The sequence below is a fragment of the Zosterops lateralis genome, assembly GCF_965231275.1.
Source record: "Zosterops lateralis genome assembly, chromosome: 11".
NCBI classification, from domain to species: Eukaryota; Metazoa; Chordata; class Aves; order Passeriformes; family Zosteropidae; genus Zosterops; species Zosterops lateralis.
The window spans coordinates 12,634,033-12,747,487 of NC_139771.1; the positions used below are offsets into that span (position 1 = coordinate 12,634,033).

Consider the following 113,455-nt stretch of genomic DNA (forward strand, 5'->3'; position numbering starts at 1 on the left):
CAGTGCTCCCCTCTGTCCTGGTCCATGTTTTTCCCTGCCTGCTGATGCTACATGAGAGAGAACATGAGCTGAAGGTTATCTCATCACACATGACTGATTCATTCCCACTCCGGGCACGCCCAGCCAGACCTCTGCTACCCACAGAACAATCCACTGCCTCTTGCAAGAACACAGGTGCCAGCTCTGCAATCCCTGCAGCAGCACGAGCCAGCTTGGAATTTCTAGGATTAATTCCTTTTTCCACATCCTGTCGTGTAACTCTGTTGCACAGATTTTCCTTACAAACTTGGTGATGAATCTCACCCTCAACCAGAAAGGATCATTTTAAGAACCATCACTGGCCTGGGTTTGGGCTGGTTTTCCTTCTCAGTGTTGTTGCCAGGTGAGGTTTGAACAGGCAGCAATAAATGATTTGTTGAAATGTGATTTAATTAGAACAGCACAGATGTTTTCATTAATTTGTCCTATTTTTCAGTAATGCACACTTCTCTTCTTCCATTGCAGATTAAAATACTTTATGGCTCTAATCTGACCTGCACTTCTCTGTATCTGATGTCTCTCATCAATTCCCCTTTTAAACAGCCAAAAACAAGACAGCTTCACTAGGGCCAGAAATTTCTTTCTCAATTGCACACTTCACACTCCCTGGAATGCAGGTTCAGCTTTCTTAGCAACTGACTATCTCTGTCAGCTTTGCAATTCTGTGTCCGTAAACTACTAAACACGGGCCTGACCCAGCTTGCCAAACACAAAAAGCAATACATTTCAAAATTCAGAACTGTATCTGGTGCTTCTATCAGCTGTCACACTGCCAAGCAACAACATCACAGCACCTTATACTTTTCCCACTTTATTAAAGACAAGTGAAAGGCAGCTTCTTCTTGCAACCACAGATAACTATGATCTTCAGTATTTCAATTAAAACCTATCAGATAGTCATTTTTCTTCATGGGGATAAAAAATGATATAAAGTCAGTTAAAAAATAAAAATAAAAAAGTAGTAAAAAGTTTCTACCCAGTAAAACTAAAACTGTGAATCTCACTCCCCAAGAGCACCTGTGCTCCTCTCTGAGGTCACAAAGCTGGATCCATCACATGTAGGTGGGTTTGTACTTGGCTGTTATGTTCAGGTCTCATCTCTGTAGCACTCACTTATCAACTCAGGCAGGAAAGAGAGTTTTAGTTTGGGTTGGTTGGTTTGGGCTTGTTTTTTTTCTTGGTTGTGTTTGGGGTTTTTTTGTTTTTTTTTTTTTTTTGGTGTGGTTTGGTTTTTGGGGCTTTTTTCTCTTGATGATACCAAACCGCTCAAATTTTGAGGCTCTCAAGATTTTAAGAGGGGGTTGAGCCAACTTTGCTTTTTTTTAAGGTGTTAATCAGTAGCTATACCTGGATGGTTATGATTAAACAATGGCATTGTGAGCACCATGTGTTTGGCTTATCTGCTGTTTTAAGAAAAAGTGAAGACAATGAATGGGCTGTCTGGGTGAAAGGCAGCAGAAGTGAAGTCAGAACTGAGCAGTATCTGGGAAAGGTGATTCTGGCAGTAGAAGATCATGACGACTCATTGAACGCCGACTCAAAATGGGCCCTATACTCCAATGGAAGGAAGAATTGCACCTGCAGAACTAATTAGCAGGAGAAGCAAGAGACAGAACCAGCAAACAGGGGAGATGAGTAATCTGTAACCAACAAATATAGATGCCTTTGTTTATTAAGTAGTATAAATAGTGTGAAGTTTGGATGATGGGTGAATTAACCTTCTATGAATTAACCTACCACCCATCTCCCCACTTTGCACAAACGAGAATAAAAAACAGGAATACGTGGCCTCAGCATGTCACGCAGCACTGGCACCAGATAACGAGCCCACATTGGGGTCAACACCGATACCAAGTTTAAACCATGTACCTCTCCAGCTATCCCCAGCCCAGCCAAGCCCTGGGCCAGCCCGCACTCCTGCCCATTCCTGTCCACAGCGGCTCCCCCGACCGGGGCAGCCCCGGCCCTGTCACAGCACCAGCTCCGGCCCGCGGCTGCACCAGGACATTTACAGTGGGACGCCTGAAGGATTTGTCCCGCACCTGCCACAAACACTCCCTTTCACACTGTGCTGCTCGAGCACAGAGATGACCCAAAGGCAGGGAAGCCCCGGCCGGGAGCGCTCCCCCCGCCCCAAACCACCCCGGGCCGAGCGCCATGACCTCCCCTGACCTCCCCAACATGGCGGCAGCGCCCGCCTGCCCGCCCTGGCAGCGCTGTCGCGATAGCGCCGCGCTTCCGCCGCGCTTTACGGCAAGGCCGCCCGGCGGGGACGGAGGCGGCGGCGGAGCCGGTCCCGCCATGGACCGCAGGAAGAAGCCGCTGGACGTGGCCGCGTCCTCGGTGAGTGGCTGAGCGGGGAGAGACAAAATGAACCCCTCCGCCTGCCCAGGAGGCTTGTAGGGCTGTGAGGTGTGCTCGGCCGCGGGGCTCCCGCCGGCGGGGCGGAGTGGGCCTGTCCGGTGCAGGCCGTGAGGCTCGACCCGGGGATGCGCCGGTGCCGCTTCCAGGGAAAGGAGCGCACCCGGGAAGTGCCGGTGTTTGCCTCCTCGCCGGTGCTGCTTTCAGAGAAAGAGCACACCCGGGAAGTGCCGGTGTTTGTCTCCTCGCCTTAACCCCGCTGCGATGTGCAGGCATTGCGGTAAATGCTGGATTAAAGGGCTTTGGAAACGCCTGTGTCGCACGTTGGGTCTGTGACAGTGTCCGGGCTGGGATTTTGTCCCCTCACCTTCCTGACCAGGCACGGGCCCTGCGCTGCAAAGCCGAGTCTGCCAGGCCTGAGTTTGCTCGCATTCCTGATGTAAGGATAAAATTAGGCCTTAACAGGGAAAGGAGTTTTTCCTGAGGAGCAGGACGTCTGTGCTGTGGCAGATTAACGTCCCACCCTTAGGGATGGTGAGGTGCTGCCCCTCGCTGCTCCCCAGGACGATCTCACGAGAGATGCTGCCAAACACTTCAGACGAAGAGTTACCTAAATAGTTAATGTATGTTAATAGTCAACTGTGAAGTATTTTACACTGAATTTTTGGATGATCACCTCTAAGCAGAAGGGAGAATGGGTGATTTTTACGACACTGCACTTCATTGTCCCAGGGACTTGAAAAGCAAATGCTTTAGTACATAGGACAGAGATTAATACCAAAGTCTTCCACTTTCCTGGTTTAATGTAAATCTCTAAATTTTGTCGTCTGTAGGACTTACAGGAAAAGTAGCACAATATCCTCTTCCAGACTAGTTTGGTAATTCCAAGATAAAACACCTCTGCCCATGATGTTTCTTAATTAAAGCTGAGATGGACCTTGGTCACAGGTGGCAATGCTACTCATGTATTTGTTTTAAAAGAAGAAGAAAGAAATTCTAAAATTGTTAAACAGTATATAAACAGTGGGGAAAAATATTTTATTATATACTTTTATGAATTCTTTTCTGAGTCAGGATTTCATTAATTATTGCATGTTTAAAAGTTCCCTTTTCGTGTTTAGTAGTGTTTTACATTACTCTTTCTCTATTTGTTTGCCATTAGGAGGCTGGTAAAATCTAGACAGCTATGCCTCTCTTATCCTCATTATGTAGCAAAGGGTCAAGGATATCTTTGGGGATTGTTTTAATCCCTAATCATAATTTGCATTCTGTGGTTTTTTTGTTTGCTGTAAAAGGAGATCTTGGTGATCAAATCAGTGCTTCAAAGTTCCACCTAGAAATGCAATCAAATTCTCCTATAACTGTAAATAACAGATTGTTTTCCTAGAGATACAGTTATTTATTGCAGGAGGTGATGTCTCTATGTGATCTGTTATTTATGTGTTGTTTTGCTGGTAGCTGGTAGATCTCAAAGCTGAACTCTTCCGAAAGCAAGAGGAATTCAAGAAAGAAAAGCTACTGAAAGATGCTGGTGTCTTTGCAAAGCCCAGAACCTCTAATAAGGTAAAAATGATCTTCCATTGTTGTTTTTGTTATTCTTTCTCCTGAAAATAAGGAAGTTAATATTCAAATCTAAATAATAGTAAATACTCAGAGCTGTAGTCAAATATAAAATGTACATGATGAGAACGTTCTTTAAAGTTCATTTCTAGATGAGATTCCTGTGCACAGCAGAAAGCTTAGTCTTGTGCTTATGCCCATCTAAACCCCCACTTGATCTTCATTTCCCAAGGATCCACACCCTTTAATTATAAGAAAAGATGTTTCTTTTTTTATTAGAGGATTTTCTGTGATGCTGCAGGATGGAGGATGAGAGATTCTTCCAGAGTCACTGAACTTTGATAAATGCTCTGCTATCTTTTTTGTGGTGTACAATAATGAATACATGATTATCTCTCTTGTTTTGCTCTATACTGCACTTTGGGTTTTGTTCATTCTGTAGCTTTCTAGAAGCAGAATGTGCTGTTCCTGCCATATTTGAAGCACATGCAGCATTTACAGTGTTACACTGCAAACAGGCAAACTGATTGTAATTTTTATCTAAAATGGGGCAGTAGAGAACAGAAACAATTTTTAGCTTTGTAAGTACATATTTAATTAGCAACATTGCATGATTGTGTTCTTTTAACCCTAACATCTTTGCCAGAATAGATTTTATCTGATTTCTGAGCGCCTTTGGGTTTTTTAGCTTCTCAGCCTGCCCTTAACTATGATACCATCCTGCAGCCTGTGTTAATTCAGGACATACCTGCTGTATCCTACAGCACAGTAACGTCTAAGATATTATTTACAAAGTCTTCCATGATTGATGTGCGTCGTCTAGATGTGCATTGTAGAGTGGAAATATTTTTTTAAATTGTTACCATTTCAATATTTTCATCTATTTGTTTATTGTTACAAAATTGTCTTTTTTAGAAACCAAGTATCTGGACCAAACAGAACACAGGAGTTGTAAATCGAGCTGCAAAAGATGTTGAGCAGAAGGCAGAAGAGCAGGATATATTGGATAAATCAAGGTAGCTCTGTAAGACAGGAATGCTTTGCAGAATTTGTTTTTTTGGTATTTATAAAAGCACAGAAAGACGTTTTTTGGACTAGCAGTTCTCATTAGACCAGCCAGTAATTCCAGCATCATCCATACTTTTTACCAGTGGTAAGAAGTACAAACTGCATCCCAGCAGTGTTATGCCCTCATGCCCTTAGATTATCACAGCTGTCTAAATGTGTCAGGTTACTGATTTTTTTTCTAAAAGTCATCTTTACAATTACCAGCCAGTGCAGCAACATGTTAGAATTCTATAGCAAAGTGTTTCTTGGGCTTGACAGAAAATGGCTCACTTTTTTCAATAATTACCTCATTTTCTAAATGGGTTGGTTGTACAAAAATATGTATGTTGAAAATGCTGTTTATAAACTTTTTGCTCTGCTTCTGTAAGCAGTTCCTTGCTCTTAGAAATTCCAGAAATTAGCTAAGGTTTTCTCTTCAGTTTCTAAGATTAAGTATAACTTTGTGTTATCTCTTTTTTTTTTTCTTGTAAAACTGTCTTTCAATATCTGCAAATAACGGCTTAGCTTTCAGTATTTATCTGAAAGACCACAGTACTTAGATAAAGATGAAATTCTTATAACATCATGTTTCTGCCTACTTGATGAATTGCATTTAAGATTAAATTTGTAACTTCACTAAAATTATTGTCAGTATAAATTCTGGAACTGGAAAAAAATCGTATCTGCAGAAATGCTAGTAAAGGTTCAAAACAGAAGCCATGCCTAAGTCATCTTTTAATAAACACTTCAAGCACTCCCAGGATTTTCCTGTTCCATTTATCTAAGGCTACATAGATCACTTTAAACTGTGCTTAGAATTGGCAGGATTGCAAGGTTAATTTTTTTTTCTTTTTCAGGAAGAAGCTTGAAGAGAAAGCAAAGCTGTATGAGAAAATGACAAAAGGAGACTTCCCAGGTGAACAATACTATTTCAAAATTACTATTTATATATGTACAAATTCTTTAAAATTATTGTTATACAAAGTGATTGACATGGTTTATTCCACTTTGAAAAGGAGAAAAAATACATTTACTGGAGAAGGTAAAATTATTTTTGAAGGACAGCCAGACCAAGTAAAGCTCTAGGGGCTTGTTTCACTCATTCATTAAGTGGGTGGACTATATTCTGTTTTTTCAATACAGTATCTTGGGAAAACAAACAAACAAAATGTTCTCCGTTGTTGGGTCTTTGGATTGCATTGCTGATGCTCTGTCCTGCATTCTAATTGTTGGGCCTTTATGAGGAGAAGAGTATCAGGAGAGGAGTGTGGCTGGTCCATATGTGGATGCCAGTCATGCATCTGATTGGGTTAGAGAATGCTAATCTCTTTCTTCTCTCACACATTCAGTCCCTCTCAAAAAGTGATTAGTAAAACAGAATACAAATTTCCTTGCATTTAATCTGTTTTCTTTATCAGGATCCATCTTCATCCACATGACCCCACCACTTTCCTCTACTTTTCTAAAAAGTACCCTCATGAATGCTTGGCTCCTGCCAACCTACCAAATGTTAAGTATCAAAACAGTATTTGAGCTGTTACATGAGAAATCCTTTGCTTATGAAATAGTTAACAAGAAGAGAATGTTTTGCTGCAAAGAATGCAGCCTTTTCTGTACTGCACACAATGCCCTGAAACTTCGATTCAGAAATAGAAGTTATCACTGTGGAGCCAGTTGATAGCTCAGGGCTTTGTTTGGCACTGAATGAGGTTTAAGTACTCCCCAATAGTGTGGTCAAGGGCATCGCTGGCAGCTGAGAAGCTGATTGTAGCTATTTGGTATTGATTTTGTGCTCAGTTCTACTCTTTTCAGGGCTGTTCTCTAAGAATCGATTTTCTGCCTTAGATGAAGAAACTGAGGATTTGTACCTGGTGGATTTCACTCAGAAGATCATAGACAAACAGCACGAAGTACAGGAGCTGCATCAGAGCGAAGCTGCCGGGAAGACTTCAGAGAGAGACACAGATGAGGAGGAAACTCAGCCTGAAGCAGACATTCCACCACCAGAGGACCCGGATGAGGAATGGTTGGTGCTACTGATTGGGCTCATATGTCCTGGCCATTCTTATTCTTGAGAATTGCACTAGAAAATACTTCTCTTTTCCAAAATGTGTGAAGAGGCACCTTTGGTTTTTTTGTTTAATACTACACATTGACAAAGAGGTGTTAACAGTCGTTAATTTCTCCTATAAAGACAGTCCTCCATGTCACTTTCATTTCCACTAGGTAACACTGCAATAATGTCTTCATCCCGGATCTTGAGAAATTGCAATGAGGGCAATGTACTATAGGGGAGACAATATAATCTCCTCCCTTATATTCTTGCATAGTTTATGTGAGTACTTATCACAGTATTGGTACCATTTCAAGCTTTGATGTGCTGAATTGGAATGTATTTTAGCAAAACTTGAAGATTTTATGGTATTCATCTTCCTTTCTTTAATTGTGAGTGACTTAAAAACGAGCAGTCATTTCACTATACAGCCTTCTCTTAAAGGAGCGAAAGTCTGGTTGGAATAAGAAAATTATTTTCAGCATTTCTTCCACTTTGCTGCAGCACAGCAAATAGTCTCTTGACAGTTTTTTGTGTCATTCCAAGTAACCACTCATTTTTCATCTGAGACATTAGGAATAGTTATGAAACCAGTCTTGACTAAACATTTTCCTTGCCTATTTGTTTAAAATGCTTGTGGAGCAAGAGATTTTACTTCTGGTGATTAGTTTAAACCAGCAGTAACCAATACAAAACAGCACCCCCATTCTTCAAATACTAAACTGTAGTTATCCTTAGAAACTATGTAAAAGACTTACTAAAAGCACAGATCTTTAAAAGTTTGAGCGTTGGGAGCTAGATTGCCAGTCATACTTTTTCAGATGTAATATTCTTCAGAATGGGATAATTGAGGCAGCTTGATGCTAAATAACTTTCTACATTACAGGACAATAAGTGTAGCTCTTAACAGCTTTTTCAACAGCTGTAAATCAGGTGCTCAGTACTATAAAGAGTTGAATAAGAAGCACAATAGCTTCAGAGGAACATTTTGCTTGTGTTTTAGTGAGCCTTTGTTATGCCAGTTGAATGCACACTATCAGTCTGTTCTGAATGGCCTTTAGACCGATAATTGAAATGTATTGTAGCGATTTCATATCCAAAAGAAGTCAATGCTGCATCATTATCCTCACCACGGGAAGCAAGCAGCAGGCTGAGTTCTATTTTGTTGTGAAAACTACGTGACATTGTTACTTTTGAACATTTTTTACACCATTTTATTGCCCAGGCAAACAGGGGTCTCAAAGGGAGATTGAATAAATGTCTGGTAGAACCGTCATATGCCCATTTAGAACTGTCCTCTTAAACTGGGAGTGTGTTAAGTGAAAAGCAGGAGCAACTGTCAAACACAGACTGAGAAGTGACAAACACTCTCTGGAAAGGGTCACTACTTCTGTCTTCTGGGTAAGACTTCTGTGAACCTGCAAATAGAAGTTTTGCATCACGTTTCTTTCTCCTCCATTACAGGGTTGATTATGTTGATTTCTTGGGCCGATCTAGACGCTGTATGAAGAAGGATTTAGCAAGTCTACTTAAAATGGATCAGGAACTTCAAGGGAAAAGGTGTGATTTCTCTAAGGAGCTGCATGTTCCTCTCAGTATTTTTTTTTTTTTTTAATGAGAAGTAAGGGAGGCTGTGCTTCATCACCCCATTCTTAATCCAGAGTTGATGTTACTGCTTTCTCTAGATTTACATAATTTGCAGAGAAAGTTTTTAATAAATTGATGTAGCAATCTCAGATATTTGTTGCATCTTTAAAAACTGGGGTCCTTGTATTTTCATTATACCTTCCATGAAATGCCAGGCAAGTGATTCCTGGTTCTGTTTAACATGGAAACTGATGATAGTCTTTTAGCAATTCAAAATTCTTCATGGCATTCAAAATGAATTTGTTAGACCTCCATTTGTTTGGTTTTGTTCTTCTGTTAAGCAGCAGTTTAACGGCTCTTCTATTTAATATTTGGGTATTAATATTTGAATATTAATATTTTGTGTGGATCTCTTGGGTAAATTGCTTAGCTTTTTGTCATTTCCAATACCTTTCATTTTCTTACATTAAATCTTAGATGTTCCTATATGTGATAACTAGAATCCCCACAGATGCCAATAACTGATTATTTCATCTCCCATTCTGTGATTTGATAATTATTTCATAAAGCTTCTGAGAAAGGATATGATTTTGTCATTTAATAAGATATTCTACCAGTACCTTGTTTTAGAGGCAGCTTTGTATTTCTATCTTGATCATGTTCCATAGTCATCAACATTGTATCACTAAGTCATGTCTACAAGAATCTGTGTTTTGTGGAAACTGCAATAGTGGATTAGACCAAATCATACTTGCACTGTTTGGTACTGACAAACTGGTGAATTCTGCTCTGTAATCCTTTTTTTTTTTTTTTTTTTTTTTTTTTTTTTTCTAATTAGAGAAGAACTTGATGGGAATACTCTGTTATCTGAAGACATGAGAAGAGAACTTCAGAGGCAGCAGTGGGAAAAGGAAGAAGAAGAAGCCCTCAGAAAACCCATGGGGCCCATACATTATGAGGACATTCGAGAAAATGGTACACTGCCATATTTTGCATCATTTACCTTTGTATCACCAAAGAGATCACTTGTAGAGGGAGCAAGGGAAAGTTACTTCCTGTGCTTGTATGGCAAAGTGTAGGTGTGTAATAACTGTTGAAAGTTACCAGTTCATAAGTCTAGATTTATTTTTTCTTCAAATTGTATTTTTCTCAAATGTTTCTCTACCTCCTCCTGTGCTCTCCTTCAGGAAGCTTCACTTTATGTACCATCTAAAGCAAGCCTTTTTTAGCCATCTAAAACTAATGCAGCGTTGGGAATAATTCCATGCCTGAAAGCAGGGTGCCTGGAGGCTGTAGTTATTGTTAATTATAAACTCAATCTAGCTTAAACCTATTGTTTTTCTCCTTTTCAGAGGCCAGGCAGCTCGGTGTTGGTTACTTTGCCTTTTCTCGGGACCAAGAGCTCAGGCACAAACAACGGGCAACCCTGGACATGCTGAGGGAGCAGGTATGAGAGTGAAGAGCAGACTGGGCTGCCAGGGCAGACTGGTTTCAGTGGTTACTGTCTTTGATTTGTTGTATGACTGCTATATTAGGTGATGCCTGCAACTGACTCCAAAGAAATTTGGCATCTTTTTTCCTGTTGAGACCTGGTACTTGATTAGGATTTCTTTTAGTTGTTTTGTGAATTAAGAGATGTACTTGTTTATGATAACAAAGGAAGATTAATTCATGGTTTTCTTTGTTGTTAAGACACTTGATCAGAGAAATAAACGTGAACAGCTGAAGGAGAAGAGGAAGGCAGCTCTAGATGCAAGGCTGTCCAAACTTCGAGCAAGGAAGATTAAAAAGTTAAGGGAAGCTGGATTAGAGGAAGAGGCAGAAAAACTGGAGAATGGAGGTATGATCAATTGCCTTTTTAAGTTAAATACTTGTTATTTCACCTTGTTCTTGATCTATGGACAGACAGATTCTAATTTATGTTTGTTTAGACATCCAATATATTGTATGGTGTGTTCTATATATACAATTAACATAACTGTTAGGATAATGAGAGTTGACGTAATTGTGTGTAGATATAAATCATGCCAGGAATAGCTTAATAATACAGGTAGAAATATGGTATGTAGATTGTAGCCTTTTTTTGATTCACACCTGACAGCAGGAATTACATGGGTTAATTATGCAGTTTGAGAGATGCTGACATTGTACTGGCTTTTTCTTCTATGAAAATGAGGTAGAATAAGTAGTAACAAGTCAATTTTGATATCATACAATATACACTGTGACAGTTTCAGTGCAGTGTGTGAATTGGAGATACAGCTGACTCTAGGATTTAGGATAATGAATTTGAATTCTAATCCTGTCTCTGCTGTCTCCCTTAGAACACTGATAGTCAACTTGTTCTGTCTGTCTCCCACTGGAAAATGTAGCTAATATTTCACTGTGTCAGAATTGCATGCAAGTGATTAACTGTGAAGTGTTCTGAAAATGAAGAACAGCATCGTGCCACTGCTTGCTGTTATGGTTGTTCAGAAAAATAAGAATGCAAATTGTTTTCTCCAGTAGATGAAATCGAGATACTGTTATTATTGGAGATATATGGAAATAAATGTTATTATTTTTACCTGTGAGGGTCATACCGATTTTATGCTGTAACTGACAATCTCTGCTATCTCTTCCTGTAACACAGAGGTGAAAGGTGCTGCTGAGGAACCAGAACCTCCAAAGGTTACTGCAGCAAGTAGGAAGGTAGAGGTTATTATCCAGGAAAGAAGAGATACAAAGCCTGGAGTGCCTTATGTCCGAGAGTGGGATAAAGGCAAAGGTAAGGAAATGTAGATTCAGGAACATTGTTGGGAAAAAGCATGTATGCTGCCACTTTCATTTCTGTTTTGTGACCAAAGTATGGTAAGACTGAGAAGTACTGAAATCCTTTCTGCCTTAGTGCTGATGACTCTCCAGTGTCCAGGGCAGTGACTAACAAGGATGCCTTAGTATCAGTAACTATAATGCTTTAGTATCAGTAACTGCTATAATGTCCCCAAATTTTTTCTTCTATGTGAATTACTGCATTTCTGGATGATGTTGACAGAATGACAAATTCTGTAGTTCATAAGATGTACAGTGTGATCATTTCTTGATATATTCCTGTGGTTTGTGTTACCTGATAGCAGGATGTATCACACACACAGGTACAGTACAATACTAAAACATGATGCAAGCAGAGACCACTTCAGTGCCTCTGTCCCATTTTGAAGCATCTTCCTTGTCACAAAGTGATGGCTGTCTTGTAGATCCTTCCCATGCCTATTAACTCATTTTGCACTATTAATCTTAAGTTCATGCACAGTCTTGTAATCTGGTGCCTGACTGCTCAGTAAAAGCAAACAAGGAATAGGCAAAGCACATTAATGCTCACCTTGTTTAGTACTATAATAGCACTATTCCTCTTCTATGCAATACTGGTATTCCAGATTCTTCTAATTTTCAATCTTTATGTTCCATTAATGAACACATCACTGTTAGGGGAAACTTCATGGTTCCATTAAAACCCCAGACTTTCAGATCCTATCTCATAAATCTTTATCATGTCTGACACAATTATTTTCCTTCCTCCGAGGAAGCCTGGTATCTCACTAACACCCAGGCAGCACTACAGTAAATACTACACTCAGAAAGCAGAGGACAGCTTACTCTAAAATGCAAACTGAACTAACTGTGGTTCACCAGAGGAATCTGCACTCGATTACTGTATTTCCATGTAGTATGAGGTGGAAAAGAAACTTCAGGTGGCTTTATACAGTTGCATCTTCTTTTTTTGCCAGTTTGTTTTCCCTCCTGTCTGACTGACCTTCAGACCTTGAAATCTATGCTAAATCTACCATTTTCCTGTTTCTAACAGAACTGATGTTTGGACAATGGGAAAAGAAACAGGAAGAACTTAGAGATGAGCGAGACCCAGAATTTGCACCACCTTCTGATTACTTTTTGGGACAAAAGAAAGATGATTATTACCGAAGTCGGAATTTGAACAGTTCTGAAACCTCCTCTGAAAAACTGGAAACGGAGAGAGCACAAAACCAGCAGAGGCCATGGGTGCAGGGCAGCGACAGCAGCACCGGAGATGTGCCACCATCAGCACAGGCTTACAACAGCAATTTTCCAGATAAGGCAGGGTCAGCAGAGCCCACTCGGGGCGCGTCATCAGCAGAGGAGGACAGCAGCGAGGACGAGGACACGCTGCCACCAGCACAGGCTTATGGCTACGGTGGCCGAGCTGTGCCACCACCACCACTGCGGGGTTACGGCTACGGCGCCCGGGGCGTGCCCCCACCCATGCCAGCCTATGGCTACGGCACTGCCCAGGTGCCCTTCCCAGGGCAGGCCTATGGCTACGGAGCACCAGGAATGGTGCCACCAATGCACGGGTACGGCTACGGCGCTCCCGAGGTGCCATTTGCAATGCAGGCTTATGGCTATGGCGCCCAGGATGTGCCACCGGGAATGCAGACCTGTGGATGCAGCTCCCAGGAAATGCCACCAGGAATGCAGGCCTGTGGCTGCAGTGCCCAGGAAGTGCCACCAGGAATGCAGGCCTGTGGCTGCAGTGCCCAGGAAGTGCCACCAGGAACACAGGTCTGTGACCTCAGCAGCCAAGATTTGCCACCAGGAATACACACTTGTGGATGCAGCAGCCAAGATGTTCCACCAGGAACACACACCTGTGGATGCAGCACCCAAGAGATGCCACCAGGAACAGAGACCTGTGGCAGCAGCACCCAAGAGATGCCACCAGGAACAGAGACCTGTGGCAGCAGCACCCAGGATGTGCCCCCAGGAACGCAGGGCAGTGGCTGCAGCACTCAGGATATGGCACCTCCAGTGCAGACCGACAGCAGTGAGACTCCAAATAAGGAACCACTTTATCAAAGTTTAGATGATATGCTCTCTTATTATAGACAAGTGACTTGAGCTGAGCAAAAAGATAAGCAAGAACCATGATCTAAAGAACTGAAATATAATTAATTATGTGCTTGGCAGAATATTATTTTCCCACATATGGGAAAAATAAGTTTCTGTAAGTACATCAGAATAAATCTGAACACCTAAGATGTTTTACATCACAGCTATATTTTGCCCAGTTGTTTTTTTTTTAATTCTTATCTCTTTACTAAAATTTAACTCTTTGACATTTACACCTGAAATTAAGGGTATATTAATTACTTGCTTTGAAGATATAAACCCCTTTAGTTGGTTGCTCCCATCTGGCTTCTGGTTTGGAGGTACTACAACTTCAGTGACATCAATAGAAACAGTATGGAAATGGTAGGTCCTCTGCTGCCAAATACAGAATGATTTTGTTCCTTACCTAATCTCCTGTCTTTGGGAATCACCAATTATTATGTAGTGAACAGTGGTGGTTCTCATGGCCTCTGCATTCCTGAGGTCCATATATAGCTCATAATTCTGTGCAGCATTTTAGAGTGGAGACATTGCAGAAATTGATAAATAATGATGGGTAGGCTAAAAATAAACACATCATTGAAGGAGAGGCCTTGACACCTGAAATTACTGTCTTGCTGGTTTAGAAAATACTCTCATAATTCTCCAACTGAGTTTTTCTTGCATAAGGAGTTATAGATATGGCTTTTTTTAATACTTTTTTTTTTCCCAAAACTGTGATACTGGAGTCATTAAATATAAAAGCAGACCAATTTCTACCAAACTTTTATTTCAGACTCTTAGTAAATGAGAATACTTACTTGCCATGTAAAAGACTTATTTCTCAAGGTAATTTAGATCACTCCACTTGTATTTTAAAAGCCTCATACAAGGGTAAGACCTAGAAAAGCAGGTTAGAATGGGCAATTGCATATATTGTTAAATGGCAGAGATGAGTCAAAATAGCGAACATTTAAATGCAACAGTGAACTGGCCAAAGAGACAAAGCTGATGTGCTCCTCTTATGTGCTTCAGTCAGATCTCAGGCTGCTCTGCAGACCTGGTGAACATCAAGATGTTCAGTGTGACTGAAGGACGGGCAGAAGAACATATTCTGTCCTCAAATTCTAATTTAGCCTCAGCTCCTACATCACTGGCTTTTGCACTGGAATTTGCAGAGCAAGGCCAGTACATTACAATTATATGTTAATTTAATGTCAGAGTACTATTCTGAAGTAAGATAATACCACTATCCCAATTTTGAAGAAAACGAGACTGGAAAGTGTCTGAGAGGTCACACCCAGTTTTCCAGGCTGGCTGATTTACACTAGAGAAGTTTCCTAAGACCTCACAGAATCAGTATCTGGAAGCCATTCAGAGCAGGGTATAATCTCCTTGGAGCTGGCCTGTAAAGAGTGGGCAAGATCTTTTCAAACAGTAGACCTTGACTTGAATTGATTGGCAATCATATTCTTCAATGGATTTCCCTACAAAGAATATTTGTTGTCTATTTTGCTGCTATTTTAATTGATACCCATTTCCAACTGCCTTTTGGACTTTTTTTTCTGTGACCTTCAGACTGATAATTTTATGTATAACCATGATTAAGGAGTTATATTGTCTTTGCATTAGTTTAACATTGAGCTGAAGCTCTGCAGTAAGGCAGGAAATGCCATTTATTACATAGTGTTATGTAAAAAGATACAACCAAAGTGTTCCTTTGTTTAGCTTCATTTCCACAGCCTAATATTAAACAGGACTCTTGGCCAGGAGGGCGCTTCAGTGCCTACATTGAAATTGAGCCTGTTGAGAACAGCTCTCCCACTGCAGTCATCTGTCACTTTGCCATTTGGTCTCCTTCCCTCTTGTCTTGCTTTTTTTGCTGAAATGCTTTTTGCATATTGTCTCATGCTGTGGAACACACATCTCTGTTCTCTGTCCTCCTCTCAGACCACCTCAAGTTAGCTTGGCTGGGATCAGCAACTTCATTCATTTCATTCAGTAATTCCTGCAGCAGACAATTCCTTATTGATACACTGCCAAGGTTTTATTTCTCTCATATTTTGGAGCGTTTTGTGTTCCTGTCCCTCTTCCTCATTTAAACCGCCCCCCAGGTTGCCTACTTTGACACCCTTGGAAAGGGGGGTGCAGGGGGGCAGTGTGGGTAGGGATCTGCCACCATCAGTGTGTGACTGATCAAAGAGAAGTAAAGCCAGCTTGTGCCCTCACTGAACAGGCAGAACTGTAAGCACCCTCTCTCTGTGTTACATGGGTTGGAGCTCTGCCCCAAGAGGTACCAGTGGTGGCTTGGGTTGCTTTCAGTGTTCTGCACAGATGCAGGGGCAGTCCCTGCTCTATGTCTAGAGTAGCGTTGTCCTACATTCTCGTGTGAATAGTTTTCTGTTACCAAAGGTACCTTTATGCAAAATGCAAGAATGATGCAATCCTGAACTTCAGCCTTCACACGCTCTATCTGGCTGGCAGGACTCAATCTGATGTCCAGAAAAGTACTTTCAGAGAGGACAATTTTCTCAGTATCGCCAAGGGCTGATTTATCCCCTTTTGGAGGGCAGCAGGGATCTGATCTTCCTATGAACCATTAGCACGTGAGATGAGGCCGATACACGAGTAAAATCTACGCGGCTGTAGCTGTGTCAGCTCAGGGGCGGACGGCGCATCGCTCTGTGGCTCCTCAGGGCTCGGGCACACCCCGGGAACAGGGGCCGGGGCGCTCCGGGCACAAACCGCCCGTGCGGTGCCGGAGCGCGGCGGGGCTGCCGGAGAAAAGCGCTGCGCATGCGCACAGCGGCCGGCACGGCCCCGCGATTCCCGCGGCCGCCGCGCGGGGGCGGCAGAGCCCGGGGAAGGGCGGGACCCCGCCCGGTCCCGACCCGGACCCCAACCCCGGTCCCGGTCCCGGCCCGTGTCAGGGGCGCTGCCGGCGGCCCTCGGCCCGGGCTGATGGCAGGGTAAGGCCTGCGCCTCCCGCTCCCAGGCCCTACCCGCCCTGCTGAAACGGAGCCCCGCATTTCAGAGGGAAGGAGGTAACGCCCCTCGCCCTCTAAAAATGTTTCTTTTTAACAAGGAAACCCTCGCAGTAGCACGCTGTGCACTGAACAGCCAACACCTGCAGTCTCTTCCTTAGGAGCCCAGACTGTACGAGCCCATATTTCCCATGTAACTCCCCCCCACCGCTGCAGCCCGACAGTCTCGGTGTTCTCAGAAACCATCCCCTCCCTGCAGCCATCACCTGCCTTGCCTGACAGCAGGAACAGTGTCTGTATCACCATCTCCCTTCAGTAACAAGGCCTTTGAACTGATTCTTTCCCCTGTAACTCCCACCTTGGGAACAGCATCTTCCTTCCTTCAAGCCTCCATAACCAATCACTGTTATGTGATTGTATAGTATTCAATCACTGCCATTCATTTCAAGAATTAAGCCAGTCTCAAAAGCACTGCTCCCCTCCCCTCTCCACTCCAAAGGCACTCCATGAGTGTAAAGGAGCTGTGATGTCAGTATGTAGCTCAGGAAAACAGTATAGTGACAATCTGTAGGACACAGGCAAGTGTATGTTCAGCAGGCAGTGGGACTACAGGGCACAGCAGTGTTCTTAAGCAGGAACACAGAAACGAGTGTTGTTTTGGAGTGGCTGACCTCAAGGTGCTGGTGATGGAAGCATAATCCAACTTTTGTTTAAAGAAAACTGAGAGCTCTTAGGAGAGCATACACTGCTATAGCCACATCTCAGACAACTGCAGCTGAACTTAAGCCTCCAGATTAAAATTCTACAGATTTGAACACTCAGGCCCTGGCTCCACTTTCAAAAGAGAGGAGAAGTTGAAATTTATTCTCACAAATGACTACCAAACCACCAGATGCACTCAGGCTGGAAGGGCACATATGGTCTCCAGTAAAAGTTTCATTTCCGGTACAAAACAGTAAAGCCACTTTTAAACAAAACCTACAGGTAAAGAGAAAGTATCACATCTTAACAAAAAGGATTTATTCAGACTAAACAAAATGTACAATGTTTCCCAAATGACAGAATGTTTTCAAGACTCTCGGAAGTCTGCAGGTCCATTGAGTAACTTGATCACTTCTTACCCTGCAGTTTGATCAAGCTATTTTTTGCCAGACTTCTTTATTCCACCACTGGCTGCCAAAAGAAACAACACAGCTGGTTAGGTGACAGAGCTTAGCTACAAATGCAGTTCCTCATAAAGCTGAATCCCCCCATTAGACAGCCTGCACAGCCCAGGTCCCCACTGCTGAATTGTTTCTGCATGTGTGACTGCTCCTGTGTGGTTTTGATCTCACACACCTTACAGTGTGAACAGTGATTTATTTAACATTAGAAATTAAGCTTCTCCTGGAACCAAAATGCCCCATGATTCTACAGTGGAACTAAATATTCCAACAGTTACTTTGTTTCTCCATTGATTATTTCTTATACAGCAGGAGCACAGTCCGGTCAAATCAAAATCAAGGCTAAGGGAATAAAAGCATTGGTATCCCTACACCAAAACCCCCAGCTGGGATCAAAGCTCTACAGAAGCAGGAACTGGAATTCCTGCAGATTACTGAAGACACTAAAGTGAAAGAACACCAGGTATGGACACAGCAACAAGCGTGGCATTTGTTGTAAATGCTCTTTTTCTCCAGTTGTGTCAGGTTTGACCAGTGGGAAGGAAAGAACAGCAAGGCTGCACCCAGACAGACTGAGAGGGCCGAGGGTCAGCAACAGACTCCACACTGCAACTTGATTCCAACAGCATCACCCTGCTAAGGCTCTTGGAAATAGGCTGACCCTGCCACAGCAACACAACAATCATTACCTACTTTGGTAAGCATCAGACAAGAGCCAGATGACAGACACAGAGTCTAGAAAAGGACAGAGAAAGAACTCTGAAGAGATCTGTGAGCTGAAGCACCCTCCACAGAATGAGTTTAGGATGGTAAGGACAGAAGAGAGGTTCAATGAATTCTTTCGCATCTGTCTGAAACACCGAAGACATTCCAAGTCCCACACCCAGCAGACTTTTTGTACGTGAATAAAACAGAGGAGTTAGATCAGTCTGAGATAAATAAACAATATTCCCAGTCAGTGGGACTGGATGGCACTTCCTTCAAGAGCACCCAACAAGCTGTAATGCAGATCTGCTGGCTAAGATTTAAAACACCAATATAGACACTATGTCAGACTGCCAGCAAAGCTCCCAGACATGGAATGGGTTCTGTGAAGAACTGGGCAGCTACAGAGCAGCAAGTCTGAGCTCAATCTCTGAGAAGATAACAGAGTCTGGAACAAAGCAAATGAATGAACAGTCTTGTGAAAGTTAAGAGGATTGCCATAAAGAGTAAATCCTTCCTCAGTGACCTGCTGGGACCCTGAGGTTATCAGTAAGTGTCTAAAGTGAACCCAGGGGACTTCATATTTTCACACAGTACCTGACAAGATTCCATAGCAAAGGTTGTTAGTGAAACTATTTTTGCTGTGGGATTGTTGGAAAGGTCTTTCAAGATTGAAAGTTTGCTGAAAAAACAGGAAGTCAAGTGTGAAGTTAATGATCTCAGAACGGAAAAGTGGTTAGTAACACTAATGAGCCACAGGTCAGGAAGAGGCAGGGCACACCCTTGAACATCTCTGATGGGACCATGGCAAATGCTGGAGGAGCAGAAGGCGAGTGCAGACCCAGGTGAACACTCTCCCACTGTCACTGAGACACCGACCAAGGCACATCCTGTGAACTCACTTCATGTCTCACATATTTTACAGTCACTCAGGCACAGCAATTGAAGCCACACTGGTTTCCAGTCACTTTTTCTTCCCTGCCAAGAATCTCCTGCTCTTGAAGAAATTCATCCTCTCAGAGGACAAGCACTAGATTTGTTAAACTTGAAGGACTGTGGCAAAGCCTACATGTAATACCTCTGAAAAGAAAAGACTGGTGTGCTAAAAGAGTAGAAATGTCCCTGCACATACCAGTGGAATAGGTCAACCTGGCAGACAGAGTGTTTTGCCTGCTGAACCAGAAGCTGCATCATTTGGGGATGAAAATGCATAGGAAAAAAAAAAAAAAAAGGAAACAAAAATACCCTCTATTTGTTCCATATCATCTGTACCTGCCGCCAACTTACTTATGTATGTCAAATAACCCAGAGGCACCTGCCTTTTTATGTTTGTCAAGCAAAAATATTAAATTTTTGAAGCCAGCAAGACCCCTATTTCTCCTGCCAGGACAGCACCTCACTTACCCAGGGGCCCTTTTCCAGCAGCTTTTGCTTTCATCTCCTCAAGTTTCTTTTGCTCCTCCTTCTGTTTTTGTTTGAATGCCAGATCCGTCTAAAGGAAAGAACAGCAGCATTTTTTAACATCTCTCCCACAGAAAAATTCAAAAACAACTGAGAAGCAATGAAAAACAAATGTAATATTCCAGCAGCAACAAACACCTGACTGGACCAAGGCAGGATGGCTGAATAATGCTAAATATGCAGAACTATCACCAAGGTTTTTGCTGTAACACAAACTAAACTTTAACTCTGTATGTTTGGTCTTTCTGGAATTATTTCCCATGGCATAATCTCATTCTGAGATTATGATTCCTCTGACTGATGGATGTTTGCACTGACATCATTCATTAACATTCCCTCAGTGACACATGGAGCCCAGCAAACAGGCACTAACAAAAACATTTAGACTATAAAGAATGCAAATAAAGTAAGGCTGCTTTCACCTGTAAAAAATTTTTTTCAAAAAATTCCTCCCACACATATGTCATTTTTGCTGGGTTTAATAAATTTATATTAATTCCAAGAAATCTACTGAGACTACTGGCAAATTGTACAGGCAATGCAGCTATTGAGCCTCCTTGCTGGATGAGCCTCCCAATCCAGGAGAAGTCAGACACACTCTGTCCCTTAGATACACATTCTTCACAGATGCCAAGGCTGAAAAGGACTCAGATTTTTAACTCAGCACTCAGGACTTTGGCGTAACTGAACTGAGGACCTTGACAAGATTGGCTGACATTCCGCAGATTCTTCACCAATCCAGTCTATGGCTCATCTTTACAACTGCAAAGCTTTCCTCTTCTTTCAGTTAAAGCTTCCCTTGCTGCAACATAACCACGTTACTTCCCCTACCTACCCCTCACAGAACAGAATATTCTGTTTCTCCCTCCAGATTTTCCTGTCTCCTGTAGGCTACTGTATCTTTCCTAGTAAATCAATCCCTCATATTTATCCACTTCTGTGGGTTTTTTTCTTGCAGTGTGCTCCTCCCAAGTGCTCACAGTATTGCAGGGCTGAGACAAAAAGAAATGTTACATCATTTGACAAACAAATGTTTATAGTTTGGATCCTTGTAAACACTTTATTAGTTCTACCATTTCTTTAATGAATACTAAGCTTTAATAAAGCTTATTAAGAAAGCCATGATTTTTTTTTCCTTTTTCAAAGAGATATTGTATTTGCCTTTTTACAAACAGTGGCACCTCATCCATGATGCTCTATTCTCAGAAACAGCAGCTCACATCTATACTTAAACATAAGGATTCACAGTATCTCTAACATGCAATTAACTAGTACTTAATTTATCCCAGCTACACAATAATCCCGACTCCTGGGACCGCAGTAATTGATCGACTTCAGATGGAAGTCTGATGCTTTGTCAAGGGCATTCCGAGCTGCTCCAGCACTGCTGCATCCACCAGGATGGTGAAACACAGGCAGGATGTCGCCATGGAATCAGAGAAACACAGAATGAATTGGGTTGGAAGGGACCTTAAACATCACCTTGTCCCAAAATCCTGCCATAAGCAGAGACACCTTCCACAAGCCCAGGTTACTCCAAATTTCGCCAACCCAGCCTTGAACACGTCCAGAGATGGGGCAGCCCCAGCCCGTCTGGGCAGCCTGTGCCGGGGACTCACCGCCTTCACATGCAACAATATCTTCCTAATCTCTAATCCAGACCGCCTCTCCTTCGCTTTGAGCCCATTCGCCCACGCCCTGTCACCACCTGCTCCTGTAAATGCCAGGAGGACCCCCCGGGCCAGCCAGGCCCTCCCGGCTGAGCCCCCGCCGCTGCCGGGGCTCTCCCGCCGCCCTACCTCATCCAGGTCCTTCGTCTGCTTCTTCGGCTGCTTCAGCGGCTTCTTCTTGCCGCCTGCAAAGACAGAGGAGACAGTGAGGGCCGTGCGGGGCCGGACGGGCGGCACCGGTGGCCCCGGGCCCGGCCTTACCCTCCCGGCCCGACATGGCTCCGCTGGCTCCGCCCGCTCCCGCCGCTTCCGCCGCCGCCGCTTCCGCTTCCGCCGCCGGGCCGGGGCAGGTACGGGGGGCGGCGGCTGGGCCGGGTCGGTGGAAGGGCCCCCCGGGCAGGGCAGGGGTCGGCGGCGCGGAAGAAGCCGGCGGCGGGATGTGGGGGAGAGTGCCGGGCGCGTTCGGCCGCGCTGCGGGAGGCGGGAGCCGTGTGGGACCGAGCCCCGCCGGCTCCGTGTGCGCGGCGGCCTGTGGCAGTGTGTTTGTCGGTGGCTGCAGGCAGAGGAGGTGCTTCTGGCAGGGGGAGCAAGGCACGTCATCTCAGATTAAGCTTTCACAACTTTTTTGTGTCCTCTGAGCTCAGGCTGGGAGCGCGTTCATCACAGTCTGTGACTGTCTGCATGAAAATTCTTCAAATCTCAACTTTCTCTCTTTTCTTTCTCTATAGTCCAGTAGGCTGAGTATTGGTTAAACTCTTCACGTAGTAATGCGATTAGGAGAGGGGGATTTTGCAGTCTGGAACAGACAAAACTGGGCTGGTGTTTACTGTGGCCTGCAATGTAGAGTAGGTGTTCAGCACTGCTGTTAATGGTATATTTGTGAGTGGGGCTGGCAGGAGAGAGAACTTCCTTCATTTCCGTGTTCTCGTGGATTTGATCTTCCGTGTTGTTGTGCTTGTAAAACAACTGATAAGGTTTTTATAATGCCACTCGGTGTTATTATTGTTTGTTAGAACTAGTCAGCAGGGAATGAACCTGTGGTGGTCAGAATTTTTCCAGCAGGTACCTGGCATATAATACAGGCATCTCGTTTTTGTGGAGATGCCTGTATTAACCACCTAAGATTAACACGGAAAGCTGTTTTAAAATAATTAAAAATACTGTGCAGCACTTATCAACTGTTCTCAGTAATTCATGTTTTCATATTATATTAGTCAAAACCTAATGTAGTCATACTCAAATTTCATATAAAACCTGACTGAAAAGTTTTCCCTTTTCCAGTTTTTAGAGGAATGGGCCTCAGTAGAACTCTTAAGATCATATTTAAAATCAGTAGACAATAAACCATAACTAGCAGCCTGCTTTTGCAGGGTAAGCAAGAATTTTAAGCTCATTTTAAAATGCATCTCTGTGTTAGAATGCTGTGCATTCACTGCCTGAGATTCTATTCTTGTGGCTCGTCCTCGTTTATTATTTTGTAGGGAGTCTCATGGGAATACTTGTGTTTGGTTCAGGACTTCTGTCCTTTGTGGTTTTGTCTTTGCATCCTTCAACACTTCCTGTATCTGTGCAATGTAAGATAAAGAGAATGATCGAGCCACAATTCGTTTTTTATCAAGATTTTTTCCCCTCTCTGCCTTTTTTCCTTTTCTGTTCTTTTGCAGAACTGTGAGTACCTGAGGTACAAACCCCATTGTGCAATCACTGCCCTGCTGAAGCACTAAATTTCTCTGGTTACTCCTGCTGTTATTGGATCTGCACATGATCGCTCTTCACGCTGTGGGTGAATTAGTAATCAAGAAGCATGAAGCATGGTGGGAGTACTTCCTAACAGAAAATAGGAATCTGTGGCACAATTGCACTTTGTTGAAAATTGTGGAAAATTCTCTAGGTGAGCAGTGGTGTAAAAGTAGCAATGGTTTAGCCATTCTTGAATTGATTTGTTTTGGTACACACGTTGAAGAGCTATGAATAAGCCATGCTTCAATAACTTCTCTTCTTCCTTGTAACACCTTTATTTAGTGATTAAATTCAAGACATGGGGCCTATGAAATACACATCAAGTGTGTCCTCAGTGTCCTGTGGTCTGCAGTATCACCATTCATTGATGAAGTGGAATCCAAAAGTGAATTTACACGTGGTGAGGACTTACTGCCCATCAGCACCCAAGAGGCCCGAAGCCAAGTCTGCTGTGGAAATGGCCATGGGTCTCCTTCATCGGATCACAGAATCGGGGACTGTTATGGGGAAAAATTCCCTCCAAAAAGTGTCTGCAGCATGCAGGAATTGGTGGGACAGATATGAAGAATTTGTTGGAATCAATGAAGTTCGAGAGGCTCAGGGAAAAGTGACAGAGGTAAACATGGAGATAATGTAGAATTTTTAAAATGATGGGTTGAGCTATATGAAGCATAAACGCTGTCTCTGAGGCAGAAAAGGCTACCCAAGGAGAATTATGTCTTTTTCTGCTTTGGCTGTCTGTGCAGGTACTGTGAATGTGTATGCATGTAGTAAATAGAGCTTATCCCCTGAACTGGTGTGTGGTTTATTTTGTGCTTGGATTTTTCCTCCCTCCTCCCCACAAAAGAAATTGTATAATTCAGCAATTTAGGTCTGTATGGCAATATGTCTCTAAAATAAATGCTGCTTCTTCTCAGGCAGAAAATGTCTTCATGATAGCTCGAGGGATAGTACGAGAAGCTCGTGAAAATGTCGAAGCCCAGCAGATTAAACTGAAGGAGATTCGGGATCGCTTGGACAGGGTCTCTCGGGATGACTCCCAGTATTTAGAACTGGCAACTCTGGAACACAGGTTGCTGCAGGTAATTTATTGGTACTTAAGCGTTGGTGAATATGTTGAAAAATTGTGTGCTTTGTTTCCTTCACTAGTGATTGATTGTCTTTGTAGATGCAGTTCAGTTCTGAAATAAGTGATAGGAGTTAGTTTCTTAGGGTACTTGTTTGAATTAGTTATTATCAATGGTTTAATCCTCTGTGCAAATTTTATATATTAATGCTAAAGTAGAGTAGTAAATTTGGAGAATCAAACTGAAGATAATGAGCCTAGAAAATTAATTGTTGTAGTGGTGACCTGTACATGAGTAGTTAAGAAAAAGCTGCCAATCAGTGAATTAACTCTCTGTGGGATGATCCATGATTCCAGTTAATCCGTGGAAAGAGCAGCTCTCTTCTGCTGGTGTCTGGAGAAGTCAGCAGGGCTGAAACAGTGAACATTATGGAGAGTGAAAGACCTTGCTCACTCATACCCATTTTCTATCATCACGTGGCAGATTCTTATGTACAGGATCTTCAGCTCTGATTCCTGATAAAACCTTTTCCATTTCTCAGACTTAAAATTGTCTCATTGACTTAAGTAGGATTAATAAAGAAAATCCCACATTCAAGGGAAAACTTCTGAAACTACTAATAGTTGTTCTCAATTTCCATTCCTTCACCTGCACTGGGGTTTGGGTTTTTTTCCTTTAGTATAGACTTTATAGCTTCATAGTATACCTTCTGTTTTCATCACTGTATTTCTTGCAGGAAGAGAAGAGGTACCGAGCTGCATATTTAAATGCCGAAGAATCTGAGAGAGAAAAATTCTCTCTGTTCTCTGCAGCTGTCAGGGAAAGCCATGAGAAAGAGCGCACTAGAGCTGAAAAAACGAAGAACTGGTCTATTATTGGCTCTGTACTGGGAGCCATTATAGGTGTCCTTGGTTCCACCTATGTCAACCGAGTAAGGCTGCAAGAATTGAAAGTCTTGGTGCTCGAAGCACAGAAGGGCCCAGTAAATTTACAAGAAGCCATCAAAGAACAGGCCTCCAGCCATTACTTGCAGCAGAAAGATCTCAGTGATGTCATAGAAGACCTAAAAAATGTGCTGCAAACAACAGCATCACGGGGAGTGAAAGAAGGGGCTTTGTTAACTAGAGAAACCAGGAATGACTCCATAAAAATAGATTCCCTTTTAATGCCTTTAAATGAACAGCTAAACTACATTAAACAAGTCAGTTCATGTCTAGGGAGTTTACAGCAGCAGTTTAACAGTCTGCAGGAAAGTATCACACAGGTGCTGTCTGAGCTGCAGAGTGTCAAACTCGCCATCCAGTCCCGACCCACAGAAAGAGTGATGCCAAGGCCCTCAGGGGAAGGCAAGGGCCAGGCTGCTGCTGTGAGAGATGTGATTTTGGAATTGTGTGATACTGAGCGGAGACTGGAAACGCAAATCAAGAGAAGTTCTATTTACAGCACTGCACTGACGTGTGCTATGTTTGCCATTACTCTGCCTGTACTCTATATCATACTAAAAGGGAACTGATCCCTGATTAATTGCCACAACTTATTAGATTAATAAATAAAGGTAAACTTGCACTCTAAGGACCTGGAGTACAAGTCCAAATAAACCTGCTGTAGTGTTTCTCACTATGCCTTCTCCTGTATATTTGAAAAACTTTAAAAGCCTCAGTCCTTACTGCTGCGGGATCCATGCCGAGTCTCTGTCACATTGTGCATTTCAAGAAGCAAAGGAAGTGCCACAATTTGGTCTGTTCATTTAATTCACTGTTTCACTCTTACTGTCTAGTCTTGTGTATTAAGACAAAATGCACTGTGAGGCTCCAAATTGCATCTGTGAGGCCCAAAATGGCCCCCTTCAGACCCCGAGTTGTACCTCAGGTTGGTCACAATGCCCCACATCACCCCAGAGTGGTCCCAGTTGTTCCCATCACCCCAGTGGCCCCAGTAGCCCAGGACATGCCCTGTAGTGTAATCAGGCACATATCCTGGGTACCCTGACCCACAGATCCCTGTACCCAGCCCTGAGCCACTCCCTGCGGCCCCCAGCCACCTCCCAGGCCCCTTGAAATTCTGGGGTTCAGACACATTTATTGCTGGGACAGAGAGCTTTTGGGGTCTGAGCCATGATCTGATATCCCTCCATCTCCACTGTTCCCCTCTCCCCCAGGTGTGGGCACAAGGAGGAGTCTTCTTCCAGTTGCACAGTGCCAGAACTGAGCTGAGGTGATCCCCCCAAATCCTGCCTCCCCTCAGAGCCCTGTCACCTCCTTCTCCCCCAGGACATCATGAAGTTCTATTACATCTTCACCACCCCACACCACGGCCACTCCTGGACCAAGTGACAGAACCTGGAGATAGACATGATATAACTGATAAAATGAACAATGATTTTCACTCTTGAGCTGGATTTGTGATTTCCTGTTCCAATTATTCTTGTGCTTTCTCAGTCATTGATCTAAATGCGTCATGTATAATTCTCTGTATTTTGCTCTTAATTTCTTCATAGTTTGGCTGTTTGTTCATTCACAAATCATTAGGAATTATCTTAACAAACAGCCGGATGATGAATTTAAAATACATTGAAGACACACATGGTAACCTTTTCCTAGGATGGTTTGTCATTAAGTATCCAAAACATTTCTGAAGCTTCAGCTTTTTGTTATTGATATCTGCATGTCCTTGAAGGCTTGCAGGCAGGGAAAGAGGCAAAGGGTTCAGATACAAAGCTGTATTAAGTATGATGGTGTTTATTCTGACAATATAAGCCAATTATGATTTCTCTACAGATTGCTTAACCTGTCATTCCTAAGGTATTTTGTGGTTTTAGTAATCATCTGTGGAGCAATCACTTTCTTATCCTTGCTAGTATCTCATTGGAACTTTCCCCAGGTTTGTTGTATTGGTGTTTTTTTCTAATTTTGTCCTGCCTGGAAATTGAAATGCTACTCTACAGCAGGTGCTTTTAAGCAGTACATCAGCATTAATAGACACAAACTACTCCAAAATAATGTTTGGAAAGAAGTGAAAGGCCCATCTGCCTGTTTTCCCTGGAAGGATGAAAATTTGCTGATTGAGGCAAAACACTTGACTGGACAGCTAAACATCAGTATCTGTGTGTGGCCTCACACAAGGTTTCTGCTATGGCTCAGGTAAGGAATAGTTTTCTCCCTGTGATGGCAGCAGATAGGCAAATCCAGTGAGGAGCTCCTGCTTCACAAACACTTCTGTGGGACCTTTGCAGACAAAGGAGAGGTGTGTTCACTTCATGTTATAATGATTTTGTGTAAGCAATTCACCTGTGTGGTACACACTGCTGTGGTGGGACTTCCTCCTGTTTTAAGAGAGTTTGAGTTTTTGATTTTAAACTCGTCAAACTGCAAGATCCTTGGGACAGGGATGTGTCTGGCACCAACTTCATTTGGTATCACTGGGTGCTAAGGACAATAGTGTCATTATTGTGACACTTAAGTGTCAACATTAAGCGACAACAGTGTTAGGAATGATCTTTGATGATTCACTACCTGCAAGAGAGATGAAAATGCAAAAGGTGGTTTTGGGAAGTGCCACTGCTGATTTATACATTGATTATTTGGAGTGTGAAGTGAGTAACAAACATTTATCAGGGAAGCAGTTTGATCTGCTGGCTTCAGAACTGGGATAAAAATTCCCATACACTTAGCTGTATCAAGAAGCTGTATCATACAGATCAATAGAATTTTTCAAATCTATAATATTTCATTTTATGATTTCACAAATATTTTTACAGGTTATATTTCTTGCAGGAGTTTGATGAAAATCAGACAAATGCGTAGTTAAAGGGGAAGGAATAGTACAATGGTTCTATTTGTAATTTGCCACACCAGTCACTGAGAATTTTGTTCTGGTTTGGGGTTTTTTTCAGTTTAACTACATAAAGTTCCGTGCCCCCCCCCCCCCGCCCTTACTATAACTGGCTGAATTTGTTATTTGACATCACTGAACATTGGATTATATCTATCAGCATGGGTTTTAAATGCTGAAGGTTAGGCAGCTAAACTTGAAAGTCAGGGCAGCACTCACTGAATTGTACTCAGTGGCATCAAAAACAAGCAGAGGTCTGAGGCTAAGCTTGTATAAAATAAATGAGAAAAAAAAAAGCTGTTTATTTGTCTAAAGAGATATGATTTTTATCCATTTAAAGAGAGTTTCATGATAGTCTGTAGCTTTAACTCTATGTAGGGTTACAGGGAGTCAGTCAAGGACTGCATGAACAGTCAATGAACAGTAGCAAACAAATATGTGATCAATGATTGAAATAACACCTGAAATTTGAGAATAGCTGGAAGGTGTATGTACCAAGATGAAAATAACTGGATCTTGTCCTTTGTAGGGAGTTTTGAAGACTCAGGAACAGATCCAGTGTGCAGCTGGCAGAGCTCTGTGCTACAAGTAATTACCGTGGATCACTTAGTTCTGCTCTTCCTCGCTAAATCCTCCTATGTGAAGTGACAGCAGAATAATTTCAATTAGGAAAAAACCCTTGTAATTAACTGTGACTATATAATAATTAGGAGAGAAGATTTGTGTATTCCCTCAATCCTGGATTAATCATCACTCCATTGTGGCAATGATCTAAATGTGTTGCTTGGCACTGCACTGTATGTGCACCCCAAAGCCAGAAGGTGTGGCTGCAGCAGTGGCAGCTGTACTGAGCTGGCTGAAGGCAATATCCAGGAAGATGCTACAACATGGACTATATGTATAATCTGTTTAGTACTTTGTGCTAAACCTTTGTCATGGTAACACAGGCAGCAAATACATGAGTTTGAACAAAACCAGCACACCCCTACAGGGCGTGTTTAGCTGGGCACTCACCTCAGTTCAGGTACATTTGCAGCAGTGATTTACACAAGCACATGACATCTCAGTGCATGTTTCCTGATGATTCAGCCAGGACTAAGTGAATATTTTGTTGCCTGTGCTCTTCAGGTCTAATCTAGTAAAAAAAAAAAAAAAAAAAAAAAAATCCAAACCTGCATTCTGTTGTTCTGTTGCATACCTTTGGGTTATTAAAAAGGTTTATAATAGATAGTTGAGCTTCACTTTAGGAATGAGGTCTCTCAGCAGATCCTTTCTTCAACAATTTCTGCTTGCTAAGGCCTTTTGAGACTTGAATTCTTACTCTGTGAGCAAAGATCTCTCTAGACAGGATGGCTCAGCCAGCCCTGTGCCACAAATACTCATTTGAGGGGGATGGTGGTTGCAAAATCATGTACAGGACTGGTGAGGCAAGGGACTGACCTGGGTACTGTGTATAGGTCAGAGGAAGGCAGTGCTCATTCAGATTAGTTCCTCTGTCTGGCAAGACACAGAAGCTGAGCTAGAGAGAACCTGGTAAGAGCAACAGGAAGCCCTTTGATAGATGTTAACTATAGAAAAATGGGTGGCATGGCCTGAGCTTGGCCCATGCAAAGCTATTTTGAGTTCTTACTGCTCCTTGAGAAACCACCAGTAACTCAAAAGCAAACAGCTTGTGGCTATGGAAATAACTTTGAATGAGGTCACTGCAGACTTCTAACAGTAAGTGCATTCTGAAGAGAAAAGTTGCCCTTCCTTCCACTCATGAAAGAACTAGAAAATATTGCTTAAGAAGACAGGACAAAAGCAGTTAGATGTAGTGTTACAGTCAGGATATATATATATTTATTTATTAATACTTGGGTTTTGAATGTTCCACCATTCTAGGATCCTGGTTGGAAGTTGCAGGTGCTGCTGTTGATTTCTTTGTATGTTTGTTTGGAAAAGACAGTTCCTTTCAACAACATACCTTCTAAAAACAAATACTTCCCTCTTTGTGGAGCAAAGGAGTAGCAGAGATCTCCTGTTTACCTCAGAAACAGGTTTGAGATTTGCTGTAGGAATGAGGTTCGTGAGCTAGGAAGAGGCAGACAATGCTGGATTTGTCCATAATATATTTAGAACTGTATGTTATTGCCAGATTTTTGCTAGCAAGTTACATTCATGACCTCACTCATAAAGCACAGAGAAGTGAGACTTCTGGTGTTTGGCATTTGGATAATCTGAGAAAGTCTGTGTTTAAACACAGCAGCAGAGCTCCAAGACAAAGGGATTGCCACGAGCATCCCAAGCTTGTTTTGCTGTGTTCTGCAGGGAGAAAAGCAAACCTATGCAAATAGGTGTGTGCTCAGAGTCTCTTACTCTACCCCTGCAGGTTATGGGGTGTTGGCTATTTTTTGGACTCAAAATCAGATCCTGAAACATCAACAGACTGCTGCCAGCAGATTTGTAGGTGCCCAAACAGCCAGAACAAAGACCTTAATGCTGTTTCTAAATGTTCTGGCAACTGAAGGCTTGACAGGAATGGAGTCAGATATGAAATAGGGTAGATGTAGTTAACCTTCTGTTGGTCCCTGAATTACTGCTCTAAATACACTTTATTCCCAGAAGCTATAGACAGTATTCACATATCCCTTGTGACTTTCTTAAACCGTCTCATCCCCTGCTTGAAGGGGAGGAAGAGTAAGAAGGAAAGGAAATCAAAAGGAGCATAAGCAGTTGCTAGCCTTGTGATTATCATAATAGTTATGTAAGAAACTTAGCTAACTTGCTTAGAACCAGACATTAACAAGGTTTTTACAGAAAAGGATCCTTTAGGGATTTAAATATACTAAAAACAACACAACAAAACAAACCTTCTGAACAAATGGAAATCAAAAATTGTTTTCATTTGTTCCTCAAGATGTTTGTTCTTTGTGTGACACCATTTTCAGCTGTATAATGTTTGAGAATTAGCCTTTTCTTCAGGGTTTGATTGGTTTGTTTGGGTTTTTTTAAGAACTGCAAAATTTTTGTGCAGACTGATAAAAACTCTTCCCAGAAGGGGGAATGGTTAATCCTACAGTGGTTTATAATATCTGTGTCACTCAGAAGGGCTGTAAGAGGGGTGGGAGGGGTGCACTGCAGCATCCCTAAAGAGCACAGAAGCTCTTCTTGCCTTCTCCCCAAGGCAAGCCCTCTATGCAGTTCCCTGCACCAACCCTGCCATGGGACAAAAGGAAAAGCTTTTCAAAATTTTTTTCAAATGTGCTCTCATCGAGTTTTTTGCTGCTCTTTAAGTGAAGTTTGCAGATGTTTTTTACCAGACAGAAGGGGCTGCAGGTTGGGACTGGCTCTGGAGGAAAGGCACAAAGGGGATTAGTGTCTTGAGTCAGGAATGGGTTGGAGCAAAGAAAACTTAGAATTATTTTTTTTTTAATGCTCTTAGTCACCAAAACTGGATTTTGGCGGATGCAATTTGAGTGTAGTTAAAATGTCTCTGATTAGTGAGATGATAATTCAGTGAGCTCTAAGCTAAAGAGCGATTCACTGGGTGGGGTGTGGTAATAGGATGGCTTTTTCTGTGTTGGGAGAAGAGCAAGTAAGGGATCATCTTCTCATGGGAGTCTTCATGGGCTCTGCACACTTCAGCATAATGAAGGGCCAAGGAGCAAAGGTCCAGAGAGGCAGCCAGTAGTTGCCCCTGAAATAATCCTTCCTTTGGGAGACCACAGTCATGCTGCCAGATCCTGGGGACTGTTCAGCCTCTCTAAACTTTCAGACATATTTTTTCCTTCATAAAATTTGGGGGCTGGGCGTATGAGAGACTGATGTATTGTAACAAAGACAGTAGATGTTTAATGACACTTCTGGACATGGGATTTGTACCAACTATGTCCCTCTGAAATGTCAGAAATGCACGTGGGAGGAAAGCCCAATTCAGACTTTCAGAGCAGCATTATGTCTTCAATGGAGATCTGCAGCTTCATCTGTAGCCAAAAAGGCACCCCAGCATAAGGCAAATTCTGTACTTTGCACAACCCAGGCCAGTGGACTCTTCCTCAGTTTGCTTTTACCTACAGCTCCTGAATCACCTTTTCACATCCTCAGATGTTTTCTTTCCTCCACACAGAATTTGTGGCTGGGTGCTTAAGGCATAACTCTATCTTTTGTCTGGGATTGCCAAACATCTGCAGTCAGCTCAGCAGGCGAATGACCAGTCCTTACAGTCAGTCACTGCATGTATAGCCAGTCAGTTGTTAGACTAACTGTATATTCGCTGATCAACAACACAGCAGAGCACAGCACATCTGGGAAACACAGAAGTTGCAGTGTGAGTGAGAAAAATGGGAGCATTAATTCTGTCCCTCTGCAGAGCTATTGCTGACAGAACTTACCCCTAATTCAGAGAGAGGATTTTATGCAGTCAGTTCTCAGTGGCAAGAAATGCCTTTGTCTCTGACACAGAACACCAGCCTCTGGTCTGCCCATAACTGGAGCTTCCAGCTTCACAGGAATAAAAATTTCAGTTTATATTACACATATCACTCCAGGCACTTCTGCTTTACGATGCTTTTGTCTCCACCGACTTTTCAGCTAGAATGGTATGTCCTTCGCTGTTTTGCAACTAGAGATAACTATGCCACTGTCACATTCTTCAATCTCGCTGATGTGCTGGTTCCCACATAGGCTGCAAATTGGAGCTGGGCTGTGCCTGAGCCTCCTGGTGCTGTGTGTGTGCAGGGGACAAACCTTCCTATTCTCTGTGTGTGTGTACAGGGGACAAACCTTCCTATTCTCTGTGTGTGTGTACAGGGGACAAACCTCCCGGTGCTGGGTGTGTGTGTGCAGGGGACAAACCTCCTGATGTGCGTACAGGGGACAAACCTCCCGGTGCTGTGTGTGTGTACAGGGGACAAACCTCCCTATGCTGTCTGTGTGTGTGTACAGGGGGACAAGCCGGGTTTGCTGTCATGTTTTGCTCCCTGTGCCCCCCGCCCTCTGCATCTTCCCACTCACTCGCACCTCTCGGCTGAGAAGAGCCGAGCACAAAGGCTTGTCGAGCCTGACTGCAAAGTTACATTGCTACAAACGCAGAGACAAGAGAAACGCTGCGATTTCTTCCAAAACACACAGCTTTAAGCCCAGCTCTCATCACCGGCGCCGCGGACCCCTCCGGCGCAGCGCTGTGCACTCGGACCGGCCGGCAGCCGCCGCTCGTTTTGGCGGCAACGTCCAGAACACTCGCCTTGCCCGGGCTCGCTCGGTAAAGGCAGCGGCTGGCGGTGCCGAGCCCCGGGAGCCCCTCGGCCGCCGCCGCTCGGGATGGGGGTCCCGGCACGGCCCGGGGCGCGGAGAGGCCGCCGGCCACGCCCCCCTCCCGCGCCAGCCAATGGGGTCTCACCGCCGGCCGCGTGCCGAGGGGGGTAGCCGGATCCCGCGGGGCGGGGCCGCTCCGGGGGCGGGGTCTCGGGGCAGCGGACGGCCGCTATTGGAGGAGCGCGGGCGGGGGCGGGGCGGCCGGCGGGCAGGGGGCGGGGCGGGCGCTCCGCGGCTCGGTGCGGGCAGCGCTCGGCGGCGGCGGCGGGAGCGCGGCGGGGCGGCCGCCGGGGCAGGTGAGGGGCGGCGGGCACCGGGGCCGCGCGGAGGGGGATGCGGGCCGCCGCCCGCCGCGCCCGGCCCGGGGGCGAGGAGGCGCTGCCGGGGGTCAGCGGCCGGCGGCAGGTGCCGCCCGGGGGCCGCGCTTTGTCTCCGCGTGGGGGGATGGGCGCGGCCCCTCCGCACGGCGGCGCCTCCCGGGCGGGGCTCGGGGGCTCCGGTGGGCCGGGAAAGCCCCGCTCCGAGCCGCCCCCGCGGCCGGCGCTAGGGGAGGAGGACGGGGGAGCAGCAGGAGCGGGCGGGGGCCGGCCAGCCCCTCCACCGGCTGTGGCGGTGCGGGGATGGGGAGTGGGAGCGACCGGCCGGGCCCCCCCAGCGGGCAGGGCTCGGAGCAGGCGGCACCGGGCTGAGGGTCGGGCGGCCCGGCTGGAAGAGCCGCCCGGCCCCGGCCCCGCTGCTCGCAGCGCCCTGCCCGGGTCACCCCCTCCCGCTGCTCTGCAGAGCTCCTTGCCCACCCTGAGCGCCTTCCTTTGGAAAGAGTTTGCAGCAAGTGTTCGGGCCCCTCCGAGCAGGTGTGTTTTGTGTTCCAGGAGTCGCAATTTGAGATCTTTCTTTCCCTAAATCTAAACTTTGCGTGGCTGGTGCTTTATCTGAGGGCAGCAGCCTGGAGCAGGAGCAGTCCTGGAGAATATCCGTGCAGGGCTGCTGTAGTTACAGAGAGGAAGGGGCTGCAACCCTGAGTGTTGTAAAACAGTGGGGTCTGTATTTTACTTAAACAAGTGCTCTATTCTGTGTGAGGCTGAATGTGATCGGCTCATTTGTGACCTCACTGTTTGAACAGGGATCACAGAAGTGTTCTGCCTTGTGTGTGAAATGCAGAAATCGATGACTTTTATTAACGATGTGTCTGTGTGACGTCAGGGGGCTAAGGCAGTGATGGAAATGTTCACCCGGATTCAGGGGGAAACTGATGCACTGAGCTGTTTTGCTACGTGGTTTTGCATTGTAATGGAGAAATTGGTGCTTCCCCGTGCTGCAAATGGGGCATGGAATTTCACAGGTTTTAACAGGGTCACTTTGAGAAGCCAGCGACCCCTCGCAGAATCACGGGAGAAGAAAGCAAACAAGTTATGGATGGAGAAGAATCCGGCAGGGGAGGTGACTCGTAGGCAGTTTGGTGCTGAGTGGACTATTTCTATGCACATCCACACCTGTGTGCAGCTGGACTGGAATCTGTAAGCCAGGGACTTGCCCTGGACTGAGATTTGGCCAGAAAGCATTTACTCTAGCATGGTCATATATGGAATTTTCTCTTTAAATTTCTTCCACCATGTGAAAAGAGTTAAGTTAGTAATACGATTAACAATATTTAATACGATTAAAATCACCAGCATAACTCTCAAGCAAGGTGGGTGCAGACTGTCAGCAGTTGACACTTTTAATCTCTACTTTCTCCCATGTGAGTGCTTGTAAAGAGTTCAGGCTCCAAAACTCTGCTCGCTTTTCAGAACAAAAAAAATTCTGCCCTCCCTGCTGACAGCTCAGGTATTGCCTTACCTTTCATGTCCACCAACAGCATCATATTCCCAGCGGGGCCACGGGATGTTCCCATATAAGGGCAGAGGGAATAGCTGACAGAGGGCTGTAATGAGTGTGCAGAGCTGTTCCCTTCAGTGCCAGTCTTTGTGTGAAGCAGGGTTGTTGCTGGAGTGTTGCTGCTGCTGGCACGCTCGGGCTCTCCTGGCACTGCCTGCAGAGCCTGCAAGGACTAAACCAGTCTGAAAAGTATCTGCTGCTGCCCAAGGTGGCCCCGTTAGGCTGGAGAGAGGCTGCCTGCCAAATTAAGCAGTGCCAGCTGTATGTTGGGTGTGCTCTGAAGGAAAAAGCACCCACCCAGGTTGCCTGTGTGGGGTGTGTGCTATCCAGCACTGTCCAACAGAAGGCAAAAGTAATTGCACTTTCTGTCTTCCACTGTTGCTGTTTGCTTCCCGGAGTGTTCCTTTAGCCGGCAGTGATGGGTGCAGGGACACAAGGTATCTCTTTCAGTGTAAGTTTCAGTGTCAGCTGCAGAGGGAGAACAACAGATGAGGAGGACAAGTTCAGAAGAAGATGAAGCAGCCACTCCACAGAAATGCTTGAGATTTTTTTTTTTTTTTCTGGTAAAAGCTTTACTGCTGAATTGGGTAGATTGACATTATTTCTCTTCTGTCATCATCTTCTCTGTCTCAGTCCTTCCTGCTGCCTGTCAAAGCAAACTCAAAAGGACTTCAATTTCTTCTCCTCACTGACAGCATCTCCATCTGTTCTGGTTTTGTTTGTAGCTGTTGTTGGTTGTTTTTTTTTCTCCTGAAATTTCAAATTGTTTGTTGTATCCAAGTTCTGAGCTGAACCCTCCCAATCTTGCATAAGGGCATCTTGGAGGAAGATGATAGGACTTTGATTCATCCCAGCTTGCAGGCTGTGCAGGGTGGTAGCAGTCAGAGGAGGCATGAGCCTGCCTGCTTCCTTGTAAGAATTAGCCCTCTAGATACAAGCTAGTTTCAGGAAGCAGGGGTTGGACTGATGCCCTTTTTGCTCACCTGGATCTTCAGTGAAATGTCTTTGTGCTCTGTGTGCTGGGATCTGGTACTGACTCTCCTTTGCATTCCCTATAATCTGTTTAAGCCCTGGATTTGATTTGCATTTATTTGTGGTTCTTGTGAGTATCTGATTGCAGGATTACTTTATCTGAAAGGATTCATCTTCTGCTGTTCATGAAAACCACAGGAGGGCTGCTTTTGCCTTTATGGGAATGTGCCAGCTGGTCTTTCATTGTGTTGGTATCATTTTCCCTGTCCTATTATTGGAGGCGTCTTGGTTGTGGTGATGGCTGTGATGATGTCTTTAGAGAAGACTCATATTGATCATTATTTGAGCTTTGTCTGGTTTCGTCTCAGTGCCAGAAGACAATTCCTATAAATCCTTGCATGTGTTTTTCAGCAACAAGCGACTGAGGCAGTAGGAGCATGTGCACAGTCTTGTGACGTGGTACTGCTGCTCCGGAAGGCAGAGTAGATACTTAATTTAATTGGGAAACAGTAAACTCATGTGTTGCACAGTCTTTACTCCAGCACAGTGGTGAAAGCTAAAGTACCTTTCCCAGTGGCACGCTGAGTCTAGGAGGCTCCCTAAAAACAGCATGGAGGGGGTTTTGCTACCTGCATATTTCTCTGGAACCATGAAGAATCAGCCTGCGTGCTGTGGTTTGCCACAGTGATAACTGAGATGCTCCCCTGCTTAATAAACTGGCTGGGGTTGTACTTGCTGGAGCTCAGACTTGCTAAGCTGCAAAGGTGCCAAAACATGAAGGAGGATGTTCCAACCTGTACCAACACGCAGCCCTGACTAATGGGAGAACCACAGTGCTTTGGTGTGAGCTCTTTAAGGCTCTGCCTCTTCTCCCCAACTGCTTAAGTAATAAATGCGGAGGACTTGTTTTCACTGCTAATAATTTTTTTTCAGCCAAGTAGTAACTAAGACATCTGAGCTATTCTGAGGTTCCAGGAAACAATTTAGGTCTTTTCGTTAACTAGAAGTAAGTGCTGCCTCCCAATGCTCATGAGGGAAAGAAAAAAGAAGAAACAAATGGTTTCAGTTTAGGTCAGGTTTTTTTGTTGTTGTTGGTTTGTTTTGTTTTGGATATTTTGCTTTGGTTTTTTGAGTTTTTTGGTTTGTTGGGTTTTTTTTGTTTGTTTGTTTAGCTTTGTTATTGAATCAATTTTTAAATAGTTTCTAGTATCCTGAATTTAATTTTAGACCTTCACTTTTAAGTCCTCCCTGCCAATCTCAAGAAAGAAAAAGAGGGGAAAAGGAAGTAGAAAAGAATTTTGTGGTAGCAGGATCTGATTTTAGATGTTGATTAAAATGTGAAATGAATCTTCAAATGAAACAGATCCTAAGGAAGTTTCCAGATGCCAGGCTTTAACTGAATGTGAACTTTAGTGATTTGCTTGCGGTATAAAAACTGGAAGTACTGTTAGGATCACTTCTTCTGTGCCTGGTACACATGTCAGATTTTGCTTTGCTTTTGGCTCTGAAGTTTAACTGTGGAACAGCCTGGAACTGTTGAGTTTCCCCAGCCTCTGCTCTGCAAAAATCTCACATTTTTTGCAACTTCATAGCTACTCCCTTTTAGAAAATGCCAATTCATTTCCCTTCTTGAAGTATCTGAACGCTGTAATTTTATATTGCTACTTGTATCTATTCCTGGTCTATCTCATGTGGGAAGTCTCTTGTCCCTGTGTCACAGGCTGTAAGGGGATTGATCTTTGCTTCTGGTGGCGATTTAGCTAGGCTGGTTCTGTACTGGGGACTAGAGTTTAGGAATTGTGTCACCACCACTTGCTCCAGATACCCACACACAGAATCTGTGGTGAGCCACTGGCATACACAGCTGTAAGGTATTGACTAAATGGTTTGCTGTTGCTTTGTATCTGCAGGTGCAGACAATTTCAAGTCATCACCATTCTCCTTCTCTTTGCACTTTTCCTTAATTCTGAAATTAAAGGCAGTGCTTCTGGGTTACAGTGAAAAAAAACCATGTGTGTCAGCTTATCTTGGCATAATGTGGCATTGAGTTGCAATGATGATGTTCATCCTGCTGCTGAAGTTATTCCAAGGAGAATGCAGTCCTTGTGTCCTACCCTTCCCTGCAGCTCTGCCATGGCAGGAGGGTAGTTGTGCCTGGAACTGTGCAGGTGGAGGAAGCTGATTGTGTTCAAGCGTTTATGCTGATGAAACTTGTTTTCTGACTAAATTGCATGTCATTCTATAAATAGAATGGGTATGTTTGACATCTTACCCTGTTATAATAATTCTCAAAATTACTACATAGAAGTAGTGTTTTCAGCTGAGGGTTTCTGCCCATGTATGTAATTTCAAAATGATTTTTGTTTCAATCTCTGCTCTTTTAGCTTTCCTTTACTGCACCATTTCACAGTTTGGTTAAGTGGCTTCCCTGCTCTTTGTGTGGAGTTACATTAAGAACTGGAGTGCCATCTGTCTCCCCTCTCTGATCCTGACTCCTGAAGATTGTGGGCTCTTGAAATCTCTGTGCCTACAAGTGCCCATGCCCTCATCCTCCTGTGTGAGACACTGAAGGATTTTTGGGTTCTCTAGTTTCCATAAAGAAATGCCAACCTCTGTGAACAGCTGGCCGAGCAAATGCTTGAGAAAATGCCCCTGGTATTGCCTGCTAAGTGTTCTGCTCAGCTGGAAGTCCTTCAGACAACAAAAATTTAAAGCAGAGGAACCATAGCTTCAGAGATGGTCCTGCCAGATCAGGCTTTGTCAGAAATAATGTTCTCACTGAAGCTGCTGTAGGGTTTTGGACAGCTTGGAGTTAGTTAATGGCCCTGAAGCAACTTTCTCTTTAGGACTTTTCAGCCTTGATCCCAAGATTCTTTTGCTTTGAACCTTCTTAAAACGCTGGAGAGAGTGATTATGTTAGTGTATTATGAAATTCTCGTATGTGAGAGCATTTTGATAACTCATGCAATGAGCATTTGGATCATCTATTTGGTGTCTTCCACACGCCAGAGTTGTAAGCTCTTCTCACCTGTCTTCTACTGTCTCCTAGTGAAGCCAAAAATGGTATGTGCTGGAGATCTCTAGTGCAGAAGCAGTTCCTGGACTTTTGAATTGCACTGACATCAATATTTTGATCTTTATTTGCTTCCTGCTTGACTTCTTGCATAGCACTTTGATTGCAGTCCACTACTGAATGATTCTACCCAAGAGAATGGTAAAGCTGATGTGCAACTGAATTAAGTGCATGAGATCTAGATGTGCCACTGTGGGAAATGGAGAAGTACTAACCAGGGACTTGGTTTATTTGCCAGATCTTTTCGGCATTTTGATAGAAATTGATGAAATGTTGAAGAAATGTTGAAGTACCTAGGGACACTATAGAACTTGTGAATTTATATTCTGATCCTTAGCTGAAACATATTTTGAATTGCATTTCATGTCAACCTGAAACTTAAGAGAGGTTTAAGACAAAGAATGCAAGGGCGTTTTGCTGTTTGTCCTGTGTGGCAGTGCAGTTTTCTCATGGCTGTGATGGAGAGGTGTGGTTCCCTTGTGTGACTGTGCCTTGTGAGGCACTGCTGTGGCTGTAATGGGTAACACTGACTTGTACTGTTTATTTCCTCCTTTGATCTGAATTTTTTCCTCTCTTTTGGGAACTTGTAACCAGAAACTGTTCTCCAGATGTGTGACAGCCAACAGAGGTGCGTGTGCAATTTCAGAATGGCCCTGAGTGATTGCTACCAGCTTGTCCTCTTGGCAGCATGGGCAGAATTTGAATTGGCAGGAAGGCAGAGCAGCCCCTGCGGCACCCTGAGTGACTCGATGTGCTGAGCTCCTTGGCCCCAGTAACAGGCAGCTGGAGTCCCAGAGCTGGAGTGTCTGGTTGTGCTTTGTGCCTAGCACTGCTGAGATGATGCAGAGCTAAAGACAAAGGGGTAGAACATACAAATGCTGCCATACAAATGCTGCTCCTGCTCTCTGTACTGCCCAGAGGGCAGGTACTTGCAAGATTACCTCCCACAGCAGCACAGATGGGCAGTAGGGACTGTGTTGCTGGCAGTGTGGCCATATGAGCAGCTGCACAGGACCAGATGAAAGAGCCATTTAGCCTGTTTTGCTTTCTCTGGGCTTGGGACAGTCAAGTCTCTGTCCTCACAGTGCCCAAGTCACCATGGCCCCTTCCTTCTCCACACTGAACTGGTGTGCAGGGGAGGTGAAAGGCTGTGTCAGTAGCCTCAGTAACAAGCTCAGCAGAGTGCCACAAATATAAAGGCTTCTGACAATCATGCCTTCTTGCTAATTATATTATATAGTTATTCCTGTATGTTGTAGTGGCAGTACTGTTCTGAATACTTGAACTTTGTAAATGCATTTTCCGGGCCCAGAACACAGACAGCCCCCTGCCATCAATGGTCTTGCAAGTAATTGTTTTGTTTCATTGTGGGTCTGATGCCTGTCTGTACAGGGTGGTGGCATCATGAAACTTTCCTTAGTGACCTATGCTGATAATGGCCACTGTTTACAATGCTTAACTAGGCTTCACCACTGTGGAGAGCTGTCTCAGGTGAACTCTGTGAATAAGGGTTTTGAAAAGTAGAAAGAGGAGGCAAACTGATGGACATATCACAGACCAGTGTTATTTTGGATCCAGCCATCCAAATACATCTACAGCATCCCACCATCACAGACCTGCTGTAGCAGAGCTCTTGCCATGGGTCTATGAATGCCAAACTCATTAGCTACAGACAAATAACATCTGAATAGTGTTTACCCTTCAGTGTATGACAGGGATGGGTGTCCTGCTGGGAGGAACTTGTTTGCTGGTGCTGCTCACACAGTCCCAAGAACATTTCTGTTTAAGTACTTTTGCATTTCAGTGTTCCCTTGCTGATCAAAGGTTTGTGTCTGTGCCTGGTGGAGGTGTTTAGCATCCACATGCAAGTCCCAGGATGCTGCTGCACTAAGCAAAGCTGTTACAGGAGAATGAGCTGCACTCGCAGTTCCGTGGTTTCATCCTTTTCCTGAATGTTTGAAAGCCATTGGGATGTGCATCTGTTTCCCTTCCTTCCACTGCTGCCAGCACAGTGTGATCCTAACGGGTCTTACAGTGACAATTACAGACACTGTGTTTTCTGCAGGCTGCCAGAGCCTGTTTGAGCATCAAAACACAAATGATACCTGTCTGTTCAGCTCTAGGATTGTAATCTGCATCCCCAAGTGCACCATGTAGGAAGTACCAGTGCAAGGTCCTAATGAAGGGACTTTGCCCAAAACACAATGTGTTTGTTTTAAGCAGGTAGAAATTATATTTATGCAGTGATTCACAAGTGGAATGGTCTCAACCAGTATAAACACATGGACCATCCTTGTTATTCCACTCAGTAATGAAAAATACATCTCAAAAACCTCTTTTCTGTATAGAGAGAGAATAAAACTTTTTGTGCTCGTATCTCTGCTGTGAACTGTCCTCTGTGTTGCTGCTTCACAGGCTGAAATAAAACTGTTAGCTGACAAAACAGTGCTGATGTCTTTACCACTTGGTGATCTATAGGAAGACTTGTATTTGTCTTCAGGCTGCTTTTCTGTGTATGCTCTGAGAAAGTCTTGTGCCTTTGGCCTGTTTTAGACAGAAAGGTGAAAAGCTCGAGTTGAGGAAGGAGAATTGATCTTTTGAGAACTGCAAGAAAAAATAAAATATTTTAGGACTTTCCTTCTAAGGGAGCAAAAAGAAGACTCCCTTTTAAAAGAAGACTCTGTTTACATGTGTTAATTCCCTTTGGTTTTTTGTGGGATGGAAAGGTCACTTTGTGTCTATCTAAGCTATGAAAAAAATCAATGGTTTAATCAATTTCTAAAGTAGATTTAGTCAAAATGACTACTGTGGTGTAGCTTGGGCTTTGATGTGTGAAGGTGTCCCAAAAAACTGCTACAAAAGTCAATGCAGGGCATTGCTGGAAGTAAACATACAGAAATTGTAGGGGAATTTTCTGTCCCATTCACTATGTCCACAGGGTGTTTTTTTTCCCTTGCCCAGTCCCAGCGTGGCTTCCTCCTGGTGTTCCTACTGAAAGAATGGATCACTGCGAGCATATCAACAAAAGCAGTCATGCAGTCCACTTGAGCAGTCATGCATAAATATGAGCAGACTTTCTGCTGTTAAAACTGATGGGTAGCCTTCCCTGAGAGCAGTTTTCCCTAGGCTGCTCGTCCCTGCTACTTGGAGTTGTCTTGGTGATCTTGTCCCTGACAGACAGCCAGGTATTGGTGTCCCTGGGTAGCTGGGCCAGGGGGGTTCACAGTGGGAAGTAAATTTCTTGCTTTGAAAATGCTAAGATAAGGACTGGTAAAAGCCATATATTTCATTCTACTATTCCCTTGGAATTATTTTCTTCCAAGTGCAGAGACCTTCCAGCTGTGACACTGACCTGCACCCAAACCTGGCCTCTGCTCCTGCCTGTACACAGAGCATATCCTCTCTGCCTTCTGTTCTCTGCAAACTTAGATGTACATTTATTGTATAACACAAAATGAGAAGTAACACAACATGAGAAGTGCCACACAACAGAAATCTGGTTAGAGGTGGAAGTTCAATGGGTCTCCTGCTAGAACAGAAGTAGAGGAAGGTACCTGTCCTTGTGATCTGGAGTGCCTGGTTAATATCTACAAGGGAGTAATGCTTTTCATGCAGTCATCTGGAACAAGTCAGGTCTTTGGGGAGATTTGAGATGGGTATTTATAATTTTGGGGTGTACTTCAGAGGCTATACAACTCTGAAGAGATGCGTTGTGTTAACACTAAGAAAGTGCTGCTGGAAAGAAACACGGCAGCAGGTGACTGTTCATGTAATGTGTTTCTTGGCTGTTTGACTTGGAGTCATAGAATGGTATGAATAATTGATCTGTGCCAACACCAACAGCATACCTGATAATTATTTAATTAAAAGAAAAGGCTGATGCTTCTGAAATCATGGTTTACTGGGTACATTTCAGAAAGTGGTATTCCTAGCAGGTGACTTCAGCAAGCATCAGTACTGTACTCTGCTGTTCAGTAGTTCATCAGTATTCTGTAAATAAGTCTAAAGGCACTGCTAATGTTGATTCAGCAGAGAAGCAGACCATGCTGAGGACAAATTCAAAACCATGGCTGGAAGTGACAGGAATGTTGGGATTTTCTTGCTTGAATATTCTGAATAGTATGTAAGTCCTTGGCAGAATGGGGGAAGTAGTGAAGTTTTCCTTAGAGGTTTGGGAGGAATTATTAAATGGTGATTAAGAAAGATGTGTCCTTAAATTTAGTACAGTCAGATAATTGGCTCTTAGTGAACTGATATGATCTTTGCAGCCTGATTTCTGTAGCTCCTCTGTTATGCTGTAAAATGGGTCCAGTGAAATCACATCCATCTGATACAGACAAGTTTGGACTTCTGTGTGCCAGAGATGCTGATTTTTCACTGATTGTGCCTCAGCAAAGCAGTGACCTTGAAGAAGGTGAAAGAGGTGGGAGGAGGACAGTCAAATTGATATTAAAAAAGAAAAAAATAAGTTATAAGGTGTTCAAGGACTCAAGAAAAGATGCCTTGTACTGAGACACTTACAGGACCAATCTGTTGATTGCCAAAAAAGCTATTGAGAGATGACTTGGTTAAAACATGTGCATAATTGACTCCAAGGAGCTTCTCTTTAATCCAGCAGAGAAGGAATTAATGGCTCAAGGCAGAAGGCAAACAAATAAGAAATTAGTCTGGCCTCACTGCCAGAAAGAATGATGGAGCCATTGTAGCAAACTACTAGCAGAGTAGTGAACTTAGGTTTTGACCTCCAAAGGCCTTTAGTCTGGATGCCATAAACCACTACATTTCACAGAACCACTTAATGGGCTTTATGGAGGTGTGAGTGGATAAAATGGAACAGTGCCTGTGTGTTAGGCAGGAAATCAGAGCAGCCGTACCTTAAATTATGTGACTCTGACTAGTCCTGGTGCAATTGATTTCTCTTTTTCTGTACTTTAGAAATAACACCAAGACCAGCTCAGTCGTGTTCTTCATCCCTGTTTGTTCTTTTCCCTCTAAACTTTGTTTATGTCTAGATGTTTTATGCACCATAAGTGGTACATCCTGGACATAAAGAATATTGTTCATGACAGGAGTGTCAGCTTGAGGTTTGTACTTCAAATATCTCCTGATAATGAAATCTTTATTTTTTTATATTTCTTAGAAATGTCAGTGTAAGAGTGAAATAAACAGTGTATCTCACCTGTCTTGTGGTATTTATTTTATTGATTAAACTTTCTAGGGGACTAGAGCTTTATTAAGCATTTAGTGTGTAAACCCATGTACCCTAAGGAATTATGTTAAATTCCAATGGCATTTAAGTAATTCAGTTTCATAATCTTCTCTTGCATTCAATGCAAAATCCTATACAAGAAGTAAATCTGATGAACGTTGTAATTTAGCCTCTGATTGTTTCAGAATAACTTGTGATTGTTTACAGGCTGAAAACTAAAGAGTTTTACAAGGGTCGGAAATCATTGAGCTCATTTAGTCTGGTGCTGTGTAAAGCAAGGCAGTGGCCTTTCTTGAATTGAAGCTAAACATTCAAGCTGAGACTGAATGTTAACAAAGAGAAGAGTTGCAAGTGATGGAGAGCTTGCTCTACTAAATACATTTCAACATACCTTTGAAAAAAGAAGCTTGAAAAACAGACCTTGGTCTGCTCAGGCCAGAAATATGCAATTAGCAAATTATTAACCTTGTTGTGAATGGTTTAAGTAACGTTGTACTTGTTCTGTTTCACTTCTGATTGACTATATAATAGCCACCATCAGCAGTCTCTGCTGTGTGCTGGATTGCAAAATCTGCTAATTAACACATTAGTTTCATATTGATGCTGCCAATGTTTGCATTGAAGAACGTTGCTTTTTTTGGCCATATGGATGGGTGGGAATATCAAGATCGTGTTATGGCTCTGTGCTCATTCATGTGTGATGCTTTGTGTTCTGTTTTTCCCAAGACATCTAATCAGGCTTGGGGCTGAGCAGTGCCTTTTTGGAGAATCTTTAACTGAAAGGTCAAAATAAGCACAAGGCCCAGAGACAAGTCTTGCTGTCACTCTTCCCAGCCGCCCCCCCTGCCCTCCGCCCTCCTTTGTGTGTCTCTCTCCCCATATACATATGTAGGAGTCCTTCACCCAGCACATTCATCTGTTATTTCTTTCCTGACACTCGGGGCTTTTGAGTGCCACTCACGGTCTTCCCAAACAGAACACAACTCTGTCGGCTGGATCTCTCTCAGCTGGGGGTGGGATGGGGATGATTTGTGGGGTGGGAGCTCCTGGCCCTCACCTGCTAATGAGGCTGCTGGCTTTGCACCATTGCTGTGCACCATCAGCTGCCTGGCATCTGTGTGTCTCAATTAACCATGTAAATCCTGGTAGACCAGGATTTACCCTGAAGGCAGTATGTGCTCATGGACTGGTACCTGGTGGTTCTTCAAGGGAATGAGTGGGAAGGAAAATGTGCTTTACAGTGGTCTCAAAGTGAGGGCTCCAAATGGAAGCTGAAGACTTGGATTCGCAGTCCAGATCGGGGCTGACATAAGTAAATTTGTTCACACTTACCCTCTGCTACCTCCCATCCGTGCACTGAAAGCGTTACCAGGAAACTCCCTGTGGGAGACCATAAACATCAGGAGGGGGAGATGGTAAAATCTGAGTATTTATTCCAGCTCTCAGGGTGCATCTGAGGAAGATGCCTTTGTTTTATTGAATGAGAGATATTTTATGGTATTGATGGGCTTGTGGCTGTTGTAAGAGCATTTGAGGCAGTCAGCTCTTCTGCTTTTACTGTCACTGTTTCAGCCCTGCTTGGTTTCTCTTTTCTCCTACTCGCCAAGTGCAACTGAAAATGAGGTACTGAAGCAGCCCATCTAGTTTTTTGTATGCAATCTAGCAAATATTAGTACTGGAAACTGGGCTCCTGCTGCTGTTTGTCTGGTAACATTACCCTCTGTTGTTTCCCTGTGCTGCTTTTGAAAAATGCTGGTTTGGTTTCTGTTTGAGAGGTGGTTGGCCCATAAATGTATTCCAACCCACCTAATAATTCTTCTCTCAAATCTTTCATCAGGTTTTTTCTTTTATATAGTTTAAAAAGAAAAAAAAAAAACTAAATGCCTTCCTTTACCCCTGGAAACAGCAGTCGTCTTGTTCTGCTGAGCTAAGTGCTGCTCATACTGATCACTGCTGTTCCCTTTGTGTTCGTTTATTTTAGAGTTAAGTTATAAGCTGTTTAAGACTAGGCTATTTTTGGTCTGTATTTTTGTAGGATCTTTTGCATGGGTCATCTAAACACTAGAATAAATGCTCTTAAAGGCAAAAGTACCATCTGTATCAGGGCAAGATGGTCATTGCTCTAAAAATGAAGTTTTGTGGGTTTATTCTAATAAACCATTTTGGCAAGCACATGTCTGCACAGAGGAATGCCTATGTCAGGGCTGGACTTATGACCATCTTCTGTCTTTATGTTGGATTGCCCTTTGTCAGCCACATGCCTGATGATCCCACCTTCTTCCTCTGTCCCTCTTTTGACAGTAGCTGTGGTGCTCAGCAGGGGCTCCCTGGCTGTGTTTGCTTTAGCTGGAGAGGTGTTTGCCTTCACTGCAGAATTCCAGTTTCCAGCTGCCGGGAAACCTGGAGTGCTTTTGTTGATTTATTAGGGCACAGTGCACCTCAGGAATGCCTTTGCTAAGGAGCTGGGAGTGATGGAGGGGATCCTGCCTGTTGCAGTGTGAAGCCTTCTTGTTCCTCTTTACAGAAACATCAAGCAGGAATTCCCCAAAGCAAGGCAAGGGAAAATAGCTGGCTACTCTGGAGAGTGTCAGAGTGAGACTCAGGTTTTTCCCTGGCACAGAAGTAAGGAGGTAAATGATAGCTGCAATTTTAAGTGAGTTTTTATGGGAGATGATACTGTGAATTGCCCTACCAGAGGGCTTGTATGCATTTGGTTGGTGTTAAAGCTGGCATTCCTGGGCCACTGACTAGGGCTTTTTTCTGGGACTTGGCTTTGGGCCATCTAAATCTTTTGCACTTGGAAGAAGCAAGTTTCAACCTCTTTGGATTTGCAAGCTTCTAAACATTTTACAATATTGATACAACAATGGATTTGGCTTTTTAATTATCTTTGGAGACAGCAAAAGTCTATGGACTTCAAGTTTAAAAACCACTGACATGAGCATTTCTTCCTGTAGTGAGTTCAGTAGAACACCTTCACCTTTCTAATGTGTTGTAGCTATCTGATGTGCACCCCTTTGCTTTGCTTGTATTGCATGCACACACAAATACATGTTTCTGGACTTTTTCTTTAATTTGAGATCCTGGAGGCTGTTGCCCCAGGTGATCTGAAACCAACACTGAGGAAGGTGTTTGGTGTTTGTACTGGGTCGGGTGGTCAGCTGGTCACTTTGTGTTGATCAAGTATTTGGTAGTTGCAGAGTAGGTTGTGTTTATGGGGCATTGGTGCTGAGAAGGAATTTCCTTTCCTGGCTGAGGTAGAAAGGCTGTCTACGTACAGCTTTATTCCTTTGCTTTAGCATTCCTTGAGGTTGTTTCCCTATTTTACAAATGCATCTTTTGAGAACTGCCAGGAAAATGTCTCTCTCGAATGGAAATGGAAATTTCTGAGCTCACAGGAATGAAAACCTTTGGGTCTGTGCTCACTGAGTGAAAAGAGGATTACCAACCCAGCCATTCTCCAGTGTGCAAAGCAGTGGAGCAAAGTCTGCAGAGACTCTCTGAAAGTTATTGGCTTTCCCAAGGAATGGTGCTTGTGAATAGAATTGAATGAGGTTGCTTGCGTCCTTCTTGGCTTCTCTGCTGCAAGTACAGAAAGCAGTGGAACTTGGAACTCAGTAGATGCCTGAATAAAATGGGATTTTTTTTTCAAGCCTTGTGAACAGGTCTAGAGCCAGTGTTCCTGCATTACTGTAAGAGAATTAATGGGTTTGTGACTGCATTTGGGCCTGAAAAAAGCAGGGAGGGGATGCTGATTTTTCCAGAACTGCTTGAAGGGTTCAGAAATGAGGGTGGTGTGCTGGAGCAGATGCAGATGGCTTATTTTCACTGGGGACTGTTAAATCTGCCAAAGTGTAAACTGCATCTTAACAGGAAGATGTGAGACAAGGCCTGCACATCTCTCCCTCCTAATTACTGCAGCTCAGCTGCTGCTGTCTCTTATGCTTACACATCTGAAAGGTGACAATGACAATGTCTGGAATAGCAAAGCTATAGCAAGAAGGATCTTTTTTTTTTTTTTTTCCTTTGCTGTAGTCTGGAACAAAGAAGTTATTCAAGCAATAGTCAAAAATATCCCTATGAAAAATCTTTCTCCCTGCATCTGTTATTCCAGAAGATAATCAGAATTTCTGTAGATCTTGATGGCTTGTCTCCTGAGTGACTACAGGTAAAGCAGCAACCAACTTTCTCCTCTTTCCCACAATGACAGCCTCAGGAATGTTCACCACAGCAGTGGGACTTCCATTTTTGCTGTCCCTGCAGTTCTGCACTGGGTTCCCTCTGTACACATTATCTTTTCAAAGAAGTTGGAAAGCCCTTCTCACCATTTCTGGCAAAAATCTCATGTAACATTTTCACAGCAGTTACTTTAGATGTCAAAACCTAGACTTTCAGATCCTCATCATTCGTGACATGCAAAAGATGAGATAGTTTTTATGACCTCCTCTTAGAGGAACAAGTACTTCAGTGGGAAATACTGCATTGTGGTTGTGATTGCATTGCAGTGGTACAGGCAAGAGTGGAGGCATGGCAGCTCCCAGTTGGGCTGTATGTGATTGTTGGATTTGGTGTTTTTCTCTGAAAATCTCTTTTAGGTCACAATTTCTCATGGCAGTCTTGCCGGTTAGCTATAAATGTGTTCAGTCTTCCCTCTACTCTCTACCCATGACTCTACTCTGTTTCACTGTATCCCTGTAAATCTGGTTTAAGAAACAGCTTTGTGGAAGTTTGTCCTCCTGCCTCCCCACCTGTCCTGTTTAGCTCAGGAGAACATGCTGCCAGGGCAGGATGGACTCTGATCAGACACTGCATGGGCTGGTGGGACTCCTCTTCTCTGGGGAAAAAACACACAGCAGGAAAAAAAGGCAACACAGTGCTAAAAACCACAGTTTTTTGGTGTTTTGTTTTTTTTAGGTGAGAGGAGAATGTCCTTCTTCATAGCCAGTTCACAAATAGAGAATAAAAGTTGAAGCAAGAGGATGCCTGTCCATTTGTATTAGCCTGGGAAATGGTGGATTTCTCTCATGAGGCCTTTGCCTCAGGCATCTTGCCAAAAGGCATCTAGTCTCTATTCACTTCAAACACCTACTGTCCCTAAGCCCAAAATGTGCAGAAAGCTCATGAACTGTGATCAGCTGAAGGCCAGAAAGCATGACCTGGTGCTTCATAAAAATCAATGAATTGAAGATCTGGATGCTTTGGAAGTATGAGCAGCACCTGCTGTGCAATGTGAATCTAAAGAGCATCAAAGGCTAATCAGCTCAAACATGGATCTAACCTGTATTTATGGTAGGAAAGGATCCTGGAATCTGTGCTGAAAATTAGAATTTGCATAAGTGAAGTGTTTTGGCAAACACATGCAGTTACTTTCTTCATGGATCCTGTGTATGGGCTTTCTTTCTTCAGAGTACAAAGAATTCAAGACAAATTTTACTTTGGAGCTAAAAGGCATGTTTTTAGCAAAGGCAGTGCAAGCAGTGTTGGGACAGACTCCAGGTCTTTGGTGTTCCTGAAGAAACACAAACAGCTGCAGAGAAGGGTATAGCTCAGATCCTTTTGCCAGCATGCTTAGCAGGCAGCCCTGTACCAGGTCTGGTTCAGGCTTCGACAAGTGACCTCTGTCACTGAATGGGAACATAAAGAGCCTCAGTGAGCTTTGGCTGAACTGGGCTTTTGCCTGGCTGCTCTGGAGAGAGAGTAACCTCAGTGTTCCCTTCCCTCCCTCCCTCAGTGTGTCTGTGAAAATACTAACTTGATTTAGCTGCCAAAAAAAGACATTTGAAAAGTATACATTGCTCTCCTGTGTCCCAACTTCTGTAAAATATGGGTTATGGTTGGTTCCTGTATATGGTGCTCAGTAATTTTACAGAAGAGAAAACGGCACCACTGCAACTATCTACACAACACTTAATACAGTGAGGTCTTAGTCTGTACTAGGACTCCAGAGTGCTATTCTGGGCATTATGAACCCGATTATATTACACATAGAGCTCAGATGGCTCAGAGCCACGCTCAGGATATTAACTGTTTCTATTAAGCTTTGCATTTAGAGATCCTTCTGTCAGAGGAGGGGGGCAATGTCGGATGAGCTGGCATTCCCACAGCAGAACAGTGTGTGTGAGCATGGTTAGGGAGTGTTTTGTATTTCATTTGCACAAGGGGTAACCCGAGTTCCAGAGCTTGCTAACATATGGATGCTCAGTATCTTTTCAGTGTACTAGTTTTGTAGCTGCAGGTGTTGTAAAGGAGACACGTGCTGATTTAGGTGTACAGGAGTGCAGGAGAAACCTTATAAAGTGCTATAAAGTTGTCATAAGGGAAAATCCATACATAGTGTATCATCTGGCAGAGAATGTGATGAAGTGGCATTGACTGTGATTACTTGTCAGTCTTGACAGCCTGTGCCCCTGAAAGAGTGTTTTTAAGATTTGGTGTAGTTTGTGATGAAGGTGGCTTTAAGAATAGTGAAGGCCCTTCCGTTTCTCTTAAAAAAAATTTCAAAAGGTTTCTTTTCACGGTTTTGTTTCCTGCTGTTCCAGATTTTGTAAAAACAAACACCCTGAAAGCCCAAACAACAACAATAATAAAAGAAACCCTTTGTGGATCACCTCTGCGATCCAAACAAAGTTGATGAGCTTCTCACTGTTTGAATACACATTGTCTGCCAGGTGGGAACTGTGCAGCTCTTCCTTCCCTCATCACCCTGCAAGTGCAGGAAGAGATAAGAGGAATTTATTTAATCCTGCCCTCACACTGGCTGAGTTTGAAGCACACTACCAGACAGGTTTGCTGGATTTGTAGCCTAAATGGCTGCCTTGGGTAGGAAAGGGGAGCAGTGAGTATGGCTGGTTAGGGATATGAGGCACTGGGATAGTATTAGTGGGAGAAGAGACGTGCTGGACATGGTAGCACATGATGCTGAGAAAGCAACCTCTCATCCTGCCCTTGAGGTAATGTGAATTTGCCTTTGTGGCGCTTGGGGTTAAACCCTTTTCCCAGTAAAATTGCAGTTTGCAGCTCCTTCTCTGTACTGGGAGAGGTGCAGCTGGTCAGTAGGGACTGGCTACTGTGCAGCAAAGTTATTCTTTGCAGGAGACAGGAACAAGTGGATGGAGGTGTCCATGTGCCGTGTGGATCCATATGCCGCTGTTCAGATCATGCTTTGGCTGATAGAGAAGGGGTTGAGTTTGCATGTGTTTTACTGAAGAATATTCCCTTTCTCAGAAAACAAACAGCTGACATCTTGACCTTGCAAAGGCTTGTACATCTTTACCTTTTGAAAGCACTTCTCTCCAAATGTGGGTCTATAGCACAAGAAATGCACGTGATGACCTTGGTCTTCCTGTGCTTTCTTGGCTACATTTTTTGTCTTGGATGTCAGTGACCCTGAGATCTGGGCATCTCCCTCTGCTGTTTTGTGTTAAAAACTAAGAACAAACTGTAATGTGTGGAAGCAGTTTGTATGACAGAACCCATCATCAAAATAAACTCGAGGGGATGGTGGTGGTGATTGAAAGAGCTTGGCTGAAACCTGGTAATTGGGCTTGATATAGTGAGAAAGAAAAGGGCAGCCAGGAAGGGACTGAATGGAAATCAGTCCCCAAAATAAATATCACATGAGTGGGGCATGAAGAGATAAAGAGTCTCCTTCAAATCAGATTCTGTGCCTGAGCCTTCCTCCAGAATTTCCTGCAATTTAGACAAATGACCAACTTCAGATTTTTAAGTGGTGTTTGTGTGCTGAACACTTGCAGGCGTGCTTTCCCATCCAGCTGCTGAGCAGAAACCCTTGTTCTTCAGCCTTGCTGGGAGCTGCTCTGCGCTTTTTTTTTTTTTTTTTTTTTTTTTTTTTGTGGCAGCAGCTTTTGCAATAGGAGCCCCCCCCGGCCGCCCCAGGATGGCTTTTTCTGTGAAAGAAGGCAGCGCAGGCAGGCAGGCAGACATTATCCCCTTGCCGGAAGGAGGGACCCGGGCTCCCTGGGGAGGAGGGACGGGGAGCAGTGATTCATTGCAGCTGGCTGCAGCTTGGCCCCCTCTCTCTCTCTTTGCCCTGGGTGCCAGCGAGTGACAGCTTGTGGGCAGCGGGCCAAGCCCTGAAAAGAGGAGTGTGTGAGGCCTTTAGCTTTCTCATGCTTTATCAAGCTGCAAAGAATAGCTCGATATTCAGCCAGCGTCGGTGCAGGTCAGGGAGAATGGAAATGCGAACTTAACTCCTGACATGCTGGCTGATGCCTGACCGCAGGCGGCGTGCGGGGCAAGAGGGAGGAAAAGCGCCTTGATGACATGGTAAAGATAACTTTTTGTTAAGTGGGCAGCCTCTGGGACCTGCTGGGAGAGTGGAAAGATTAAAAGAGGGCTTTCCTCTTGCGGCTTGCCGTCTGTGTGCCGGTGGAGGATGGAAAAGCTGGAAAGGAGAGCTGCAGGAGCGGCGAGCGGGCAGGAAAAGCGGGATGGACTGTGCTGGACGAGTGGCAGGTCTGTCCCTTCACTGTGGCAGGTGTATCCCTGCCCTGCCGGCACAGCACGGGGGGCCGTGGTGAGGTGCCCGTCAGTGCAGAGGGCAGGAGGGGACATTCCCGGGATGTCCCGTGTGCCGAGCGCTGCCCGCCGGCGCGCAGGGGGTTAAGCTCCCCATCGCCCGGGGGCGAGCCTGCTTCGGGGTGTTGAGCTCCATTCCCACGGCTTTTCCTTTCTGAGGGCTGGGGGAGGGATCGCCTGGAACAAGTGAAATGCCTGGAGGCTGGAAAGCGGCACCCCGGCCCCTCTGGCTGGCGCTGGCCGGGGAGGGATCTGCCTTCACCAGGGGCTGTCCCTGCGGGGCAGGGCACGGGGTATTTCTCTCCTTTGGGCAAAGAGAGATGGCTTTGCAGGCAGTAGAGTGCCTGCCTAGGGACTGAAATAACAGGATTCTCAGCTGGAAGGACATCAAGTAGAAATGAAGCCCGGACAGTCCCATGGGCAGATCACAGCACAGCTTATCCCCCAGGTTTTGTGGCTGAGGGAGAGCAGCGACTTTGGGCTCCCGACAGCACATGCCCCTTTCTCAGAGCATAAGGGAGCTGAGTCCTTCCTTCCCCATGCTGGCTCTACCTTCTCCTCCTGCATCACTTTGAGCTGCTGAGTTGCAGGTGTTTGAAGCCCTGAGGAGAAGGAAAAGGGCAGGTGAAAGTGTGAGAGGCTGGGTAAGGGAGTTGGCAGGTGCTCAGAGTGCTGCCTGTGAGCCTCAATCCCACCCTTTCTCCATCAACAGTGCAGGGCTCTGGGAGAGCAAGAGAGCTCTGCCACGTCCCAGTTTGCTGTGGAGCTGAGTGTATCTGTGTGAAATACTAATCCTGGCCAGCACCTGTCTCCCACCTGAGGGAGAAGGGAGTTTGTGTACCTGTTCAGCCCCTGGAAAGACTCTGAAGTCCCCTTTGAGGTCTAAGGTGTGCAGGTGTCCCTATTCTCAACAGCTTTTGAATTCAAGGCAAGATGAACTGATGTGAGCAAATGAGACCCAGCAGCAGCATAAAGGAGGGATGAAGTGTGGGCTCGGAGTGCAGTTGCACATTTTGATTCTGCTGGGCTGTGTGTGCACTGTACAGACCAGGTTATGCCAAAAGCCTGGCAAAGGTGTGGTTAGACACTGGATTTTTGCTTGTGCATTGAGTGTCTGGCCTTGCATCTGCCCCAGATCTTCTTTGCAAAGAGTGAAGTACTGTGATCCTCCCACTCGCTGTGCTGGCTCCTGCAGCAGAAGGATCTGGGGGGGAGAGGGTTTGGGAAGCAGTATTGCCTGTGTGGGCAGAGTCTTTGTATAGCTTGGGTTAGTACCCTGATACAGACCTCAGTGATAAAACAATAGGGTGCAAATATTCTGCAAATACCAGACTCATGGTGGATCTTGTTGATTGTTAATGCCAAAATCCTAATAAAGGCTGGTAGGCAGGAGCCCGTGTTGTCTTTTCTGCACACAGGCACCTAATGGTCGCCAAGCTCTGCTGTCAAGTGTTCTGCAGCTCTTTGCTCTGTCCATTTATTCATCCAGCAGTGAGAAATGTGTCTGGAGTGGGAGCTGGGTTCCCAGGCTGATCTGAGCCCTGTGCAACACAGACCTGCAGTGGATGCACAAAGAGAAACTCTCACTGGCTGCGAGGTAGCTTGGGGCCCAGGTGCAGCAAAGGCACCATCGAGAGCTGGCTCCCCTGCAGGGACAGGGGGTGTGTTCTCATTGTGCCTGTGCTGGTTTGCTCCTGTCTAGCCTCTTCTCATTATTCTCGCCTTGAGCTGTCTCAGGCCCAAAGGCAAAGTGCTGCAGAGAGCTCTGTGGGCTTTCCCTTGAGAGATGTGGGGTCCTTGGAGAGTGTTCAAGGGAAGCACTGCAGTGGGCTGAATTGAGGCTGTTTCAGGCTGCACAGCTCTGAGCTAATCTCCCAGAGGCAGAGACATTACTCACCAATCAGGAATGTGTCTGTATTTTTCCTAATGAGAACAAAACATTTTATCCCTGTTCATTAGCAGAGAGTTAGCGTGTGCAGTTGCTATGCCAACAGACTCCTCTCCTCCACAGACACACTGGGGGTGTCCTCCATGCCATGGTTAGAAGGGTGAACAGGAAGGCTGGTTCTGGCAAGAAAAAGATCCCATTGTTTTCCCAGGGCTGCCTGGACTTTGTGCAGCTGGCCAGACCATGCCTTCTCAGGGGAAGGGAACCACAGCGGGAGTCAAGTGCAACAGATTTAATTTATTGGAAAAATAATCTTTGCATTTCATGCTCTGTTGTTTTTTCCAGCTTGAGGCACACTCTTCAATAAGAGAAATGAAGGTGTCTCAACGTTCCCAAGAGTCCAGATGGTAAGCAAAATGTGCCAGGAGTCAGCACTGGGATGCCCATGGACTGCTGCAGCCTGCTGGGCTCCTCCGTGTTCCTGATCATCTCGGTGTGTGTGGCCACTGTCATGCTGGGCAGCCTCTGGATGCTGCTGCGTGACGAACCCACCTGACCAACTGTACCACCTGTGATTAGTTGGACGAGTTCTCCAGGCACGTGGTCTACTGGAAAGAGTGAGTGGCTGTATGTGGGAGTGTTCACTCGTTCCCTTTGCAGAAGGAACATTCTCTTTATGCAGGGAAATCCTGTGGAGGATGAAGGCCATCTCTTCAATGGAAGCTCTCATCTGTAGAGTTCTGGTTTAAGCAGATGTATTTACTCCAGAGTAAATACAAATTTACAAATTGCCTATTTGCTTGTCATTTTTTTTCTTTGTTGCCCCAACTTTCTAGAGAGAGTGGTTGAGAATTGTGGGTTGCAGTGATACCAAAGTCAGGCCACTGTACACCTTTTGCAAATCTTCTTGGCACCTCTGGTGCTGCACTTGAAATATAAAAACCGACTTTTAAACTTTGAATTTTCTGTAGAAGGGAATTAATTTAACCTACAGACAGAAACAAATTAAAAAAAAAAACAACTAAACAGAACCGTGAGTTTCTGATGGTGATCTATAAGTAGAAATGGGCCAGTGGGTGTTGCCAAATCTGAAGACAGACTCCTGGAGCAGGAATGACGTTCATCTCTGTCTGTCAATCACCGTGGAGTGTGATGAGCTGCTTTGTGCTGGCTGAGCTTTGTGGTGTTGACAGTTACAGACCCTTGAAGAAATGTCTCCCTGAAACTGAGTTCTTTCAGCCTGCTTCCTATTAAACCAGATAGTTACAGCTCCGCTGTCAGTTTGCCTGGTGAAGCCCTCTGTAGATGAATACATGGAATTTGAATATGGGAATTTGAATATCAAATGTAGGGTGGTACAGCAGAGATCAGACTGAATGAGTTGCTGAGGATCTGCAAATCTGCATGAACTTCTGGCTGGGAAGTGAAACTCTGGCACCTGGACACTAGGAGCTGATGTAGATGAGTCACTGACTTTTGCACTGGGGAGATGGGTATCACATTAGAGCACTGGGAATACAGGAGCCCTTCATCAGAAGGGTGTCTGCTTGTTGGATTTGCAACTTTAACATCAGGAGAAATAAAAACAATGAACAGAATGAGACAGCAACCCACAGCCCAGACCCCTGTGGGGTGCAACCTGTGTGTTTCAGTTTGGTAGTAGACCTGGATGGAACTCTTAGATAATAAAGGGCAAGTTTTGAAAATCTCTCAATCTGGAGCATCCAGGAATAAATCCTGAATACATATAACAAATATACAAAGATTGGATAGTCTGGTTGCCTCAGCTTTGTGTTGCTCTGGGTGGTTCTAGTTAAACCACTAAATCAAAGCTGTTTGAAATAGGGAATGAGTAAGTACTTGAGATTACTTGAATTCAGGCCAGTCTCTTCTGGATCCATGCTTTCAGGGTACATAAAAAAATACAAGATCATAAGGAGGCCAGAGGACTGTATGTTGTATTCTTTGAGATACTGAGGTGATTCTGTCCAGATCCTATTGAAAAAGTGCTCCAACAGAAGTGCACTAGAGGATATGCTTTTTAGTACCTTTAAGTGTGAAAGATCATGTCTGAACAAACTAACTTCTGAAATGTGAGTTACGGTTATTATCTGAGTCGCGCTCGACTTCATTCCTGTGCAGCCGGAGTGGCAACTTGCTGTTACCTAGGAGAGTGTTACTTGTTTCCTCCTCTTCCCTCCCCTCCCTTTCAAGCAGTTCAAGGACTGATTTTCTGCCCTATTTTCTGTGCACCACCAGTTTTTAAGAGTAAAGATATACACACAACCGCAGTGTGTGCAAAGCGAGAATTCTTCAGAAGCAACATTCACCTTTGCCTCTGAAAACACCTCAGGTGCTCATAGAACCCTGGGAGAAGAGTTCTTTGTTTTTGACCAGTTATGAGCCATTTGTGGGATGAGGTGTTCCTTCTAACCTTTGGAGTGTGGTTCAAAATCCCAAATTGTGGGGTGGGTTTATATTTTTAAGAAGCTGTTAGCACTCAATATTGTAAATCCAGGTAATATATTGTTCTGTTGGGTTTTAATGACCTTCCTTCTCTTTTTTAATTCCAGTTATACTTCTACATATCTGCATCTTTAAAAAAATGCTTATTTGACTCTTAATAGTAACACTGGCAAATGGCAGAGTAAAGCCAAGAAAGTTATTTCAGCCTGACAGGAAAGTTTAGGTTGCTTAGTCAGCTAAGCATGTATAGTTCTATATCTCATAAAGTTCTCAAAGTTCTATATCTCATAAAGAATGTGGGAAGCAATTAGGATTACTGCATTTGTGGAAGAAATCACTCAGGATTTTTGGGAGTCATGATCCAAACACTCTCCAAACCCAAATATTCTCATATGATTCTCCAGCAGAACATTTTTCTATGTAGTGTCAGGAAATCTATAAATACTGTGCCCATACTTAGAGGAAAAACTTCTGGATTGAAATGTTCACGAAGAACATAGGACAGAATAAAGCCCTGGCACACAATCTTGTGAGGGATCTAGCCTTCATCAGGGCAGGCTAGTTCAAGATAATTTGTATTTTCAAAGAACTATCAGGGAGAGAAAGTTTTTTAAAAATACACCATATTTTGCTACAAGAAGGGTGCAGCTGAGTGCTTTGGCTTGAAAGTAAACTTGCTTTTGAACAAACTCAGTTTAAGACATTAGGCTGAATATTTTATCAGAAGACTACTAGACAGGCAATTCACTATAGAAGTGAGGAATCCCTGCTGTGTTTGATAACCATCACACTTGTTTCCTCCAGCTGTTATGGAAGTTGAGTTTTGTACAGCTTTAGGAAAACCATTAGCATCTTAATAGAGATATCTTCAGTTTTTGGAAATGGAACAGCAGCAACAGTGAACAGAGGTGTTACCTTCCATACAAAGCGCAACAGAGTAAGTTGGGATTCTTCCACCTGAAAAACAATAATGACAGTTGTCTTCAATTCCTGAGTCACCTAGAAAGTTTAGAGGAAGAACAGCCTATTTTTTTCCTTTTCTATTAGAAGCATGAATAAGTGTTGCATGGAGACAGCATGTAGTAAGCTTAAAACCAAGTAACAACTCAGTCCTTGATGTGTGCAGTTAACCTGGGAAGGTTCTTGCCACAGGATGTTGTGAATGCCAAATATCTGTGTGTATATGAGGACATGGGGCAGGTCCATAGAAGAAGGAGCTATTGAAGGTTACTAAATGCATAGAAATCACCTTTATCCCAAGAAGTCCCTGAGCTGCTCATTGTTGAAGCCTGGGGGAGCATTCAGGGAGGTAAAGTGTGCTACTATGTGTTTGCTTCAGTCTGAGGCTTCAGGCCAGAGCCAGACAAGTGTAGCCTGGTTTGTCAGCATGGAGTGGGAGGGCGATGCTAATAAAACTGATTTAAAAAAGAGACTGGCACAGCTTGAGTTCTAGGTTAGTTCTGTGCTGCTTGTGGTGTGCAGCATGCACCTCTCTCTTGCTGAAGGCACTGCCTTGGGCTACTGGAGTCTGCAGACGGTTGACTTAAATTTGAAGAGAGGCAGAGAATGTATTTCTAGAAACTACACAGGTAGGAAAAGTGGTGTGAAGATGAATATTATAAGCAGAGAAGCTGACTTCCCCCTTTTCTCCGTGGCAAATGCTGTTCCTGCTATTATGGGATGGTAGGTTTTATTGAGATACAGAGACTGCCTTATTGCTGATAGCCTACATCTTATTTCTGTTAATTTTCCTGAAAGGGTGTTTCTTGCTTTATAATGGACTCTAACTTAATTTGAGCTAAAATGGATGATAAGCTGATGCATGAACAGTAAAACCTCTATTCCAAAGCTTTTTCAAACTAAGAATGTCATGGCCTACGTGAGGTTCATACTCTTCAGAAGTACTCAAAACACTAGTCCTATTTTAGGTCCCATCTAAACATTTAAAAATAACTCAAAAACAGGGCTCGCTTCTAGATGCTTTACCCTTGTAAGTCAGCTCTTACACTTGATTTTAGATGTTTACCCAAATGTGCAGAGGGCACAGTACAGAACAGCCCTGGTTGTTCCTTTGAACTTTTAATTTCAGAAGGAAGAGAGCCATGTCAGGCTATCTGTTGTTTTGTCTCTGGGGACATGGTCTCTGCTGTTAGGCAGTATCTTTTTGGGTTTTGGGGCAGGGGTTATAATTTTTTGTTGACTTACTTTGCTGTTGTGATCCCTGGGGAACAGCTATGCAGAGCTGACCGGTAGCGGAACTGTGGTGCTGTGTATTCTTGGAGGCAGCTCTTATGACTGAAAACTGAGTTGGTGTATTTTGGGAAGCTATAGCCCCTCTCCAGGGATACAGATAGTGTCTTGTGCACGTATGGTGTAGTGAACATTACTCCATGGAGTGGCTGAGGAGTTGTGTGCTCGGATTACAGCTGTGGGGAAGACAGACAGGCCTGGGACTGAGGGAGAATCCAGGTGGAGTACCTACAGGATTAGGACAAGGGTCACCTTGGGGAAGACTGGCACCAGGTGAAGGGCACTGAAATTCCTTTCCTGACAATTGCTCCCCGACTATCTTGATTTAGTCAACTCTGATGCAGGAATAAGTTTCTATCCCAAACCCCAAGTCTCATCATTGTAGAGTAGCAATGGGCTCGGTTGTTACCCCATTTACAGAGTATCTTTCCTGGTTTGTTCTCAGTTATTTTCATCAGTAGCTTGGCTCAAGCAGTGATTCTCTCTCAGCTTGTTCCTGTGTTTGTTGCCTCTTGTTGTCTGCCATTCTCCAGATAGTCTGTCCAGATTAGCTTTAGTTTGAACCCATCTTTAGCCGGCATGATCTTTTCTATTCCTAGCTGATCCATGATTTTAACTAGTGTATTTCCCACTAAGCCCTGAGAAGATTTAAACTAAAACTTTTTTATGAGGCTAAATTTGTGCCAGCCCCAGCATGGGCTCCTGGGTTGACATTGGGTAGCTGATTGCTCAGTTTGGTCCACGTGTAAGTCTGAAAAGTGCTGTCTGAGGCACACTTTTGTGGGGTTTTGATTAGTTATCTACACGTGGCAGAGTAAACTGTTTCCTTTCCCAGAGGAAGGTACATCCCTGCCATGTGTGTGGAGTACACAGCTTAAAATGACAGAAGAGGGGTGCCTGGAACTGGGGCAGTCTGCAAACAGAACTGTGCTGACCATAGGCTATGGTTTATCCTTGCAGCACAGATGTAGATAGTTCTCACTTGTTTCCTTACCAGTCTCTCTGTTCTGTCTAGCCATTCCTTCCAGCAGAGGAGCAGCCACTCAACTGTAGAACTCAGTGCTGTTCCTAACAAACCACTGTAAATCTCTTTTTCCTGTCTCCTGGGCACTTTTTTGCCCAGGAGTGACCCTGGCAAGGCAGCATGCTCTTGCAATGCCAACACTCAGCCAGTTATACTGGCTGAAATTCCTGCTCATAGCAGTTTGCATTTCAGATTGGCACTGCAGACCTGTTTAGTGCATCTCTGCAGCCCTCAGGTGAAGGTCTGGGCTTCCCTGAAAGGAGAAAGGATGAGCCAGTCAGTCCTGCTCAGCCAGTGGCTGTCAGACTGTGCAGGTGGGAGGGTAGTAAACCAGATGAAGAACAGTCTCAACCAAAAAGTTTTTAAAATTCATGGCTCTCATGGGCAGGTAGCTGGTTCTGAACCTTTGTGCCTCTAGGACAGCACCAAAGAAGTTTTCTCTGCCCTGAACCAGGAGGTCAAATATTTTGCCAGAAAAAGTTAGGATCTCCTTAATCTGAGTGAACAGAAACTCGTGTTTGTAAGGCCAGTTGAAGGTATAAAATTTCTTATTGGGAATTTTTTCTTGTTATAAAATTCCTTGTTCTGGATAAGACATGACTAGATGTCTGCCTGTTAACAAAACAACTGGAGAACTCTGGATGTTCTGGATGGTTTATTTCTCCAAGTACCAAATCTGGCAGGGTCCCAGCTTCTGTTTCCCTTTGCCACTTAATTTTCCCGTTGTTTATTTTCACTCCTCCAGGCTGTGGACCTACTGTTGTATGAAGGGAGAGCATTGCCTGGTGGCCCATGTGCAGCAATAGTTCTCTCACCCTTCTCTTTATGGAGTCTGGAGCTCTGAAATTTATCCTTGAAACAAGAACTTCCAGGAGTGGGCACTTCCAGTGTCTGGCATGGAGGGCTGTGATTGCACAGTAGAAGAATAAGGCTGCATGGCTGCTGCCAGCCTGTGGCTCCTCAACCATGTGCACCTTGAATAAATACCCTTCATGGATGGTTCCTAGGCCACCACTCCATGTTGGACTCCATTTGAAAGCACTGAATATCCAGCCTGTATGGTACAGTCTTTGTTTAGAGCTGTTGAGACTGGGGTGGAGTTGATCCTGGCTCTCGGGTCTGTGCCCAGCATGTTCAGGATTCTGCAGTAAAGTGGTGGGAGTTGTTGTTTCTTAGATATGTTATGTTGCTGTGAAGCTTCCCAAGCTTGGGAAGGTCCCCAGGCCTTTTGAACAGCATGGTGTGTTGTTATCTGTTACTGGCTTTATGAAAGCCTTGGCATTGGCTTCCTGAGGTGGAAGAAAATGTCTGGTCACCTCAGTTTGGATCATTATCTAACAGACTTGTGTAACCTAATTGCCAGACTATTGAGCCTTGTAGTTCACAGCTGATGACTGAGAACCTTCCAGGCTGAGGCAGTAATTCATGGGAGATAATTGATCAAAGCATCATTCTGATAATCCTTTAACATAACTTGAGTAATACAAGGTAGAATACACCTCATCTTGGTTTGAAGGCAAACCACAAGCAGATTGTGGTAGTGATGTGGAGTTCTGTTTATTCTGCTGTCTCCTCTGGGTGGGAGGGGATAGGTACTACTCATGTGGCTGCATTGCATTTAATGTATTTGCAGGTTACTGCCTGTATTCATGGCTGTAGCCAGAACTGCTGACACTCTTGGAGTGAGAGGGGAAGACTCTCAAATTGCTGTCAGGATGTATGGTTCTTCAGAAGATTAGGGGACGGCAGAAAAGTGAATTTTATTTGAAATGAAGAAAAACACCAAGAAGAATTCTTCCTGTCCACTAGGGCATATTAGTTCTTTATAGATCTATTGCAGTACTAAATCTGAGACTTAAGGGGTGTCAAGAAAATTTCTTTAACAGAACAGAGCACCCTGCACTGCTCAATGTCTGCAGAGCAAAAGGATTTATTCAAAGCAGGCTACAGTGTTTAACATTTCTCATTTGCATTTTGACAACTGGATGGTGGAGCTCGGGATGTGGTCCTTGTGTGTCTGCCTGTGGTCTGTACCACTGCTGGCATGAACTCCTTCTGTGGTCAGCCTCTGTTCTCCCTTCCACGGTGCAAACCTGCAGGGCTGATGCTAGCAGGGAGACCATGGGGTTTCCTCTTGGACTGGAAGTGTGAGACTGGTGTTTTTTTCACAGGAGTTTCATAGGATGTTTAAAGCTTCTCTCCTCTCTTGCTGGGTTGTTCCAAGGCCAGGCTGGATGCAGAAGAACTTGCCTTGGGGGAGTGGCCTTTGCCTCTGTGAGAGCTTGGTTAGGGGTCACAGTCCTGTCCTTTGGGAAGCATGTGCTGGTTGCAGAGGTCTTCTCTCTCCCTTCTGCAGGGCATCCTGCCAAGGAAAATGGACTCTAAGGCAGAAACGATTACATTGAGATCGTGTGCTGTCCTGGCTTCTTCTCAATGAAGCAGCTGGGCGTTTCTGCTATATAGAAATCGGCACAAAACAGTTGTGGCAGAGCAGGATTCTGGCTTTTGTAGCCAGTGGAGCCAAAGCTGAGAACAGGAGGATCCTGGCTGAGGCCGGGAGAGGTGCCCCTAATGACAGGGAGGGCAGTGTGGTTGGGAAGGTGTGCCTTGTTTGAGGTGGAGGCCAGTAAAATATGAATCACATCTGTTTGAAGTAGTGATGAAATCCCAGATTAAGGTTTTCTGTAATACCTGGCCAGTCTGGTGTGCTCCAGCTTTCCTTTCTCCCTGGTTAGAACAGATGGTCCTGACCTACTTTTAGCAATCGTGGTTCTGCTGAACGTTGCCCAAGGCTTGGCTGTTCCTACAGCACACATGGATCTGCTGTGTTCACTCTGACTGAGGAGTTTCCATCAAATGCTTGGCAGACAGGGAAGAGCTGTTCCTGAAAGAGAGACTGTGGGTGCACTAAACTTGGATCTGCCACTTCTGTGCCTTTTGGCTCTGGCCCTGGGTTCGCTTTCCCATGGTGTGCATTAACTGTTGTGTTGTGCTGTCAGGATTCAGTTAGATGGTATCTAAATGTTAACATGAGAGATACTGCCTTTAGAAACAGTCAGGGAGGTTAGACTTCCAACCTCCTAAATATGTGATTAGGCAGGGCTGGATTACATTCTTAATATTTAAAAATAAATAAAGTCTATAAATGTACCATAAAATAGAAGTTTAAATAGAACATCATCCTGGGGCAAATTGCAAAGCTCTGTTTAGCTCAGTGTCCTGCCTTTGACAAGATCCAGAAGCAGATGCTTAATGGGAATTGTAAGAAACAGGGCATGTATAATGTGATGGGTTTGGTTTGGGTGTTTTGTTTTGTTTTTTTCATTCTCCCCCCCTCCATTTGCCTCCCAGCTTGTGACCATCATCAGTTTAGGGCCCTGCTTGGCAAGAAGTTGTATCTCATCATCTGATCTTGACTATATCTATTCTCCATTAATTTATATAATCCCTCTTCTCACTTGTTTGTTTCTAGTCTCCATGACATCCTACAGCAGTGAGCTCTACAACTTAATTATGCATTTTAAATGTTATTTGAAATACTCTACATCCAGTAATAATGTCCCTGAGCTGACTTAGGAAAGTTATTTGTAACTTTGGCGAGTGCTCTCTTGTTTCTGCATTGTAAAATATGGTGTTATAACTGTGTAACTCCATCAATAACTCCATGTTTTTCATCTTGACACTTTCATGTTTCAGACCTCTTGACTTTTCCGTATCTTCCTCCTGGTTGTTTCTTTGTCCATCTGAAGTCCTACTCTGCTCAGTCTCTCCTTATTTGGAAGCTGCTCTGTGCTTTTGGTCATCTTTGTTGTCCCTTTTGTTATTGTCTCCTTTTTCAGATGTGGGAATCAGAGCTGCCTTCAGCATGGGGATAGTGTTTTGTTTTCTAATTACTCCAAAGGTTGTATTTGACTTTTTGCTTGAGCTCAATACTGAACTGACCTATGAAGTTTTTTAAGTTTTTCTGAGTGATAGCAGCTGGTTTTGATCCTTTTATATTTATGTACTTAGAATATTTTTTGTTATTTTTGGTATTTATTGACATTCTAAGATCTTGTGCAGTTACTTTAAAGTCCTCAAGTTCTCTTATTTTTTACAGTCTTCCCTGAATTTGATTGTGATTACTGATTTTTTTAATAATAAAATTTGCCACTTCTAGACATATTCCTCTTCTCAGATCTTACGTGAATGTACTGACCAGTGCAGATTGCAGAATAAGTTCTTGGCAGATCTCGCTGATAACCCACATCTGACAGGGAAACACCTGTCTTTTAACTACATGTTAAATCATTATAGGGACTGTGACTTTAATTCCACAAAAGCTTAACTTTTTTTTTCAAGAATCTTAGCTGACAGTTCTTTTAAAATCAGTTTAGTTAATATTAACCAAATTAAAAATTGTCTCTTGGATCTCAGTTAAACAGAAATGCGAAATCTGAACTTGGAATTTCCTGAGTGCTGCAGGGGTTTCTCTCTGCTCCACATATTCATCTATATTTTGGACAAAAATTGGCTTCTTGAAATCATGCAAGCAAATTTGTTTTTATGTGGAGTGATGAGCTTAGATTTATGTAGATTATCATAGAAACAGAGAACTTGCTCAGCAGAGTCAATTGGATAGCTAACTTCTGTAAGCCCTGCTTTCCTAGCAGGGTTTTATTACAGCTGTAAACCTGTCAAGGCTCTTTGGATATACTCTTAAGAGAATGGGATATTTTTTTCCTAAGTAGGTTTGTTTTTAGGGTTTTTTTTTTCCCTAATTGAAAGAATATTAAAGTCACTGATGGTATTTGTCCACATGCAAACATAACATGTGATGTGGCAGCTAGAAGATCAAGGGGTTCTTGTGTGTGTCAATGGAGAACTGATGGATTCAAGCTGGGGAAAATAACATTTGCTCTGAGTGCAGTGTTAGCCAAAGAAGTGGTCTGTCCAGATCAGGTCCTATCAGGTCAGGTAGCTAAAAAAGTAGGATGTTGACAAATTGGGATGAGCTCAGAGAGCTACTAGAAAAATTAAGTATTTCTGACTGAAGAAGCTCAGACCGCTTAATGTATCCATGCAAAGGATTACACGTGGTTGCAATCTGTGATTTGGCAGGATGTGTAAGGGAGGGATTGCATTATGCTTGTCTGCCCTTCATCTACTTCTTAGGCATCTATTATTGTCTGCTGCTGCAGCTAGGGTTTCTGTATAGGTGGACCTCTCTCAGAGTTAGAATAGCTGTCTTTATCGTCTTGCCCAAGGAGGATTAAAAAGGGGGATTAGTTTTCAAACTGTTCATGTAAAAAGTGACTAGAAGCTTCTTTGACTTGGAAGATTTTGTGACAAGCAAAGTTAGACAATATGACAAGGCATTTTACTTGGGCTAAAGAACCATCAGGTGTCAGCTTGCTGGGTTAAGATGGTAGTTTCTGTGACTTAGGAGCCCTAAGAAAAAATCCTGGTGTCACTAGGAGACTTTAGTCAGGAGCTCATGGACTAGAAGAGATGTTTAGTGGTGTTCTGTGGTTTCATTACGCAGAAAGTTGGAGCAGATCCTAGAGGACTTTAATCTTCAAATGTGTAACACTGGCAGAACCTTATCTTTCGGTTGTGTTAAGATGCTGTGAAACTAACAGCTGGCTTGATTTCCCCTTTTAAAAATGCACATGCAACATGATCTTGAGTTCCCGTTGTATTAGTGTTTGACAGGATGGTAAGGTAGAAAAGTCAATCCTTGATTTGCAATGATAGAGTATATATGAAGAAAGCTTCTTCAACAGTAAGCATCTTGTGGTTACTTTATATTCCTTGTAAATGTTGGTGTAGTTAGTCTTCGTATGTAAAAAGTTCACTATTTAACATTGTATTAATCATTAACACTTCATTAACCAGTTGTATGGGAAGCTTAGTGTTTATAACACATTTTCATCAGTGGAAGGGTAAAGTTTGGTTGTGCAAGAGCTGTTTAGAGGAAATACCTGTCTACTACCATCAGTTAATTCCAGTATGGCTGAAATTAATAATTAGGTAGTCCCAGAGATGTAGAAGCACTTTCTGCAGTTTTTCCAAAGAGCAATGCATGAGCATTATTGAAGTATAACATAGTTGGCAATATTTTGTGCAACATTCTTTTAGTAAAATTTCAACCTCAGTCCAGAAAAGTACCTTGTAATGTTCAGCAATAACTATCAAGGGTTTAGAAAACATAATTTTCCCAAGCATTTATCTAAGAATGCTGTTAACTCTACAGTGCAGAATTTCTGCCACCTTGCCATTTTGTATTTGGTTTTGTCTTTAAGGGTTTGGGGTTTTTTTAATAAGTTTTTTTTTACCTCAGCTGTGGCATTATTCACATCTTGTATAATAGAGTTCCCTTGCTTGTGCCAGTCCTACTCTGACAGCATTGCTTGGACTTGGGATTCTCCTTGGGGCCAATTTTACTTGGAAAACAGAGGTTTGTGTTCATCTCTGCTGAAGCTGCTTGCTGCAAGTTGTCTTAAACAACAGAGCAGGGAACTGGCCTGGTAGAAGTAAAGAAGACTCAAAAAAGATTTATTTATTTATTTATTTAATGGGAATGCCATCTTTCATAGCAGAAACCAGCAAATCTCTGTTGAGCATATGAAACTTAGAAGGAGGGCTACAGTTTAGGGCTTTTGTAGAAAACATAGCAGTGGTCGTTTTCCTGCTACTGGGCAATGTGAATGTGTTGGAGCACAAGGGTCATCGTGCAGCTGGAAGAATGGTGCTTTTAATTTTTTAATCTTTTAGTGTTCACACTGTGTGTTGGCTCTGCAAATGATATAGTGGAAGTTGCAGGTGCAGATTTCAGAGACCTAATTTTTTTCCAAGGCTCGTTCTGCTGGGTTTGGTGGTGGGTATGAAATCTAGCATAGAATTTGGAACATTAGCTGACCTCTCTATGTTTGGATGATAGAATGTGGTATTAGGGAAATAATCTGTGAGGATTGTAATAATCTTTGTGTGTTGATATGCAGTTAAAATGTGCCCAAATGAGTTCTGGGCTTGTTTCTAATAAATAAGTTAAGTTTCTCAGAGGGATGTGTGAGGTTAGAAAGGTAAAAATAGTGCTACAGAAAACATGGTTTTACTTCAAATTTTAAGTAACACAGTAGTGCCATTGCTTTAATGTTACTGGTTGTTGTTACGTGGCTGTGATATAAATATTCTGTGGCAGAATTGACTAATCCTCCAGCCCTTCTGTTGTGATCCAGATTAAATAAATGAAATTCAGCAGTATTATTTGGATATTAATATTTTATAGTGAGTTAGAGGCAATGTTCAGAGTATTGTCTGGACCATTTTCCTATTTAACGGGAATTCATCAAAAAATGGAATATTTAAAAGGAATCTTTAAACCTTGGCAATTGCATTCAGAATTAATTAAAGGCTACACACTTTTAGTGCAATCTGTCTGCAACAGCTGTGTTATACACTAGCAGTGAGCACAGGAAGCAGAACGGTTCAGTAAATCCATAAAGAGCTCCGTAGTGTAGCCTGTCATGAAACCATCAGATTTAAATGTAGGTTATCCTCCTCCTTCCTGTCCTCCCGGAGAGGTTGTGATGGGCTTAACTGAAAGGCAAGCATAAAAAAGGCAGTGATGCCTGTGCTTGAGAAACAACTTGGGAAATGGAATCAAAAGACGCTGCTGGCTTTTTCTTCCTCTCTATTCTCATGTAGGGTGCAAATGCTTCTAGCTACTGATAGCTACACAGTCATGCTCATTTCTAATGTATGTTTGCTCACCTAGCAATAAATACAAGTTCATTTGCTAATGGGTCTTTAGCAAAGAGCAACAAAGAGCACTATATTCCGTGTTTATCCGTTGTGCAGGGTGATTAGAACCAGCCTGCAGAACATGCTGTACTACCGTTTTGTTTTGTTTTCTCTGTTCTCACAGTCATGAGGACCAGATAGTACTTACCTGTATCACGTTTAAGGATTAGCTCTTAACAATTTGACTTCAGGGGGGATATTGGTGACTGAAAGAAGAGTAGATGTATGTTAGAGCCTTGACCACAGTAAGATCTGATTATGGTCTGCTGGAATGAAGGATTAGTTGATTTTCCAACTTCTTTCCAGTAGAGGTGCTCCAATAGGTAAAATGCTTTCAGTGAAACGTTTGGGGTAGGTTCAAATACAGATCAATGAGCTTGTAACAGGATCCATATTGCTGGAGTAGTGTCAGGTGCTGGGCTTTGAGTTGAAGTGCTGGTTAGTTCTGCCCTGGTGGTTGCCGGTGGAGCTCTGTGGGACACAGAGCAGAGTCGTGCAGCTGGTAGGCATAAGCTCTAGCCAGAAAGCCACTGTTTCAGAATCCATAAATCCTGGAGACACATGCCGATTTTACTGTGTGAGTGCTGGCAGAGGAAGGTCGCATTAGCTCAAAAGAAGATTACAGATTCCTCAGAGTGGTGTAGTATAATGATGTCTTGTGATTCTCAGCTGCTTCCAGATCAAAGATTCTCTTCACCATGTCATTATTGCTGTTCGCAACATAGTCAAGCTCCTGCTGCTGGATGGCCATCAGCCTATAGCTTTGTTTGCAGGCATTTTCAGCTTTGAAACTTAGGAGACTCCAGACAGTCACACAACAAGCCATTGTAACATCTGCATGATGGCAGTGCAGAGGTATACAGACAGTTCTGTTGTTAAGGGGTTCCTTAAATCAAGTTCTCTCCAATAGAAATGGTGAAAAAGGATTAAAAACAACTGATGCTTTGGAGTTGGAACAAGATCTTTTTTGCTGATGTAAATCTGAGGGGACAGAGTCCAATTAGATCTCCTTCCTTCAGTCAGTGTCTATCTACTTGCTGGCTTTTCCCATGTAACGTCTCCCGCACAATGAGCGTTTCTCTCAGGTGCTACAATGCCCTCGCTTACCACCCTGGAAAAGAGACTCCTAGTGTAGTTCAGGACTGTTTGCCACTCTGGGTGAAGCAGAGTGTGTTCATAGCTCTGAAGCAGAAAGCACTAAGTGTCCATTATCAGGGCAAACAAAAGCCCCAGTGTGCACGTAGCCTAAACACAGCGCTGGTGCGGTGTGAATCAGCGGCTGTGTGTTCTGGGGGAAAGCTGCCAGCCCAGAGCCAGCATTCCTGCACCCAGGCATATCCTGACAGTGCTGCCTACTTACCTACAAGAACCGTGTGAAGTGGAGCTTTTCCAGACCTTCACAAAGCCTATATTTAATAAAGTGTTGTTTTTATAATACCTTCCATCCGCTGGATTTAACAAGTAAACTAATCCTCTCAACTGGTCTTTAGGTAGAGCAAAGATGCCAGTTTTACTGACAAAGGACCCAGAAAGCAGACTTCTGTGGGGGGTTTTTTGCAATAGCAGGGGAGTAGAAGATGGATCTAGAGTCTTACAGCTATTGTTTTCAGCATTGCTACTCTGTTTTCTGCACATTGTGTGCTGAACATGGTATAGAATGAGTGTAAGACACAGTTTGCGGGTTGAGAAGTTTGTGACCTAAATTGGTTAAGTCCTGCAGTAAATGCTGCAGATCTTTTTCTACCTCTGTGCTTTAAGCACTTCAGAGCTAAAAGCACTTTGAGCTTACCAGGAAGACCCAAGAGGGCTGATGCCCTAGGAGGGAAGTGATGATAGTTTTCTTAACTTTAACTACAAAATTAGTATCACCCCTGAGGAGCTGAGTTGCCAAAATGAGCACAGCAGATTACAGGCCAGTTCTGGAGGAGATACTGTACTCAGTGGAGCCTCTGACCCAGCTTGGCAGCTGTGTAGCTCTATGCAGCTTTGATACCCTGCCTGCAAGAGGGAGGGAGGGGAGGAAGGAAATAGATTCACAGCTGCACCACCACCTACTTCTCAATTTAAATGAGGTGGTACTCATAGTATATTATTGAGTACTTGCAGCTGTTTCCCTTTCTCCATGGGGAAAGCATTAATCTAAGTGTTGCAGGTACTTATTACCACAATTCCACCATGCTGTGGGGTTCCCTATGTTGTCCAGAGCAGTTGTTCCAATTCATGGCACAGCTTGAGTGGATCACACAGTAGGTTTCAAAAGGAGTTGGTCTAAATATCCTCTGTAGAGGGGCTGAACAGGTCTGGTGGTTCCCTGGGTCTGTCTAGCATCCACCCTATCTGGCCTTGCTTGCACTTTGAGACATGGGACAGGGAAGGAATGGAACATTGTCCTCAAAACAAGCATGTTTAAGTCACCTTTCACAGTACTGGGAGAAGTGCTGTGAAGAAATGAGTGCCAGTAAGAGACTTTTACCCCAGAGAGTGCAGTAACAGGTGAACAGGTAAAGATGGTCTCCCCCTCACCTGGATGTGCTGTGTAACTTCCCCGTGGTGATGGGGTCCCACAGAGTCTGGTTTGGCAGGACTGGGGGCAGACTGGTGGCCCCAGGGGGAGGCTGGGGATTGACATGACTGATACTCCAGAGGCCTCATCCTGGCACCCAGGTTCTGCCTGGGTGGGTGATGCTCAGTGGCAGAGATGGCATGGGAAGGTTTCTTTTGAAACATGAGTGGAACAGCCTTAGACCCACAAGAGGCTGTTGATAGCCGTAAGTGAAACAAAGAGAGGGTTTAATTATGATATCTAGATCAAATACAAAGTGAAGGGCTTATAAGTTTGCTCCAAATTGGATCTCAGCTTCAGTGTATTTAAACAATGGTTCTGCAGGTTTGTGTTGGTCTTAGACAGCAGTTTGTTTTACTGTGGTGTTGCTCATTACACCGTGTGCAATGTGCTGGCTCCTATGGAAATTTGTTCCTGTCCTGGAGAACTTCCAATACAGCATCATAGCTCAGCTGTGCAGGAGTTGAGTTAAATGTGGATGATCTTGATGTTCCAAGAGTAGTGATCAGCTTCAGTGTTGCTATTGCAGCTTCTCCTGAAGATGCTGTGCCTGTCATCTTGGTGTGGAGATGATAGAGTTAAATCTCTGATACTCCTGACAGCCTCTTGCTGTGGGTGCTATGGAAGGGTTTTGATGTTAATCTTTACTCCTGGCTCCAAGGAGTTATAACAGCCTTTCCTCTCTTGCAGAGTCTTTACCATGCCTCTGGGAACGTTCCTCCTTCCTGTTCTCTGTTTCTTGGGAGCATCAGTTCCACAGGGACTGCAGTATGCCACATTCTCACACAATGCTACAAAATTCCTCCACCTGTCCATGGACTTGGAATCTGGGACCATTTACTTGGGAGCCACCAACTTTCTCTTTCAGCTGACATCTGACCTGCTGTTGGAGAACATGGTTCAGACTGGACCAGTTCTGGACAGTAAGGATTGCCTCCCCCCGGTCTCAAAGCTGGAGTGCCCTCAGGCACACCACACTGACAATCACAACAAGCTGCTGCTGGTGAACACTGTGCAGAAGGAGCTCATTGTTTGTGGCAGTGTCCACCAGGGAATCTGTGAGAAGAGGAGTCTGACGTCCATCGACCGTGTCCTCTTCCGGCCAGAGAGCCCTGGTGACACTCAGTACGTTGCTGCCAATGATCCCAATATCACCACTGTGGGACTCATCGCCTACTCCAAGGATGAAGTGCCCTTGCTGTTTGTGGGACGAGGGTACACCAGCCGAGGAGTGGGAGGAGGGATTCCTCCCATCACCACCCGGAATCTCAGGGCCCACGGAGGGGATGTTCAAGCAACAGACTCTCACTCCATTTTCTCCTATGAAGAAACAGCAAAACTGGCTGTGGGCCGGCTGTCAGAGTACAACCACCATTTCATTAAATCCTTCACTTACCGCTCCAGCGTCTATTTCCTCTTCTACCGGCGGGACCTCAAATCCCAATCGCGTGAGTACAAGACCTACATCTCACGCATCTGCCTGGATGACTCCCACTATTACTCATATGTGGAGTTACCTCTGCTCTGCCAGAGTAAAGCCAATACATACAGCCTCCTGCAAGCAGCCTATGTCACCTGGCCGGGAAAGGAACTGGCCCAAGGGCAGCTGGACACCGAGGGGGAAGTGCTGTTTGCAGCTTTCTCTGCCTGGCAGGCTTCTTCTGGGAAACTGAGTGAGGAGTCTGCACTCTGTGTCTATGCAATGGAGGAGGTGGATCGCCTGACCAACTGGACTAGGGATGTTTGCTACATGAGAGATGGGAAGTCAGAGGAAGGGACAGAAGTGGCATATATTGAATATGATGTCAGTTCCAACTGTGTCCAGCTGCCAGCGGTAAGTGGCTTTGCACTTTTGAGCAGTCTGCAGCATGTTCTTGTGTTGCTCTTTGTTCCTGAAGTTATCGTGCTTACACAGATGGATGTTGAAATCTGGGTTAAGAGCCTTTGGGCTCAGTCTGTTGTGTCCCACATGGGCTGGATTCCTTGCTGAGGGAGAGGAACTGTTTGTGGCAGTGGAAAGAGCATCTGGTGTGACCTGGCCCTGAGGCCTGTCTTGTGGCAGTTCCAGGCAAGAGCACTGAGGTTGTTCAAGTCGTTCTTTGTCTGTTTCATCTCGTGGTTTTCACTGCAGGGAAGGAGAGGAGCATATGTATGTGCTCCTGTGTGTTGAGAAGGGAATTTAAGGGGTATGCTGGGTCCCTGTTGCTTATGGTGAAGTGCACCTGCAACAGCTTCCTGCAAGGGCACTGAGGAACAAAAAGGAACATTAACGAAACCAAGTGTTGACAAAGAGACATTCACAACCCTCCTGTGTTCCTGTGTAACAGGTTTTAAGTGACCCAGCTTTGACAGAGGGGTTGGACTAGATGATCTCCAGAGGTCCCTTCCAACCTTAATAATTCTATGATTCTGTGAAAATCTCAGTTTGCTATAGACTGCTTTAGTCCTGCAGAATTTTGGGCACATTTTTCTTGAGCTGGCTCTTTTGCTCCAGAGCTGTGAGAGGTGATCATCCTTTAAGTTCAGTGACAAAAGCATGATAGGATGTTGCAGGATAAAAATGTGACCTAAAAGTGGCTGTGACCCTGAATTCTCACCATCTGATGGCCACACTGGCTGCAAAATCAGGGACAGTGATACAAACACAGGGCAGCAGCGCTCTCCTGGATGCAGTGTCTTGGCCTGAGGCTCTCTGACTATGAGCAGCTTGTTTCCACCAAGGGTATTTCAGATCCTTAGCAGAGCAGGATGTTATCTTGTGTCTTCCCTTTACAGAACTGGCTGTCCAGAGAATTGCCTCTTCCCAGCCTGGTGCTGCAAAGAGCAAAGTGGTACCACAGAGCTTTAGAAGTTTCTGGGGTTGGGTGTGTGGTTCAAAACCAGTCTTAAAATTATGGTTTTCCTTTCAGTAGCTAAAGCTGACTGTACAGTACTTGTAGGGCAAGGGAAGGGTAAAGAGCAGACTTGGAACAGGATGAGTGTAAGGACAGGAGGACTATGTAGGAGTTGGGAAGCAGGAGACTGCTCAGCTTGATGTCCTGCTTTCACTGTATTTCTTAGGCATGCCCCATGAGTCCTTTGAAAGGACACATGGAAGGACTTGTCACAAGTGATTTTTAGGGGAGCTTAAAGGAGTTAAATGTCAAACAGGTATGAGCAGATGAGAAAAATCCTTCATTCAAAATCATATAGGGTACTCTTATACCATTTGATCCAATGGAGAAGTGAATGCACAGGGTGGGCAAAAAGGTCAGTCTCTGTCTGTGATTCCTGGTACACGATCCCAGGGTCCCAACTGGATGGCTTGGCTTCAGTGGGCTGACCATAAAGTGGTGTCTTATTAACAAGTGTGTCCAATGATATGTAAATGTCCTAACATCCTGGATCCTTCACCATTCAGCACACGGTAGCGGTTGTCATTCAAATTGTATCTAACATCCTGTAAAGGTCTGTGCCAACTCCAGCCTGCTTCAGTCAGGGCTGAGTGGAAGTGGCTGTCAATGGACATTTTATGCAGGAACAGTTTTAACGCATTTTCAATGGTGGCAGGTTGTGCTGGATGTAGGGATAATACTAATTGATTTCACATTTTTCTGCCTCCAAACCAACTAGCACATAAGGTATGCCCTTTTCCTTAGTTAGCTCTGCCTCCGGGTTTCAGCCCAAAAAGGGAGGCTAAAATTGAGTTTTACAGTTCAATACAACCTCTTCAACTGGGAAAAAAAAGCGCCAGCTTGTTTTTATAAGAATTTCAGACTGAGTTAATTTGTTCAGTTTGCTGGAGATTTGTTAGTTATGAGATGCAGGAGGCTATGTGGATGCTTTTTAGTGACTTGATAAATTGGAAGTGTGAAACATGTTTCTACAAAGCTTGGGAAGGCTGCATGTCTTCTGTGGATGTCGTTTTCTAGGCATGTATCTTATCCTTTTGTTTTTAGTCCTCTTCATACATAGATATAGCTTGTCTGATTCTTGATTTCTACCTGTGCAGATAGGACACACACAGCAGAATTCACAGCAGCAACTTCTGCATTTCATTAAGACACTTGATGATCCTTCAAGTGCATTTTCTGCAACGTTGCCAAGATCTTATTCACTGCAAGCAATTCAAACAGCTTCTATGTAAATGTATATAAGTACTTTATACAGACAGCCCCTGTGAGGCCACGGCTGTGCCGTGCCAGTGCTCGTAGAATTTGCACAGGTCACGCTGGTTTATGGTAGATAAATGTTGTGTGTGCAGTGACTTGCCCTTGGCATCACAAATAGGCAACAGCAGTGCTGAGCACAACTGGCTTGCAAATATTTCTGACTTGTATGTGGACATTTTCTAAGCAGTCTTTGAAAAATCAGCCAGTAATGAGGTCATTAGGCTCCAGAATTTGTACAAAGGTTGCAGAAGATACCTAGAATCCCATTCAAAATAAGTACTTAATGCTTTGGAGCATGGAATTTTGGCAGTGGCCTGCTTCCTAATAAATCTTAAAGGAATTGGATAGCTGGAGAAATAGAAATCTTTAAGTTGCAAGAAGATGATTGGAAGAAGCTTAAAAATCAAATGACAGGTGGTAAGAAAAACGTATGACACTAAAAATGAATGATAATTTAGAGGATGGTAAAAACTAGCAATCATTAAAAGCTATAACCTCCTCAGATTTTGTCAGAACCTTACACCAAGTGTGCAGAAAAATTGTTGAATTAGTATTTGAAAAGGAAAACAATAAAGCACTGGACTGAAAGCAGTGCTAGTCTAACTGGCATGGTTTGTTAATGGAACTGCTGTGTCAAGCCTTGCTTCCCTGCTAAGATAACAGTGCATTTGAGAAAGGAACAGAGCTGAGCAGGTTAAATATACTTTACTGTGGGATTTCCACAGACCTTACCAAAAGCTGCTGATTGCTTCTTGTTTCTCCAGGAAGCAGTCAAGTATTTAAAAAACAAAGCCAACAACAACACAAACATACGCAAAAAAAGAAAATAAAAAGAGAGAGAAATGGGAGGAGAGGAGAGAAAGGGACGGGTTTTCCAAGGGATCAGTGAGTGGAGATAAGCAGATGCCTCAGGAATGCCATGATGTGCTGTTATCATGGATCTCTGACGGGGGCAGCTCCATTGCCTGGTGCCGGTTGGTACCGTGCAGCCTGAGCTGCCAAATGCAAAGCCACAGACATCAGACAGAAGGAATATGTAACCCTGCTCACAAGGAGTCTAAATTGAACCACATTGCCTGAGGCAAGAGAGAGCTGGAGTCAGTGTGGACCTCACAGTTAATGTGCTGCTCCACACTCAGCCATGTCAGTGTAATTAGTAAGGGGCTGGAAGGGAGAGTGAAAACACTATACATAAGGAATTTCATGATGAAAATCTTGAATTTATGCAAGCCACATTGTTTGAAGACAAGCCACTGATCAATTAAAAAATGGTGTTTTGGATATTAATTGTTGGGTGAACAATCCTGCATTCAGTCTCCAAAAGGATACTGTAAAATTGAAATGAACGTGGAACAAGGCACCAAGAAAGATATAAAGCAACAGAGGAACTATCCTAGACAAGGCTGAGTTTGTTACTTAGGAAAAAGATGAATCATAATGGGATATCTTTTCTCTGCACATAACAAATAGTAAATAAGTTGGCAGCTTTCATTCTCCCTCTTTAGACTGCAGTAAGTGAAGGTTTGGTGGCACTGGGAGGGAACTAACTGGAACAGAAGAATGACTGTTACTGCACAGAGCAGTGGAGTTAATGTTCAGAACTCTCACAAGACTTAGAAGGGTTGAAGCAATGTGCAATGACGTCTCTTGTATGTGCTCTTTGATTCCTAAGTGCAGTTAGTAAGCTCTTTGGAGCAGGTTGTGTCCCACCCTGTGTTTATGTATGTCCTGATGCATTGGGATTCTACTTCAGGCTTAGAGTTTAACTTGTAGGTGCTACCACAAAACCATGCAAATAGCTTGAGGTGAAATTTGTCACAAGGTGGCTTTGCACTAGAAACAGAAATTCTCTTCTTTTTCCTTTGTTCAGAAAAACACAATAAATCTTCCCCGAAGGAGTATCATGGCAGTGTGTAACAGCAATGTTTTTTGCAACAGAACTTGAGAGAGTTTCAATGCATTTCATTACTGATGCTGAATGAACTGGCTGAAATGTCTGCAGGATTCTGTGAGGGTACAAACAGCCAACATACCTAAACTAATTATTAAAATATGGGTTGTTTTGCCCTCAGTATAAAAAGCTTAGAGGGGTTAAAGCCAAATTCACTGCTGGGGAATTTGAGTAGAAGGGGATGGTGGGAAGTGTTAAATATGCTAACATTATTTGTACCCTTTTTTTTTTTTTTTTCTTTTGGTACTGATTTCCCTCTTCTTTTTATTCCTCAAAAAAGGACACCCTGTATGCCTACCCCTGTGGCTCTGACCACACTCCCAGCCCTATGGCCAGCCGGGTACCCTTGGAAGCAGCCCCGCTTCTGGAGAAAACAGATGCCCGTCTGACAGCTGTGGCAGTGAATGTGGAAGATGGCCACACCATTGCTTTTCTGGGAGACAGCAGAGGAAGGCTGCACAAGGTATGATCTGCATGCAGCAAAAAGGATAAAACTAACCAGGGATGCTCAGGTAGAAGCGGGGAAAAGGCAGTTTTTCTTATTCCTTGGGAAGTTGGGTTCCTACTAAAGATCGTTATTATCAGATGGTCTCTTCTCACCCTGTACTGCTGTGGAAAATGAGTATGCCCCAAATATGGTTACAATGCCTTTGGTTGCACACAGCCGTTGGTTCCTGCTTGTTCCTGTTGTAGAACGGGTGCCCTCCACTCCTGTGATGGGGCTTTGCCTGCTCACAGTTGTGACTCTCTTGCAGGTGTACTTGGGAGCCCAGGGAGAGGCACACACCTATGCTTCAGTATCTATCCAGGTGAACAGCATGGTGAGTGGAGACCTGCTGTTCGACCAGTTGCAGGAGCACCTCTTTGTCATGACCCACTCAATGGTAAGAGCAATACAATCTCTTCCACAGAGGAATTGAAAGCACCAGAAATCCAGAGAAACTGCCAACAGGGGCAGGGAGACAGGGAAACTGCACCTGGCTAAGCCTGTGCCAGGCAGCAGCTGCCTGCCAGTCTTCTTACAGGAATGGGAACTGACCTTTCCCAAAAGCTGGAGGAAGCATGGCTTTCGCCTTGTTACCCTAATCCATGGCTTGTTTGCATGGGCATTTTCTGAAGTCTGTCAGGCTGTATCAGCAGTGATGGAGGAATGTGAACTGCAGGCTGTATAAAGCTGCTCTGCTGGCATGAATACAAGGGACACCAGTTCCTGGGTTCCACTGTGTTGAGCAGGAGCTGTTTGGAGAACAGTTTGCATCTCCATTTGAGCAGAAGAAAGCCACTGGGTTCACATGTGACCTGTCTTGGTTTTGCAAAAGATTAAAAAGAGAAAAGAGAGATTTTGTGTAATTAAAGTGTAGCACTTCTATTTTAATCAGTAAAAAGATGAAGCTGTTCTTCTGTAACCTACAAAAAGCAGAAATATATGGGAAATGTCTTCAGATAGCAGAGGTATTCTCTGACAAGGGATATAATAACAGACTTGCAGATGAAATCAAGTTGTGGGAGGACCCATGTGAGACATCTTTCTCTTTACCCCTGCTTTCTGTAGCTCTGTTTGTGCCTAGAGGCAGCTGGAAGAGAAGAGGCATTGCAATGCCTCAGGCTTTGGGATATTGGTGTCTGCTGAGTAGGAAATCCAGCTATGGATACTTTCTTTGAGAGGATTTGTACCACCACTCATATCAGCTCCTTGAGCTGGAAAGAAAAGGATCTTCCTAGCAAAGGAAAAGCAGTCCTTGAGTTACTCTGAAGGAAAGAACAAACAAAAAATGAGAGCAACTGCTTCCCTTCACTCCCCCAGTGCACTTTGAGATACTTGTAAAATTCGTAAGACTTCAAAGCAGGAGTTGAAATCTGTGAGTAGAAGAAGATTAGGGAAATCTGAAATATATCCTTAACAGTAATTGTTCTGCCAATTAGAAGATGCAAATTACATCATTTACTAGGCAAAAGTAATAGGTCTGGGATTAGAAATTGGTATTTCAAAGTAGCTGACATTAGTAGCTGAAGTGTAGTAGCGGATTAAAGAGGGCAAGAGGCTGAAATCAGCAAGGATGGTAAGCTAAAGCAGAAGAATTTTGCAAGTAAAATTTACCCTGAGATGGCAGAAAGTTTTTGTTCCACATCAATCAAAGCTTCAGGGTCTACTTTCTGTCAAAATGATAGTTCTTCCAGGTAGAGCTGGGGAATAGTGCAGGTGAATTGAGAAGCCTCATCTGTAGCTGCTGTCTCCAGATTCAGTCAGCTGCATGTTGGGAGAGATGATCTCATGTGACAGAGTCCAGAAAAGCAAAAGAGTGGATGATATTCAGTGGCTATTCTGTAATTCACTTTGTTAAAATGCAGTTTTATGACTGAATAATATTTTCCTCCTTGCAAAATGTCTTGCAGAATAGCCAATGAATAACAATACAGTTTGCTTTCCTCAGAGGCTCTCTAAAGCCTGATGTTTAGATGTCCTTCACCAATATGTGAAATGGCCATTCAGATGGTGTTTGGAAACTTGTTTCTTTTTTCTTTGTCTTTATGGGAAGATAAATTGAGGAACAAGAAGTTGTTTTGATGAGCACGCAGATGATGGGATTTGCTATTTAGGCATAAGAAGCCAATGACCTGGGAGCTGTGTTGTGTGTGCTGTGTTTTCCACTTTTCATTTCCTTATCTGACAGGTGGTAAAGGTTCCCATAATGGAATGTTCCCTGTACTTGGACTGTGAGTCCTGTCTGGCACTGAAAGATCCCTACTGTGGCTGGTGTGTCCTTCAGGGAAGGTAAGACAGATCCCTGTTTGCCTGTAAGGATTTTGGAGGTAGAGTGCCTAGGGATTCTCTGCTTACTCTCTTCCTTAAATCTGTGTCCAGATTTAGTTTATTTTTAGTTCCTTTATGGGATATTTGCTCTAACTTATCATTCTTCTCTCTGCTTTCCTAAAACACTGCCAGCAGCAATAGCAGTTGCACACAGGGGCATCTTTCCATTGCCTTTTGGGTCTTTGGCACTGCTCACGATTCTCCTGTTCATTAGTTTTCAGCCTTATTTTAGTCTGACTTCAGCTCAAACCATCACATTGCAAGTTTAGAGAAATTATCTTGTCTCTTCCTCTGGTGTCTTATTTAGCACTCTTTCACTTATTGCTCTCCTACTGATGTTGCTTAATGAGATGTGGTTTATTCCAGTGTCTGTGTGTTGCCCTGATTTTTCAGCCTTTTGATATTTTCATTCTGGACTGGAGAGTTCTCCCACTTGTAACAAAAACAAAGACTGATATTTTGTAAACATACATTCCTTTCCAGGGGGAAGGAAAAATTGATGGACTTCTTAGTTGACCACTGGGGTCAGAGAGGTGTTACTCTCGTCCCCCAATCCCTGAACAAATTCTGAACTCTATAGAAACCCCAAATCATAATAAACTTTCTCTTTCTCTCCTCACTTCTCAATTTAACAGGTGAGTGTGGTTCTTTCGTGTCCTCTTGCAACATCTGTGTTTGCCTGCTGGCTCAGCTTCCCTATAGAAAGTCACAAGAACTAGTTCATGACCCCTGAAGCCCAAGAAGTGCCTACCCATCTATAATTTCACAACAGTTCATCCTATTATTGATGGTGGTGGGAGGCTAGGACTTCAGTGGCTTGTGTAGCAGCTTCCCTAAGATTCTAGCAAGGCATAAGACAGCCAGTGTCTGCTTGGAAGCCAAACACAAGCTGCTGCTCAGGTCTCTCAAAGGGCTTCTTGCTGCTTCCCTGCAGGTGCAGCCGTCGCTCTGAGTGCTTGCGGTCCAGGCTGAGTGAGCAGTGGCTCTGGAGCTTTAACTCTACACAGCAGTGTCTGTCTGTCCAGTCACTAACTCCAGCCAATATCAGCAGAGAGGAAAAGAGAAATGTGAGTGGTGGTGATCCTCTGATGATGCTCAAACTTACAGAAAGTTCTCTGCAAACTGGGGAGTTACAAGTCTTTCTGTTGCTTTCACTGGGGTGCTGAAACACTGAATTTCAGGCACCTTGTCTGCCTCACATGAGGGACTTATCTCCTAGTACAGCCAAGCTGTTAATTCAGTTCTTTGGTTGTTTCTTTGTTTTCCCTATATGTCCTTGCTTGCTGAGAGTTCCTGGGTATTCTGGAGTATGTGAGGCCTGCTTGGATGGGGACCCTCCTTGTTTTAGTATCTATAAGGTGCCTGTGTCTGTCCTTTCAATGTTTCTGTCAGTTGCTGTGAGGAAGGCCTGAAAGGAGTGGCCCAGAATTACAGCTCCCTTCTGGCATGTGATAGCTGGCAGAACAGCTAAGATGATGTTGGAGTGATTTGAAGTCTGTCATTGTGTCAGGAACCTGTCTTTTGCTAGAGGCTTGGGCAATGGGGGAAATTGTCAGTTGCTGGAGGGAGGCCAAGTTCAGTTCAGGAATGGCAAGAGATGATGAATGGAATAGTCAGTCCTGGGAGACATTATAGGAAAATTAGTTTTTGTAGATAAATACTTTATGGGATTCTTCCTTTGAGAAAACAGAACCAAAAGATTATATTAAGTGAAGACAAATTATTTACTGGATGTTATTGAACTGATAGATATTCTTGGCCATCTCGGACTTACCTTCTCTGCGTGAGGAAGAATTTTACTCATGTTATTTCGAAGATTATGAAAGCCCTGCAGTTCTGACAGAGTCAGGAATCATGTGTCCTTCTCCAGATCCCAGCCAAGCACCAGCTTTGCCAACAGGAACAGGTTAGTGAAATGCTTTAAATGGAGCATGATAGCTCTGATAACATTGTTGGGAGAAAGTATGTTGCAGGTCGTCTATTGCCAGGATTAACAGCCATGAATGTATGTGGACTGTCAGCAGGTGTTCATTTCATTCCTCATAATATCTGTTTGCTTTCTACTTGTGTCACACACATCCTGTGCTATTTTGGGCTGTTGCCCAATTCCAATGCCAAATTCTGATAGTTGGAAAGGAGATCCTGTTTGAAGGGTTGTATGCAAATCTGAATGTGATCTGAAATGCAGTCTAGAGAGATGGCTGATTTGGCAGCTTTTTCATAAATTTGGAAAGAAATCTCTCATAAATACTGCTTTTTTAATTAAAACCAAACAAAATGCAACCTTCTCAAAATCCATATAGTGGGAGAAGGAAGTGCATGTAAGAAAAGGCAAGAAGAGACCTGTGGTCCTTAAAGATAGAAATAAATCTCCAGTGTGGCATAACCTCAGAAAATACGCAGTCAGCCTGAGAACAATAGCTGGCTGAGTATTGCTGATTGGTCGCTCTAAAGAGCCTGGAAAGTTCTTGATTTGTTTTCTTTGCATTGGATTTTACCCAGCCTGTCAGTGTGAGCTCTGATGAGCTGATCTCTTCAAAGAGCTTGTTCAGCTGAAGTAAAAGGCAGGTGTCCACTGGGACACATTCCACACCATTCACTTAAATGGCTGAACAGTTTTTTCTGTGCAAGTATGCAGCTGGCTAATAGGTATGAAGCAATCTCCATGGACATAACATGACACCAGAACTCAGCTAACACACTCATTCAATCTCAAACGCCTTCATTTTCAATATTATTTGCAGTATTTTAATATCTGGCTTTCACACTGCTTTAGTCTGGAACAAACCCACCAGATCTCCATTCAGGGGAGTGAGGCAAAGAGGGGAGAGGGCTTCATGCACTGCCACTACAAGCAGAGTGTGCAGTATTTGCTTCTCTGTTTAGTTGTATGGGCTTGAATTTAAGCACAGTTGTGAAAAATCAGTGTAGATAAAGCCACAGCCTAGTTCTCATTATTAGAGGCTTCAGATATTCTTATCAATTCTTTTGTAAGTCAGTCTTGCATTTATTCCAAGATGCCTTACCTATATTACTTTCATATTGTGTCTGAGACTTATCAAGTAGCTCCTGTTCTGTAGCATAAACTTGCTCATGGATGGTTTCTGTCCTTTTGATCTATTTGTGTTGTCCTTTTGCTTCCGCAGTGCTTCTCCCACTCAATGAACTATGGCCAGGCATTTCTAGCACAGAGTTTTGCTGTTTAACTGTGCCAGCTTCTTCTTCATGATCTCTTGTTCCTCAGACTTCCTCTCTCCTTCAGTGTATTGTTATTCCTTCTCTGTGTGGCTTCTCTACTCTGCTAAGAAAAATTTGAAGCTGGTAACCAGATTAATACATGAGATCTCATTAGGGCCTTAGATACCAACACTTTCCTATTCCTACTTATAATACTTTGCCCAGTTCACTAAAATATTTGCCATTTTCCAGCTTTATTTTAAAGGTTGCATACCAGCTCATCCATCATGTGTAGCTGTTGAGCTCCAAGTTAGTAGCACAAACTCTTGTTCTCATTCTGCAAGTGCTCAACCTCAACTTCTGTCAAACAGCATTATTGGCAGTCATGGGAAATAATGGCCTTTCTGGAGAAAGGAGTATTTATAAATATGGTGTCATAACCCTGAAATCCTGGGAGGTGTTAGCCCTTCCACCACTGCCAAATGCAATCACCTCTATGACAGTGATAGGAGCTGGCAGTATTGTAGTGACTCCAGCCTCCAGCTTCATAGGATATACCTTTATTTTCTGCACATCCTGGGTTTCAATACACCCCTCATCACTGTTTTGTTAGCATACTGCTTCCCTTGCCATCCTGTCAGGAACCCAGCTTACACCTGACTGGTGTTTCACATGTTGATTGTTTTGTTATGACTAGAGATTGCTTGCAAGAGGAGCTCTGAAATCTCATTCTGCAAGAAACAGTGCACAAGGTTCTTGTTACTTATTGTTATTGCAAACTGCCTTAGGGAAACAGCAGCTCCTGGGGTTGAGCAGAGAATGCAATATGTTCCCATTATTTGGAGAGCTAATAACTGACTCTAAGGTTGGAGGCATTTGTCTGGGACAAGATTAATTAGCTGATTTAGTACTGTCCTATGCAAAATACCTTCTTCCAGCTGATGCTATCAGCTGCAGTAAGTTTTGACCATCTCTGCAGCTATTTGGTCTACAGAAAACAGAAAACAGTCTCTTCCCAAAGGGAACAGGGCAATCCTGAGGCTTGTAGTTGATGTGAGAGCTGGATTTTAAAGCAGATGAGCCTTCAGTTGTTGCAAGTGAGATTAGAAATCTTATAAACCTCTTCCCTGACTCACTTCTTTGTCTGGTCATAGAACAAAGCTCTCAAGGTGCAGGCAGCATGTGAAGGGCACATCAGTTCTAAAGGTTTCATTTTGCTTTGGATGACAAAAGACAATCAGCTTTGAGCCTTAATGGTACTACTTCCTGTAATACAGAGATGGCAGTGAAATTATAGAGATAAAGATGCACAGATCTTCAGACTAGACTTCTTTCCCATGGGTTGGCAAGAGCTGTCACAAACTACTCCTGATGAACTTGTCCAACCTGTTTTTGGTGTCCATAGGATAATCCAGGGATTGAGGTGCTAGAAGCCTGGAAGGGAATTTGTCTCAGTATTTGATAGTGTCTATCCTAAAGCATGCTGTGCCTCCTAACAGTATGGCAAATTTGTAGGGGCTCCATTTCTAAGAAATTTTTATTTTCATTTTCAGATCATGTCACCATAAAGCTTATAGTGCGTTTCCATGACATCTTCATTGCTTCTGTGGACTTCTCTTTCTATGACTGTGCTGCAGTGGCCCTGCTGTGGAAATCGGCACCGTGAGCACCTGCTTTTTCTCTTCTGTAGTTTTAGGGAGGGTGGCTGTCCCTTTCTGTGTTAGCAGCTGCTTTTCTGTGTTAGTCCTGTCTTAGCAGCTGCTTTTCTGTCATTCTTCCAGGTGCCAGAAATGTGTGAGCAGCCTCTGGGGATGTAACTGGTGCATCCAGCAGCACCTCTGCACCCACAAAGCAGCCTGTGAGGAAGGAACCATTATCTACAATGAAAGGGTGCGTCTCCTGCTCAGTCCTAGTCCTGTTTGCTCTCACAGCCTCAGTGAGTCAGATCTCTTCTCAGGTAAAATGGCAGCTGTCAGTCACATAAGCAAGGAGTGAGCTGTTGGAGCAAAGAGGAGCTCCCCTTGGAGTGACACGAGGCTCTGCATCCCTGATACTACAGGTTTCTGGGGAAGTGCCATCAGATGAAGCAGATCGCCCTTGTCCTGGGGCTGTGCAGCCAGTGTTGTCAAAGTGGAAGGACAAGAGCAAGCTGACAGGGAGGTGGAACAGGTGCCCAGTTTGTGGCTGCCACAGGTGGCCTTGCATTTTTGTGGAGGATGAAGACTAGCAGACCTCCCTCTGAGAGGAGGCCACTGCAGGCATCTGTGGGAAGAGGGAGTGTTGCTGGATCTCCTGCACTGTGAACATTCCCCAGTCCCATTGCAAAAGATGGTAGCTCTTGTTAAAATCCAGAGGGCGAAACAGCCCCTTGTCTTTGGGAAGTCACACAGTGTGTTCTTCTGCTTGAGTTTTTATTCTGTTTCATTTCTTTCTCTCTTCTCATCCCACCGTGTTGTTTCTTTCTAGGCCCAGATCCCCACCTCGAGCGTGTATCCCTCTTCAGCTGCTCCCCTCACCAAGTCCTCTACCACAGCTCCCACCGTGGCCACAAAGGCTGTCACCAGTCCTGTGCACGTGGGCCCGAGCACTGTGCCCCTCACGGAGCCCGTCCACGTCACCTCCATGGCCTGGCAGACGCCACCAGGGCCAGCACAGAGCCCTGGCTACACCCCCCTGAGCCTCCCGACGGAGGCTGCCCCTCTCCAGGCTGCCACAGAGTCCCCGCTGCCCCCGCCAGCAGACAAACCTGCTGTCACTGTGCCAGAGACGACTTCTCCTGCTGCACCTGTCCTCTCCAGCCCGTCTAAAAACGTGGATCATATAGCCTTGCCCACTGAAGGGCCAGACACAGCCCAGGAGCCCCGGCACACAGACCCACCCACCACCCTCGGGCCAAGCCCTCTGCACACCTCTGCAGTGGCACCTGTGACACCTTCCCCTCACGTCACGACTTTCAAGTGGCCTCCAAGTCCTGTTCCTACCACAGAGGCACTGACATCTGCCACCTCATCTCCCCAGACCCCCAGCCAGGTGCCAGGGAGTCCTGTTGTCTCTGATGATTCTCCTGGATTGCCAGGAACTGAGCGCTCTGTTTCAGAGCTCCCAACATCAGCTCCCCTGCCGTGGCTGCTGGAGGAAGGCACAGAGCTCCAGGACACAGAGGACTGGATGGATTTGCTGCAGGCTGAGAATGACACATCTCTTTTCTCTGCTTCTACTCTTCTGTCGGGTGATGGTGATTCTTCAGAGAGGGATGTCCCTGACTTTCCCAGGATCCTTCACCCTGACCTCGATTATCAGTATGATGCCCCTGAGTTTTGGGAGGAGGTAAGTTACTGGCCTTTTATAATTCACAGTCTAAGGCTGTAACTCTTTGAAGTTTTCATACAGATTGCCAGTCTAGTATTTCAGCACATAGGAGGGGTTATGTCCTGTGGTTTTTTTTCAGAGTGAAGAGCCTAGCTGGGGTCCAAATGCATGTCCCTGTGTGCAGGGAATCCAGGGATCTTCGCTGTTTCCAGTCAATGTGGCGAGGAAGATAACCCTGCTAGGAAAGAACTTCCACCTCTATCAGGTAGTCAGCTCAATGCCAATCACCATCAAGAAATTGCATTAATGCAGGGCACTCTTTGGGCAGCTTGGCCACAGGACTGCTAAAAATTTGTGTAAGATACAGGTGTGACTTTGCCTAGATTTCTCCTAGAGGAAAAACCTATTTCTGTGCATAAAGAATTCCATAGCTGAATATATTGGTGTGTAGAAGGTCACTCAGAGAAAGAGAGAGTACAGGTGTGCACCAACCTGCTGGAGAAGATCTGCATGTATTTAGATTAAATTGCACCTGTGCTGCACTGCAGAGGGTAGTTCTTGGAATAACTTTCTGCTGAATCCGTCCTGTTTGTTTGTGTCTCCGTAAGCTAAAGACAAGTCATCTCTTCCCTTTCCTTTCTGGCATGTTCATGTTAATGTGGCTATTCCTGCCATACCTGAAACTTCTGCAGTGGAGAAAACCACCCTTGACACTTTTTTCTTGGGTGTGCCTCTGATAAAAATTCTCTTTGCTTCTAAAGACAGAAGATCATTTAGTAACCTTTGACAAAAAAAAACAACGCAGAACATGCAGCCCACAGTCTAATTGTTACTTTATACATTCAACCTGACATACTGCACTGCTCAGAGGAGCAGACCTGGTTCCAGAGAGATGCATATCTAACTTTTTTACAGGAAGTATCTAAGCAATTCAGTGGAAGGTTTACAGAAGAGGAGAAATATACACTTACTGTTTATGACATGCTCTGCCCTAATCTGTGTACCCTATTCTTCATCTCCAAACTAGTGTTTCACAGGGATGTACTGGCATAACTCCACAGTCCCACTGTTTTGGCTTTTTTAATTTCCCTCTGTGCCAAGCTCTCCACACAGTGACACACGTGCTCCCTTCTAGGTGTTTTTTGTTGGTTTGCCTTTCATACATGGAGGCAGTCACAGCATAGAGAGCCCTTGAATAGAGAATAGAGTTGGCATAACAAGGGGAATGAGAGGAGCATGCTGCTGCCTTAGTGGCTTGGGGAAACGTGCTGAACTGGAGAGGCAGGAGATCACTTGTGCAGCCTAAAGCTCTGTATCTCTGAGAAATGATGCCACGTGTCTCCTCCTGCAGGACCAGCAGTGGGACTATGAGTGTGTCTTGAATTTGGAGGGGAGGACAGTGGTGATGGAAGCTTATGTGGAAGGAGAAGAAACAAACAAGTCCCTCTGTTATATCACGTGCCAGATGAACCAGGTGAGTGTTGGGATTACTGTGCTTTTTCAAAGTTCACACAGGTGCTGGTTTTGCTCAGTGAAAGAGTAGGATGGAAGGCAAGCTCTGGAGAAAAAGGCATATTTTGCAAAAGTATTTGTAGAATATTTAGCATTCTGGGGCCTTTAGCTGTGATGATGCTGCTGCCTGCCAGTACTGGCACCTTCAGCCTCAAGAAGGCTGTGTAGTCTGAGCCACATAACCTGTTGCTGCACTGGCTGTAGCAGGGGATGGTGCTGTCTCTGAACTGGCCAGCATGGTGCCACTCCTGCTTTAGCTTGAGGCACTGTTGTTTGTTATTATCTGCATCATGACTCCTGTCAAACCTCCGTGATGGTTGTGTTTTTGTGAGAAGAAAAATGGTGTTAGTACTGATTTTGGTGATAGAAGCAAGCATGTGGATTTTAAATTATCAGGGAAAATTAAAACAGACATGTACACTTCTGGATGCTATGTGAATTTTACTTAAGGCAAGATTTGCAAGCAGAGATGCTATTTTTAGTTCACAAACTCATATAGTTAAGGGAGAAGAAAAACACAGGCTCTGGTGCACATGAGCCCTGCAGACCAATTGTGATCCTACATTGTCAGTTCTACTGAAATTACATAAATGCCAGCTTGAGCAGCTTTCTGAGCAGGTGGCTTGTAGATAGGAATTGGCCACTTAGGAATGTAGTTAGGAAGTTAGACAAGTATTGTCGTGAGCACAGACTTGGTTTTCAGCATTCATTCTAGTGAACCAAAACCTGCTACTCTTTCTGGAGCAGGACTGTGACTATAAACCAGTGAGGACAGGCCTGTGCTGCCACTGCCCCAACTAACACTGCCTTGTCTGCAAGCATGGAAGCTCCATGTGGGCTGTATGTGCCATGCACTATTCAGTATGGGTGCTGGTGCTTTTTGCCTATTCAGCTGGTTTGTTTTTGCCTCTCTTAAGTCCTCTTGATGATCTTTGTCTTTGCAGTACAGTTACACAGCACCTCAACTCGAATTCAATGCTGTGGTATTTGTACAGAGGCGACAACACCTTCGAGTGGACAGTGCTGCAGATCTTCATGGTAGGAGTGCAACACCTTCCCAGTGAAAACACAGCAGATGAGGTGGAAGGGAATTGAGAAATCCTCAAATTAGGCTTTTTGTACCTGTGGTAGTCCTATCACAAGAAAACTAAGTAAAACAGAGCTTCACTTCTGTTGCTTGTCATGGGGGCAGGAGGAGGAGTGGGGTCTGTAAAAGACACCAGGTTGCTGGGTTATGCTGTGCCCTCTGGGGATGTTTGCAGGTATCTCTGGATTTTTCTCCTTTGCAGTGACTTTTTACAACTGCTCTGTGGGACACACTGATTGTAGCCGCTGCCAAACAGCTGACTCAAAATACAACTGTGTGTGGTGTGGAGGTGACAACCCCAGCTGTATCTTCAGGGGCTCTTGCAAGGAAGAAATTGAGGACCTGTGTCCAGCACCTCTCATTCACTCCGTGAGTAATTTGCTCACTGGTGTACTGCACACAGGGCAAGGAGGGCTCCGTCCTGTAGTGAAAATCAAAGGGCTGTGAACTCGGAGTGCAAACGGTGCAGCTCATTAATTTATTGACCTTCTGAAGAGGAAGTTCAACTGGGGTCCCTCAGTGTTGTGAGGATTCTAGACTGTTGTTGCTGATCTTTCAGTTTGCTGGTAGAGAGTGGTGGGGAATGATTTGTTTGTGTCTCAGCTGAAACTGGCACACCAGAATCATTCAGGAGCTGGGAAATGGTCCACAGGAAGGATTCTCCAATTCTCCTGGGCCAGACCCTGAAACAGGTTGGCCCAGCCAAGCCTGAGGCAAAGGAGAGTAAAACCTAATGATAGCAGCACAGCAACAATGGGAAAGGCATGACAGGTTACTGGAATTAATTAATTTTGTCTGTTTATTTTAAATGTTTCTTGCTAACTGCCACATGACAAGTGTCTGTAGCCATGTGTCCCTTTTGCTGTCAGCTTGTCCTCCCTTCAGTGGCACACAACATCCATGTGCTGCATCTTGTCTTAGTTTACCTTGGATGCTGCTCAGGGACAGAGCTTTGACATTTGTGCAGCATGCCATTCATTGTTGTCCTGATGCTGAGGGGGGAATGGTGCTTGCTGCTTTCAATACTAGAAACATGTATTGGCTTGTGCATTCCCACTCTTCAGCAGAAATGCCCTGTGGAGTGGTCAGCATGTCGATGGGAAGGCAAAGCAAGGCAGTCTTTGCCTTCTAAGTGAATTATCACCGCTGGGTGGGGACCGCTGGCAACAGTGAGGTATGGGAAAGAAGGCTCCAACTGTGGTGTTCTTCATGACCTTTCTTCTGATGAGGCTGCAACCTGGGACTAGTCCAAGCCAGTAAAAGAAGTCAACAGCAGTGACCTGAGCAGGCAGAGTTTGCACTGGGGCAGCTGAAGGGCCCTGTGCTATAGATCAGTCACCAGACTGTGGAGGTCTGAGATACTCTGACATTTACACGTGCGCGGATGTCTTTGCAGGTGTACCCCCTGTCTGGACCAGTGGAAGGTGGCACTAGAATCACCATCACTGGCTCAAACCTCGGGCAGAAACATCAAGACATTGCAGAAACTGTCACTGTTGCAGGAATTCCCTGTGCCGTAGATGCTCAAGAGTATGAGATCTCTAGCAGGTAGAGTATCTGTGAAACCTGCTCCCAGAGGCAGGCGCTGGCTTTTCCCTTGGCTGCTAACCCAGCCTGAGATGTCTTTGCCTTTGCTGTAGTAGGTGTTGAGCCCTGCCCGTTCCCAGGGAGTGCCCTGAGTAAGGTCACTGTGTGAGTAGTTGCTCAGGCAGTGACCCTAGAGAGATAAGGTTGTGTACAAGGTGACAGCCAAACAGTGATGGTGTATTCCAACTACGCTGCCCAGACAGAGCCCACAGTCAGGTCAGGGAGTTGTGGGCTCAGAACCCTGCAGTTTCATGGGTGTCTCACTCAGCCACCAGAGATTTCAATAAAGCAAAGGACATGGCTTGTGCAAGTGTCCCTGATAGGGAAATAGCCTGACTGTATTAACACAGGGTGAGGATAGGAGCACGTGGTTGAAGGCACACCCCTAGACTATCAGTCTTCACTTGCTAGCAATACTTCCCCCCAGGAACAAACTCAAAGAAAAGATCCTCTCTGCCAGGAACAGATGAGGAGGTCCTGGTGGGCCCAGTGCCACGCTTCTGGTGGCCAGGAGTGCCTGACAGGTCACACAGTTCTTATAAAAGTAGTGGCAAGGAGAAGGATGAGAAGAAGTAAGACCTATCCTGCTGAATCTGGCTTATGTCAGTGGTAGAGAATTGTGCAGTTGGTGTGTCTGGCCAGGGCAGAACAAAATGATAAAGCAGTAGTTAGATGTTAAGAGGTATGAATGGGGGATAACTAGGAAGCAAGGAGAAAAGGATATTTGTGTAGTTGGTCTGTGGCAGGGCAAGTAGGTGAGAGTTTTGGATAAGGGAGGGAGAGGAGCCAAACAACCAGCAGAAGAGGAGAGAAATTGTGAGTAACCTCTTATCAGAGCTATCACAAACATGTCTTTCCATTCCATGGTAGTAGTAGTTGTAGCACCTTTCCCTCTAGGAGCCAGGTAAGATCCTGCTGGGAATGGCCTGCTGTGTTGAGCACTGTTGTCCTGTCTGTGCAATTTGTTTGTCTGGATCCATCTGCTTTCTGTTTCATTCTACAATTAGAGCATAACCTTTCTGGGGTTAGCACTGTCTGTGTTCTGTATCTGTAAATCACCTGGCATCACAGGGTCTTGGCTTGGACTGCACTGCCTAAGTTCAAATTCCTCAGCCTCTTTAGTTGAGGGGATATAGCTGTGAACCTGGAACCCGCTCCTGAGCAAGGCCCAGACAAAATTAATCTCCTGCTTTGCAGGAGGGCTGGGAAGTCTCCTGCAGATTAGCTTTTCTGTTAGCAAATAGGTGCTGTAACATAGGATTCCCTGCTGCTCTGTTCTAAGTACAGTTTGACTTTTCATCTTGTCAGCATATCCCATAGCAAATTGTGTTTGGAAAAAGTGCTGGGAGGAATGGCTGGTGCAGATCAGGGAATCTGGCTGGTTGCAGAGGCCACTGGCTGAAGACCAGTGACACCTAAACCCAGGCCTTGAGTCTTCTCCTGCATCAGACACAGCACTAATGTGTGGACTGAGCACTGCTGGCCTGAGGTCCCTCCAGATGCAACTGATTTTGATCAGCTCTGGAAAATAGACGAGTTCTTGGACTCTTTGTGCATCTGTGACACAGTGGGATTCATCCTGTCTGTCCCAGAGAGAATAGTCTTAGATAGGATGGGCCTGTTTGGAACTGGTCCCTGCTTTTTTCTGCTGCACCTAACCCAGCTTTTTTAGAGGCGTTTCTTGATGTTTGGTTGCATATTCTGAGCATCAGATAAGGCTGGAAAAAGGGAACTGTGGTTGCTAGATGTTTTTAGGACATGCTACAATGGACGCAGCTCCCCTGCTCTCCCCTGGTGTGACTTTGTTCTTGGATTGTCCTGCAGCATTGTGTGCGTCACTGGCGGGAGCTGGACAGAGAGGTTTGGGCATATAGTGGTGGAAGTGCCTGGAGGAGGTCGTGGAGTTTCTGGTCATGTTTTTACCTACCAGGTAACATAACTATAATATCTCCCCTCTTTTCCCAGTATCTCTGCTAAATGGCTGTTTATTGCATGAACTTACAGAACTCTACTTGGCACTTGCTGCTGGTATTTTTATCTGATTTTTCTGCTACTTGTGTTGTGTGGTGTACTGGGATTTTTTTTGTTTGTTTGTTTTTGGTTTTTTTGTTTTGGTTTTTTTTGGTTTTTTTTGTTTGTTTTGTTTGTTTTGTTTGTTTGGTGTTTTTTTTGGTTTTTTTTTTTGGTTTTTTTTTTTTTTTTTTTTTTTTTTTTTTTTTGTTTTGTTTTTGTTTTTTTGTTTCTGCCTCCCTCGCTTTCCTTTAGATTATAAGAACAACTGTGCTGGGTAAATACTAAAGATCCTGTAGCATAGGGATTTTATTTCTTTTTTGACAATGGTAACTGTTAAATACTTAAAGATACTCTGTATTTTTCTTCTGTGTTTCCAACTTGAAGATTTTTTTTATTGATGGCTTAACGTCCTACTAAGACTTCTGACTTTTCTTTTGTTAATATGCAAATTTCTGTTTGAACATGCTTTTATCTTCTGACCTTCAGCATCTGGTGGCAGTAAGTCCAAAATTATTGTGCATTGTGCAGAGAAATGTTTCCTATCATTTTTAAACATGTTTCTGATAACTTTTTGATATCTTAAACCCAGAAACTATAAAATAATACTTAAGTAACTTTTAAATACAATTGTTTCTTTTTCTTTCTTTCTGTGCAATTTACAAGTTATGTATGTAGTTGCATGTCCCCCTCTCCCATGGGTATGGGAAAGAGATTCTGACAAGTCTTAAGCTCTTCCATTTTTGGCTTGATAAAACCATTTTATGTACTGGATTATGCTTGTTGCTCTTCTCTTAGTTATCACCAGGATGCTATTTAGAGACTAGCAATGGTGTATATGTTTGCTTTTTATCCTGTAACTCTCCCTCGTCCTTCTTACTTCATGGATCTTTTCGTTTGTCAACAGTGACTTACTTGCGTCACTCTGCCTGGTTTCTCTAAATTTTGCTGCAGCTCCTCAGTGGTACTAAGGGGTTTTTTTTACAGCACAGGTCTCAAGAAAAATTCTTAGGGCTCCCTGCTGTTAATCTCTTCATCTGCTTGGGAAACAGGCAATTTATTTGCTACCTTGTTTTTCTTAACCTGAGTTATTAATCCAATTACTGATCTGAACAATCCCTTTGGACTGCTAATCCTTGGGTTTGTGTGTGAGGCTCACAGCTCTGCTGTTTGCAGCATCCATATGCCTTTGGCAGTCTGTAGAAAGGTCCTCGATTCGTGGTTCTTGCTGGTGTGATTGATCCCTCTTCTGCTCAGTATAGTAGCTGCTGGAGTACAGCTGAGGCCTGCTGTGGTTTGGATCTGTAGCTTCTATTTTCACAGCATTGGAGGACACTGAACACATTCTGCTGTTTTCTTTCCTTATCTTGTCTTTTGAGGTCCTTGTCACTCACTTTCTTTTTTTTCCCTTTATTTTTTTTTTCCTCCCTCTTCTAGAATCCAGAGCTGAAATCCATTGTTCCAACTCAGGGTCCCAAAGCAGGAGGAACCTGCCTTACCCTTCTAGGCTCAAAGCTGCTGACTGGGCATCCTAATGAGATCAGTGTCCTGCTTGGAGACCTCCCCTGTCAAATGTAAGATCAGAACTTGCCAATGTGCCAGCTGTGCACTGCCCTGAGTCCTTCCCAGAGCCTCCCAGGGTGTGATGCTGCCTGGTGCAGCTGGAGCCCTGCTTTCCTCTCTGTTCCAGGGGATCTTTCCTGTGAGGGTCATGGCAGCAACTTCAACCATCTTAGATTCTGGCCCACTTTCCCTGGATGTGAGCAGGGCTGCTCACCTCTGTTCTGCTTGTCCCTTAACAGGACTGTAACCCATCCTGACACTCTGCTTTTGCTGGTGGGGAGCTGCAGCTGGCTCCTTCAGCCTGATGGCAAGTGCTGCTTGTTCTCTTGCACCTGGGACACATACACCTGCCTCACCTCACTGCTGCTAAGAAGCTGCATATGCCTTGGTAGCATGTGTCCAGTCCCTTCAGTCTGGACAGTGACTGTACATGCTTTTTGTACCTGTGCTGCTTCTGACAGCTGCCCAGCAATTATTACCTGCACAGATAAGGCACAAGAGCTTTCAGCATGAGATTTAGGAAAATAGCAGAAGAGGTTTGCAGACTCTCTGTAAAGAGAAGGGCACGGTACTGTAAAATCTGTTTCTGCAGTGGCTGTGTTAATCCCTTGTTCTTCTTGTCTCTCCAAGCCTCTCTGAGATGACAGAGGATCAGCTGGCATGCCAGACAAGTCCCAGCAATGTGTCCACGGAACTCCCAGTCACCATCAAATACGGGGAGCAAGAGCGGAGATTAGAAGGATCCCTTTTCAGATATACTCTGGATCCCAACATCACTTTTGCAGAGCCACCTAAAAGCTTCCTCAGGTAAAAAGAATGAGAGTCTCTCCCTGGGCAGTGTGCTGCAGCACCAATGTCATCTCTCTGAGTGGCACTTCGGAGTAAAGTCAGGCTTGTAAGAATGAGCATCAACAGAGGGGTGAGAGGATGGACAAAATTGAGCTAATGAATAACAGGTGAGTCACATCAGCTACTTTTGTCTTTCAGTGGAGGGAGAGTGCTCAGAGTTCATGGATACAACTTGGATGTTGTACAGAAACCAAAGATCCGGGTTACAGTTTCTCCATCTGAACGGCGGCGCCGAGGAGCTGGGCGATGGCGAAGGATCATCCCAGACTCTGAGTGTCCTGAGGATTCTCTGTGCAGCATCCAGCAGGTAGCACAGCACTCAGTGGGGATGTGGGTGCACAAGGTTGATGTTCCACCTCTGAAAAGGTGGACTTTCTGTCCCTAGGGCTTTTTTCCTCCCACCACTTGCTGTTATCTGCTTAGATTGTACCAACAGTCTTGGCCCATGGAAGTGTTCTCTGCCAGACTGAGAGGTTAAGCACTTTCACAAACATTTCCATGAGCTGGGTCTGCCTCTGCCTAGAGATGTGCAGGATTGTGATGTGGGACAGAAATAGCAAGGCAGCAGTGTGGAGATAAAGAAATCTACATCTGAGCCAGAGAGCTTGTGTGGCTCAGTGTGTCTGTGCTTCAGATTCTTCCTTTTGCATATTTCAGTCTGTCTCTATAGTTTCTGGGATCTCTTTCATGCTGAGATACAATACCAGGCAGTGAAATTATCAGCACCACAATAATCTTCTGCTCTCCTGCTGCAAGTCTGCTGAGATGGGTCATTACAGAGAGATTGATGTGGTCACCAAGGTCACAGAGCATCCAGCAGAATTTGCAGAGGTAGAGGGTAGTTTGGCAGCCCAAATACAAGAAGGATTTGCATTATTAGTGCAAATGATGAAGGGCTTCCTGTACATAAATGTGCTCCCGATGCACATGCATCAATAACAGCTGGTTTTATCAATGTTCTTAGGAAAGATTTGTGGCTGTAGGGCAGAAAAAAAAAAGACTCGAAGACTCTTTCACCAAATGTATAAAACATATCCAACCAGGCATGAGAACACTTTCACAGAAGCATTCAGACTGGGAAAACAGCCTTGCATTGAAGGTATTTGGTCCTATTCTCTCAGCAGGGAAATCTGAAGCTGGTCTCTTTCCAGAATTTGCTGCCAGGGGAATGTCAGAGCTGATTCCCACTGCTGAGACCTTCCAACAAAACCAGTGCTATGAAAGCTTTCCTTTAGAGGAACATGGGGAATTCCTCAGATCCTGGATTTTTCCCCTTTACAGTTAAGCAGGGTTCTTCTGGCATTTCTCCAGATTAAAAGAATGCAGACTGGCCCCAGATTGTTTGGGGTGAAAAGTATTGCCAAACTGCAGGAGAAGTGTTGTTCCATTACTGACACACTTTTTGCCTTTTTCCTCAGTTTGAAGAACCATGTCTTGTTAACTCTTCCTACCTGATCCTGTGCAAAACTCCAGCCATTAACCTGCTGTTGAGGAGTGTCCGTATCAAACTGGAATTTATTCTGGATAATCTGAGTTTTGACTTCAACTCACTGCATCCCATGCCTTTCTCTTATGAAGTCAACCCCATCCTAAAACCATTGAATGCTGAGGACCCTGCCAAACCATATCGTCACAAGCCAGGAAGTGTCATCTCTGTGGAGGTAAGACAAAAAACAGCTGGAATTAAGGTTCCTTGTATGAAGTTTTAAGTTGGTGTCGTGCAGCATCCAAGGTTTTTAAAATATTTGACAGGTTACAACCTGCCACAGCACTTCTACTTTAGCCTGTGAGAAACAGTACATAAGAAGAAGGAAAAGAGCGCATCAAAAAAACCTCTTGAGTCCATAAATCATTGTTAGGGGCTTTGTAGGGCTTGTGGAAACTTCTGTGATTTGTTTTTTGGGGGCTTTTTAATCCTAATAAACTGTTTGTATATGAGATATTAGTACTACATTATCCCAACATCCTGTTCTCAGCTGCTGACTCTCCCATAACTACTTCTGTTTCCTCTAGACATAACTTAAAAGTAAAAGAATCCTGCCAGTGGGGAAGACTTGTTACTAAGTGAAGGCAGGAAAATCACTCACTAAAGATAATACAGAAGAACACAGTGACTATTTTTACTATACATGCAAGAAAAAATTTCTGAGGTATTTCTTTTGCATGGAAAGGTACTTTTCAGTCCAGTGCTCTCAAAGAAAGTAAAGGCTGCTGCTGTAGGTACAGATTCTCCACGTGCTCTCTTTCTGCATATGGGTAAAAACTGTGAGGATGTAAGAACCTAGAAATGTCTACACCACTGCCGTTGGAGTTGAGTGCATCTTGGAGATGTAGGGCAGTTTGAGAAGACTGGAAGAGAACTTTAAAAGACAAGGAGGTTGATCTGACAGCCTGTTGGGATAACCTGACAGAGCTCTGATCTTAGAAAGCATTGAAGCATAAAAATGTAATTAACATCAGTCAGCATGGTTTTATGAAAAAAGAAAAAGTCTTAATACCTCCAAATTAAAGCAAATAGGAGAAATAGCACAGACATGTTACACCTTTGAAAGGCTTGATTGACTCACCTGAACATGCAGGTTAACTGACATGAGAGTACCTTTTTAAATATACAGAGGGAAGAGCTGAGTTCAGCTGTGTTTTGGCTGAAGAGCCTTAATAGGACAGGCTACTTATAACTGTACTTATGCAGTGTGCTACAGGTCCTAAAGCTAAATCTAAATCATATGCAACTGAATTTTTTTGCTTACCAAGTTAACTCCTGCAGCCTATTCACATGTGAGCCTAAACAAAGAAGAAAAGAGGCTGTTTTATCTCATGGTATTGATCTCCTCCATCTTCTCTGAAGCCACGGCAATACATAGTTGTTTTTTTCCCATATCTCATGTGCTGTCCAAATCTATTTCAGGGGGAAAATCTAGATCTGGCTATTTCCAAGGATGAAGTTATGGCTATGATTGGGGAAGGAATCTGTGTGGTGAAGACACTGACAAGGAATCACCTCTACTGCGAGCCCCCCTCGGAGCAGCCGGCCCCACGGCACCGCACCAAGCGGGAGGGCACGGACCTGCTCCCAGAGTTCACGGTAGGGAATCGGTAGCACTGCCAGAAATCTTGTCATTTCTGAAGCACATGCAAGAAGTGGCTGTGGGATGTGAAGTTAGCAAAGGCAGACACCCTGCTGAGGGATGGGGGAGGTAAAAGAGGTGGCAGGGAACTGATCTTGTTGTCAAATTCTGCTCTTAATGGCTAAAGTTGACTGAAAGTAAACAGTATAGCTGGGTTCACTGTGCTGTGGGCAGCTGTGTGCCCCCTATGCTCATTCTGGAGAAGCCGTGTGGCTTTGTATTTCATTCCTGCACAGAGGAATGGAATCATCTTGGCAAATGCTTTCCTCTCTACAGGTTCAGATGGGAAACCTGAACTTCCTCCTGGGCCGAGTGCAGTATGACACAGAAAGCCAGCTCACCTTCCCCCTGGAGGCACAGATTGGTTTGGGTGTTGGTGCATCCTTTGTGGCACTAATTGTCCTGGTCATCGTCTTCATATACAGGTAAGAAGTTATGGCATGTATGAGGCCTTTAAGTTCCTCAAAGTGTTTTTCAGTGGATGTGGCAAAGCATGTACATCTTGAGCCTAAACAAGGTTACAGTTTTGTTTATTTTGTGCCAAATTCTGAGTGGTGGTGTTGGATGCAGGAGGCTAGTCACAGTCTGCACTGTGGTTCATTCAGAATCTAATGGGTGCTTCAAGAGACACATGTAGTTTATGGAGCACTGTGTGGTATCCTGCAAAGATGATGCTCTATAGAAATGGCCACAGCATCAACTGCCCTGGAGTCTTTGGCAGCAACACAGCAGTTGGCAAGGACAGTCCCTGGGCTAGTGCCACCAGGAACAATTTTGCTTTTTATTGCAGGAGGAAAAGCAAACAGGCTCTGAGGGATTACAAGAAAGTTCAAATCCAGCTGGAAAATCTGGAAACGAGTGTTCGGGACAGATGCAAAAAGGAATTCACAGGTCAGTCACTGAGCTCCTGGGTTCTTGTAGCTTCAGGGAAACTTGGAACCACCCTCAACTTTACCTCTTCCCATTCCTGTTTACTTGTCTGCATAGCTCAGAGGAGGCAATAATTTATCCTGTGCTAGAGCATGGAAACATAGAGCCAAATTCTTGTTTTTTTAATTGTTTAATTCAGAGAACAGTGATCTATACAAACTTCTCTCATTCTACACTTCATCCTCCAGACTCAGATGAAGTGCTAAAGTCAAGACAACACATTTTGAGGGATCTTAAGGACAGCTACTAGTCCAGTCTTTGTGTAGGGCAAGTTGAATTGCAGCCCATGTTCTGAGCTTACAAACCTTATACTTCAGCTCTTTACAACTGTAGGAGACCTGGAGCTCTGAAACTCTGTAGGTGACTGAGAGTGTGGTCCCCAGTTCATGTGTGAAGGAGTGAGGAGCTGGTCTCTAATACTCTGTCTTTGCTGTAGGTAATGCCTGTAACCACAGATGTGTGCTGAATAGTGGCTTCCTCTTTATAAAATTGGAAACAAGCTCCTGATTAGAACTTTGCTCACATTATTTCTCCTGCTGCCTAGTCTAGTTTTAAATGTTCTAGCAATGAGACCCTAACATGCCCCTTCCTGACAGGAAACATCCTTCCTCTTTGTCAGTCCCATGCCAATGGCCCTGGTTCCTCCCCTTACCTCATGCTCTGCACCATCAGTTGAGATCATGTCAGTTGTGTCATCCTCATGGGTATTTTCCTTTCCCTCAGACTTGATGACTGAGATGATGGACCTCACAAGTGACCTTGTGGGCACAGGGATCCCCTTCCTGGACTACAAGTCCTATGCAGAACGCATTTTCTTTCCGGGCCACCGTGAGTCACCACTGCAAAGGGACCTTGACATCCCTGAGTGCCGACGGCAGACAGTGGAGCAGGGCTTGGTCCAGCTTTCCAACCTCCTCAACAGCAAGCTCTTCCTCACCAAGGTAATGTCCCTCTCTGCTGGCAGCCTGCTGCAGGGCCAGAGCCTCCTGGCAGCAGGAGGTGGGCAGTGTCTGTTACAGTTCATTCCTTAGTAGTTCCTGCACCACTCCTTCCAAGAGCCAGCAGCTGTGGCTGCTTTGTTTTCAGCAGATTCTCACACACTGGCTTCTCCCTCTCCCCACCAGTTCATCCACACTCTGGAGATCCAGCGCACTTTCTCTCCAAGAGACCGAGCCTATGTGGCATCACTCCTCACAGTGTCACTGCATGGGAAGCTGGAGTACTTCACTGACATCCTCAAAACACTCTTGAATGACCTTGTGGAGCAGTACGTGGCCAAGAACCCCAAGCTGATGCTGCGGAGGTAAGTGAGCCAGCCTGGTCCCACTGGCAGCTACCTGAGGGGACAGAGCCTTTCTGCCTGGCTGGCAAGCTCTAAAAGGCTCTGCCAAGTCTTCTAATCCCACTTTGCTATTTAGAAGTCCCTGGGTTCTCAGTCATGCCATGTTTGGAAGCTAACTGAAATATCTCCCATGTGTAGAACCCCAGTAGTCTCCTATCTGGTCCATCCTTCTGATCTGAACACATTTCCCTTGTTTGAGACCTACCAGAGGCTTTTTACTGTTCCCTGCTTCTTGTCTCTCCAATTCTGTAATTTGGTGCCTCCTTGAGGCTGACAAGTGCTTCCAATAAGTAGTGCCAAAAGTATTAACTGTGCTGGTCTCAAAAAGTTTTTTCTCTCCATTCTGTATCAAGACTTAGTGTGCTCTTCTTCCAAAGGGAGTGATCTTTACCTCCAAATCTCCCCCAGTTCTGCACCACATTCTTGTGACAAACCTGATGCTCTCTTTCAGGACAGAAACAGTGGTAGAGAAGCTCTTAACCAACTGGATGTCCATCTGCCTGTATGCATTTGTGAGGGTGAGCTCTTCATCCTGTTGTGATGTAGAGGGGCCAAAAGAGGGGAGATAGGCGCAGTTTTGATTTGTGCCTCACTTGTAGCTGAAATAGTGCCAGGGTCACCCTGTATTTCAGGATGAGGAGTAAGAGCTGGGCTGCTCACTGGGAACAGGGGTTCTTAAATCAGCACCAACGCCACTTGTTTATAGGATGTGTCACCGGGTCATGGAGGCCCCAGTGTAGCTCCTTTATCTTGAAATACACAGGCCTCAAGCTGGTCTGTGCATGAGAGGAAAGATGCTGGTCTAATTTGTTTTCTGGAGGGCTGGGGGAGGCAACAAGGAGTCTCTCAGATTAGTGACATCAAGGCAAAGCAATGCCTTGGTCATGTGCATCTCTCTGGTAGCTGGACAGTGCACTTTTCCTGTGCATGGAGCAGGAGCTGTTGGCACAGGCTCTGTCTTTGCCTACTGTGGCTCAGCTGCTGTATCCTCAGTTGTGCTTGACATGCATGTTTGCAGGTCTGGGGCTCTGCTGGGAGGAGCAAACTGAATTTTTCTCCTTCCTTTCCATGCCAGGATTCTGTCGGGGAGCCCCTTTACATGCTGTTTCGAGGAATCAAACACCAGGTGGACAAAGGGCCAGTTGACTGGGTGACAGGGAAAGCCAAATACACCCTGAATGACAACCGTCTTCTGAGAGAGGACCTGGAGTACCGCACTCTGGTAGGCACCAAATCTTCTGTCCTCTCTGGTAGACAGGGCTAAATGTCTCTGTTCCCATAACCAAGGCACAGGTGCAGCATCCTGCCTCTGTCTCCTGGGAGCCAGGTTTGTTCCAGCAGCACAAGTGTGTAGATGATGCAGAGCTCTGCTAAATCAGGCGCTTTTGCCCCAGGCTGATAGGAGCCTTCAACACAGTCATCTGCTGTACGTGCTGTGCTGTGTCTAGAAATAAGGGGATGATGAGTCTGATTGCACATCGAAGCTCCTCCCCAATGCTCTTGATCTGGCTTCCAGGTCTTTCCACAAGCCTAAGAACACAAGACTGAGGTGTTTAACATCTGCCATGTTTTCTTTTCTGAATCTCTCAGTGAAAGTGTAGCTGTTAATTTGCCTGAGTGCCAACCATCCAAGGTGTAAATGTGTCAGATATAATCTTATCAGCTGAGTAGCTGTGACCTTTTCTTTCCCAGACCTTAAATGCTTTGACACAAGCAGGAGTTGGTGCAGGAGGGGCAGAAGACTCTCAAGGGATTTCTGCAAAAGTGCTGGACTGTGACACCATAACGCAGGTGAAGGAGAAAATCCTAGATCAGATCTATAAAGGGACGCCATACTGTCACCGGCCAGACCCTGACACCCTGGATCTCGGTGAGCAGAGCTCTTTGGTGACAAAACTCAATGAGGAAGTGAAGGAATGGTGGTTTGCTGTCTGTGCACAGCACCCTGGCACGTGTGACATTTATCATTCTCTGCTGAGTGTGCAGAATCACTGACCACTCTGACTGGACACAACAGGGAGGAGGCTGTAACAGAAAGAGGCAGGGGTGGAAAAGAAGTAGTAGGGTTCAGCCTCTTTCACTTCATGGTGTTCTTTGCCAGACTCAGACCATAGCAATGCCTTGGGCAAGGGAATATGGAAAAAAAATATAGAAAACGTGTAGGAGGGGAGGGGGATTTGAGTGCAGTGCAAAGATGCTGTGGGCATAGACTGGCATTCCTGGCAGTGAAGTCAATGGCAGCCTCTTAATAATATATGTCAGGGAGGATTTTGCCCATGGTAGTTAATGAATGGTAGAACTTACATTGCAAGAGAAAACACTTGGTTTTCCATCTTTTTAATTTTGTTGATGAATAATGGTGACATTTAGGGATGAGAAGGTACTGAGGAAATAGTAGCTAAGAACTGTGGGTGCATATTTGTGGTTTGAACCATCTGCTCGAAGAGTCAAATCTGACAGAATTTGTAGGAACATGACAGGTGGAACCTGGGAGGCCACGAGGCCACCTGTCCCTGTGCTCAGAGGGGTCAGTCCTGTGACTGCAGGACTCAGATTCATTACAGGCACTTGCTCAGGTTATGTTGTCTATGAAATAGCACAGGTAAAAGTTGACAAGGACCAGAGGCTGTTTAATGAAGTCAGCCAGAATGATGCAGATGATGCCTCGAATTAGCAGTTAATCCTTTTATTATCTGTGTTTCAATGGCTGCAGAGTGGAGATCAGGGCTGGCAGGTCACCTGATACTGTCTGATGAGGATGTGACATCTGTTGTTCAAGGAACTTGGAAACGTCTGAATACTCTTCAGCATTACAAGGTCAGAACTCAGTCTGCCGTTGCCTTATCTCTTCTCTCATCCTTCTACATTCTGTCATGCTCTGTTTATGGCTCTAGTTCCTGGTGGACCACTGTCAAAAGGTTGGACCTTTCTTGGAGAGCATATTCAAATTAAGCCAGTGCTGTGGCTGCAGCCTGACTTCAGCAAACACAACCTTATTTTTATCCTATACCTGAGATGTGGACATGTAGGGCTTGGAAGGACAGGCACAAGTTCATACTGCAGTGAAGGTGATGTGCTGGAACTGTTCCTGTTCCAGGCCAGATCAGTTAGGAGATGATGGCACACTTAGCTGCCAAGTACCTTCTAACAATGGAAAGAGGGAATTTTTTTTAATTACTTTGCACCAGTATGTTGTATCTTGCACCAATATGTCAGTACTTTGCTGCAACATGTTCTAGATGTGAATGACCTCAGTTCCTGAGTATTATCTTCGTTGTACTTTGAACATTTGTTTTTTAATTGGTACAGACAAGATTTTCTCACCCTCAGGAAAGACAGTGATGGTGCCTCAAAATCCCTATTTCTGTCCCTATTTCTAGTGATGGTACAGCCTGTTTTGCTCTGCAAGCACTTGCCTATTGTGCTGATGAGAAACATGCCATTTGCTTTGAATGTTGTTTTGCTTGTGTGCAGGTGCCCGATGGAGCAACAGTAGCACTTGTCCCACGCCTGACCAAGCACATCCACAGGGAAAATCAGGATTACATCCCAGGAGAAAGTGAGTTTGATGTCTCATTCTCATAAAATTACTTTAGAGCATTTGCCAGTTAGTGGGACAAATTTCTTTCTGTACCCCCAGCTTTATGCTGATAGAGAAGGCTGACACATGCCTTGGACCCTCATAGGACTCTCAGGAAATGTGAAAGCTTGGTCAGGTGAGATCAGAGAAAAGCAAAAGTGTGAGAGCAAAGGAAGGCTGGGCTGGGTGTGAAAATGCAGAACAAGCACAATTGTCTGACTCTCCAGGGCTGACTGCAGTCTGCAATTTGCAGAAATCTTAATACCTTCAGGTGCTGAGCATGGCCTGAGGAGGATGATGGGGTGCCAGGCAGAGAGAACAACTCCATGGATACCCCTGTGGCATGAGGGATAATAGCCACAGGCTGCAGCTTAAGAGATTCAAATTGGACATGGAGCAAAACTTCTTCAATGAAAGAGTGGTTCAACCCTGAAACAGACCACTGGGATGGTGGGGGATCTCTGTTCTGGGGAAGTTTTCAAGACCTTGAAGGTTTTGGGTGAACAAAGGCAACCTGCTGAAATGTTGGCAATGGTTGTACTCTGCAGAAGGTTGGATAGAGGCCTCCAGATTCCTTCCCATTTGTGTTTCCGTTACACTGGGAAATCTTGCTTTCTTGGGGCTCACCTGACCAACGTCTACTGTGAGAGAGCCAACACTCATCTGTAAACAATTGCTTGGTTTAGAAACGCCAATGCTGGAGGATGCAGATGAAGGTGGGATTAAACTTTGGCACCTGGTGAAACCAACAGAAGAGCCAGAGCTTCCCAAGCATCGGCGTGGGAGCTTAAGAGATCGGGAGCGGGCCAAGGCAATCCCAGAGATCTATCTGACACGTCTGCTCTCAATGAAGGTGAGAAGAAGCACAGATTGTGTTGTGCTTGGGATCTTGCCTTCCCTCATATCCCCCAGCAGATTGCAGGGGTGTGTGTGAAGATGAAGCAGTACCCTTTACCTGCAGTGGCTTTGAGTGCATTTGAGTCTTCTCTACATTTTGCTTTGTTCATGAGGTCATCCCTGGCCTCTGTTCTACAAACCACAGGGGCCTCCATTCTCCTTTGTTGCTGCTCCTTTCGTTGGGGGTGGAGTACCCTGGGATGGGTGAGGGGCTGTCACTGAAAAGAGGATGACCTCTCATCTGTGAGGCCTGGGCTCTCTACTCTCCTCGGCCTGTGCTGACCCTACTTGATTTTCCACAGGGCACTCTGCAGAAGTTTGTGGACGACTTGTTCCAGGTGATCCTCAGTACCAACCGCCCTGTTCCTCTGGCAGTCAAATACTTCTTTGACCTGTTAGATGAGCAGGCCATACACTATGGGATCGCAGACCCTGAGACCATCCATATCTGGAAGACAAACAGGTAGGGTGTTCCTGAGGGCCCTGGAGGAGGCACTGCTGACTTGCTTAGAGCTTGCAAAGTGACAGCAACCTCTGCCTACTGAGGAGGAGGAAAATGCAAGTGCAGGGCAGCAGACCATAGGGTGAAGAGCTGGTTTTGCTGGGAGGGCGAAGCAGAGAGATGCAGTAACATGTAGAATATTTTTTGGCAATGTAGCTGCTACCTTTGCTGATGTCCTTCTGCACTTCTGACCTCTCTACAGCCTCCCCCTGCGGTTCTGGATCAACATCATCAAGAACCCCCAGTTTGTTTTTGATGTGCAGACATCAGATAATGTGGATGCTGTGCTGCTGGTCATTGCACAGACCTTCATGGACTCCTGTACAATAGCTGACCATAAGTTAGGGCGGGTGAGTACAGAGGGAGAAGGGAGCATGGTTGGCACACAGAGTTGAGCAGTGCTGCCTTAGGAAGGAAATAATAGCAGCATGGGACAGCAGGCCAGGCTCCTCCTGGCTTCCATGTGCAGCTGGAGAGTAATGGGGGCTCCTGGGAAGAGAGGAGGGAGGATCAGATTTTGTTTATCAGCAAGAAATGGTTGAGGAGTGCTCTTTATTTACAGCTTGCAGCTATTTGGGGGACAGAGCTAAACTCCACAGTTGGCTGTAGCACACAATGGGAGTCACAGGATACAACTTGGGACATTCAGGTTGGCCATTAGAAAGACTTTCCACCATCACTACTCACCCTGTGCTGAGAGTGGAACAGTGCTGCACAGGTCACCAGAGATGGGATGGGTGGATCTCTGGAGCACATCAGGCATCAGCTGTACAAAGCCATTGCCAGCTGGTGATCACCCAGCTCCAAGGGGAAGGCTGGACTAGGAATCCCAGGGGTCCCTTCATCAACACATCTTGGGGTACCTCAGACTGCGTTTCTAGGAGAGAGCCTGCTATTTGAAGTGCCTCTCCATGCAGAGGACAAAAAATTCCTGATCCCGAACAATGGCAGAAAATAGAAGTGATGGTGTTACCTGCTGAGGTTAGTCCACAGCACGATAAAGCAGATTTTCATAACCAATTCTGGTTTTGGATGTTCAAGGACTCTCCAATCAATAAGCTGCTTTATGCCCGGGACATTCCTCGCTACAAGCAGATGGTGGAAAGGTAAGTGGTGGATGTGAGGAGTTGTAGTTTCAGCAGTGAGGAGGAGGGACCATGCACTAAATTTCCTGTGTGCCCCTGTCCAGGTACTACGCAGACATTCGTCAGACCATCTCTGCCAGTGACCAGGACATGAACTCTGCCCTGGCTGAGCTGTCACGGGTAAATCAAAGTATTTCAGAAGTCACCTGGCCCCTCACCTGTGTATCCAGGGGAGAGTTATTAATGCAAAGATGAGACACTCCAGCTGAATGTGCAGTTCTGCTCAGACACACTGACTGTCCCTAGTGGCTGCCCTGCCCCACAGGGAGGGTGAGGGTCTGCCCAGGTAGCACTGGAGAGAAGAGGGGGTAGTCAAGGATTCAGGGAAAGAAATACATTTGATTTTTCCTTTGCTAGGAACTGTTGGGGAATTCTCTTTCCTGTTGCTTTCTTAATGAGTTGTAAGGACAGAATTTGACAGGACAATTGTTAGGTGTCTCACAGTTTTGTCTAATTTCTTCTCTTATAAGCAGAATTACTCAGGTGACCTCAATTCCCTGGTGGCTCTACATGAATTGTACAAATACATCAATAAGTACTATGACCAGGTGAGTGTGTGTTTCCAGAAGGTATGAATATGCCTTTCTTCTTCTATCACCTACAAAAAAACAAAACAAAAAACCTACAAAAATTAACAAGTAAGAGCAGCCAGACTATTCCAATACTGTGTATTATTTCATTGGCCTGCATAACTCATGTCATGAGTTTGCTGTATTCTTATCAAAGAGCAAGGGAGGAGATCAGCAAAAATAATTTAGCTCTAACTTGGAGGCTTTTGGGATTTCATGTATGCATCTTCATTTTTACTCCAATATCCAAATACTCTACTTAAAAAAGAAATGCAGTTAGTTCAGATTAATTTACTAAGGACTTAATTTTCAGGTGAGAAGTTTAGCACTCTTTTTGCCCAGTAAAGTCTGTAAGTTACTACAATGAGTCTAGAATACTTCTCTTGTGGTTAATTTGAGATTAATTATTACATACCCACTCTAGACTAGAGTGTGCTGAATTCCAGCTTGAGGTTCTCCAAAATGTGGAGTTCAGCTGGTTGAGTGTCATGTGCTGGAGAAAAGCTGCCAGTGAGCTCTCTCTTGTTGCAGATCATTACTGCCTTGGAAGAAGACCCAACGGCACAGAAGATGCAGCTTGGATATAGACTGCAACAGATTGCAGCAGCTGTGGAGAATAAAGTCACAGATTTGTGACAGGCACAGACAGACTGCTCTCCCCTGGCTGAAAGGGGACAGTGCTCATCCTAGCTGATAAACAGGGTCTCCTGCTGCCATTGGAACCAGACTCTCCAAGGAACCTGCGGGTGACATGAGCAAGGGGATGGCCAAGGCAGTACAAAGTACAAGCGTCCTTGCATCTCAGAGAATATTTTTTTACAGGTTGTTTTTTTTTTTCTTTTTAAAAGCAAAATGAAACAAACAAAAAAAAAAAAAAAGGACAAACTTTGTTTTTTCCTTGGCAGACTGCTGAGGGGCCACACAGGTCCTTCCTACAGATGTTATGTGAATGTGCCAAGTTTCCAAACCATGTTATGTGAATGAGCCAGGTGACAACACCAAGCACTGTGTCTGTGGAGTCCTTAGCCTTGCACCGATGCCCTTTCCAGTGCTGGAACACTCCCTGCTGCAACCACTCACTTCCTTGGGGATCAGGAAGCTTTGCCTGGGTTGGCTGCTGTGCTAACCTCTGTCCCCAGCTGGCAAGCACTCCTGAGAAACTCCTTGCAGCAATGTCCCTGCTGGTCCCAGATGTTGGATGTAGAGTGTCCAGTCGTGAAGGTCTCTTGCTCCCCAGTGCTCTGGTCTCTTGTGTGTGGCACCTGCTTGGCTGGAATGTGCTCACCAGCATGGGTGCTTGCCATAGGGCTCACTGTAAATGAACAGCACCCCCTCACCCTTTGCCTCAGGACAAACTCAGTGTGTGAGAGTCACTACCTGGCTCACTTTGGTCTCCACTGACTCAGCTTGGATCTGTCTTCCTGGTTCCTTGTGGTCAGAGATTGCCCTGCTCTTTGGAAAAGCACAACAAATGCCTTGTGCCACTCCCCCTTCCTTCAGTGTCCAGCTGTTCTGCTGCTCTGAACTGGACTTGTAAATATCCTCAGAAAGTTAATGTATTTAAATGCTAAAGGAGAATGTTTAACTTTGTGGCTTTGAGACAAAGCTTTTCTTGGAGAAGTATCTCTGTGCACTTCTACTGACAAACGTCTGTCAGCACTGGAGCAGTTTTCTCCACTGCTTTGTCTGCAGGGATAACTTGTAGGTGTCTCCGTTGTCGTACCAGCAGCTCGCCTTTCCCCGCAGCTCAGTCCCAGGCTCTCTTTGTGCTCTTCCCTTAGGCTTGCCTTACACCGAACTCACAGCTCCACTGCTCAGACTCTCCTGTCGTGGCACATAGAAGGGTTATTTGGTGAGCTGTGAACTCAAAGGAGCTATCAAGCACAACCAAGGAGGGTCGGGTGTCCTGCAAAAAGGAATGATTTGTGCATGGAGGAGAGGCCTGGAGCAGGCACAAGCACAGTTAGTTGGCAGCTGTCACTAGGCAGCTCCTCACTGCTCTCTGCTTAGTTCCTCCACTTTGTGAACAGTCCTCTGCCCTTCTAGGAGCTAATTTATAAGGGTGCTTTACTTGTTCTCTCCACCCCCCGCCCCCCAGTCCCACTGCTGCTAATTCCACACTGATGTCTTGTGTGCCTGGGGCAGGTAGGCAGGTCTGATTCCTCTGTCACTGCTCCAAGGTGGTGACTGTGTGGGCTAGGAGGTAGCAGAGCTAGAGCAGAGCAGGATCACATCCCTACCTCTTTACATTGCATATAGCAGTAATTCCAGGCCTGCTCCATCAGCCCTGTGTAAGTGCTGTGCAGTTGCAAAATTGTTCTTGGAGAGGCTAATGTTGGCCTCTCTTCCTACAAAGTTGGCTCTTCTGTGACCCTCTCTCAGCAGTATAGCAGTATTCCCAGGTACATGGTGTCCCCAGAGTATGAGCATTCCTGTGCAACCTTCTGCTCCTTTCCTGCTGTATGGAGCAGCAGGGTGGCTGGCTGCTGCCAGGCAAAAATGGGGCTGCAGAGTTTGCCTCTTTCCCCAGGTGAGGACCAGTTAGGATCTCACTCCTGCCTGACCAGCCATTTCCACAAAACTTACGGGAACTTAGCATCTCTGAAACCTTTGTCTTGACTAAACCTGATTAAATTAATACCCCCAAAAACCTGAGTGGAGGAAAAGACTGCTGGATGGGAAAAAGCCAATATAATGCATGTTAGTAAAGCCCATTCCTTTAGGGACTGCAGGAGGAGATTTCTTGGTTTGAGGCAAGTGCAGGTATAGTGGTGGAGTATCATTGTCCCCTTGTGTGTTGGTGGATGGACCTTCTGCCCTAGGAAACAAGGCCTGGTTTGTGGCCCCTCCAACTCACTGAGTGTCTGCCAGAAGCCACAGAATCTCTGCTGGATTTTTAGTTCTGCAGACTGTCAATGTTTGCCCCTATTTCTGCAGAATTATCTCTGCACTTTCCCTGAACAGTGTGGCTTGAGGCTTAATTCTCATTCCACCTCCCACTAGTATCCACATTCTCCCTACTTCTCAGTAGTGTTCCTGGATGTTGGAAATCATCTTATTGCTCCGAGTGTATCTATGAAAGTCTGCTTTTATTAGAGCAATAATCAAGACATAAAAATAGAGCTAGACATAGGTGATTGACTTGTTTAACATCTTCAGCTTGTCCTTGCATGGCTGGACAGGTCACACTGTCCAGTGCAAGTGCAGTGAAGGTGGAAAGCTGGTAGTGCCCATCCTCCTCCCATCCATCTGTCCTCGGTGTTCTAGATACCAGCATCCTCCTCCCTGTGGACATGCACTGAAGGCCCTCACTGGGATCAACTTGGGTGTTTAGGCATGGCCCCTCTTATCTCCGTCCGTGCCCTTCTCCTGTGGCAAAATCCGTTTCTGTGACAGGGTTCTGTTGCATTTAAATTTGCACAAAACATGTTTTATTTTGAAATTCCCTGTTGTAGGGAAAATTTATTTATTTATTCCTCATGATCCTTCCAAGTTTTTTCCAGTCTCTGCCTGATTCCACAACCAACTGGACATTCCTTGTCAAGGACAGAGAATCCTGTCTGGATGTTACTGTTTGTTCACAGGTAGCAAATTCTGTGGGCACCAGCAGAGAGAGCCCTGCCACCGTGGCCAGTCCGCTGCTGTGGGACACAGGGATGTCACTGCTCCAATGGACTCCCAGGATGGTGATGTTCCCAACTGGCAGGCACCCAGCTTTATTTAGTGCTGTGGTCAGAGGGAGGGACTTGCTTCTGCCGTGCTCTGGGTGAAAGGCTGAGAACTGATCAGTATTAAGATAAATCTCCGTTAGTGTATTTGAATGTCTGTCCCTTTGGCATGATGAAGCACAGCTGGTGCCCATGTGATGTAGTTGTGAGAGCTCTTGCTGTCATCTCTCTGGTGGCAAATTTAGGCTGTACCTGAAAGTTTTTTTAATTTGGTAGAAATGATGACTGGTTTGTTGTTGGTTGTTTTTTTTTTTTTTTTTTTAGTGTGCCTTTCTTGTGGGGGATGATTATTTTGGTTTCCAGAACACCCAGGGCATTTGCTCTTGTAGGCTTTTTCCTGGTCCTCTGTCATGGTGACTCTGTTCTCTCCCAGCCTTGTGACTTGGTGTCTGTTTGTCTGTCTGTTACGGTATGGCCTGACCTGCATTTATGCCCTGCCACACCTTAGGTTCTGCTCAGAGCACCCGAGGTACTGTCTTTCTCAAATTTGAATTAATAATTAATATAAAAAGCTTGAAAAAAAAAAAATCTGGATTTTGTTACATAGTGTAATAACTGTTTGTAGATACTGTTCTTGAGATGTAGGAATCTATTGGTGATATAAGAGGTTTTGTCTGTAAATAATCAGTTTAGAGTCAAAATGATTTTAATAAAGAGAATTCTTACACAATAATTCAATAAATTTTAATATACAACCTCTGTGTCATGCTTGTGTTGCATGATGATGCAATTACACAGAAGTATTTGCCTCTTTTTCTTCCTAAGTGGAAACTGTATTCCCAAGCACCAGAGGAAGCTGTGTGAGGAGCGAGGTTTTTCCCTCCTCCCTCGGCTGTGTTTCTTAAAGATAACCCTGTGCCACTTTCCAGCTGCATCCCTCTGCAGTTTCCAGAGCTCAAATACCATCCCAGCCCACGGGAGGAGGGAGCCTCCCTCTGCAGACACTCGTGCTGGGCTGGCACTAGGGGCACATGGTGTGTGGCAGCTCTGGTTGTGCTCTCTCACTGGGTAAGGGTTGCTGAAGGTACACTGTTGTCACTCTTGGTCACTGCTGTCCACCAGTATGAGGCAGAAACCCCAGTGTTCCTAATTTACCAAAACAACTTAATTCTTGAATTAATTTCACAGTTCTTCCCATACAGCAATCTGGCTCCTGGCCCATCTGTCCTCTTTTCTTCCCTCCCCTTCCTTTACTAGCAGAGTTTTGTACAGAGTCTGCTTCACTCCCTCTTTTAGTTCCTCCTCTCTGTACTCTGTGTGTCCTTGTTGCCCTTTAAGGGGTCACAAACCACTTGTCCCCTGCATGCTGCCCCGCAGGGCTCAGCACCCGGCCTGGCGCAGCCTCTGCCCCCTCCCTTGGTATTTTTAGTGCAGGGAAGGCAGGTGAGAGCAGAGGGGCACAGGCAGGGGGAGAACCGCTCTGGGAGGCCCTGGCCTGGGTTTGGCAGCCTGGAGCTGCAGCAGAGCTACTGCAGGCAGGGTTAACCCTTTGCTGCAGGGCTGGGGCCCGCTCTCTGCAGCCTTAGCCAGGAAACCCGAGCTCTGCAAGCCCAGGGCCCCAGTGAGGGGGAGGCCAGGCCATGCCCAGCTCCAGTGTGAGGCTGCAGCTTGTGGCAGTGGAGGGGAAAATGTGATTCTTACTGTGTGTGGCCTTTTCCTCCCCAGTGTTGCATGGTGCTGGGATGCTCGGGTCCCCTGAGGGACTGCAGGGAGGGTGGTGCTGCACTTGCTCTCCAAGAGAAAGGAACAGGGGGAAGCGTGGGCTCTGTGGCCACCAGCACCACACTGTGATGGTGTTTGACTCTGCACAGGCACTGCTGGAGAGGATGAGGTTCCTCAGGTCCAGCAGTGTGGCACACACACTTGGCCTGACAACAGGGATGGCTCTGCCAGGCAGAAGATGGTCCCACAGGAGCAAGTCCTGCTGACACTGCTGGGAGCAGGGGGAAGAGTCAGGCAGCCCCACAGTTTCTGGATCTGGAGAAGGCAGTGCAGAGGGGGAGGACTTCTCTGTTTCCATCTCAGTAGAGCTGTGAATTTCCCGCTATAAATAGTTGCTGTGGAGACTGTGAATCTACTGCAGGCTGACAGGCCTGCTGCCAGGGAGGCAGGGAGAGGCCAGCAGTAAAGTGAATCCACCGCAGCTGTCTGAGGTCTCCTGCTCTGCCAAAGCCAAGGTTGTTCCCAGAAGTAGTGCTGTGATCTGATACCCTGCCCCACTCCTCACCACGTCCATCCAGTGATGCAGAAGTTTGGTGGGCTCAAGGACATCCCTCCTGGGGCAGTGCAGACTAAAATCAGAACAGGACCAGCTGATACCTCACTTTGGGGAGCTCCAGAATGAGCCAGATGACAAAGGGAATGGAGTGTCCTGCCCGTGAGCTGCTGCAGGGTGAGTCAGTGCTGGATTCTGGGGCTCAGAGCCCCACCGGGACCACCCGTGTGCTGCATGCTGTGACTTGCAGGGGTGTTGTGTTCAGCAAGGGCTTGTAGTTTGTGGTGGTGCAGAAGCTGAAATTGTATATTGCTCTGCTGA

General features: G+C 44.7%; 4 protein-coding genes across 8 annotated transcripts; 3 read left to right on the top strand and 1 right to left on the bottom strand.

The window, feature by feature from the left end:
* Positions 1–2,296: 2,296 nt before the first annotated feature.
* CCDC174 (coiled-coil domain containing 174) lies at positions 2,297–15,057 on the top strand. Its single transcript, XM_083869215.1, has 11 exons — positions 2,297–2,382; positions 3,859–3,963; positions 4,876–4,976; positions 5,865–5,923; positions 6,853–7,033; positions 8,525–8,620; positions 9,486–9,622; positions 10,000–10,094; positions 10,340–10,487; positions 11,280–11,414; positions 12,492–15,057. The coding sequence occupies exons 1-11, from the start codon at positions 2,341–2,343 to the stop codon at positions 13,559–13,561; spliced, it is 2,169 nt and encodes a 722-aa protein (XP_083725341.1). The 5' UTR covers positions 2,297–2,340; the 3' UTR covers positions 13,562–15,057.
* Positions 15,058–17,513: 2,456 nt separating this feature from the next.
* TMA7 (translation machinery associated 7 homolog) lies at positions 17,514–21,830 on the bottom strand. The gene is made up of 4 exons (XM_083869254.1): positions 21,776–21,830; positions 21,644–21,699; positions 19,788–19,875; positions 17,514–17,688 (listed from the first exon to the last, which is right to left on the bottom strand). Exons 1-4 carry the CDS (start codon positions 21,789–21,791, stop codon positions 17,654–17,656), a joined length of 195 nt encoding a protein of 64 aa, XP_083725380.1. The 5' UTR covers positions 21,792–21,830; the 3' UTR covers positions 17,514–17,653.
* Positions 21,830–25,941, top strand: CCDC51 (coiled-coil domain containing 51). Of its 2 annotated transcripts, none has more exons than XM_083869238.1 (5): positions 21,830–21,864; positions 23,179–23,405; positions 23,537–23,870; positions 24,172–24,336; positions 25,058–25,941. In XM_083869238.1, exons 3-5 carry the CDS (start codon positions 23,553–23,555, stop codon positions 25,832–25,834), a joined length of 1,260 nt encoding a protein of 419 aa, XP_083725364.1. In that variant the 5' UTR covers positions 21,830–21,864; positions 23,179–23,405; positions 23,537–23,552; the 3' UTR covers positions 25,835–25,941. The 2 variants fall into 2 exon arrangements, with proteins under 2 accessions (XP_083725364.1, XP_083725363.1); XM_083869237.1 differs by lacking the exon at positions 21,830–21,864 and adding an exon at positions 21,978–22,105.
* A 7,750-nt stretch (positions 25,942–33,691) lies between these two features.
* On the top strand, positions 33,692–111,596 carry PLXNB1 (plexin B1). 4 transcript variants are annotated; one of them, XM_083869201.1, is made up of 38 exons: positions 33,692–33,743; positions 55,348–55,619; positions 71,781–72,924; positions 77,473–77,655; positions 77,948–78,076; positions 79,865–79,965; positions 80,939–81,071; positions 81,754–81,910; positions 84,735–84,843; positions 84,963–85,071; positions 85,648–86,508; positions 86,630–86,755; positions 87,842–87,964; positions 88,947–89,040; positions 89,292–89,458; positions 90,486–90,637; positions 92,501–92,606; positions 94,124–94,260; positions 94,880–95,056; positions 95,237–95,405; positions 96,517–96,759; positions 98,007–98,183; positions 98,503–98,651; positions 99,017–99,117; positions 99,880–100,097; positions 100,281–100,459; positions 100,950–101,016; positions 101,574–101,720; positions 102,191–102,368; positions 103,212–103,315; positions 103,973–104,057; positions 104,765–104,931; positions 105,278–105,438; positions 105,680–105,827; positions 106,519–106,583; positions 106,667–106,742; positions 107,096–107,170; positions 107,723–111,596. In XM_083869201.1, the coding sequence occupies exons 3-38, from the start codon at positions 71,791–71,793 to the stop codon at positions 107,825–107,827; spliced, it is 6,612 nt and encodes a 2,203-aa protein (XP_083725327.1). In that variant the 5' UTR covers positions 33,692–33,743; positions 55,348–55,619; positions 71,781–71,790; the 3' UTR covers positions 107,828–111,596. The 4 variants fall into 4 exon arrangements, with proteins under 4 accessions (XP_083725327.1, XP_083725328.1, XP_083725329.1 ...); XM_083869202.1 differs by lacking the exon at positions 33,692–33,743 and adding an exon at positions 52,309–52,862; XM_083869203.1 differs by lacking the exon at positions 33,692–33,743 and adding an exon at positions 55,132–55,153.
* Positions 111,597–113,455: the final 1,859 nt, after the last annotated feature.

Excerpts from the sequence above, each read along its gene's own strand:
- TMA7 (XM_083869254.1), bottom strand. Across the intron at positions 19,876-21,643 it reads AGACGAAGGACCTGGATGAG|ACGGATCTGGCATTCAAACA; the intron begins GTAGGGCGGCGG and ends TCTTTCCTTTAG. Across the intron at positions 17,689-19,787 it reads TGCTGGAAAAGGGCCCCTGG|CCAGTGGTGGAATAAAGAAG; the intron begins GTAAGTGAGGTG and ends TTCTTTTGGCAG.
- CCDC174 (XM_083869215.1), top strand. The coding sequence starts at position 2,341 with ATGGACCGCAGGAAGAAGCCGCTGGACGTGGCCGCGTCCTCG. Across the intron at positions 3,964-4,875 it reads AGCCCAGAACCTCTAATAAG|AAACCAAGTATCTGGACCAA; the intron begins GTAAAAATGATC and ends TGTCTTTTTTAG. Across the intron at positions 11,415-12,491 it reads AGAGTGGGATAAAGGCAAAG|AACTGATGTTTGGACAATGG; the intron begins GTAAGGAAATGT and ends TGTTTCTAACAG.
- PLXNB1 (XM_083869201.1), top strand. The coding sequence starts at position 71,791 with ATGCCTCTGGGAACGTTCCTCCTTCCTGTTCTCTGTTTCTTGGGAGCA. Across the intron at positions 106,584-106,666 it reads TACAAGCAGATGGTGGAAAG|GTACTACGCAGACATTCGTC; the intron begins GTAAGTGGTGGA and ends GCCCCTGTCCAG. Across the intron at positions 106,743-107,095 it reads CCCTGGCTGAGCTGTCACGG|AATTACTCAGGTGACCTCAA; the intron begins GTAAATCAAAGT and ends TCTTATAAGCAG.
- CCDC51 (XM_083869238.1), top strand. The coding sequence starts at position 23,553 with ATGGGGCCTATGAAATACACATCAAGTGTGTCCTCAGTGTCCTGTGGT. Across the intron at positions 23,871-24,171 it reads CTCAGGGAAAAGTGACAGAG|GCAGAAAATGTCTTCATGAT; the intron begins GTAAACATGGAG and ends GCTTCTTCTCAG. Across the intron at positions 24,337-25,057 it reads TGGAACACAGGTTGCTGCAG|GAAGAGAAGAGGTACCGAGC; the intron begins GTAATTTATTGG and ends TATTTCTTGCAG.